Source organism: Schistocerca americana, chromosome 2 (genome assembly GCF_021461395.2).
Source record: "Schistocerca americana isolate TAMUIC-IGC-003095 chromosome 2, iqSchAmer2.1, whole genome shotgun sequence".
NCBI classification, from domain to species: Eukaryota; Metazoa; Arthropoda; class Insecta; order Orthoptera; family Acrididae; genus Schistocerca; species Schistocerca americana.
Genome location: NC_060120.1, coordinates 65,365,913 through 65,510,091, shown reverse-complemented (window position 1 = coordinate 65,510,091; position 144,179 = coordinate 65,365,913). Strand labels below are relative to the sequence as shown.

At 43.8% G+C, this 144,179-nt stretch overlaps 1 protein-coding gene across 1 annotated transcript; it reads right to left on the bottom strand.

Moving 5' to 3' along the window:
* Nucleotides 1–30,933: 30,933 nt before the first annotated feature.
* LOC124591107 (chitin deacetylase 1) lies at nucleotides 30,934–101,458 on the bottom strand. The gene is made up of 7 exons (XM_047131705.1): nucleotides 101,316–101,458; nucleotides 69,258–69,409; nucleotides 57,262–57,411; nucleotides 54,519–54,618; nucleotides 37,929–38,250; nucleotides 34,355–34,770; nucleotides 30,934–31,983 (listed from the first exon to the last, which is right to left on the bottom strand). Exons 1-7 carry the CDS (start codon nucleotides 101,368–101,370, stop codon nucleotides 31,571–31,573), a joined length of 1,608 nt encoding a protein of 535 aa, XP_046987661.1. The 5' UTR covers nucleotides 101,371–101,458; the 3' UTR covers nucleotides 30,934–31,570.
* Nucleotides 101,459–144,179: the final 42,721 nt, after the last annotated feature.

The following is a 144,179-nucleotide window of genomic DNA, read 5'->3' as shown; positions in this document are numbered from 1 at the left end:
AAATGATTCTGCAGTGGTCTGAGGAGCACTCATGCTGATGTCTTACAAGGGGACCGTATGAACTTCCCCTCACCGATTTTATTCATACTGACATGGTGCGTAGGGCATAACTATGACTTTAACACACGTAATCAGGAAGAGGCAACTCTCAATCGTTTCAAAGAAAATCGAATTTGAAAATTTTAGGCTTGGTTATATCCTCTGCGGGACTGCTTTATTAGCTTCGCCTCAAAAAACGTGGTAGTGGTGGAAATCAGAACTACTGTCTTGGAACTAGGCTACCACTATTTGAAACATAACAGATGTGGCCGAGTTCCACTATGACTCAGAGACAACTATGTCTCGGACTGGCAGACCTACATGACACTGGGCTGCACTTCTAACCCCAGGTCTGTCATCTTGGATTTAAGTGACCCTGCTCATGATACTAAAGTACACAGTCCCAGAACTGTGCTTGTATCCTCAAATCTGCCACCTTGGGTTCTATGCTTAATATGCTTAATACAAGTGACCTGCAACCCAATAACCATCTGGTCCGCCATCTTGAATTCTGACATCATAGAGATGGGGGAAAACTCAGTGACTATATTGGATCACCAATTTCGATTTAATTAACTTGGAAACCATGCGGGTTGTGCCCCTTTACCCCAGATCAGTCATACTGGATTGTATACTTAGCATAACTGATCTGCCAACCATGCAGGTTGGCACAGTTCCCCTGGCCCGATACATGAGATTCTGATGTCGTAGGGCTGAGGGAAACCCATTGGCCATCTTGGATCACCATCATGGATTTAAGTAAGTTGTCAACCATGCAGGCTGGCCCAGTATCCCCTGACCTGCCATCTTGGATTCTGGCGTCATAATACTTGAAAACAATAGTAGGACCAGTGGCTTTTGTACGCCATCTAGGATTTTATAATTAGGACAATTGAGCTGGGTGTACTGTCATGGATCTTTTAATTTCCTGCCATTTTGCACTTAGCACAATTGGGATATTTTGAAACACCCGCCATTTTTTTAATTGGAGTTTGTACATAGGGAAATTGACCAGTTAGGTCACAGGAGTGGGGAAGGAGTAATCTGCAGCAGCGCATGACGTCTTCGATGACATCATGGACAGACGGGGAGAGAAAATGCAGGCAACAATGCAGAGAGGCTCAGTATGGTTCAAATGGTTCAAATGGCTCTGAGCACTATGGGACTTAACGTCTGAGGTCATCAGTCCCCTAGAACTTAGAACTACTTAAACCTAACTAACCTAAGGACACCACACACATCCATGCCCGAGGCAGGATTCGAACCTGCGACCGTAGCGGTCGCGTGGTTCCAGACTGTAGCGCCTAGAACCGCTCGGCCACACCAGCCGGCTCTCAGTATGAATCCAACTATATTTCTGTAGTCGTGTTAGCCAGATGTGATGGAGCATTGCATCTGTCGTTGCATCTTCCTCGACGATATTTCTCAGGTGGTACCAAAATACCGACGTTCAATCTGTAACACTTCTGGTACGTTTTGGCCCACAGATTTACTCATTTGACTCACTAAGGTATCTACAAGTGGGGATATTTCTATTGCAAGAAAGGCTTTAATATAACGTCCTAAACCAAATCTTTCGGAAACCAGGTCATGACGACAATTTGTTAGATTTTATGACAATAAATAGTCCTAAACTCTTTGATGATGTCAGCGTTGAAGATGGCAGTTGTACCAAGAATCATTTTTAAAGTATGAAGGGCGACAAACAAACCACAAAGTTATATAGTAGATAAAGAGGCTGTAGTGTCACACTGAAAGGAGAAACTTGAAATATTCCACTCTGGTAAGGGGTATGTAGAGGATCTGTGGCTGAAGTTCGGATGAGTTGTTGCCTAAACAGTGAATAAATATGTACTTCGTAGAACGATTGCTAATGGTAGGAATCCTCTATGGTACACAAGTTTTGTAGAAAATGTTTTAAAGAAAGAGCGACTTCTTCACTTTGGTTTAAAATAGAGCATTGGAGTATAGACAGAGGGTTGCTAAAAGAAACGCAGTAGTTTGTCAAAAGAGCTATATGCGTGAAAACTTTAAACAAGTGCAGCAGCTGAAGCTTATCGAAACATCTCTTTGTTACATGCGAAGACACTGCTAATGCTGAGTGATGTGTATGTGAGTGGCTAGAAGACTTCTTCAGTAATAGGACCCAATACGTTGTCCTCGATGGTGAGTGTTCATTGGAGGTCAGGGTATCATCTGGAGTGCCCCAGGGAAGTGTGGTAGGTCCGCTGTTGTTTTCTATCTACATAAATGATCTTTTGGATAGGGTGGATAGCAATGTGCAGCTGTTTGCTGATGATGCTGTGGTGTACGGGAAGGTGTCGTCGTTGAGTGACTGTAGGAGGATACAAAATGACAGGAGAAAAGATGACGACTCTTGAGAAAGAATGAAGTGCCACTCCTCTACAGATATTCACACACAATGCACACTCTTCATCTTTATGACGGCATCAGCTCAATGAGGAGTGTGAATATCTGTAGAGGAGTGACAGCCCATTCTTTCTCAAGAGCCGAAACCATAGAAGGTAGTGACGTTGGACGCTAAGGATCTAGAGCGAAGTCTACCTTCTAACTCATATCAAGGTGTCCCATAGGGTTCAGGTTGGGACTATGGGCAGGCACACTCTACATACCACATGTTAATTTCCACTAATAGCAGTCCGAAAGATTCTGATCGCATAGCCTATATTCAGCGGGAGTCGCATATTATCACCGGGAAATGGTTGTAGCATATTTCAAGAGGATGTAATTGTTGCATTTTAACTTTGAGGGATCTGCTAAAATCTTCTCGCTGCCACTATCTAGATGCTGACGACATCGCCTGATCTCATAGATCACGCACAGATAAATAAGTACGTAATTTTACGTGGCCATGAAGCTCTCGCTCTGTAAAGACGGTGAAAGGGATTCAAAATAATGCCCAATGTAATTTTGATTGACTTTATCAAATGTACTGTAGGTTTCAGGAACAAGTGTTCTATAGTGACTAGATTCAAAACTCCAAGTTACTGTTTGCCGAATTTAACTCTTTTGTTTTTGTTTGCCATTATGTCTATCTTTACGTGGCATTTGTGTGATTAATAATGTTCTTAGATAATTTTACGTTTTTAAATGCTGCGTTTCGTAAAATTTGCAGGAGCTTTGACGTTCACCTATAAGTTCCTGTATCCGACCAGTCAAAATAAAGTAGCTTTTTTGCCACTGGCGCAAGGTCTAAACACAGTGAGAATTTCAAGTCTGACAGCTGTACGATGATAGGAACTTACGTGTGTGTTCTGGATGTCGTCTTATTGCAACATTACCGAAATCGTAACTCGATTTTCTTACTGTTGCAATTATACTGAGCCATATTAAGATTTATTGGGTTTGGTTCACAAAAATATTGGTGAGATTTTGTAATTTATTTTGTTTGTGGTTTTCATTTGTAATTGCGAACGTGACCTGAGTAATTTTGCTATCGGAATGGGTTTTGATATCTATTAAATACTGAAATGCTGTTTCCTTACCGTTCTGAGTTAAAATTAGGTACATTCACTGTCCTAAATCAGTATTTAAATATATTCAGAGCCGATTACGTTACGAACATCATGTGAAGAAGGGATATTACAAATACCGGCTTTGGAACATATAAAATTCGCTTTTCTTTACTTCTGTAGCGTTTGCTTAGATATTTTTATATTCATATGCTGAAAGCTCTTTCTGAAGATTAGATCTGCCTCAAAATGGCTTTTATCTTCGATTAATTAGTCTTATTTTTCTTCTACAGCGTTATTTATTCCAAGTACCTTTTTATTTATCTTTTTGTGTGTTTTGGAGTAGAAGTGAGCAGAGGAAGAAGATGAAATATGGGGTAAGATAAGCGTGGACAGGACTACAGGATCTGGCAATAACTAGCAGAGAGCATTTGAGTGGTGATAACATGGTTGTGGTCGACTCGCAGGACCACTGGAAATGGTGTATACCAGAGGTTCCCAAACTGGGGGGCGCGCCCCCCTGGGGGGGGGGGGGGGGGCGTGATGATGTTCCAAGGGGGGCGCGGGTGCAGTTAGTGGTATAAATCTAATATTTCTTTTTAATATCGATATTTTAATAAAAATGAATGTGCAGGTATTAATGATAGATTATGGTGTTAAATACAATCGTTTGGCGTCCCACTTCCCGCAATCTTATCTCAATAATCTATCCTAGAACATACGGCTTTTGAAGATCACGTTTAGAAGGTCACGTTTAGAATGTCACACATAGAACTCTCAAAATTACGAAGGCGATTTGCGTTAATTCTAATATATCAGATTTGTAAACAACTTACTTCCTACAATTGGAAAACAGAAAAGCCAGGTATTAACTATTCCGTACATTTGTACACATGAACTGAACGTAATCATGTTATAACTTTTAGCCGTAGTAGGCTATGTTCATCAGAGTAATAATCACTTATACTGCGTAACTGCAAAAATGCCGTTTTATTACCCTGTCAACCCGCGGATCCCCATGTCATGCGATTACAGTGACTTTAATAGACTGTATACAAATGAACTGGCGGGTTCGTAATTTGGACGCCAGGGTTATGCCCTTTGTCACCAGAAAGATGTGCACGACGTGAATGCGAAACTAGTACAAGTGTTCGTTCTGAGCAGAGTACTTCATACAGAAGTACGCTGGCTCTCAAAAGGAAATATGCCAGCAAGATTATTTGAACTTCGAGACGAAGTGATGCAGTTTTTGGAAAATAACAAACAAACTGAATTGTATGTGAAATTTAGAAAGCCCGATGTTCATGTTGCATTGGCTTGTCTGTCAGATATTTTCGAATCTTTAAACACATAGAATTTGAAATTACAAGGTGGAGAGAAACATAATTTTTCATCGGGATGCCATCAAAGCGTTTACTGATAAGTTGCAACTATGGAAAGGTAAAATTTTAGCCTGCAATTATTCCTGCTTTCCCAAATTTTTTGGAATCCTGGAAGAAGCCCGATTTCAAAACGATTTTAAGAATACTGATACTACGAGTAAAATATCAAACCATTTGCAGCACCTCACTGATGAATTCGAACGATACTTCCCTAACAGTTGTGATGATAAAATTTATTATAGGTTAGCGACGGATCCATTTTACGTTGACGTGGATGTGTTGCCAGACAGACTACAAGAGCAAGTCTTAGAAATTAAAAATGATTCTGCAGCGAAGTATGACTTTGAGAAGATGGATAAGCCTTTATTTTGGGTGAAATATCTCACGGTGTATCCCAACACAGCAGAACAAGCACTGAAACTGTATTTACCATTTTCAAGCACTTATTTGTGCGAAAGAGCATTTTCAGCGGTAGTGGCGATAAAAAATAAGCTTAGAAACAAACTCAGTATTGCCAATGATTTACGTTGCGTGGTTTCTACTATTCAACCAAGAATTCAAAATCTTGTAAAAAATATGCAAGCTCATCCTCCACATTGATTTATTTGTACGTTTCTTGCCATATGTGTGTGGAAATAAGATTTTTATAATAAATACGTCACATTGTAAGAGAACTTGTTATTTTCCTCCTAACTATCCTTGCATGTAGGTAACACTGTAAAATTATAAAAAACTATTTAGAAGAAACAATATAAAATAAACATAGTGAATCTGCAGAATTAGATTTTCACTCTGCAACGGAGTGTGCGCTGATATGAAACTTCCTGGCAGATTAAAACCGTGTGCCCGACCGAGACTCGAACTCGGGACCTTTGCCTTTCGCGGTTCGCATGAGAGCTTCTGTAAAGTTTGGAAGGTAGGAGACGAGGTACTGGCAGAAGTAAAGCTGTGAGTACCGGGCGTGAGTCGTGCTTCGGTAGCTCAGTTGGTAGAGCACTTGCCCGCGAAAGGCAAAGGTCCCGAGTTCGAGTCTCGGTCGGGCACACGGTTTTAATCTGCCATGAAGTTTCATAGTGAATCTGATTTAAATATAAATACTGCGTGTGAGCCTTATGGATTCTGATGTTACGTGTGGTATGTTATTTCAACTAATAATAGTATTTCTTCTGGATGAAGACACAGCGAAAGTTTATCCTAGATATGGCAAGCGAAGAGTAGTCCTAAAATCGCATACGGGCAAATACCGGAATGGTATCTTTAAAAGGACACAGTTGATTTCCTTTCCCATCCTCCACCTCCGTGCCGGCCGAAGTGGCCGTGCGGTTAAAGGCGCTGCAGTCTGGAACCGCAAGTCCGCTACGGTCGCAGGTTCGAATCCTGCCTCGGGCATGGATGTTTGTGATATCCTTAGGTTAGTTAGGTTTAACTAGTTCTAAGTTCTAGGGGACTAATGACCTCAGCAGTCGAGTCCCATAGTGCTCAGAGCCATTTGAACCTCCACCTCCGTGAGCTTATGCTTCGTGTCGAATTATCCCTGACGTCCGTCGGAGATGGTTACAATACGATGTATGCTTGTATCATAATCGACAGGAAAAAAGTTTTTGACTTTACTGGACGCAAAATTGTACTTACATTTTTCCGAAAATTTTGTGGAGAAGTTGGGTGGTCCCATCGTCCATGTATATGGACGATAATTCGCAGCGTCTCTGAATTTTCGTATGTCTATCTGTAGAGCAAAGGCATCAACGATATCGAACTGTCTTGAAGCCGCTCATGACACTAGGTTATCTTGATTTATGAAGAAGGGAATACGAAGCTAATTACTGGCTAAAGAAACGGAACCACTATAAAGTACAAACATAATGCAAAATCATCTGAACTCAGACAGGGAAATGAAGTGAAAGATTGTCACATTCTAGCAAGTACAACGGGACGAATCGGATACTTCTAAATCCACACTGGATGTTTCTCTTAGTTTTGAAACCAACTTTCAGTGCTGTTGGATAAGGGCATATTTTTTTTATTGACTCATCTGTCTCCTGTCTGGTTTGGTGCGATCTGCCACGAATTCCTGTGCCAACCTCTTCATCTCAGAGAAGCATTAACAACCTACGTTCTCAATTATCTGCTGGGTGTATTCCAATCTCTATTTTCTTCTACAGTTTTTACCCTCTACGGCTTCCTCTAGTACATCTACATCTACATCTACATTGATACTCCGCAAGCCACCCAACGGTGTGTGGCGGAGGGCACTTTACGTGCCACTGTCATTACCTCCCTTTCCTGTTCCAGTCGCGTATGGTTCGCGGGAAGAACGACTGTCTGAAAGCCTCCGTGCGCGCTCTAATCTCTCTAATTTTACATTCGTGATCTCCTCGGGAAGTATAAGTAGGGGGAAGCAATATATTCGATACCTCATCCAGAAACGCACCCTCTCGAAACCTGGCGAGCAAGCTACACCGCGATGCAGAGCGCCTCTCTTGCAGAGTCTGCCACTTGAGTTTATTAAACATCTCCGTAACGCTATCACGGTTACCAAATAACCCAGTGACGAAACGCGCCGCTCTTCTTTGGATCTTCTCTATCTCCTCCGTCAACCCGACCTGGTACGGATCCCACACTGATGAGCAATACTCAAGTATAGGTCGAACGAGTGTTTTGTAAGCCACCTCCTTTGTTGATGGACTACATTTTCTAAGCACTCTCCCAATGAATCTCAACCTGGTACCCGCCTTACCAACAATTAGTTTTATATGATCATTCCACTTCAAATCGTTCCGTACGCATACTCCCAGATATTTTACAGAAGTAACTGCTACCAGTGTTTGTTCCGCTATCATATAATCATACAATAAAGGATCCTTCTTTCTATGTATTCGCAATACATTACATTTGTCTATGTTAAGGGTCAGTTGCCACTCCCTGCACCAAGTGCCTATCCGCTGCAGATCTTCCTGTATTTCGCTACAATTTTCTAATGCAGCAACTTCTCTGTATACTACAGCATCATCCGCGAAAAGCCGCATGGAACTTCCGACACTATCTACTAAGTCATTTATATATATTGTGAAAAGCAATGGTCCCATAACACTCCCCTGTGGCACGCCAGAGGTTACTTTAACGTCTGTAGACGTCTCTCCATTGATAACAACATGCTGTGTTCTGTTTGCCAAAAACTCCTCAATCCAGCCACACAGCTGGTCTGATATTCCGTAGGCTCTTACTTTGCTTATCAGGCGACAGTGCGGAACTGTATCGAACGCCTTCCGGAAGTCAAGAAAAATAGCATCTACCTGGGAGCCTGTATCTAATATTTTCTGGGTCTCATGAACAAATAAGGCGAGTTGGGTCTCACACGATCGCTGTTTCCGGAATCCATGTTGATTCCTACATAGTAGATTCTGGGTATCCAGAAATGACATGATACGCGAGCAAAAAACATGTTCTAAAATTCTACAAGAGATCGACGTAAGAGATATAGGTCTATAGTTTTGCGCATCTGCTCGACGACCCTTCTTGAAGACTGGGACTATCTGTGCTCTTTTCCAATCATTTGGAACCCTCCGTTCCTCTAGAGACTTGCGGTACACGGCTGTTAGAAGGGGGGCAAGTTCTTTCGCGTACTCTGTGTAGAATCGAATTGGTATCCCGTCAGGTCCAGTGGACTTTCCTCTATTGAGTGATTCCAGTTGCTTTTCTATTCCTTGGACACTTATTTCGATGTCAGCCATTTTTTCGTTTGTGCGAGGATTTAGAGAAGGAACTGCAGTGCGGTCTTCCTCTGTGAAACAGCTTTGGAAAAAGGTGTTTAGTATTTCAGCTTTACGCGTGTCATCCTCTGTTTCAATGCCATCATCATCCCGTAGTGTCTGGATATGCTGTTTCGAGCCACTTACTGATTTAACGTAAGACCAGAACTTCCTAGGATTTTCTGTCAAGTCGGTACATAGAATTTTACTTTCGAATTCAATGAACGCTTCACGCATAGCCCTCCTTACGCTACCTTTGACATCGTTTAGCTTCTGTCTGTCTGAGAGGTTTTGGCTGCGTTTAAACTTATTCTGCGCTGTCTTAACAGATGTCCTACCATACTGCCCCTTCTTCTCAATGTTTTCCATATATTTAATTCATTGCCGATTTTCCGGATAATCTCCTCATTACTTGCCTCATCAATCCACCTAATTTTCAACATTCTTTTGTATCGCCACACCTCTAATGCTTCTATTCTCTCCTGTTCCGGTGTTCCCATAGTTCAGGTTTCACTACCATACAGTGCTGCGCTCCAAACGTACATTCTAAGAAATTTCTTCCTCAGATTAAGGCCTAGATTTGATACTAGTAGACTTCTTTTGGTCAGGAAAGCCCTTTTTGCGAGTGTTAGTTTGCTTTTTATGTCCCCCTTGCTCCGTCCGTGCTGCCTAGGTAGCAAAATTCCTTAACTCCATCTACTTCGTGATCACCAATTCTGACGTTAGGTTTATCGCTGTTCCCGTTTTCGCTACTTCTCATTACTTTCGCCTTTCTTCGATTTACTCTCAATTCATGCTCTGTACTCATCAGACTGTTCACTGCGTTCAGCCTACCTTTCAGTTCTTCTCCAGCGAATCTTATCATTGATACCCTTTCACCTTGAATTTTAATTCCACTATTAAACTTTTCTTTTACTTCCGCCATCTTCGAGGTATAAATTAAACAATAGGGGCGAAAGACAAAATCTGTGTGTTACACCATTTTTAATCCGAACACTTCGTTCTTATTCTTCCACTCTTACTGTTCCCTCTTGGCTCTTGGATGTATATTACCCACGATTCCCAATAGCTTGCCCCTATTTTTCTCAAAATTTCGTTCATCTTGAGCCATTTGACATTGTCGATTGCTAGATCAATGTCGAAAAACCCTTGCTTCCATTATCAACGGCAACGTCATAATTTCCTTTCTGGTGCCTTTACCTTTCCTAAAACAAGGCTGATCGTCATCTTCCGCAGTTTTCTTTTCCATTCTTCTGTATATAATTCTTGTCAGCAAGTTAAATGCATGAGCTATTAGACTGATTTAGCGATAATTCTCTCACTTTCCGGCTCTTGCAATCTTCGGAGCTGTGCGGGTGATATTTTTCCAAAAGTCACATAATATATCGCCAGACTCATACATTCTACATACCAAGGCGAATAGTTTGTTGCCACTTCCTCCAGTGATTTTAGAAATTCCGCTGGAATGTTATCTATCCCTTCTGCTTTATTCGGTATTAAGTCTTCCCAAGGCTCTTTTGAATTCTAATACTGGATCCTCTATCTCTTGTATATCGACTCCTGTTTCTTCTCCCATCACGTCAGCGGGCAAACCTTCCCCCTCATTAGAGCAGATTAATCAAGTCGCGTGGCTCTTTGTTGTCTCCGCTGGCGCGCCACTACAGACGCGCCATTGGAAAGGATTGCATTCAGTTACATTAAAGCAGTGCCACTGGACAGGAGGTCGGCTTGCGTCGCCATAGCTGCCGCATTAGAATCGCACCATTATCAAACATTTTGCGCTAAAAATATTTTTATGAGCTTGAAGAGAGCCCAACGAATTACAGATTTCAACCATTTTGTTACGAATGCCGGTATTTTTGGAAAAGTTTTCCTTTGTACTGCTCTCGAATGTCGCGTCGTAGGTTCGGCCAACAGGAGATCTGAAACTAGATAGCCGTGGCACTTTCTTCTCACCGTGAAAACCGTCCCGCAGAAAAGCAACTGCGGGCACACGAAAGCTGGACATGTGTCCGGCTGCGCCCAATGGGACGGAAGCGAGGAGAGCCAGAGAAAGTATGTGCTAACACGTCCAGAGGCGCGCGTCCGCAGGTGCTTTCGACGGATGAGCCACCCGCCACTTCACGTTGCCAAGGGCCTAAATCGCTGCCACTGGCTTTACCGTTAGTCCTTATGGTGAACTCAAATACTGCCGAGGTCAAGTGCAGATCTCGTGAGGTGAAAGTAGAGGTCAGTAAAGGGGCTTCAAAGTAAGGAAGGAAAGAAGGAGGGAATATTAGGGATTAACGCTTCAAAAGAGCACTGTGATGTAAAATTCATCCTGTTTTATTTTGTGTAGTACTTGGTGTTTAAGGTGGTGGGTGTTACGAATCCAAAGATTAGAACTGAACTGCTTGGTCGATCCTAGGATGATGCACTGCTGGCAACTAAAACTGCAATTCTGTGAGATTGCAGTTAATGAGAAGTGTACTACGTGCCTGGATATGCAAATTATTAGCATTCCTGTGCAAACATACACAGTAGATAGCACCAACGCCATCTACATTCTGTATTTCCGAAAAATAACATAGACGTTTCTCCTTATGAGGTCGAATTTTGAGGTGTCACCGCCAGACACCACACTTCCTAGGTGGTAGCCTTTAAATCGGCCGCTGTCCATTAGTATACGCCGGACCCGCGTGTCGCCACTGTCAGTAATTGCAGACCGAGCGCCACCACACGGCAGGTCTAGAGAGACGTCCTGGCACTCGCCCCAGTTGTACAGCCGACATTCATAGCAATGGTTCACTGACAAATACGCTCTCATTTGCCGAGACGATAGTTAGCATAGCCTTCAGCTACATTTGCTACGACCTAGCAAGGCGCCGTATTCAATTGATAATTAATATTATGAAGCATGTACCGTAACGAGAGACGTTCTACAACTGTGGATTAAAGTTATGTATTCTACCAGTTACCTCCTGTTTTGCTAGTCTTACTTCTCTGACCTGTTCCAGACCTAACGCCAGTCAGCGTGTAATTAAACGCGTGCATTTCGGCCTCCTCTAGAAACACAGTGTTGGCTCTTCTGCCAACACAACAAATTTCAGTGTTGTTCGTTTGTGAGAAGATCTGTCATACCCAGTGTATTAAGGAGAAACGCCTGCCAGCACGCGTCTGTATTCTACAGCTGCAGCATCGAGACCTATCGAAACTGCAAGCTATCGATCTGCGGTATTCCTCCTCTCGTTGGTCGGGATTGGGTCTATGGATTCAGGAGGGCACACTCCGCACCACACGCGATTAACCCCAGAGACGGCAGATATATTGTTTTCTCGTCCATACGGCATGGTACAGCCCAGTAATGTATCTCGAGTCGGATTTGTTTTCCACAACAGAAATATCCAAACGGACAATGCACCTGTTGGAATGCTGCTTCCATTCCTTTTATGTGAACAAAAACACTAGCTACAAGTTGGGTACAAAGTGAGACTCCAGTGTGCAAAGCCAACTGCTGTCTGGCTGCGGGGGCTTAAAGAACGAATATTGTGAAATACTGCAGGTCCTCTAATTAAGCTAAATGGCTCTGAGCACTATGGGACTCAACATCTTAGGTCATAAGTCCCCTAGAACTTAGAACTACTTAAACCTAACTAACCTGTAGATGTAGATGTAGATGTAGAACATAAAGACATCACACACATCCATGCCCGAGGCAGGATTCGAACCTGCGACCGTAGCAGTCGCGCGGTTCCGGACTGCGCGCCTAGAACCGCTAGACCACCGCGGCCGGCAAATTAAGCTAAAGTCTACCTCACTGCAATGAAAAAGACAGGCAAACATGAGACACAGTCCAGGCTCACAGCATAGTTAGTCAACAACATTACGGAATGAATGCGACAGTGCCTTGTTTTCACTGTGCGCGCAGCTTTACACCACTCTACAGACGTGACGTGCAGTGGCGGAGGAAGTCGTTCGTAATTTTGGATGAAATGGTCCAGATGAGTAATAGCAATTAGGGGATACAAAACAGAGGAGTAATAGCAATCTGGGGGTACAACTGGGTGAAAACAACATTGTAGATCGAATGGCACCATGGCAACAGTGTTTCCTCTAGTACTTACTAGTATCACTAGTGAGTATTGTGCAATAGTTATACACTGATCTTTTAATATTTTTGTTATTCTTTTACTTAATACATGGCTTGTTAGTGTATTATGCGCAATGTAGCGCCAATACATGAAGATATTCTGTTAACATCTGTTATTTATCAACTATACGTCGTCATGTGGTAACGATGTTTTTCAGTTTTCCAGCAATCTGTATCGTGGGTCGTCGACGCAAGGGTGTTTGAAGATATCGGCTTGCGCCTTTACCATGACTAAAGCCGGCGTCCCTGTGCGAACTTCTCTGATTTCTGAGCTGCCATCTAGGTCTCTATGTTACCTTGGTAACGGGGTCACTTCGAGTACGCACTAGACGGTAATGCAGTGCAGTAATACTGCGATGTCTGTATATTTCAGTATTTTCACTATTTAATATAGTTATTTGCTGGTTTTATGCCACGTTATGCCCGCACGTATATAAAAAAATGTTTTTTTTTGTTTTGAACTTTCTCTTATTGGCTGTAAACTATTAAGAAGATTTCATTGTAACTCGTACCAATGTCACTAGGTGGCGCTTCAACTCCTTTCAGTCTATTAAATGGTTCAGATGGCTCTGAGCACTATGGGACTTAACATCTGAGGTCATCAGTCCCCTAGAACTTAGAACTAGTTGAACCTAACTAACCTAAGGACATCACACAGATCCATGCCCGAGGCATGATTCGAACCTGTGACCGTAGCAGTCGCGCGGTTCCGAACTGAAGCGCCTAGAACCGCTCGGCCACGTGGCCGGTTCAGTCTTTTAGTTCACTAAGTTTAAGATAACAAAGACTACTTGTCTAATGATCTGTAACTATTTACCTATTTATATATTCGTACCTAGTTTACTATAACTTATTTTGTAAATTACATATAACATCAATATCTCACAGTTTGTGAAGTGTTTGGCTAGGGCTGATGTAATCAGTTTTCGACACGAAATTTGCTCACTATTTAACTCGTGGTTCTGCAACCATCAGTCAGCATTTTATCATAGTTTTGCTGCGTGAGCATCTGTGGATCCACCATCAGTAGTCAGATGGGTAGTTTCTACATCGCTACTTCATTATACTGTACTTTCCTCTGACACCATACTCGCGAAACCTTCTGTAATTCTGCTGTTCTTGTTCTAACAGTGCTCATTTGCTGAAGATGACTTCTACATGAAGTCGCAAACAGGTCACTGATACAGTATTTTTATGATCTAGATCGTTGTTTCAACCCCAGAGGCGGTTGTGCCTCCAGCCTACTGTGGTGCGATCGCCTCCTCTGCGCGCGTGTATCGCCGCTGGTTGTCGGTTCGAGTAAATAGTCTCGCTGGGTGTGGACAATCACGGACGCACTATCAGCGCCGGCCGGTGTGGCCGAGCGGTTCTAGGCGCTACAGTCTGGAACCACGCGACCGCTGCGGTCGCAGGTTCGAATCCTGCCTCGGGCATGGATGTGTATAGTCTCCTTAGATTAGTTACGTTTAAGTAGTTCTAAGTTCTAGGGGACTGATGACCTTAGACGTTAAGTCCCATAGGGCTCAGAGCCATTTGAACCATTTTTTGGACTATCAGCATTGCTGCCATTGTTGTGGCTTCCCTTGCCGCGGCAGCAGAGAAGATGAGCCTACAGTAATGCGCCAAAAGGCAGTACTGGACACCATTTATTACGTTCAACTTACAATTGGAAATAATACACCAAATGGAAGACTAACTCAAACAGTTTTGTTTGTATACCGGTGCGAAATGGGAAGCGTATGGAATTACAAAGGGTGACTGGGAAACTTGTTGAACGAGTGCGAGTCTTTCACGCTTATCCCCAAGAAATATCACCGCGTAGAGTTTATGGGCCTTTCTTTTTCGGTATGGAAATGCCGTGTGGCTAGGGCCTCGCGTCGGGTAGAACGTTCGCCTGGTACAAATCTGTCGAGTTGACGCCACTTCGGCGATTTGCGTGTCGATGGGGATGAAATGATGATGATAAACACAACACAACATCCAGTCCCTGAGCGGAAAAAATCTCCGATCCAGCCGGGAGTCGAACCCGAGGCATTAAGTACGACATTCTGTCGCGCTGACCTCTCAGCTACCGGGGGCGGACTTCTTTTTCGGTGAACGAATTGTAACTGATGTTTCTTATCTTGATGTGCCACAGCTATGGCCCGTGCCTCAATGGGAAGAATCTGAACAACACATCTTTATTTGGGAGCAAGATGGTGCGCCGTCTCACTGGCCTAACTCACTACGCGACTGGTTAAACGACGTTGTATGCGACCGGCGGGTTGGCCGCAAGGGTTTGGTTTGCACAGCATTTTACGCATGACCTCCACGTTCACACACGATCTGACGCGATCATGTGTATGTGCCTCCGATACCAGTTGATCTATCCGACTTTAGAAACAGTGTTCTTGCAACAGTTACTCCTGACACATTGATCAAGGTTTCGGAAAAGCTCGCCTATCGACTCTATGAGTGATAGGTGTCCACACTGAATAATTGTAAGAAAAACTGTTTGTGTTTCTCTTTCATTTGGTGTACTATTTGTAATTGTAAGATGAATGTAATACACTCCTGGAAATTGAAATAAGAACACCGTGAATTCATTGTCCCAGGAAGGGGAAACTTTATTGACACATTCCTGGGGTCAGATACATCACATGATCACACTGACAGAACCACAGGCACATAGACACAGGCAACAGAGCATGCACAATGTCGGCACTAGTACAGTGTATATCCACCTTTCGCAGCAATGCAGGCTGCTATTCTCTCATGGAGACGATCGTAGAGATGCTGGATGTAATCCTGTGGAACGGCTCGCCATGCCATTTCCACCTGGCGCCTCAGTTGGACCAGCGTTCGTGCTGGACGTGCAGACCGCGTGAGACGACGCTTCATCCAGTCCCAAACATGCTCAATGGGGGACAGATCCGGAGATCTTGCTGGCCAGGGTAGTTGACTTACACCTTCTAGAGCACGTTGGGTGGCACGGGATACATGCGGACGTGCATTGTCCTGTTGGAACAGCAAGTTCCCTTGCCGGTCTAGGAATGGTAGAACGATGGGTTCGATGACGGTTTGGATGTACCGTGCACTATTCAGTGTCCCCTCGACGATCACCAGTGGTGTACGGCCAGTGTAGGAGATCGCTCCCCACACCATGATGCCGGGTGTTGGCCCTGTGTGCCTCGGTCGTGTGCAGTCCTGATTGTGGCGCTCACCTGCACGGCGCCAAACACGCATAAGACCATCATTGGCAGCAAGGCAGAAGCGACTCTCATCGCTGAAGACGACACGTCTCCATTCGTCCCTCCATTCACGCCTGTCGCGACACCACTGGAGGCGGGCTGCACGATGTTGGGGCGTGAGCGGAAGACGGCCTAACGGTGTGCGGGACCGTAGCCCAGCTTCATGGAGACGGTTGCGAATGGTCCTCGCCGATACCCCAGGAGCAACAGTGTCCCTAATTTGCTGGGAAGTGGCGGTGCGGTCCCCTACGGCACTGCGTAGGATCCTACGGTCTTGGCGTGCATCCGTGCGTCGCTGCGGACCGGTCCCAGGTCGACGGGCACGTGCACCTTCCGCCGACCACTGGCGACAACATCGATGTACTGTGGAGACCTCACGCCCCACGTGTTGAGCAATTCGGCGGTACGTCCACCCGGCCTCCCGCATGCCCACTATACGCCCTCGCTCAAAGTCCGTCAACTGCACATACGGTTCACGTCCACGCTGTCGCGGCATGCTACCAGTGTTAAAGACTGCGATGGAGCTCCGTATGCCACGGCAAACTGGCTGACACTGACGGCGGCGGTGCACAAATGCTGCGCAGCTAGCGCCATTCGACGGCCAACACCGCGGTTCCTGGTGTGTCCGCTGTGCCGTGCGTGTGATCATTGCTTGTACAGCCCTCTCGCAGTGTCCGGAGCAAGTATGGTGGGTCTGACACACCGGTGTCAACGTGTTCTTTTTTCCATTTCCAGGAGTGTATGTGCTACTAAGCCTTAAAACTCGTTTATTCATTTTGAAACACCCTGTATTTTCAGACGAGTTGCGGTACTACGAACAGCATCGCAGTTGACGTATCTGAGGAGAAAGAAGTCGGATTGCATTTGTCATCGTCATTTGCGCCCAGCACCTGGCGAGGTGGTATGGGGTGCCATTTGGGTTCACGACTTGATCACCTCTGGTTCAAATGCTGGGTGATAGAGATAAAAGTGCAGCTGGGTTGCCCACTAGTACACCACCTATCGCCAGCCACTACGAATGGGTATGTATTATACAAGGTTAGTTCGACTTGATGCTCAGCTGGTTTGGAGTCATTTTTGCTACTACATTTCACATCCTGTATTCAAATGTTTCTAGCATTTGTAGACTTAGAGAAAGCTTTTGACATGTTGACTGGAATACTCTCTTTCAAATTCTAAAGGTGGCAGGGGTAAAATACAGGGAGCGAAAGGCTATTTTCAATTTGTACAGAAACCAGATGGCAGTTATAAGAGTCGAGGGACATGAAAGGGAAGCAGTGGTTGGGAAGGGAGTAAGACAGGGTTGTAGCCTCTCCCCGATGTTATTCAATCTGTATATTGAGCAAGCAGTAAAGGAAACAAAAGAAAAATTCGGAGTAGGTATTAAAATTCATGGAGAAGAAATAAAAACTTTGAGGTTCGCCGATGACATTGTAATTCTGTCAGAGACAGCAAAGGACTTGGAAGAGCAGTTGAACGGAATGGATGGTGTCTTGAAGGGAGGATATAAGATGAACATCAACAAAGGCAAAACGAGGATAATGGAATGTAGTCGAATTAAGTCGGGTGATGTTGAGGGTATTAGATTAGGAAATGAGACACTTAAAGTAGTAAAGGAGTTTTGCTATTTGGGGAGCAAAATAACTGATGATGGTCGAAGTAGAGAGGATATAAAATGTAGACTGGCAATGGCAAGGAAAGCGTTTCTGAAGAAGAGAAATTTCTTAACATCGAGTATAGATTTAAGTGTCAGGAAGTCATTTCTGAAAGTATTTGTATGGAGTGTAGCCATGTATGGAAGTGAAACATGGACGATAAATAGTTTGGACAAGAAGAGAATAGAAGCTTTCGAAATGTGGTGCTACAGAAGAATGCTGAAGATTAGATGGGTAGATCACATAACTAATGAGGAGGTACTGAATAGGATTGGGGAGAAGAGGAGTTTGTGGCACAACTTGACCAGAAGAAGGGATCGGTTGGTAGGACATGTTTTGAGGCATCAAGGGATCACCAATTTAGTATTGGAGGGCAGCGTGGAGGGTAAAAATCGTAGGGGGAGACCAAGAGATGAATACACTAAGCAGATTCAGAAGGTACTGGGAGATGAAGAAGCTTGCACAGGATAGAATAGCATGGAGAGCTGCATCAAACCAGTCCCAGGACTGAAGACCACAACAACAACATTCCCCCAAGTCAAATTAGTTAATGATGCATTGTTATTACTATACTATATAGCCCGCCCGGTTGGCCGTGCGGTCTAACGCACGGCTTTCCGGGCGGGAAGGAGCGCCTGGTCCCCGGCACGAATCCGCCCGCCCGGTGAACCGGTCTGTCTGTGGATGGTTTTTAGGCGGTTTTCCATCTGCCACGGCGAATGCGGGCTGGTTCCCCCTATTCCGCCTCAGTTACACTATGTCGGCGATGGCTGCGCAAACAAGTTCTACACGTACGCATACAACACCATTACTCTACCACACAAACACAGGGGTTAGACGCGTCTGGTGTGAGACATTCCCTGGGGGGTCCACCTGGGGCCGAGCCGCACAATAACCCTGGGTTCGGTATGGGGCGGCGGAGGGGTGAAGTGGACTGCGGCAGTCGTCGTGGGGTTACGGACCACTGCGGCTGCGGCGGGGACGGAGCCTCTCCGTCGTTTCTATGTCTCCGGTTAACATACAATACTATACTATATAACCACAATAATTTTCTTATTTGCTATCCTTCATTTTTGTATTTTTAATTGTCAGCTGTGCATCTGTCACCTATCGCTTCTTTCACTTCTACCGATCAGTTGTGTGTTAGGAAAACGCCGAGCTGGGCCGTGATTCGGAGTCCACGTTAAATCCTAGGTCCTTTATGGATGACTGAGGACCATACCTAGTAAAGCTGTGCGGTGTTATACCAACCGTCAGATTGAGTAGAGCGTTACCTTCTATAATGGATGTCCTACACTGTTGTGTTCAAAAAGGAAAAAACGACAGATGATCCTAACGAAATACACTCATGTTCAGAAAAAGCAGAACACCGTGAATGACTAGACAAAGGATGTTCATACTCACAGGACACGTACATTAGTATGTGCGGCAGAAATGATTAGCATTTAAACAATGTCGGCCTGTGGGTTCAGGGTCAACATCGATATCGCGGTGCATCGCCATCCACCGGTAAAATGTGTCCGTGGCTCTCGTTGTCACTGTAACCGAAGGTAATGGATCAGTGTGACGTGAGCAGACGTGCAGGATACCTCACAGACGTATGCGCGAACCGTACCGTCAAATCAATGAGTTTGAAGGGGGCGCATTGGCGGCATGGGAGGAAGTGATGCATCCATCTGGGAAATTTCTGCTCATGTGGGAAGAAGTGTTTCGGCAGTGCAATGGCTGTGTGCCGAATGGTTCACGGAAGGCCGTAGAACATGACGAGATGGGTCAGGTCGCACCACCCATAACCCCACCCCCCGAGAAGAAGGCATTGCGGGGAAGACCTTAATACTCCTCGCCTCTGGTGCAACAATGCAACAGTGTAACACATCGTACACTATCAGGAGTAACAGTCCGTCGCCGTTTATTATGGCGTGAGTTACGCGCGCGTCGTCCACTTCTCCACCTACTTTCCACGAATGTGCATAAACACGCTAGATGGCAATGGTGTATGCAATGGCATCAAATAGTTCTTTTGAATGAAACTAGGTTCTGTTTATTGAAAATGATGGCCGCATTTGGTTCGGCGCAGACTGGAGGAGCGGCATCAAAAAAATGGCTCTAAGCACCATGGAACTTAAAATCTGAGGTCATCAGTCCCTTAGACTTAGATCTTCTTAAACCTAACTAACCTAAGGACATCACACACATCCATGCCCGAGGGAGGATTCGAACCTACTACCGCAGCAGCCGCGCGGTTCTGGACTGAAGCGCCCAGAACCGTTCGGCCACACTGACCGGCGGAGCGGCATCACGCTGAGTGCATTTGCACAAGACTTAAGCGCCAGTTCAAGGTCTTATGGTTCAAATGGCTCTGAGCACTATGGGACGTAACATCTATGGTCATCAGTCCCCTAGAACTTAGAACTACTTAAACCTAACCAACCGAAGGACAGCACACAACACCCAACCATCACGAGGCAGAGAAAATCCCTGGCCCCGCCGGGAATCGAACCCGGGAACCCGGGCGTGGGAAGCGAGAACGCTACCGCACGACCACGAGCTGCGGGCTTCAAGGTCTTATGATGTGGGGTGCTATTGGCTGCAACCACAAATCACACTTGGTGCGTGACCAGGGCACTGTGAGCAGTGTGATCTACGTGGATGACATCCTGTGATCCTTAGACATACCCTTTCTGCACAACACCCCAGACGCCATTTTTCAGCAAGTCAGTGCTCGACCGCGTGTTGCTGCACCAACACGTGCCTTCTTAGTGTCACAGGAGGTCAGTCTTTTGCCCTGGTCCGACAGATCACCAGACTTGTCGCCAACAGTAAATGTGTGGGACACGGTGAAACAACGTATGCAGCGTTGTGACCTAATGCCGACCACTTCAGATGAACTTTGTAACCAGGTGAATGCAGCATGGTTGGTTATATCACAGGAAGCCATTCGCGCCTTTTACGCGTCGATGCCATCACGCATGGAGCAAGTTATTACGGCCCATGGCCGACCCTGTGCCTACTAAGCAACAGGACACATGCTGAAGCGAGGTGACTGAAATGCTAATCATTTCTGTAGAAAATGTGGTGTCACCGCCAGACACCACACTTGCTAGGTGGTAGCCTTTAAATCGGCCGCGGTCCGGTAGTATACGTCGGACCCGCGTGTCGCCACTGTCAGTGATTGCAGACCGAGCGCCACCACACGGCAGGTCTAGAGAGACTTACTAGCACTCGCCCCAGTTGTACAGCCGACTTTGCCAGAGATGGATCAATGACAACTACGCTCTCATTTGCCGAGACGATAGTTAGCATAGCCTTCAGCTACGTCATTTGCTACAACCTAGCAAGGCGCCATAGCATTTGATATTATTTTATATTGTGGTTATAACATGTACCGTCAAGAGAGATGTTCTACAATTGTGGATTAAAGTTAAGTATTACATCAACTACGTACTTTATTTGCTACTATTAATTCCTTTAACTGTTCCAGACCTCACGCCAATCTGCGTGAGCTTAACGCGTGCCTTTCGGCTTCCTCTCATTGTCACTGGACTCGCATTCGGGAGGACGACGGTTCAATCCCGTCTCCGGCCATCCTGATTTAGGTTTTCCGTGATTTCCCTAAATCGCTTCAGGCAAATGCCGGGATGGTTCCTTTGAAAGGGCACGGCCGATTTCCTTCCCCATCCTTCCCTCACCCGAGCTTGCGCTCCGTCTCTAATGACCTCGTTGTCGACGGGACGTTAAACACTAATATCCTCCTCCTCCTCTCATTGTGACTTGGCTGTCTTGGCAAGTCACAACAGAAAATACTAATGCACATGTCCTGTGAATATGTCCTATCTCTAGTCCTGCAAGATATTCTGTTTCTTCTGAACGTTGGTGTATCTGTAGGTAAAAAATCAATGGTTGGAAATGAATATTTCGACCGGTACAAGGTGTCGAATCAACAGTGTTAGTGAGACATTTATCTGTACACTGTTTAATTTCTGTGTTGACATAAAAATATAAATGTTCGTGTTACTCCCTGACTGGTGCAAACATTTCTAATGTGACACCATTTCGGTGGCTTGTATGCCAAGTTTACTACTTACTTTTGAAAAGAAGTTTCTCTGTTGACCTCACGAGGCAGTGAGAGCCCCGTTCCTAAACGTTCAACTACAGAAGAAATTTAGGTGGTTACCAGAAATAGTCCTTGGAACCTCCACGACAGAAGCCATCAACAGTAATTATGAGGCCATGGAGGCGTGGGTGGCCCTGGCTTGAAAATGAATACGCAATCATCTGGGATATTTTCGCAGTGAAATTCTTCATTTGGGGTTGTTGTAGTCTTTGGTGTATGAAAAGTCAGTAGAAACTGAAATGGAATTTTCATGGCGATGCCCTAGCTCCTTGTCCCACTTTAAACGAGAGAGAGAGAGAGAGAGAGAGAGAGAGAGAGAGAGAGACAGAGAGAATGAAACATTCCACGTTTCACTGCATTCTGTGCATTGGGACTGATGGTCATCACTTTGAACGGTCGCTATAAGGTGTAAAATGTTTTTATTGAGCGTAAGAAGTTTACATGTGCCGGTAAACAACTAATTATCAATTTGAGACCATTAGGTTCCAGTCTCAAATTATGCAATTTTGGATCCTCTATTTTCTGTAAAATTTTGATCTTAAAGACTTGGGACACCATGCTTTTTTATCAAAATCAGACCACCGTCTTTACCTAACTTTTGTATTTTCAATAGACGCAAGATGATTGGTAGCGTCCTGAGTCTTCCACGTACTAACATCCGTGATGAACCCAGGTTTTGTTCCCGCCTGCGCAGGACTTCTTCAGTGGAATTAAACGTTAGCTGCCTAAAAAAAATGTTGTTTTCAAACTATGTTTTACATTAACGTTTTACGGCTCTAGACGTTGCTCCTTGCCCCAGGTGTTTCAGACATGTTTAAGGGTGCCAGTGTTCCTTGCACCAGGTGTTATACACGTGTGAGGAAGAGCTGTCCTTCAGATACCTGTGTGCGTCGGAAATGTTAACAGCATTCGACTGAGCGAGGTGGTTGGCACACGGGACCCGCATTGGGGAGGACGACTTTTCAAACCCGCGTCCGGTCATCCTGATATACATTTTCCGTGACTTCCCTACATCGCTTCAGGCAAATGACGGGATGATTCCTTTGAAACGGCGCGGCCGATTTCCTTCTCCGTCCTTCCATAATCCGATGGGACCGATGACTTGGCTGGTTGGTCTTCTCTCCCAAACCAGCCAATCAACGGCATTCGCTAGCTCTTGTGATGTTTGCAGTGAAATAATGCTTGTCAGTGTTCTTAGCGACACTTTTCTCCGCGCCAGCTAAGCGATATGCTGAAAGGCCAAGACTAACAGATAAACATAGCTCCACATCCATTTTCGTGTAAGCGTAGATTTAGGCACCAAAGTTAGCACATTTGTTGCACTTACGCGAAAACTTTCGCTGCAAAAGTTGTAGCATTGCATTATTCTTATTAATAGCTACCAAATATAATGTAAAAGTAGATGGGGCTACTAAAAACAAATTTACTTCAAAAACTCAGTAGATAAAAAAAAGTTACGCCCATTAATCAAGTATCAACGTATTCAACCCTTTGCTTAGTAAGATTTGGTGTCACGAGGCAAAATGTTGCATGCGCATACTGTTCCAAATCTTTGAACACGGTACATTCACAGGTCACCGTTATTGTGACACTGTATTAGTTCCCCATGTGTGTCTTTCCAGGGTGCATTCGGCCCTGTCTTCATTTTTATTGATGGCAATGGGTGACCGCATCCAACAGCGCAAGAGGAAGAGCACTTGGAACAAAACAATATTCGCCGGGTGGACTGGCCTGCTCTTAGGCCCCCCTCTGCCCCCCGACTTAAATTCCATCGAACACAGAGGGGGTGCGTTGGAGAGAGGTATTCTGTTCTCCCATATGCACCAACAACCATCCAGTAGTTATCATCAGCGCTGGTGGTAAAATGGAACCCTACTGCTCTTTACAAGCCTCGTGACCAATGTGGGAACACGTTGCGGAGTATGCATTGCATCCAAGGTTATCTCACACCCTAGTAAGATCCATGTTCCGCCTTTTGTAGTATCCAGCGAACATCATGAGTCGCGGTGGCTTCAATGTAATAATTGTCTTTGAAGAAAAGTGTTTTTCTGTTCGCCTCATTGTGCAATTCTTTTCGATTACCTTCAGCCCTATACTGTAGTAGTACTTTCTATGTATGTTACAAGTTTCGTCGAGTAATATTACTTGGAAGTGACACATAATGCGAACGTTACTTCCGTTCTTAAGTTTCGCATACCGTTGTATAACGGTAGTTTTAAACTGATGCTACTGTATTAATAACAAAAACAGATACCTCGTGACGTAACCCCAAATGGCATTATCTTTTCCATGGGGAATAACACCATAGACGCGTCTGATGAGTTTTTGGCATATTGATTGCTGGGATCATTCGATTGAGATAAAGTTCATTGGCAGTGGCTTGAAATGGCGGGACCATGCTAGTCAGCCTCATGTCAGACCATATAAACAGGCCGGAGAAGAAACGGTATTTCGTGTGCTGTAAGGTATGTTGGAACATTGCAGATGACATTTAATAGATCGTTGTCCCGACAGAAAGAGCGTTCAAGAGAGTGTTGAAGGAAGTGTGTCACTTTACTCTTGCTGCTTTTCACACGTAGCGATTGCTACTATAATAGTCGCGATTGCGTTTAGGATCTGAATTGTGTCTAATTTTAAGACTCGTCGACTTTGACTCCCTAAAATGTATCACGTTATTTATTTACTTATGTAGCAGACAGTTTAGAGGATAAAGTAGATCATATTTCATAACTTTGTTTGTCAGTTTTGGGGGATGCTGCGTAACAGATGTCTGGATATATTTAACAACACTCATCTACACACTATAACCATGAAGAACGATCACTACACTTCGTCTTGCACACGCAGGTGATACGTATTCGTACTTCTTGAAAGAGTTGTTTAAAACTGTTCACTGGAGATACTGTTGTTTATCTCGTAATGGTGTTGCAATAAATGTTTCGAAATCAGCTTTAACATGGAGAAGGTCGAAAGTTCGAGTAATAGGCGGTTACTGGCCTTAAAGACCATACAAACAAGAGCAATATGATGCGACTAAATAGAGGAAAGGTCACGATGCTGTTTGACTACATCAGTACTCAATTACTCCGTGAAGTCAAGTACCTCAAGGCGATCTTTAAGCGGGATTTAAAGTAGAATTAACACACGAAGCCATTAACGGGGAAGACAAATGGCAAATAGGATTTCTACGAGACTTTTAGAGGACGTCAGTTCACCACAAGGCAGATTGCTTACAAAAGTCTCGTGCAATCCACTGTAAGCACAACCCATATATGTAAGGTGGCATTCGTTTATTACTTAAATGTCTCGTAGACAGTGTGTAACGGGTTTATTTATTACTCGCAGCAATATCACACAGCTGGTAAGTCGGATAAAATGAGTACAGTCAGAGATGGCGAAAGAAAGTTTCTATCTCCCCAGCGACGGTGATGGAACAATTTGTCCTCCTCAACGAAAGTAAAAAAGAATAAAATCATAAAAAAACAAAATGGATAAGAAGGCGACAAAATATTCCCGTTGCAAGAGACCTTGAATTGTACATCATAAAATGGTTTACGTCAGTTAATATTATACTTTGAGGTTCACAAATTGTTTTGTCAGGATCGTTACAAAGCTAAATGGGATCTCGATGTTGACAACATGCTGCATCGGAGCAAATGGTTAGGTGATGTACCACCACTAGCAACATACCACGCAGAGTATGTCAAGAAGTCAGTGGTTTCAAATTAAATAAATGTTTGTTGGCGTTAAGTTAAAATTCCGGAAGCCCGTAATAGCAGTCCAGCGATTATGACCCGAGGCGATTACATCAAAATTCAGGTGACTTGATTAGCCTAGAGGGCCCGAAACATTTCAGGGTGAAACGTGTGAAGTCAGTAACTGACCACAGTAAAATGCCAAGTGTTGCACAAGTATCACTCGAAAAGCCTGAAAGGATTTAAGTTGTCTCTGCAAAACCGACCCCAGCGAAACATTTTGAGATTTCGATGGCGATTAGACTATCATGGCCATAAACATGCGAAGTGAAACTGGAATCCATAAATAAATATGCCCTTATCTGTTATCCATATCGGCTGGGCTTAGAATCTTGCTCCAGTGTTTGGAGTCCTTATCAAATAGGCATAGCAATAGACATCAAACGAATTCAAAAACGCACTTCTAGGATCGTAAGAGGTCAGTGCAGCTCATAAGAAAGTGTATCAGGAATGCTCAAGGAGCTTAACCGGGAATCGTGCAAGGAAAAATTACGCACTATCGCGAAATTGTGTTGTGTAAGTTTACAGCACTTATATTTCAGAAAACTATGTGACCGTTCTGGTGCCACCATCGCATACCTGGCGTAGTTAGTGAAAAAGAATAGAAAATTGCTAGTGTTGGTACAAAGTACCCTCTGCTATGAAATGAGTTGCGGAGTATAACTGCAAATGTAGATATAGATTATAACAGATTCTGAGCACTGAATTTAGGCACCAACAATTCTTTGACAGCCAATCATTTAAACCAAACTGTACTACGATTTTCTACAGCACTATCACACATGCTTCTTAAATAGTTCGAAAATTAGTATGAAATGTCCCTTCTTGATAACCTACTACCGATAAAAACCTGGCTCTAGAGAAACGTTATAGCCGTTAACAGGAGTAACAAGACCGATGGTAGGGATGCGTGTTACTTGCTCGCGTCCTGTTTTGGGGAAAAGCTCACAGATGATATCTTTTAATTCAATTTTTAATTTAACTTCCGAGAGCTGTAGGCGTGTAGTTCCCAAGTGCCTTTGATGTCTTTATCTCCGTCGAGTTAGGAAAATTTTCTACGTGAAGGATCAAATGGTCAAAGGAAGACCCTATACGATTTTTTAAAAAGAGAAAGGAGTGCCGAGGTATCTAGTATTACGGCAAGAGGACTCGGAACTGCGCCATCAGAGACTGTTCCGTAAACATAAAATTGTCACCAGTTCCATATACTATTCCGAGCATGAATACAGGCGTTATTTATGTGGTGATTAGTTGCTTTTACTCATTATGTCCATATTAATTAATCATGAAAACTATTCATTGTATGTAAAGTACGGTCATTAACGTGCAGGTCAGTTTTGTCAATAGTTTTGATTTGCTTCACCAAATCTACTCACAAGAAATGTACAGCCAGTAGCTTACAGATAAGAAATTCGAATAATCTCATTGCAGGACCAGTCCCTAAATTGCCACCTGACACTACTTCGACCGACAGCAGTGCCAACAATAAGAATTTTCACGTGTATTGCTGTGACCAGGCGAAACCACTTTCGTCCTGGCATAATTGTGTGTTCTTTGATTGTTGTGGGACAATGCTCAGCAGACTAGAACACATGAAATATAAGTTCACTTTATTACATAACTGATTAAAAGATCTAATTAACTTTGACACGCTTCTTTGCTACGGGACTGTGGTACAATTTACAATTGTCACAATTTACAATTGTCATTGACGAGCGAAGCATCACTCGATGCACTTATTACCAAACAGTTCTCTTGCAGTACAAAACGCAACATTTACGAAAGTACATTTCATCAGAAACTTTAACGCCTCTCGTTGTCCTACACGATGATGATGATGATAACGGATATAGCTGAGGTCACGAATGGGGCGAAGCTCCTACATGCTCGACACTATATTGACATCAGTGTGAGGGCGCTGCTATGCTGAGGGAGGTGGGGTTTCCGCAGTACCTTACATTGCTTGGCAGATTGCAGCGAGCCCTCGCTAATGTCTGTAATATCGATTCGCATCGCACAGCGATGTCTGGACGACATTACATTTATAATACTAACTATTCCAACAAGATTTCAAATCCAGATGGGCCTAATGACATCGGTTCACTGAATCATGTTGCGTAATACGTGAAATCGACACTGAAACAGCGTGTGATTGAAAGTAGATATCACGTGGCCTACCAACTCCAAAAATAGAAAATAAAATAAAGCATTTTGCATAGTATTCATTGTTCTTCCGAATTGCCGGCCGGGGTGGCCGAGCGGTTCTAGGCGCTACAGTCTGGATACCGCGCGACTGCTACGGTCGCAGGTTCGAATCCTGCCTCGGACATGGATGTGTGTGATGTCTTTAGGTTAGTTAGGTTTAAGTAGTTCTACGTTCTAGGGGGCTGATGACCTCAGAAGTTAAGTCCCATAGTGCTCAGAGCCACCTTCCGAATTTCGCCACTAACTACTTACAAAAATAGGCAACTAACTAAAAATTGCCAGTTTTTTATACATTGCAGTAAAGTCAACAAAACGAATCAGAACCTCACATATCGAAAACATTGCATAAAAATAGCATAGCACAAAGAGGAAACGCACTTGAAAATGGGAATTATTTTCCGAAACGCGTCGTGTAAAATACGAATAAAAGAAAATCGTTGCTGGCAGCAGGAAAGTTATTTATAAACAAACCCATTGTTTTCAGGGTTGCAGATTTTTTTAAAAATTATAATGGACGAAATCAGATTGCTCTTTCATAACATTAATAATGATTAATTGTCCCACCGCAGCTTTGTATGTTAAAATGCATACTTTTTGTAATACAGTGACGGTAATGTTTTTATTAAATGGAGAGGAGTGACGTAAGTATTTTGATCAAGATGACAAACCTGATATGCGGAAGAGAGCTAGGCGAACAGGAATTTCCGCTCTCCACTCTAGAGTTATAAGTACCGCCTGAGATCTAATGTTGCTGCGTGGATTACGTCATTCACTTATCTGGTGCGAAAGGTGCCAATATTTCGACGACTTCTAAAATATGAGACATCTGCTGTGGAACTACCAGGGAGCACCAGTGTGCTATTAGGAACCTGAGAAATGCTGAAGTTGCGGCACGTATCGTTTGACCTTTAGCCGGCAGTGACCTTTCCTTTAAGTTCTGGCATTGTTAAGCTGCTGTTAGAAATTAGGCCCCGCGATGCGTCGACACGCTGAGGTTCACCACGAACGGGCTTTGTTTTCAGCCTTGCGGCAGGCGAAGCTTTCTCCCAGGCGGCTGCAGCGGTGTCGCCGCCTGAAGAACCGGGGCCGAGGTGTTTTCGCTTTGCTGTGTTATTGCGGCGACACCTTATTTTTCCTGCGTCCGCGCCAAGGACGGTCCGCGTCGAGCAACCGACAGCCGCCGAAGGCGATATCCTCGAGCTGCACGCTCGTTTGAAGCAAACAAGCGGTTATGCTACTACAGTGCTTACTGTGCCACTTACGGTGTAAGCTAAGTAGTCATTCAGGACATTATACCCTTGTATAACAGCATCTTATTGCAGCACTTAAATGGACGAAGATCATCGGAGGTCAGCGTCGGACTCAAAGGCTAAGAAAAGTGAACGTATCGAGTTTAGTCTCCTCAACAACACTTTCAAAAAACCCGTGTTTCACGTATATGAAATACATTTCTACTCTCGCGTAACAAATAAAATTTTAAATAGCTTCATACAGAAAAACTTGATAATGTAAATTGATGGTAAGGGAAATGAGTCCACTTTATTTTTCAAAGGTATATAAGCTGTTAATTTCGTCTCACGTTCTTGCTGATTTCCTCTCTTTAAATTTCCTGTTTTGAAACATTTGTAGCCGGCCGTAGTGGCCGAGCGGTTCTAGGTGCTATAGTCTGGAACCACGCGACCGCTACGGTCGCAGGTTCGAATCCTACCTCGGGCATGGATGTGTGTGATGTCCTTAGGTTAGTTAGGTTAAGTAGTTCTAAGTTTTACGGGACTGATGATCTCAGAAGTTAGGTCCCACAGTGCTCAGAGCCATTTGAACCATTTTTTAAACATTTGTTTCCGTATTGCGGTTAGTTGTGGTTTTTTTTCTATGTAAAGTAATCGTCAGCCTGACGTTTAGTCGAATTACAGCACTGCTTTGTTGTTGAAATCGAACGTCGTATGCACATATCTTCCAAAGAACCTGACAATCAGTTAACACAGCTCGGCAGTTCAGCATGGAATTACTTACCAGACACAATACTTACCAGAAAAATTCACAGGACGGAGTAGGATTAATGCTGCCATCAAGTCAGAGATATTCGTTTAATGTACAGAAGTGTTATTAATGGACCCCTTTCAAATGAAGTGGCACAACTACTTCAGATATACAAATAAAGAGCAAATGGTGTAGAAGCTGCTCTTTTTACTTTTATATTGTTAACACACTTTCGCCTTTCAAGGCAAATTGATAGTTCCTGTGGACTTATCGTGCAGCGAAAAGTTTATCTGTTTTTGTTGACATGATATAGATACATTTTATAGTAATGATAATTTCTCGCCGGCCGCTGGTGGCCGAGCGGTTCTAGGCGCTTCAGTCCAGAACCGCGCGACCGCTACGGTCGCTGGTTCGAATCCTGCCTCGGGCATTGATGTGTGTGATGTCCTTAGGTTGGTTAGGTTTAAGTAGTTCTTAGTCTAGGGAACTAATGACCTGAGATGTTAAGTCCCATAGTGCTCAGAGCCATTTGAATCAAGCCATTTGATAATTTCTCTTCCATATTGTGTGTGTGTGTGTGTGTGTGTGTGTGTGTGTGTGTGTGTGTGTGTGCCCATTTGAAACGTTGAACCTTATGGTGGTATTTGTGCGCGTTTATAGACGGGAAGTGGTCTTGGTGCATGATATTTTGATCTCTTAGGAATCCTGCGCTTCCTTGTTCTTGGCCTTGGTGAAGCTCTACTTTCTTTGCTACACCTCAAGTCGTCGTTCGCCTATTCTGTTCCGGGACTGTGGGTTCGTGATCTCCGCCCAAGCCTGATAGCCTCTTGCGGAACTTGTGCAACATCCTAGTAACCTTTGCAGGCCGATGGCGGTGCGCGATAGGTTAAAAAGGAGCCCGTTACTGGAAGTCACGTCGTGACTCAATTCGCGGCACCTCAGAGCGAGGTCGCTGTTCTGTTCTGGGCGGCAACACAGCTTCCAACACGGCCTCCTTCTGGGCTCGCAAGGGTGTGGACCCAGTCGCAGAAGGAGAGCGAAGTATTGCAATAATGTGACCTGTTTGGCAAGAGATGTTGTCACATCGGTTCACAATGCATATTTAAGAAAGTAACAGGCAGTGTGCTCAGGCTCTTAATCCTACTGTGCACGAGCTAAGCGCCGGGTTACGCGCTGCTCGCTTATGGGAAAGGAAAATAAGAAATTAAAAACGCCAAGCAGATGGTGTAGAAATTAATTTATTCAGTACATACGTCTAAAATACAAGTACATCACGAAAATAATGGAACAATCAGGTAACAACAAACAAATGAGTAGATTACATATTTTCATACATTTTCTTTTGTCCAAAAGTGAGCGATTTATTCTTTTTGCGTATCGTCTGCTCGCACAACTGTGTGATGATAAGCGCAGCAGAATGTTACATTCGGCAAGCGAGATGGCGCTGACCAGTCATCACGATCGCTGTTACGCAATCCACCGTCCCCTGCTCCGACGTGGATTGCGGCCTACCAGAGAGAATGGAGCCAATCACGACCTTTCCGAACGTAAGGAGTGGGCGGGACCACTGTTCATTTTCTCTGTGTCCTTCCCTCGAAAACAAAAACAAAAATACAGGAGGGTATTACTGCTAGTAGTGGACCACGCGTTTATTAGAGTGAACTTCAACTGAGTGAGATGTGAGTTCGCTTCCGCCGAGTACAAGCAGCGAAGGCAGTACACGATGAAGAATGGCGGCGAGAGTCTGCGATTCGCCGGTGGCGCGCCGGACGTGGCGGGGGCAGGAGATGCACGGCGGCGCCAGCGGCCGAGGAACGATGGGCGGCGTCGACGTCGGCGTCGGTGGGGCCGGGCGCGGCCTAGAAGAAGCCGTCGCCGGTGGGGTCGTTGACCCACGGGTAGTTGTTGGGGCAGCGCACGCACGTCTGCAGGTTGATGGTCTCGCCGGGCAGCTCCTTGCTGGTCAGCTTGCATGAGTGCGGCACCCAGCAGGCGGGGCGGCCCTCGACCACGCACTTCTCCCTCCACGGCTCGAAGTTCTTCACCTCTTGGATGGTCCTCGGGTTCTGGATCCACTGGATCACCTGCGTCATCGTCACGAAGTAGACGTCCTTGTGCGACTCCAGGATCTCGTCGATCCAGTAGAGGAACGCGTCCAGGAACTCTGGGTTGTTCTTCAGCCACGCTGCGTGGAAGTACAGGCCGAGGGGCGCCCTGTTCTTGTTGTAGTGGCGGTTGAAGTTGTGGTTCAGGAAGTTGTAGAACTGGTCACCTGCAAGGACGCAAAACGAACATGTATAATACTCAGTTATCCATCACCACTTTAGTTTCCTAGAGTTGCACGTGTGCATAGAATGGGAGCGGGGAAGCCAAAAATAGCGCTACACTTGAAACTTCCTGGCAGATTAAAACTGTGTGCCGGACCGAGACTCGAACTCGGGACCTCTGCCTTTCGCGGGCAAGTGCTCTACCATCTGAGCTACCCAAGCACGACTCACGCCCCGTTCTCACAGCTTTACGTCTGCCTTCCAAACTTTACAGAAGCTCTCCTGCGAACCTAGCAGAACTGGCACTCCTGAAAGAAAGGATATTGCGGAGACATGGCTTAGCCACAGCCTGGGGGGTGTTTCCAGAATGAGATTTTCACTCTGCAGCGGAGTGTGCGCTGATATGAAACTTTCTGGCAGATTAAAACTGTGTGCCGGACCGAGACTCAAACTCAGGACCTTTGCCTTTCGCGGGCAAGTGCTCTATCATCTGAGCTACCCAAGCACGACTCACGCCCCGTCCTCACAGCTTTACCTCTTCCAGTACCTCGTCTCCTGTAAAGTTTGGAAGGTAGGAGACGAGGTACTGGGCGAAGTAAAGCTGTGAGGACGGGCCGTGAGTCGTGCTTGGGTAACTCAGATGGTGCAGCACTTGCACGCGAAAGGCAAAGGTTCCGAGTTCGAGTCTCGGTCTGACACACAGTTTTAATCTGCCAGGAAGTTTCATATCAGCGCACACTCCACTGCAGAGTGAAAATCTCATTCTGGAGCGGTACACTTGTCGTACATCAAATATCCCTTTTGATGTTACTCTCAAATTTTGGATCTGAATTACCGTAGTGTTTGACGGTTTAGGTGGAATTTATGAAGAAATCACAAGTTTACCGTTATAACATCGTTGTGTGTTTTGTAGAAATGGAACTAAGAAAGAGTAAGACAAAGAAACCTAAATGTGAGCGACTTATTACATTATGGTCTGCAAGCGACGGAAGAATTATCATCCGTGAAAGATCTAACTGTCAGTCCATAAAACAGTGGAGAAAATATTTGTCACTGATCTCGGATCTAAGACAGATATTCTAGTATTCAGAAACTATATGGCAGCCTGAAATGACTAGACTAGGCTTACATGAAAGGTTGTTTGTTGCGTGTTGATTCATGCAGACAAAACGTCTCGGCACCAGTTGGCATTGAGTAATTTTGGTGCACATAGCGTGAAATCGACACGAATAACAGGTGCGACCTTATGTCACCTTGGGTTTAGTCCCCAGTTGTATAAATACTCTCTCCACGCAGTATATGCGGGTTTTTAAATTGTAATAGCCTGATATTTGGCACTCGTCGTATTACTGATAGTGGAAATGCGTTCTTTGATCTGTTAAAGTACAAACTGCTGTTGTGAATGACATACCTGGAGTCTGGGAATTATCTGAATTGGTCAAAAGAGAAAGAGAGAAAGAGAGAGAGAGAGAGAGAGAGAGGCAGAGAGTTGGTCTTGACTTGTGAGAAAAACCCTGGCACTCTTTGTTTGATTTACGGAAACCATAGCAAACAGAAAAGAGAACAACTCAACTGACACCCCACACGGAGGAGTAGCAGAAGCTGAGTTTAATTTCCCGTCGCCGTAGAAATCATTTGGGTTGGAAGTAATTTTTGATGGTATTGTGGAAAAGCTACCATGCTTAATATTTTAATAAAAAGTTGTCCAGGTGGCAATAACGTACTGTCATTTTTTTTTTAATTTTGAGCAGTTCTTAATAAGGCACTAGTCGGTAGTGCACAGCCACTCGCCCCGGGGACTGGCTGCCTGTGTTGTCTTCGTCAGTTCATCACCATCATTCGTGACAGTGGCTAGATTGGACTGTGTAAAAAAATGGACTGTGTAACAACTGGAACTTTGTACAGGCGCTGATGACCACCGAGTTGAGCGCCCCACAAACCAAACATCATCATCATCAACAGCGGCTCACGTCATTAGGAGGCTTCGGTCTGAGAATGGTCTTATAGACCGAAACCAGTTACCAGAATGTAAAATAATTTTTATTTTTATTTTCGTTAATTGCGATGGAGAATGAGATCAGAAGCACAAGGAGAAGGAAAATCTTTCACCTGAAATGATATAGAACATAACTCATTTACAAAAATTGAACTACATCCGATACTAGTATCTGCATGCTTTTCAGAGCAATGATGAGTCTCCTGAATGTTTTTTGTGTTACGGAAATATGTTGAACTGAATAATAAAGTGCAAGGAGAACCTCTCGATTAAGAAGATCACACGAATCAAACTGGTTGCTGGCAATTTCAGTGTGTGAATACGGTGATAAGCACAAAATGAGCAAAGGAGGCGACAAGAGCCAGGATACGACTGCGCACCTGTGAGGATGTTGGAGCAGGAGTCGACCATAGCGCAGCCGGGCAGGTACTCGTCGAACTGGGGGTCCTCGCGGCGGTCCAGCTCGTTCATGACCATCTCCCAGACGGCGTGGCTGCGCGTCGGGCAGTGCTGCAGGTTGCCGTGGCAGCGGTGCGGCATGCGGAAGTACATGGTGTACGGCCACAGTGGCGGGTTGGAGAGCGGCGCCGTGATGGTCGAGTCGTACAGGAAGGCCTGCTCCTCCATCATGGTGAACTGGTTGTTGCCGCCGACGCGCAGGTAGGGCGCGCGCACGCCCACCACGCTGTTGTCTGTGAGGTTGGCGAACTTCTCGATGATGATGCGGGTGCCCGCCATCTCCTTGGCCCAGTCGTCCACGGTCGCGTTGCTCCAGAACTGCTCGTCGTCGTTGTGCCTGTAGGCCACAGAGAAAGGCGGTCATTCGTGAGGCCCAAAACACTCGTGGTGAACAAGCCGCTCTTGCTGCGAACTGAACTATAAGAGACTAAGATCTGATGAAGACAACATGACCACGTATCACCCACTCATTCCAGAAAACTTGTACAATACTGGCCACTAAAACTGCTACACCACAAAGATGACGTGCTACAGACGCCACATTTAACCGACAGGAAGAAGATGCGGTGATCTGCAAATGATTAGCTTTTCAGAGCACTCACAACAAGGTTGGCGCCGTTGGCGACACCTACAACGTGCTGATAACGAGGAAAGTTTCCAACAGATTTCTCATACACAAACAGCAGTTGACTGGCGTTGGCTGGTCATTTTTTCGGATGAATCCAGGTTCTGTTTACAGCATCATGATGGTCGCATCCGTGTTTGGCGACATCGCGGTGTACGCACACTCGAAGCGTGTATTCGTCATCGACATACTGACGTATCACCCGGCGTGATGGTACGGGGTGCCATTGGTTACACGTCTCGGTCACCTCTTGTTCGCATTGACGGCACTTTGTACAGTGGACGTTACATTTCAGATGTGTTAGGATCCGTGGCTCTACCCTTCATTCTATCCCTGCGAAACCCTACATTTCAGCAGGATAATGCACGACCGCATGTTGCAGGTCCTGTACGGGCCTTTCTGGATACAGAAAATGTTTGACTGCTGCCCTGGTCAGTACATTCACCAGATCCCTCACCAACTGAAAACGTCCGGTCAATGGTGGCCGAGCAACTGGCTCGTCACAACACGCCAGTCACTACTCTTGATGAACTGTGGTATCGTGTTGAAGCTGCATGGGCATCCAAGCTCTGTTTGACTCAATGCCCAGGCGTACCAAGGCCGCTATTACCGCCAGAGGCGGTTGTTCTGGGTACTGATTTCTCAGGATCTATGCACCCAAATTACGTGAAAATGTAATCACATGTCAGTTTTAGTATAATATGTTTGTCCTATGAATACCCATTTATCATCTGCATTTCTTCTTGGTGTAGCAATGTAATGGCCAGTAGTGTAAAAACTAAGGTATCGTATAACATGGCAAAAACGCGGAGAGAGAATTTTTGAGCTGACTGTTGCTAGATTACAGCTAGCGAACGTTTTCAATGTTCTTATATTTCCGCTTTCTTCCCTGCTCTGAATCTGAAACATAAGAAAAGCTCAAAGGGAATTTCTATACTCGGCTGGAGAACAAAGCCCAGAGAATGCGAGATGAGCCGCGGTGGTCCATGGCGTTTCTCGCCGTTTTCCGCTGTTGGTGTCTTGGACTGCAATGAATCCTGCTCTCCCTTTATGTCGTGAGTGTGAATAACCACTCTCTCCAGAGCCTCAGCATCCAACATATATTCCTTAATCTAACCCGTGCTGCAGAAGACGTTTCTACCATCAAATATCTTTTCTTACATCCCGATTTCGAATTACAGTCAATCTTAAATTACTGTTGTTGTTGTGGTCTTCAGTCCAGAGACTGGTTTGATGCAGCTCTCCATGCTGCTCTATCCTGTGCAAGCTTCTTCATCTTCTTAAATTACTAAAAAGTCCAAATTCTCCGGGACGACGGGATGGCCCGGGCAATAACAGTTTCTATCGACTTAATTACGACACCTGATTGTAGAGAGTCGTGACTCAATATTGGAGTAGACTTCATAACTGATTGTAGCTACTCGCTGCCGAATCTGCCTAAACTATTGCTTCTAACGATTCATCCCAAACAAAAATAACGATATTTCCTCAGTAAAAAAATATATTCCGCTTTTTCTTACCATTGGTCACAACGCCTGCGAAACATAGGTAAAACCTGAACTCTTTTCTTTCGACTATTCCAAAAAAAAGCTTTCTAATGCCTGTGTAGTGGAGAAATCGAATGAGAACGGTTTTTGGAGTAGATTTTATGAATAACATACCTGCATAATGGTTTGTTTTGACATAACACACTTGGAACTCTTGTGCGTTAGCGTCTAGAGATCATAACACAAAATTTTGGAACCTCGGTGTTTACAAGTTCTTTTAGGACACCACAACAGCCCTAATTGTAACTAAAAAGCTAAAATTTAGCTTTCTGTTGCAACCAATATGTACAGTTACGTCATTACTTATTCTCTGCTATCAACTGAAGGTTCTCTTCGGTCTGCCATACGATGTAGTTATTTGGGACATGATTTCTCACTCGAACGAGGCCATAACGTATTATGGATCTGTTCGGCAGTGGGACCTCTACGTAATCTCAGAACTGTGTCGCATGGTGGTTTGTACTTGTTTTCCTTTACGTACAACGATAATTGCACTAGTTATCTCGAACGGCAAGGAGATAATGGGTTGCCACTGAATGCCCTTAGTGAGTTGCAAAGCGACCGCTAATGCATGGATCTCTGTTGAAATCCTTTAACAACCTCAGATTTCACCCGTAGCGTGTTTTCCCAGGTGACGTTGACATTTTGTTGCTGGAAAATTTCAGTGTAATTTAAAGCGAGAATTGTGAACGTCGGGTTCCTGCTGCACGACTTTGCTTCGGAGACATAAATATAAATCTCGCAGTTTTCAGGGGCATGACTAACCAGTTGGGTAGCTTTCACTCGAGCCGACTCGAAATTTTGATTAAAGGGTATCCCAACTCCACCTCTTTATATGCGCACTGAAACAATTCAGGGGAGACTGATAATGGTTAACTGTGCGAGATCAGCTTGACGATGCCGCTGGAAGTAGTACACTGAATAGAGACAGAAGCTTTTCGAAGTTTTGATGAACAAGCGACTCAGAGCTTTTACTCGTCTCCCATAGTAGTATAAGTTGCAAATATTACGTCTTGTGGGACATTTTCTTTCGATTCATTGATTTCAAGACAGCGATGAATATCGGCTGGCACACAAAGCAATCTGAGAAATACTAAACAAGACAGTTCATCGAAATCTTGTGTTAGATGGTACCGCACAACCTCCTGCCTTAAAACCACACACCCAATCTGCCGGTGAGTAACTTTGCCAAAACCAGATCCATACCTCTCGTGCAATGTTTCTCTGTTCTCTGCTGAAGACTGCTCTTATCTCAAGGCGCAGCTGCTGAACGCGTAGGAGGGACTGGCGATGGAGAAAGGTGAATCAACAGCAGATACTCACGTGATAGAGTGTACGGCGATTTCATGACCCTTGCGGTGCATCTCCTGCACGGCCGAGTAGTTGGTGTACTTGTGCGACACGAAGAACGTAGCCTTCATGTCGCAGCCGTTGGGGTTCTTGCGCTTGCCGTTGAAGATCTCCTTGTAGAGCTCGATGTTGTTGTTGTTGATGGCGTCGTCGAAGGTGACGGTGATCATCTGGGGCACCTCGGAGGCGGGCAGGTCTCCCGGGATGGCGGTGCCGTCCTCGGAGCAGAAGCAGTCCGGCAGCACGCACACCGTGGGGTCGCAGGGCGGCGCGCGGTTCGGGTCGTTGTCGTTGTCTGCAAAAGGCAACAGCCGCGTCACAAACACACAGTCCCGAAACATTTAACAGCACGTCCCCTCCTCGCTCTTCTACATCGGTGTCTTTTACCTCGAACTCAGTTACGTTCGACTTGCCTTACCAGCGACTCACCTGGCGACGGCAAAGGCGGTTTATAGGGTCCTGCAACGTGGACGACCCGATAACGTCGTGGAGAGGAAGCACCCGAACGTCAACTGGCGTGTAGTGTGGAGGACAATTCACCACGTAACATTGGACACTGACGTCACGGCGATATGGTATATCACTGTCAACGGTAAGCAGGTGACCAGATCGAGGCAACGTGCGATCCACATGGTAGACTCACCCACGTGCACGAGCTGTAGCGTTCAAGACAACGATGAACACCGTCTTAGCTGTGGCGAGTCTACGGCAGTGTGGCACTTAGTGAGGCAAATGTCAGCATACTTCCTTCGGGTAACGCCGAATCGTATCGACCCCAAGACTATCCTATTCCCGGATGAGACGTATTACCCACGCACTAAAACTAATGCAATGACGTGGCTCCGTGGACATGCAGTGCATTATTTGTTTCAAGACGGCACTAAGGACACTTTAGACTTTTGGAACTATTTGCAGGAACGACATTGCAAGATCCTCCGTAACCCAAAGTATCGACAATATTTTTCCAATTTTTTGTGGAGTGTGTTCCACGACCCTCCACGTAGCTGGAACATCACGGGTAAGAGAAGCTAAGATTACAAGACGATGACAGAACACTACACGATACAACGTGGGATCTACTTTCATCATTACGAGAAGTCATACCTGGATGATACAGCAGATGGAGAGTTTCGTTGTGAATCCTCACACTCTGTAGCAGTATTTGCCCCATTTCCTCTTTTTGTCCCCGGCGCGAAAAGGTCTTCGCAGTTTTTGTTTTCCCATCCAGTGCAAGATGTAGCACTTGTTAATGGTGGTATGGATTCCACCCTTCAGTTTTGTTTCATGGTTTCCTTCGCCCCGCACTTTGCTCTCTTTCTTTATGCCTTTTTCTACAACTATTAGCATGGTTTTAGTTATGTGCGTCCCCAACTCGACCCAACGAGTGCACTTACTAGTTTTCAGTTCCTTACTGTTAAAAAAAAAAATAAAAAAAAAACAGCGACGCATGCTGCTGCACTGCTTTGTTATTGAGCTGACACGAGGAGTTGTTATGTTTACAAATTAACTAAAAAATTGGTAACCTGGAAAGGACTGGCAGTGCCACGCAATACGCAAGTTTTGTCAATGTGCTTAGGCTCTAAAGACACAACATGGCATTACCAATCAGAACGTTTTTCACAATCCGCGCATTGTTGTCTGGTCGCCACAAGGCGTGAACTGCACAGCGGTTGCAGAAATCACCATTCTTGGCCAGAGCAGTTCTCAGGCTTTACTTCAGCTACTATGCACAACGGAAAACTGTGAAAGGCGCAGTTTGGCACAGAGTTCGAGATCGCTGGTTGGGTTCGATGAAGCATCACGTGTAATAACAACAGAGAGGCGAGATAGTAATGTGCTACCAGACGAATGACTGACAGGCAGCACCTCCCGGAGGCAGTGAGCACCGAGGATTAGCTAGAGCAGACTTTGCGAGACACATGATCTGTAGTCGAGCCATTGAAACCACTGAGTACGAAGCATTAACATGAACTGACACATAATGATGCTCGATCGGTGGAGATACATGATATGCTACTTGGAAAAGTGTTGCAGTATTCACATTACTAGCATTTATTTGCAACCTGTGTATGATTAGGAGCATATGGTTGAGTCTTGACAGAATTTGACATAATTCGAAACAAGGACCCAGGAGTAGACGACATTAATGGTTCAAATGGCTCTGACCACTATGGGACTTAACTTCTGACGTCATCAGTCCCCTAGAACTTAGAACTACTTAAACCTAACCAACCTAAGGACGTCACACACATCCATCCCCGAGGCAGGATTCGAACCTGCGACCGTAGCGGTCGCGCAGTTCCAGACTAGCGTCTAGAACCGCTCGGCCACTCCAGCCGGCTAGACGACATTACCTCAGAATTATTTATATTCTTGGGAGAGTGAGCCATGACAAAACTATTTCACTTGCTGTGGAAGATGTATGAGACACATAAAAGACCAAGAGTGGTTTTTCTATGTAGTAATTCAAGTTCCAAAGAAGGCAGGTGTGACAGATGTGAATATTACTGAACCATAAATTTAATGCCATAGTTACAAAATACTGACTCGAATCAGTTACTGAAGAATGGAAAACCCAGTAGAAGCCGACTTCGGGGAAGGTCAGTTCTAGGCGCTACAGTTCTAGGGGACTGATGACCTCAGATGTTAAGTCCCATAGTGCTCAGAGGCATTTGAACCATTTTAGGTATTAGTGGCGATTCCAGCGAAGTTTAGTGCTTTTACAAAAAGCAGAGAGGTCGTTCCACAACATGCCCAGTGGAGATAGACTGACGAAGAAGAAGGATGTGTATATTTTCAGGAGAAAACTGCCTACATGTCCACAATGAAGCATTGCTTATTGTGGGTACTTTACATGGGACTTAAATCGCAACTCATCTGACAATTTTTGCCACGGATATTAAAAATATCCGTTTATGGAGTGCGGTACAGGAGAGAATTCCTGTGCTAATGTTGGTTTTCAGTTAGCAGCTACTGATGACGTCACAGGAACACGACCTTCCGTAAGTCGACTGAAAAGTGATCTTCTGGATCCGCTACATCAGAAGCACGTATTAAGTAGTACCAATAAAGATAGAGTCAAAAAGAAGAAAGATAGAAAGTGAAACTAGATGTTGAACTCTAAATATGCGCGACAGTGTGAAGGACGAGCTTCGTGGTGAACTGGCAGACGGCCTGTTTTCACGGGGATACGCGAACGTTTTTCCGCGCCGCGCCGTGACGTGTCGTTTTTGTTGGCGCGGTTTGGTGGCCCTGCAGGCGCGCCGCGCCACCGCGAGGCGTGGCCCTCAGCGGCGCAGCTTTCGCCGTCGCCTGGAATGCGACGCACGCCCATGGCTCGCGGACACGTGGAACCACCTCCCGCACCGAGCTTTCGTTCTCACTGTCGCAGTCGCTCGGCGAGCAACTATGCATCAACCTCATAAATGTCAGCGCGCGCGCGCGCCCACACACACACACACACACACACACACACACACACACACACAAATATATTTACACCTCCAGAAATGAACTGAAAATGGTTACAGTCTCCTAGACCAAGGTTTTCGGATTTCTCGTGATTGTAAGACAAGTACCGGAACCGCTAATCTCTCTCTCTCTTTTATTCCCAACTTCTTGCGTCCCACTATCATCTACATCTACATACATACTCCGCAATCCACCATACAGTGCGTGGCGGAGGGTACCTCGTACCACAACTAGTATCTTCTCTCCCTGTTCCACTCCCATACAGAAGGAGGGAAATATGACTGCCTATATGCCTCTGTAAGAGCCCTAATCTCTCTTATCGTATCATTGTGGTCTTTCCGCGAAATATAATTTGGCGGCAGTAAAATTGTACTGCAGTCAGCATCAAATGCTGGTTCTCTAAATTTCCTCAGTAGCGATTCACGAAAAGAACTCCTCCTTTCCTCTTGAGACTCCCACCCGAGTTCCTGAAGCATTTCCGTAACACTCGCGTGATGATCAAACCTACCAGTAACAAATCTAGCAGCCCGCCTCTGAATTGCTTCTATGTCCTTCCTCAATCCCACCTGATAGGGATCCCAAACGCTCGAGCAGTACTCAAGAATAGGTCGTATTTGTGTTTTATAAGCGGTCTCCTTTACAGATGAACCACATCTTCCCAAAATTCTACCAATGAACCGAAGACGACTATCTGCCTTCCCCACAACTGCCACTACATGCTTGTCCCACTTCATATACCTCTGCAATGTTACGCTCAAATATTTAATCGACGTGACTGTGTCTAGCGCTACACTACTAATGGAGTAAACAAAAATTACGGGATTCTTTTTCCTATTCATCTGCATTAATTTACATGTATCTATATTTAGAGTTAGCTGCCATTCTTTACACCAATCACAAATCCTGCCCAAGTCATCTTGTATCCTCCTACAGCCACTCAACGACGACACCTTCCCGTACACCACAGCATCATCAGCAAACACCCGCACATTGCCATCCACCCTATCCAAAAGATCATTTATGTAGATAGAAAACAACAGCGGACCTGCCACACTTTCCTGGGTCACACCAGATGATACCCTCACCTCCGATGAACACTCGCCATCGAGGACAACGTACTGGGTTCTATTACTTAAGAAGTCGTCTGCTGAAAGAAAAAACGAGTCTGCTTAACGAGCGCCGTCTCTGACTGCCCCTGGGAGCAGCGAAGGGAGAAAAGGAACCCTCCATCATCGCTCTGAAGCGGCGGGGGCTTAAATTACGTAAGTCGCGAGCACTTCTATCCAGTTTACTAAGTTACACATACACAGATACCCTGTACTTAATATTGAAGTGCTGCTGCTCACGGAGGTCCAGTGTGGGCTGTTTGTTATCGTACTGCAATGAAACTTTGTAGATGTGCTAATGTGTTAACGCCGAACCGATTTACACTGGAAAAAAATTAGTTCCAATTTTAGCCAGCAGGTGCAAATCTGCCGCTGTACACCATCTCGTCGACGTGTCCGTTGCTCATATTGAACAAACTGTGCAAGTGGCAGCTAATGATAAAACCAACACTATGCGTTTCTCACTTGTTTGACGTTCTCTACCCGTGTCTCATTCCTAAGAGATTACGTGTGGAAACACTTCTATACGCTTACTTTCGTTCACAGCCTCTCATAGCCTTTGTGGCCGAGTGCTCTGCCAACACAGCTAGCCCAGCACGATTGATGACCAGTCCTCTCAGGTTTGCTTCCGCCAGTACCTCACCTACCTTCCAAAGCGCGTAAGGCAAACGTCCCGGGTTCGAGTTTCGCACCAGCACACAGATTTAATCTGCCACTAAGTTGCATATGAAAGAGAAAGTGCGAAAATTCATTGAGAAAACTGTAATTAGTTCCTGTTTACTGGCTCTCATCAAGGGTTTTGGTTAGTTCCCTTAGGTTACAGGGCAGTGCTTGCGTTAGAAATCCCCTCACAATAATTCTCAATTGAGATATCCTGTGGTCTGCTACCAACTCGTCTGCTATTTCACTGATAAGAACTAAGGCCCTACAGCGGGCTAGCTCGATTAGCCCGCTCTGCATCCGAAACGATGCCATACGGACAATTATCGAACTGTGGGTGAGGGAGCTGAGCACCGTAAACCTAGCTTTTTTTTTCAAAGGTACAACGTGGACTATGCCAGTGATGATGATGGGGAGCAGGGCACAAAACGTTGCGAAATATCACCGAAGCTACTTAAATGCGCACTCACAAAGAATAACCCCAACTTGACCTCATAGTTTAAGGAGAAAAAAACACACTTGCAAGATATCAGACCTAGTAATGGATCCCGCGCCAAAATTTGGGCCATTATTCTCATAGCACGCGTATGACCTTTTGAAAGCACAGCTCTCAAACACTCGCGACCGCCGGATGTTTGTCACTCGCCCAATGCTCGAGAGTGAAGTACTGTACAATTGAGTGGGTAAGAGGTCTTTGAAACACTGTTTTGACATTGGCGACAAGCTTTGTTCATTTTGTCAATGTGCGTCGTTTCTAAACAGCAGCTGGCATCAACAATCTCTTTAGTTTGAACATTTTTATGTTACTATCCACGAGTACAGTGTAAATGAATGACATGTTACTATCCACGAGTACAGTGTAAATGAATGACACGAATGAGTGTTTCATTTCAGATATAGCGTTGGGTTACTTAATTATTAATATCGCTGTTGTGTGTTACTTTCTTTGTATTTTGAAGGTATCACTGTTAACGTGAAGTAAGTTTGACGGAGGTGTGCTATTCTTCAACGTCAGTGTCATGATCAAATTGTAAATCGAAAATCATTAATTTCATTTCATAATAATTCTTCAATTGCTTAGGTTTATTCGTTTTGATTTTGAGAAATACTGTTGAAATAGTACTAAACATATATATGAGTGAAGTTGACATAATTAAATACTCATATTACTTATTATTTTTACATTGAGTAATGTGTGTTCTCGAAAAACATTTCAAAACAGATGTGTGAGTCTCCTTCTCCACTTTCCTTCGCCTTCAAGATGTCACGAATAGGAGGGCTCTGGTCTCAACTCGGCAGTAAAGTGCTTCGCTATCGCCACTTGGCGGTTGCGGTGGAGTGGATCGAGTGATGAACAACCGGCTCGCGCGAAAGTTTATAAGCTGAACTTTCAGGAGGTCGTAACTGCGTACCATCAGAATCATGGCCAAAATTTTTGCTCGGGATCGATTACTGGAGCTGACATCTTGCAAGCGGGCATTTCTTCTTCTGATAATATGAGGTCCAGCTGGTGATGTTTTCTAGTCAGTAACATTTTTACTTCATAACAATCTTTTATACGTGACATAACCCATACACAACCCGATGCATCAAGAAATAGTTAGTTTGGTAACAGAGGAGACTATGTGTGTAGGGGGTACGGGGAGAGTGCGGTGAAAACTGTGACAGGATAGGACGATCGATTATAGGTGGTATCAAGACTGAAATGGATGGAGGTTGCAGTAGCTGGACAGATGAAGAGTCTTGTACATAATATTCTAACGCAGAGAGATGCATTAAGATAATCTTCAGAATGAGGACAGCAACAACTGAAACCACCTTTCAAAAATAGCTTCTGCTCACTCGTGAAAATACAAGTATTCGGATACAACGTTTATCAATGTTCGCAATAAGATATGTGTTGCACGTGGAGTTCAGCGTCGCCATCAGCATTTATCTTTTACGGAACCAACTGCAGTAGTGAAATAATTATTAAATTTCCCGGTTATTTTACGCAGCATCTTTGGAATCGGGGTAAACAGAAAGAGTGAGCTGCGTTCCTCCTTGAATTTGTTCTATGCTGTAAGTCACCCTCGTGGATGTTACTTACTATGATCGTATATGGCATAAGCTAACACGAGTAATGAGATTTGTTATTAGGTAACAACGGATCAGTTACTGTTGGCAATACAGAAGATACCTCCAACACCACGATACCTTTGTAACTAGGGCATTCCTTCGTACTTCCTCATTGGCCATGCAAAGCCATTCGGGCAATTATGACGCAATTCCGAAGCCGGTGGGTATTAGGAGCGGCTGCAGTGGCTCGCCTGTGATGGCACAGGCTGCGGCAGTTTGGCAGCTGTTGCGTCACGGCGGGTATGGGCGGCGGACCTGGGGCCGATACGATCCGGCCACGCCCCAACCTCGCGCCGGTCCATCTCGCGAGAAAGCGACCTGCTTCCCCTTGCCGGCCAGAATCTCTTCTCTCTGATCAGCGCCACTTAAAGAGAGCACCGGTCCTAGTTTGTGAGACACGTCACTGCGTCGTGACGCGAGTCCACCGCGAGACATCTAAGAGTATTGCGTGGCATGGAGGCACACAATTGATGCAGCAGTAGCAGGTGATTTCGGCCACGTAACAGGGTGTAAAGAGCCTGACCAACAGGGACCGCAGACAGTCACCAATTCGAAGGCAGCTGATGCGTCAGCTAATCCAGATCCATGTCAACCAGTTTCCAAGCGGACATTACGAGGGTGATCCGTCAACGGACATATTTAGTCGCGTAACTCTGAGAAGGCCAGTGCTCACAGCGGCATTCCAACGTGAGGTCCTCAGTAGACCAGACGACCCAGAAACAGGACAGTAGCTGATTGGAGGCGCGCCAACAAAAACGACACGTCACGGCGCGGCGCGGAAAAACGTTCGCGTATCCCCGTGAAAACAGGCCGTCTGCCAGTTCACCACGAAGCTCGTCCTTCACACTGTCGCGCATATTTAGAGTTCAACATCTAGTTTCACTTTCTATCTTTCTTCTTTTTGACTCTATCTTTATTGGTACTACTTAATACGTGCTTCTGATGTAGCGGATCCAGAAGATCACTTTTCAGTCGACTTACGGAAGGTCGTGTTCCTGTGACGTCATCAGTAGCTGCTAACTGAAAACCAACATTAGCACAGGAATTCTCCAGTGAGTCGTGATTTTACATCTTTTAAATTCTGCAAGGTGTCAGGTGGGCCAGTGGTCCGATGAGGCATTTAACCCACAGTGTGTGGAGGGTTTCACGCTATGTGGCAGTTATGACGAGCACTACAAAATCACACCTCGACCATGTAACCTTTTATTGGTCCCAAAAAATGGATTACAGGTCTGATATAGTGAGATAGTTGTGGTCATAACTACTATGCTTGTGCAAAACCGTTATTAGATACAGCTTCAAATGATTCAAATGGCTCTGAGCACTATGGGCTTAACATCTGAGGTCATCAGTCCCCTAGAACTTAGAACTACTTAAACCTAACTAACCTAAGGACATCACACACATCCATGCCTGATGCAGGATTCCAACCGGCGACCGTAGCCTTCGCGCGGTGCCAGACTGTAGAGCCTAGAATCGCTCGACCATTCCGGCCGGCAGATACAGCTTCACATGATGCTTTAGCCACATATATAATGATATAGCCACTGCAAATTGTGTTACTATCGTGAAGTCTGATACCCAAGGGGGCGAAATTAGTTAATCGCTAAATAATGAATTTTGGTGATTGTTCAAAATAAAACAGCTTACTTAGGAGAAGCGCTTCCCTGCAGAAATTCACAGCAGCTATGGTCTGTGTGTGTGTTTGAGGTTTACGGGCGCTAAACAGCGTGGTCATCAGCGCCCAAGCTATGGTCTCATTCATAAAACGAAGTCTAGGACTGGAACAGAGAATGAAATGTAGTAGCCAACATCATCGCAGTTTGGTAGCTGCACGGAATCTAATGAATGGCTACAGCTCGATTCAAATACTTGAAAATACTGTTTTCCTTCCAGGACTGAAGTTATTACTATAACAGCGCGAGCCAAACGCAGGGTTTCCTTTCCGAAAACATTTGTTGTACACTCTGGTGCAGCATTACGCCGTAGCACTCGCCTCGGTGGAGCAGACCGCTTTCTGATCGGTGATCGGCAAGTTATCTCAACCAGCGACACTTTGGTACGTGGCCTAGGTGACAGCTGCGGCGTCTACCGTAGTGATGACTTCCACCGCGAGACCACCACTGCTCAGACATCAGTATGAGAAGAGCACTTGGCTGACGGTCCAGCAGCGGCACTGATGGGCTAGGCGTCGAATTGACCCTCCCAGCCACCAAGCCATCGGGCGCTCACCAGCGCCAGATGCTGATAGCCCAGACACGTAGGGCTGGAGGCTTCCTGCGAGGAAGCCCTGCACTCTGCCAAGCCATACCAGTCTGACCAATAAGATCTTAAAACAGCTGAGCCACCTGGCCAGAAATGCTAGTGTCGCAGGGCAGGTTCGCCGTCGAGGCTAATTGGGTCTAGGAGCTACTGGCGTCTTCATCACTACGCTTCACCATCGAAGTCTGTGGGATCGATGCCCACAAAGCAGCGCCCGTCAGATACGGGCATGAATTACTTACGTGAAGTCAAGGAAAGTAAATAAAAGGATTCTAATGCCTAGCCGCGCGGGATTAGCCGAGCGGTCTGTGGCGCTGAAGTCATGGACTGTGCGGCTGGTCCCGGCGGAGGTTCGAGTCCTCCCTCGGGCATGGGTGTGTGTGTTTGTGCTTAGGATAATTTAGATTAAGTAGTGTGTAAGGTTAGGGACTGATTACCTTAGCAGTTAAGTCCCATAAGATTTCACACACATTTGAAAATTTTTTTGATTCTACTGCCACTGAGCTGCTCTTCACTCCACCTGTCCCACAAACCTCCATCAAAGAACACTCATACCCTCTGCGTGACCAAGAGCAGACACAGTGTCACAGAGAAATAGACTGATGTCTCCTAGGAGCGGTTGTATTTTGTCTAGTGTGCTTATTTCATGGCTTGGCTTCTTCATCTGATGAAAACTAAAAAATAAACTCCGCGTTCAGGGTCTTTCTGGCCGCCTTCTCGCCCTTTGCCATGTGGCATCGTGTGGGTGCAGTATGGAGGAGCACCCTTCAGCACACCTCCCTCTCAATCGCTGTCGAATTTCAGACTTTCGAGCCATTACTTATCTTTCAGGTAGCTCACCCATTGGCATCACAAGTCTGAGTACACTCTGTTTCAGTCTTCACACAAGGAAAAATGCCTGGCAGTTCTGGTATTTGAACCTGCGTCCTCCACATGAGAGTCAGACGCTCGGATCACTCGCTTACAGATGCGGACATTCATCTGACGTGTCATTTAAAAACAGTACGTTCCACTACTAGAAGATCTCCACTTATACGAATGCAAGCCATGTCTCCAAATCGGAAGATGCAGCTCAATTCTTGTAGGCTGGTAACAGCAGCAGTAACAAGAACTGACTGAGTTGATCACGACGCTAAATTGGTGGTAAAGTTTTCTTTCGGATTATTCATTTCAAATTTCCTTTCTCCAGCACATCTTTTGTGTATTTGCGACAGTACTGGAAGACATCGTCTCTGAAAGACTGCCTTAGTCACCTACATTCAACATTTTCGATTGAAATGTGATTACAACTTTGCCGGCCGGGGTGGCGAGCGGTTCTAGGCGCTACAGTCTGGAACCGCGCGGCCGCTACGGTCGCAGGTTCGAATCCTGCCTCTGGTATGGATGTGTGGAACGTCTTTAGGTCAGGTTAGGTTTAAGTAGTTCTAAGTTCTAGGGGACTGATGACCTCAGCAGTTAAGTCCCATAGTGCTCAGAGCCATTTGAACCATTTTTTTTATTACAACTTTCGAACACAAAGAAAAGATCGAGGAGTCACCATATTCTTCACCGTTGAAATATACTGTGCCGAGATTTCAGCATAGTAATTAGAATCATACTGAAACAGCTTGCGGTTTTTGTATTACCCTTAGACGCTGTTTGGTGCCCCAAGACGGAGATGTTTTAGGTTCTCAATTCTACACAAACAGCCCGACCCTTTAATTTTCTGGTAACACACTGCAAGGAAAGAGGTTAACGTTTCTCGGTTTTCTGCTTTTATAATTTTACATTACACTGCAAAGTGATTGCTTCTTCCAATGGAGTCGTTACGCTATGCTGCTGACTCATTAACTGCGCCATAATTAGCGGAGAAGCGGACGATCTCCAGCGAGATTGCCCGCGCTCACGAAGTTGCTCACTGAGCAATAAGTGATGCTGGCGAGCCGAAGTAATTACTATATCTACGACAGGAATTATAAACTCGGGTGCAACAGTAGGCGGAGCGCTCGGCGTTAGGAGGGAGCTTTCGGAAAGGCTTCGTCGTCAGGGGGACTGAAGAGTCTAGCTGGGGGGAAGGGCCCAGTGGAGTGAAATCTGCGAAAGTGGCAGCTGTAGGAGCGGCAGGCTGAGGAAATGAGTGATGGCGGGCTCTGCGCGCCTGCGCAGTAAAAGTTACGCCGGGTCGGCAGGCTGTTGGCAGCAGCGTTGGAGGTCGCCCCTCGAGGTACCGGTAGCCGGCAGCAGCCTCGCCTCGCCTCGCCTCGCCTCGCCTCGCCTCGCCAGCTAACGGTACCCCCGGCACGTCTCGCTTTGTGCGCCGCCTGTCTTTTGGCGCCCACGGCAACCACCGGCGCCCACGGCCCAGGGGCCGGTTCCGAGGAGACCATCTGGGCGCAGTGCCAGAAACTGTGTGCCCGCAGGCACAGCCAGTACTCGCAATTAGCGAGTGGTAGGAAGCAAACGAGTAGCCTGTTGCGAGAATAGCAGTCTGTGTTACATAACATATTGCAATGTAAAGGCCTACCTTGCTTCTGGAAAGATGCAAAGCAATAAAAGCGGCTGTAAAATGCCACTTGTGTACTGGTATGCATGTAAGAAGTCTCTGTCCCGCGCCATATGTCCCAGCCGCTGTCAGCTTCAGTAAATGCAACGACGGGGTAAACACCACATTGGAGCCAACGTTTCTGTTTCTGATTCTCTTTAAAACTACACTACTGGCCATTAAAATTGCTACGCCATGAAGATGACGTGCTACAGACGCGAAATTTAACCGACAGGAAGAAGGTGCTGTAATATGCAAATGATCAGCTTTTCAGAGCATTCACACAAGGCTGGCGCTGGTGGCGACACCTACAACGTGCTGACATGAGGAAAGTTACCAACCGATTTCTCATACACAAACAGCAGTTGGCTGGCGTTGTCTGGTGAAACGTTATTGTGGTGCCTCGTGTAAGGAGGAGAAATGCGTACCATCACGTTTCAGACTTCGGTCGGATTGTAGCCTATCGCGATTGCGGTTTATCGTATCGGGACATTGCTGCTCGCGTTGGTCGAGTTCCAGTGACTCTTAGCAGAATATGGAATCGGTGGATTCAGAAGGGTAATACGGAACGCTGTGCTGGATCCCAACGGCCTCGTATCACTAGCAGTTGAGATGACAGGCATCTTATCCACATGACTATAACGGATCGTACACCCACGTTTGCAGCAGCATTGACTATCAGCTCGGAGATCGTGGCTGCTGTTACCCTTGACGCTGCATCACAGACAGGAGCGCCTGCGATGGGGTACTCAACGACGAACCTGGGTGCACGAATGGCAAAACGTCATACCTTCCGATGAATCCAGATTCTGTTTACAGCATCATGATGGTCGCATCCGTGTTTGACGACATTGCGGTGAACGCACATTGGAAGCGTGTATTCGTCATCGCCATACTGCCGTATCACCCGGCGTGATGGTATGGGGTGCCATTGGTTACACGTCTCGGTCACCTCTTGTTCGCATGGACGGCACTTTGAACAGTGGACGTTACATTTCAAATGTGTTACGACCTGTGGCTCCACCCTTCATTCGATCCCTGCGAAACCCTACATTTCAGCATGATAATGCACGATCGCATGTTGCAGGTCCTGTACGGACCTTACTGGATACAGAAAATGTTCCACTGTTGCCCTGGCCACCACATTCTCCAGATCTCTCACCAATTGAAAACGTCTTGTCAATGGTGGCCGAGCAACTGGCTCGTCACAATAAGCCAGTCACTACTCTTGATGAACTGTGGTACAGTGTTGAAGCTGCATGGCGAGCTGTACCTGTATACGTCATCCAAATTCTGTTTGACTCAATGCCCAGGCGTATCAAGGGCGTTATTACGGCCAGAGGTGGTTGTTCTGGGTACTGATTTCTCAGGATCTATGCACCCAAATTGCGTGAAAATGTAATCACATGTCAGTTCTAGTATAATATATTTGTCCAATGAATACCCGTATATCATCTGCATTTGTTCTTGGTGTAGCAGTTTTAATGGCCAGTAGTGTATCTAACACCTCTGAAAATTATTCCCGCTGCTTTTTAACATAGCAGTTGTATCTGCTTCATGCCAGCCGTAATGAACACTACAGAGGATAAGTACCTTCACCACACCTACACTAACATGAATATCAAAGGATAATGTTCTACACGTATTCCGAAGAGCTCGCTGCAGCTGCAGACTGGAGTTTCACGTGATTCACTGCCTCTTGCCACTGTGCATCGCTTCACCACCCACCTTCTATATACAAACTACTATAGCACTGAGAGAAGAAGAAAAATTAAAAGTATCTACTAACTCTGGTGTTGGTAGGACGCTACGGTCGCAGGTTCGAATCCTGCCTCGGGCATGGATGTGTGTGGTGTCCTTAGGTTAGTTAGGTTTAAGTAGTTCTAAGTTCTAGGGGACTGATGACTTTAGCAGTTAAGTCCCATAGCGCTCAGAGCCATTTGAATCATTTTCTGTTCGTAGGACATGTTCTGAGGCATCAAGGGATCACAAATTTATCATTGGAGGGCAGCGTGGAGGGTAAAAATGGTAGAGGGAGACCAAGAGATGAATACACAAAGCAGATTCAGAAGGACGTAGGTTGCGGTAAGTACCGGGGGATGAAGAAGCTTGCTCAGGATAGAGTAGCATGGAGAGCTGCATCAAACCAGTCTCAGGACTGAAGACCACAACAACAACAACTAACTGTGGTGAGGGAAAGATGTAAAGGATTTACTTTCTTATATTTTCTCGAAATGCATTTTGATTTGCGCATTGAAGTATCCCGAGTAATCTGTAACGCAAGATTAGTATTACGACTGAACTGTGTGACCATAAGTCAGGGAAAGGATTGTCCGGTTTGAAAGTATGCCCTGTAGGACGCTCGAATGTTGCATGTAGATGCGGAGGGTGAAACAAGAGTAAACTGGACATCTGAGTATTCTGTTACAGATTGACTTTGAACACGGGTATGCGGTAGGCACTCGAAAATGAAGGTAGAGATCTTGAAGTTACAGGGTCTCTTTTGACCAATGATTTGTCGACTATTGGTGAATACTTCCGGAAATGGAAGCTGCAGGCAAGTGTCGCTAGACGGAAGTCTCAACGAATCACTTAAGCAATAAGATGCCCAAGAAGGAGCCCGCAGTCTACTTTGAAGGAAGTTTGCTCAGACATAATAGAAACCCGAAATATCTAGGGGTTACGCTTGATGGAACGCCCAGTTACATGCAGCACCTATTAACGACAGCTGCCAAAATCAAATCTCTTCATAACATCACTCCAGAAACTCTGTGGCACATCATATAGATCATCTGTACCGACACTCCGCACTTCAGCTCTGGGATTCTTTGATCATTTTGCGGTATATTGCACCCTAGCTTGGATGAGCAGTATGCACACAAGATTTGTTGACAAAGCTCAACCTTACCGTACATGTTATAACTGCCTACACCTTCGTTATGGCTACCCATGCACATACTTCTTCCATCTCTGCGGCGTGAAGGTGCGCTTTTGCAGGAATACCAAAAACTATGGAAAAATCCTCAACTTCCTGTTCTGGCAGACATTTCAACCATTAGCGAAGGAAGACTTCGCCCTCTTAAGCCACTCCAAACCGTAAGGATGTTACTTTAAATATAATAATTTTGGGTGTTAGGCCGCGTGTTTATAAAACACTCTAGCAACTAAACTGCCGACTTAACCGCCGCGAAGAGGGCCACAACAAGTCGGTCAAAACGTTGGAAATTTAGTTACGTCATTGTTTTATAATGTCGTCGCCTAACACCCACAATTATTCTATTCAGAATGACACTGGCCATGGACACCTACAAACCTATACGTAAGGATGTTAGTTGATATTAATTTTAATTTATGCTGGAGACACACGTAGCAGATTAATGCTACTAGGAAACAACTAAAGATGCCATACAAATCGACAAGCCGCTTGGCTTTGAACTGCCACGCAAGATCTGGTCCGTTCTTAACAGAGTGAGAACCAACAATGGAAGATATACTGAGTCCCTTTACAAGTGGAACAAAATCAAGGTTGACTGTGGAGTTGAAAAGCAGACTGTTCGCCATGTAATTCAAGAGTGTCTTCTGAGAGCTTTATCTTTGGTCGATTTGGGGGACGGGACGAAACAGCAAGGTCATCGGCCCCATCGGATTAGGGAAGGATGGGGAAGGACATCGGGGGCGTCCTTTGAGAGGAACCATCCTGACATTTGCCCGAACCGATTTAGAGAAATCGCAGAAAACCTAAATCATGATGGGAGGACGCCGGTTTGAACCATCGTCCTCCCGAATGCGACTCCCAGTGTGCTAACCACTTCCCACTTCGCTCAGTAAGCTTTATCTTTCGAGCCAACAGCGTTCTTGATGGCGAGGGAACGATCAATAGACTACATTCGTGGCCTGTGTAGTAGTTTGTAATATGGGACAGCTTTAAATGTTTTGTGATGTCGAAAAGATGAAAAATAGAAAAAGAATCATAACAAGCATGCCGCTTGGAATTGTGTGACTTTCTTTGTAGTGCTTTGGTCATATTCTGTACAAACAGCTGCCCCCCTGATATAAGTCGTATTAGCTGTGATATCAAGGTTCAAAGATTTGGACGAATAAAGAAGGAAATTATATTTTCTGAGGTCTCTCATGTATTTCTGATTCAGATCTCTAAATAGATAAAGCTACTAACACCACTGAAAGTTCTTCACCGAACCAGGTTGAGAATTTCTCTTCCAATATTAAAACTCCCCGTCGTCAGGAGCAACAATTGATCCGATTGTTCAAAGTCCATTTTCAGAATCGTACCGATGTGGAAAAAAACGGTTCGCTGTTAATTCATTTAAGGGCCGCAGATCGTTAATTACTTATCAATGTTAGTCAGCAGTAAATTGTTGATGGAGCGCTACGGCGACGCTGGGAGCAATAGCTGCAAGTACTCACCACAGGTGTTCTCATCGGAGCCGTCCGTGCAGTCCTTCTCGCCGTTACAGAAGAGGCCCCTCTCGATACAGGCTCCGTCACCGCACGCCAGGAAGCCATCCTGGTGGAACAACAGAGGTCAGCTCTCCTACTCTTTCCTTCTTGTTGCCAACCTCGACGTACAGTTTTTTACTATTCAACATATTCACGTCTTGGTGGGAAATGTTACAACACCCGTACAACGATCATCTTTTCAGTGCCTTTCATAAATATGGGAAAGTAATTTAGAATAAGCTCAATATTTCCATTAACATCTGACCCTGAATCACTACATGCTACTAATTTCTCTTTTGATACTTGAGCTGCATCTGGAAGTCATAATATTTTCCATATTAAACTCTGACGTTCTCGGTTAGGAAGTAAAGAAACAGTTCACCTGCGGAAAACCTCATTATTTCTCCTACCAAAGACGAAAATAAAAATATACGAGGCCTGTTCAGAAAGTAAGCTCCGATTGATTGCCAAATTGAAACCACAGTGAACATCAGAAATGTTTTACTTGTAACAATTAGCTACACCTTTCAGCTACTTCTCTACGTAGTCGCCGTTCTGACTTAGACTTTTGTCGTAGCGTTGTACCAACTTTTCAATAGCCTCATCATAGAAGGCAGCCGCCAGTGCTTTCCGCCAATTCTCCACGCTGGCCTACACCTCGTTGTCTGTGTCAAAATGTTGTCTTCAAAGACAGCGGTTCATGTGACCAGAGATGAAACTCAGGGGGAGACAATTGCGGACTGTATTGTGGGTAATCTAACATTTCCATTTGAAAACGATGCAGGAGCATCTTCATTGCCCCTGCAGAATGCGGCTGAGAATTGTCGTGAAGACGAAACAGCACGACAGTTATGTAATGTTAGCTGCATAGCTTCAGGCGAAATTTCTCACCAGGCCCTCGTACTTGGCGGCAGACACTATTTTCTAGACATCTTTACGCACTCACTGCGAGCTCAGAAATGAGAAGAGCGACGTGATGCTAACTGGGGTTATACTGGAGACACTACCCAACACATCTGTGCAAAGCTTTATCGGATTTTCATAGTCGTTTCCATTACGCGACCGATCGGAGCTTACTTTCTGAACGCCCCTCGTATATAATGAATCGTCATCGGTGGCTGTCCACAAATCCATCGCATCTTTAACAATCATCTTTAAAAATCACGTTCGTCTAACAAACATGTATATTTAACCTTTAATTTGGAGGATTTCCAAATATTATTACATTACACAGAAAGCAGTTAAAACAAATTAATTCTAAAAGATCAGGCAAGACGAGTCGAGTAACAACCATCTCTTCGATTACTTTCCCCGATAAATTAATATTTATATGTATATTATTGAAGATTGGCCTATCTGTGTGATGTCAATTTGCTAACGCACGCCAATAGCTTTTGACCAAAAGGAAGCTGTTCGAATCCAAGAAGTGGGGAAAATTTTCATCGCCGTGGTTTGCTTCCTAACGGTAACTGTGAGCAGTTTCTCTGTGTTAGATCCCAAACCACATTGCAATGTCTTAATTTGTTGTTCTGTTCCACGTATTCCATTCGTCGGATTTGAGTTATTCTTTTCATTACTAACAATTTCGGAGTGAAGACCTTAATTTACGGTTACTTTAATTAGTGTCGTAATGAGAAGTAACAATATGAAAGAAATAATTCGAGCCGCTTCGTTTTCTAATGTGGGGAAGGGTGGGATATTCAAAGTTATTCATGCGTATCTCTCGAATAACAGGAAGAAAACTGCGCAAAAACTACAAGGCACGCAGTAAACAGACACACATCAGTGGTTAGGGCATCTCTCCAAGTTTTTGACTCACATTACAAGTGCTGAATATGGGAACCTTTCACAATGCAGCTAACGTTGATATGTCGTTGCAGCTCATAGAAACGAATTGTCAGGGAAGTCGCGACAGCAGCCCACTTTGCAGATCGGTTCTTTGGGATGCCTATCTGCATGTGCGAAATAATTTGGTGTGGCAAGACGAAGTGCAACGGGGCTGAGAGTTATCAATGAAACGTAAAGGTAACACAAACGACAGGTGCAAGCTGTAATTGTAAGAATTCCCTTTATCAGTGGGACATTGATACATGGAAATACCTTGCAACAAATTCCCACAGGTTCTGCTATATATGGGACTCATACATTCCGATAATCAAAAGGTTAAGACAGTCGCCCGTTTGGTGTCGCACGGCTATGAATCAGTCCCAGGGTGCGAAGGCAGGAAGGAAATAGCACCTCCAGCGTGACAATGTGGAGGAATGCGCTGTGTTGCATTCAGACCAGTACTCAACTGGTTTACTCGAAACTATGTGCCGTTACTCGGACCCACCCTCTGTTCCTGTTCCTTAGTCATCTATGACAACATAACATTATGCTGCAGGATCATATTGATTGTTCGAGACCACGTCCGCTGTGACTTTGACAGTTAAGTATTGCCGGATTCGTGGCCTGCCACTGAAGCCTGCCGTTGAGTACGGAGCTTGCTTGACAAATTAATTCGCCGGAGGGACCTCAGCGGATTGTAAATAAACTCGCGGAAAAACGTTCGGCATTTCAGACGTAGTGCAAGTAACCAGAGACATTTTTTAAATGACACTGTCGCTTTTATCGTGATTCCGTTACTGGAAAAGTATACATAAAACTACCAAATGTTAGAAGAACCCTGCTTCTATAGAATAAAACCAACAGAGTCGGAAGTGAGGCTTACCTGGCAGAGAGGCTCATCTGTGTAGAGCAGCGGCTTAATTTTGCGCTCCTTGTTCTTCAGTTTGCAGTTCTTGACCGCATCCTTCCAGTCGCAAGTCTGCTTCTCGATGTCGAAGTACAGACCAGCCGGGCAACGGATAGCTTGCAGACCCTGCACAGAAGAAGAGGTACAAAATTCTATGAGGAGTTGTCCTTGTCGCTTTCTGATAAGGAAGCTCCCTTGACACACACAGTTTAACATCTGGCCTAGAAACACATCCTAAACATGCTCTCTAGGTAACCGACGTCGCAATGAGCAAGGCGACCACATTAATATGTTTCAATACGTCTCAAAAAGGCACAGATTTCTGTTAAACATAATCTTCTTATGTTCGACGACTGCCTACCAAAATTTTGTCTCACTAATTAACTGAAAATACTGGCATTCCCGAGACGAAGATTTTTTCGCAATGCCAAAGGTTCAGCATTACGAAACGACGACGGAATTAACATTCTAATAACGTACTTTTACAGGCTTGCAATGATTGTATCTGTGTAAAATTACATTCTTAAGCAGAAACTTATGTTAGTTACGTTGAGAGCATACATTTCCTGGGAATATCTGCACCTAATCATTACTTTCTTCTGCTTTCATATTTCTTGTCATAGACAATATGGACTAACCTTTTAGGGTTTCCCTACTACCTCTTACCATACAAGATATGTGTTAAATCTTGTCGACACATAAGCACCTAGTTTAGTTTCCAATATCTGAATTAAAATCACGTTAAATGGCTCTGAGCACTATCGGACTCAACTGCTGAGGTCATTAGTCCCCTAGAACGTAGAACTAGTTAAACCTAACTAACCTAAGGACATCACAAACATCCATGCCCGAGGCAGGATTCGAACCTGCGACCGTAGCGGTCTTGCGGTTCCAGACTGCAGCGCCTTTAACCGCAAAATCACGTTAAGAAAGATATAAAATACTTCATATTTGAGTATTGCTGCTTTAAACCCAGAGACATTAACTGCATAATCAAACATTTCAACATTAATAAATGTGGTAACAATTACTGATGAGTGAAATTACAAATAAGTAGTCATTAAAAATTTTCTTGGTCGAATGGGGTATCCAGGAAGCAATTGTTTAAAGTATATCTCGAGATGTTGTTCTCTCACGCCTGAACTTTTTCAATAAACACAAAGTAAATAAGATTCAAAACTTCCTGGTATATTAAAATCGCGTGCTGGACCTGCACTCGAATCTGGGATCTAGGAAGTTTCCATTCAACGCACATTCTGTTGCAAAGTGAAAAATCAGGCTGGAAGAAATTCTCCAGGCTGTGGCTAAACTGTGTCTTTGCATTATCCTCTCCTCCAGGAGCGCTAGTCTCGCAAGGTACCCAGGAGAACGTGTGTGACGTGTGTGGGAGCTATGGTACTGGCATTACGCCAGTCTACAGTGCTATTAAATAACGAAAGCAACTATCACATTTAGCTTTACTTGCCGCACACTGTAAATCTGTGTCAACAATTCAATGGAAACGTCTCAATAATTCATGAGTTTTGTATTTCCTGATCGAAATTATTAAATTTCGAGGTGTTAAAAAAGTGTAAAAATTAAATTTCTGTTACGTAAAATGCGCAGTGTTGTTGAATAATATATTGCTTTTTATTGGATTTCCTTAAACACCCACAACGTGAGACATATCAGAGAGGACGAAGGCTGCTGAGTGCATGCTGTTGGCTTCGCGGTCGTCGAGGCACAGAGGCAAAAACATACAAATTTCAACGCATAGTGGCCACCGTTGAAGTAACAAAACATTATTTAGCCAAAATTATCTAATATTTCAAGTCTTATAAGTCTGTCATATGTGACTTACGTATGTATTAATTTTCCTGAATGGCCAAATATTTCGCATGGACTGCGTGTAGAAAACAGCATCAATGTGTTCCCTCGAAAAAACTATTCACGACTTTATTCTGTTTTCGTAAAAACTATATGGTTTAGTGATAAGAGAAGATCACAGCAGACGACGGTTTCTACTTGAAATACCAGGATAAATACACGATGACGTCAACTTTCTCGGTGAAACGGACCGTATAAATCTTGGAAATTTCTCTGTACGCACTGTAAATTTCTGTTTGAACACAAGCGAGAATAAGTCAATTTTTGAAGCTGCGCAGCTTACTTTCTCCGCTGTTGAGTAAGGTAAATACTCGTTGATTAAAGAAATCTAGACTGAGAAGCTGTTTGTGAAATCGTTAAATTATTAAAAGATTTATGCGCAGATAATATTACCAAACACGATAGAATATGGTCAGATCTTAATACGAACGTTGCCTGAAAAGAGGATAGTGTTCGCGAAATTGTACAGTACTAACTCTCTGGAATAGCGGCCATGGCAACAGGAGAAAGCTTCAAGCGATGAAACTAACCGATTAGCGCGTGTAACGAAGTGCGACTGATTATTCAGTAGCTCTCTGCCATCAACCAACTATGTGTTAGCTACAATTTTGAGGGGCTGGAAAACGATACTAAATCATACAAGAAGATAATGGCTTAGAATTCCTAAACAGTGAAGCCCTACAATGGAAGTATTTAGAATTTGCTGTTCGCAACCCTACAGTAAAACAAATTTCGACTATCGTATCCGATTCAGATGTAACGTAATAAGAGGACAAGGGCTCTCGAAAGATTTTATAGTATCCTCCATGTCGCGTGGCCTGCCTGGACAATGGTAGGCGGCTTTTTAAGCCCGTCTCGGTGGTTGTACAACAATGTATTCAGTTTGCATGTAATTTGTAGAAGAAATAATAGGCAAACAAAACGATATAATAGTTACATGTTTAAACTTCCTTCTTTGACTACAGCTAGGTATCCACGTTAGATTATTTGTCAAGGGATGCACTGTTAGTTGCTGGTGTTGCGCTACTTTTTAGGAACCATTTAGCAGAAAATAATCTTACATTCCGTGTTGGAGGTAAATTATAAATTTGACGGAAACAAATGCCAATAGTGTGACAAACACTTTGCTAAAGCCTGTCAGGTTGTGAATAATCAGACATTTGCAACGAGCTGACATGTTAGCTATCGAATCACGTTTGTACAAGCGGCGTACAAGTGAATTCGATTTGTATAAGTAGCTGGAACTTGCCACTCTATCTTAAACAAAAGTGGCAGACAATGACGATCCGATTTATCATTTGACTCTTCGTAAGCGTGCTTCATTGTGAATTTCATTGACATTAATAAGTGTAAACTCAGAAATTTGAGGGACTGCAACCTGATTTGCTTTAAAAGTACGTCGTATAAAAAATAAATATTGTGCGCGCACCTTGCAGAGTATAAACTACGGTGTGGCACGTTTTAATATTTGTTCGCAACCGAAACATTCGCCCTGTTGTTGTTAGTCCATTCTACAGTAAATTGATCGACTTATGAAAACATAAACCGACAGTTGTGTTTACTTGCCAGTTCTGTAGCCAGTTTTTGCGGATAAATTCTTTAGTTAGACGTAGCAGATGACGTGTTCTTGATCTCCTCTCAAAAAAGATATTGTAAGAATTGAGAGATTACGTTTTCTTAAACATTGTAGCACTCATCTCACAACCTGTGATCATTCCTTTATTTCTTGCAGAATATGAGAATGATATTCGAGTAGATGTGAATCTTGATGTTTTCTCAACTTTCCATGAAGTTCCGGTTTTCCAGCTGGATGATGTCGAAGTCTTATGACGATATTTCGGTTGGCAATCTTTCAGCCTTTCACAGGTGAGTGTTTTGCACTACAGATTGCTGGTTCACGTCGCTAGGTTTATACCAGGAATTTGCGAGGAGGCGCGTGCGCACAGGTTTCCGAAACTTCATGGAATTCGAAAAAGTTATTGAAAATGTATTTTCGCAGGTCGCTCGGAAGATTTCCGTACAGCCCTTTCTTTGTACGTTTTGTAGAAGACTTTGGAGTCACCATATGGTAATGTTTGACAGTTTATTCTCTCTCGGGATAACCGTTATCTTTTCGCGTCTTTTGGTGTCGTTGTTCTGTGGGCCAAAATCAAAAGAAATCGGTTATCACTCTCCTCCCGTCAATGGCACAACCTGTACTAAATTTCTTTGCGTGGTAAATTGAGCACGTATTAAGCATATCAACTGTGGGAATATACATTACAAAAATGGATGCACGTGTTTATATAAGTCAGTATTATGGGCTCGTATGTATGTATGATTATATGTTCCACATCTCCTCCTAAACCACTGGACCGATTTCAACCAAATTTGGTGCGCATATCAACTACTGTCTGGAAAGGATCGCTGTTGGGTAAGCACATATCTATCAAAGGAGTGGGGTGAAAAAGCAGTTTATCCCACGACATGCGAATATCCATCCTATATTCATTCCCTGAGAATGAGAGCACTTGGTGACTTACAACATACTTTAAACATAATTTCATACCTTGAAGAAACTTTTTCTCGTTGACAACCCCCACAAAATGATGAAAGGAAAAAAAAATTATCGCTTACTACATTTCCGCTGTTAATGAAATGAAACTGTACATGGAGTATGACGTTGTAATTTATTACTTATTTACTACAAACTGTATATGCGACATGTTTCTCATACAGTATCTACATATACCGCCCAAAGTACCAGAGAAACATACCACTGTGCGACACGCAATTCAGGAGATACGATGCCAAATATTGAAATGTCGGAAAAAACTGTCGCATCGTCCACGACGTTTTAATTTTTTACTTCTTTAGTACTGACTCTATTCACAACACATTTCGTAGGCTGCAGACTCATGTACCATTGTATGTATCTGCAAAAATTATTTCACTGCGCGACACATAACTCGGGATATACGACGTCATAAACATTGAGCTGCGTGAAAATGAAACTGCTGAGAGAAATTTGCGAAAGATGCAGGTGAGTGTTTGTACAAAGACGTGTGAAATATTTTAAATATGTGTGAAATATACACTATGTGATCAAACATACTCGGACATCCCCGGAAACATACGTTTTTCATATTACGTGCAGTGGGCTGCCACCTACTGCCAGGTACTCCATAGTAGTCATTAGACAACGTGAGAGAGCAGAAAGGGGCGCTCCGCGGAACTCACGGACTTCGAACGTGGTCAGGTGATTGTGTGTCACTCGTGTCATACGTCTGTACGCGAGATTTCCACACTCCTAAACATCCCTAGGTCCACTGTTTCCGATGTGATAGTGAAGTGGAAACTTGAAGGGGTACGTACAGCACAAAAGCGTACAGGCCGACCTCGTCTGTTGACTGACAGAGCCCGCCGACAGTTGAAGATGGTCGTAACGCGTAATAGGCAGACATCTATCCAGACCTCACACAGGAATTCCAACCTCCATCAGGACCCACTGCAAGTACTATCGCAGTTAGGCGGGAGGTGAGAAAACTTGGATTTCATGGTCGAGAGGCTGCTCATAAACCACACATCACGCAGGTAAATGCCGAACGATGCTTCGCTTGGTGTAAGGAACGTAAACATTGGACGATTGAATAGTGGAAAAACGTTGTGTGGAGTGACGAATCACGGTACATAATGCGGCGATCCGATGGCATGGTGTGGGTATGGCGAATGCCCGGTGAAAGTCATGTGCCGGCCGAAGTGGCCGAGCGGTTCTAGGCAGTACAGTCTGGAACCGCGTGACCGCTACGGTCGCAGGTTCGAATCCTGCCTCGGGCATGGATATGTGTGATGTCCTTAGGTTAGTTAGGTTTAAGTAGTTCTAAGTTCTAGGGGACTGATGACCTCAGAAGTTAAGTCCCATAGTGCTCAGAGCCATTTGAACCATTTTTTTGAACGTCATCTGCCAGCGTGTGTACTGCCAACACAAAATTCGGTGGCGGTGGTGTTACGGTGTAGTCGTGTGTTTCATGGAGGGGGCTTGCACCCCTTGTTGTTTTGCGTGGCACTATCACAGCACAGGCCTACATTGATGTTTCAAAGACCTTCTTGCTTCCCACTGTTGAAAGGCAATTCGGGGATGACGACTGCATTTTTCAACACGAACTAGCAACTGTTCATAATGCACGTCCTTTGCGGGAGTGGTTACACGGCAATAACATCCCTGTATAGGACTGGCCTGCACAGAGTCGTGACCTGAATGCTATAGAACACCTTTGGGATGTTTTGGAAGGCCGACTTCGTGCCAGACCTCACCGACCGACATCGATACCTCTCCTCAGTGCAGCACTCGGTGAAGAATGGGCTGCCATTCACCAAGAAACCTTCCAGCACCTGATTGAACGTATGCCTGCGAGAGTGGAAGCTGTCATCAAGGCTAAGGGTGGGCCAACACCATACTGAATTCCGGCATTACATGGAGGACGCCAAGAACTTGTAAGTCATTTTCAGTCAGGTGTCCGGATACTTTTGATCACGTAATGTATTTAACAGGTACGTACGTGAGAAAATTCAGCGGTAAAAGGCTCACCCTAAGCCGCTAGAACGAAATTTGAAACACATATTACTTACGATTTGGAAAGGGATACTGTGGAGGTAAGAACCACCAATCTCCTATTGGGGTGGGCAGAGATAAGGGGGAAGGGGGAGATAAATAGAGAGAAGAGGAAATGGAAGGAGAGAGGGGAAAAGAGGGAATGGACAGCAAAAGGAAAGAGGGGGACATGGACAGAGGATGGAGGAGGAGATAAACAGCGAGAGAGTGAGGAGGAAACGGACAGGAAGAGGGGGAAAGAGGAAGGACAGAGACGAGGGGAAGGGAGGGGTGACAAGAAAGAGAGGGGGAAGGAATGGGAGGTGGACGAATAGAAGACTGGAATAAATACGAGTATATACCTAGGCAACACCGGGTGATCATTTAGTTTGGTATAAACGAGTGCCTGCTGGGTATTATGGAAAATTACGCAGAAGCTGCTAGAAACATGTGTTCTTGGGTAACAAATGAACGTTTTGTATACATGTACGTCATACTATCTATGTTACTGCCTTTTTCTATGTATACTGCTGCTTCACTTTACCTGAGACGACCGAGAATGTAGTTCTTTTTCAGCCAAAGGTTTAACAGAAGTCTTATGGTCCTGTACCGCGTCTTCTTGAGCTCTGTCACCTAATATTCTCGTCACTATCCTACCAAAATCCTCATCATCATCATCATCATCATCATCATTGTTTTCACATGGTAGTTCTCCAGGCTGTCCGGTCTTCTGCCATCCTCTTCAGGTCTGCATAATTTCCTCTTCCCTTTATGTCGTCTACCACCTTGTATTTCCTTCTTCCTCTCAGTCGTATTGTGATTGAACGGTTTCATTGATTCATGCTCATAAAGCAGTGCCCCCCTCCTTATTCACGAAAAAAAAGAAAAAAAATTGCGTGATAAGAAATGAATAACATTTATTTCCAGTTTATTCAGTACATTAATAAAGCACTTTAGGATTTTGGAGGAGGACTGAAGACCAAAATCCTGAAGTGCTTTATTAATGTATTGAATAAACTGGAAATAAACGTTTTTCATTTCTTATCACGCAATTTTTTTCTTTTTTCGTGAATAAGTAGGGGGGCACTGCTTTAAGAGCATGAGTCAATGAAACCGTTCAACCACAGTATCCCTAACAGACGACCTCTACTCCTTTGGTAAGGTCACTAACGCGTAAGGGGGAGAGGGGTAGGGTATGCGGGAGGGGGGTGGGACATTCCGTTTGTAGGGAGCTAATTAGAATCTCTATGGTCGAAATACTTTTCATCTCTGGAAACTAACCAACGTAAAAATTATGTATACTGGAGTAACATCCCATACTGTTGGTAGTGTACCAACAATTTCAGTTGGGAGTCCTAGCGTCTTGACAATGTCCTATGGACGTGAATCAGTTAGTGTGACACATACTGCTGACGATCTGTTGTACTAATAGCCATGTTATGTTTGCTAATTGATTTGCTACTCTCTAACAGAAAGTTTTAGAATTTGATCCTCTCGCATTGCTTCAGTTCTTCAAATCAGTAGGGCAGTTTTCGCTGTACCTATTGAGGGCAACAGCTAATCACATCTTTCACATCTGTGACATGAGAGCCGCACATACAACTATTTTTCAAACTGTGTTTTCTTGCATTGATTCTCATGCCTTGCCAATACCCTCAACCTGTGTTGCAAGTACGCAGAAGCAGTTTTACACCACGTGGTGAGCGATTCTGCGCACGATATAACACGTAAGCAGCTTTCTCTCTAGTGCAGTCGCTGTATTACACACTGAGTTTCCGAAGCACAGTATGCTAATCTAGTGCGAGCTCTCTAACGTAACTAGAACGCATAAACTTTAGATTTAACAGATATGGGGCATATTCAATTCACTGAGAACATGCAGGTGTGTAAATAAACAAAATATATAATCTTCCTAGAGCAACTCCGCTTGATTTTTGTTGCAAAACTACCACAAATGCCAAGGTAATGCACCTGTACTCGATCTATGTTGAAAACATTTCCTCGTAGATATTCGAACTAATACCACATGCTATAAGAGGCTTTTTACCTTTCAAAGTACATGTCACATTTGAGGTCAGTTCTGTTAAACAGTCACTAGTCTATCATTCTGAATGGTCTGGTACCCATATTTTCGTGATGAGTAAAGAGGAACAAAATTGTGATCTATCGTTCCAAAGGTCTGGTACCCATATTTTCGTGATGAGTAAATATAAACAAAATTATGATCTATCGTAGCAATGACGGCATATAGCGGGATGTCCAGAGCGATGTTCAACAAAAAACGAAGCAGCAGGTTTTTGATAGTATATTGATAATCCTGCAGATGTGTGATCCCATCATAAGGCAGCCAGTGCTTTATCATCTAGGCGATTCTAAGTTCATCTCAGCACTGATATATAACAGTATTTATTGGATGCTTTAAATTGAGGCAGATAAACAATCACTTCCCTTCTAAATGAGGTTCAAATGGTTCAAATGGCTCTAAGCACTATGGGACTTAACATCTGAGGTCATCAGTCCCCTAGACTTAGAACTACATAAACCTAACTATCCTAAGGACATCACACACATCCATGCCCGAGGCAGGATTCGAACCTGCGACCGTAGCAGCTGCGTGGTTCCGGACTGAAGCGCCTAGAACCGCACGGCCACTGCGGCCGGTCCGAAATGAGGTAATGAAGCTTTACGATATATATTTTGTGCTTAGTTATGCGGTATATAAAAACGTGAAAACCCTGAATGATATGTGCGCATCGTGTATTGAACCGCTGAAAACGATAATCTCTCTATATTTATTCTTAAGTTTCCAGGCGATATTTTCGTCGAAATATTTGAAAGTACTTTCAAGATATTTGTTTCAAGATGAAAGACAGTGAAGAAATTTTATTCTAAAACGATTAGTTGTTATTACGTGTTGTCAAGATCACGCAAGGTTGCGCATCCTGCTGTTGTGTGGTAGCGAATTATTTTTAAAGGGTAAGAAACATTGCGCAGTAAACCCCACTGTAGGTTTCGCAAACCTATGACCGGTCTGTCATACGTAGGTTTCAACAATTACCGTATAGTCATCATCAGTTGAGGCAGTGAGTGTTTCATAAACATTATAGTGGTCGAAACTACAGATGAGGGGCACATGAAGAAAATGCGTATTATAGTTTATCTTCGTTTAATTATGATCTTTTAGGTTGGATCGAATTTGAGCTCTTCAGTGAAACTTCTTGTCACAATTATAGGTAATCGCACTACTCAATATTGTCACTATTAGAGGCTTAACATTTCATTGTCTTGCGCTTTTACCGCAGGGTTCCACCATTGTAATGAAATAAAAAGCATTAACTGCCATTTTCATTTATATGCAGTATGCGGAATCCATACAACGAGAAAAGCATCATTTCCAGCTGCTGGTCTCAGATGTAGTAAGCTAATTTCCGTTCACGTGAAAGAAAATTTTGTCACAATTCCCTCTTACGTCATCTCTTAATTAAGAGGGTCAGTGGAATGAAAACCGTACCTCCGCTACAACGGGAGTATGGAATGGTTCCATTCAGAAGTAGTTGCTACGCACGTTACGACATTTATTCCACTGGGAGAAGAGACAATCAATTCCTGTTTTGTGGAAAGCGGTCAGCCGCTGACTGATCCACAACCGCACCCACTCCCGTACTTTCTGGTCCGACGGACCGACAGCATTCCTCGGTGTTTTGACCTAATGGCGCCTCTTAGTTTCTGCAAACTGTGTTCATAAAGCTGCGCACTGACTTTTGGTTCCACGCTCGAGAAGCTGGACAATCGGAGGAATCGCCTTGTTGCACGATAACGACCGTCGCCCGCCCCCACATCGTCAGTCAGGATGGGCGACTTGCGTAGGAAACACTGCAATAATTCCCTAAAGCCCGGATCTTTCACTTTGTGATTTTCGCATGTTTATCGAGCTGAAGAAAGACATCAATGGACGGGCGCAGTCCAGATCCCTCCTGAAACCACGTAGGTAATCAGGTAACAGGACCGAATCCTCCCAAACTGACACATTGTATGTTGTATTATAGACAATAATATAATTATCTCTGGCATGTTCCTTATCTCCTTCCCCTACCCCTCCCAAGTTTTAAACAAAAAATACTCATTCACTTATGCACGCTTTGCGAGTGACCTTGAGCGGGACTTCGTCGCTGGCGCTGTGTCGGCTGGACTTTATCTCAATAAGATAAAAGATAAAACTTTTAAACATACAATACACGCGAAAATTTTTTACATCTTCTACTGTAACTTCATATGCTTTCCTTTGCCTGCTTGGAGTATTCATAACGTTTAGAACTGCTACCTGCTTCGAACGGGAGGATTCGGTCCCATCGTTTTTCAGACTCTTGCGGGCTTGGGAGGATTCGTTACCATTTTTATGACCGCGGGATATTCGCGGCTGCACTCCCACGGACGTTGGACGAGGAAGTGCAAGAGTGGGTTTGGTAGTGCATCCGTCAACGGCCGACCGCGTTCTACGAAACAGGAATTGATCGCCACGCCTTCCATAATGTTTTAAACGAGTATCTTGATTTGAATGGGACCATTTCCTGTTTCCGTTGTGGCCGGTGTTCGGTTTTCATTTGACTTCGCGTTATATGTCTCCACTGGTCAAAAGTTGTCCCTGGAGGAAAGAGTGAAGTTGAGCTAAAATAGTTCGTGACGCAGCAGACAAACGGACGCAATGCTCCTAAATGGATGTCTTTCTAGTTCTTGACAGAATGGGACTGAGTTTATGTGATTGTAATAGCAATTTATTTCTCGAAGGAAAATTTCTTCACTATGATTAACGTTATTGCAGAAAACGTTCCTTCCATTGTCTTCCAGTCTTTAAATTGGGTACCTTAAATTATTTTCAAGACGGGCATCGACTCTCTAGCTCCCAAATAGCTTGGTACTGATAGAACAAGTGATTCAGAGCTATCGGAGATGGAGCGACAAGATGTGTATTGATAGTGCACATTTCTGAAAGTCTATTGTAATTTTATATTGCAGCACAAGAAATTGAGTAAAATTATTCACCGAATTCAAAGACATTCAGATAACTGCCTGCAAGTAGAAAAGTGGACAATTTTTTTGAGACTCACCTGCGAGGTAGCTCTTTTTGATTATCAACATTTGTAATTCAGACATCAAAGAGAATATAAGCAAACAGCTTAGTTCTTTAAAACCTATTAGGAGCTATATTTTTATTTTATTCTTTGAAGCCAGCTTCCTTCTTTTGAGGATAATCTGGAGGATGGGCAAAGGGCATCCCAACTGCAATTTTTTGGGAGGGGTTTCCAGTTCCGGCATTCGTCCGATAACCAATGAAAAAATCACAAAAGCCTTTTTCGGAACTGGGTGATTGGATCTATTTTAATTCTGAAACGAATTTTGTTTGCCTGCGTGTATTTATTTAACGAAGCGCCTGAAGCAATGTATGCCGTCAAGGGCTTTCGGGAACTCTGACGCATGCGCGGCCGGGTGGTCACTAGGACGCTGCCGCTGGACAGTTTGGAGAAACAGCGGTACTCACCGAGGACGTGCACTGGATGACGTCTCTGCAGTTGTCGCCCTCTCCGGCCACCAGTCGGAACCACTCGCCGGCGTCCTTGTCTTTGCACAGCTCTACCTCGAAACTGTCGTCTTTCTTCGCATCCTCCTGCCGCTTCACTCTGATGGACGCTCCTGTGAACACAGAATAAATGTTCGCGATTAGTTTGAAGAACGTCTAGACAATTCGAGCAAATGCTACGGCCACCTAGATGGCCCAATCGCGATTATGAGCGGCTACAGAGGCGGCATGGGCCAATATTTCTGCAGGGAACTTCCAATGACTTGTTGAACCCATGCCAGGTCGTGCTGCTGCAGTGCGCAGGGCAAGAGGAGGTCCGACGAGATATTTGGAAGTATACAACACTAGCTAGAGGCCACTTAAAGAAACACCAGTTTAGAATGGCAAGATTATTGAACCGCATAATACTTCAGTTCGCTTCGAGTGTCCCACTTGCATCTCTCTGTTTGGTAGCTGCTACATCTGAAAATGCAGCATCTGCTAACACTCAAATAAGGGTAAAGGCTGTGAGCGTGTGGGTGCTGCTGTTCTGTCATTCTGTGCAACGGATTAATCTGAGATGTACCCTTCACACTGTGGCTCCTGCAAGATGCAATTTCCACCCCCCCCCCCCCCCTCCCACTACTACAGAAGTCAGACAGACGCTCCTAACGTTCTAAAGAGAAATGCCTGAAAAACTTTCAGCAATAAATATCTTCTGCTGTAAGGAAATGACACAAAAATTCACAAAATTTCTTACGTAACTAGTGGGATACTTGGGTAGTGGAGTAGTGCTGGTTAGTGTAAGAAGAACATGAAACTAACGAAAATTGTTATTTATTTTGCAAAAATTCTCAGAAATCACAATGGTACTTTTAGTTATGAACTGAACACGTTATTTCCTGGTTCTTCGCGGAATATGAAGTTACCTCTCAAGGATAGGATTAGCTGATGAAATTTCTATACAAAGTTTAAGATTGTTATTGACTTGGCAGAATGGCTGCGAGCCACACCTACTCAACTTGAATAATTATCCGTTAGCGTATTGCTAGGTACAGTCGAGGCTGTCGCGTGTGAAATCCAGTGAAGTCTACTGTTGTGGAGGAAATATGGGGCTCGCAAGAGCTATAGCGCACAATACCATAAGCTGCGATGACTGCTGTCTGCGCTGCTTGCTGCTGACAAATAAGATAACTCTCGTTCTATCTGGATTGACCTTCGCCAATCAAACTCTCCTTACGCCTTGATGAAGTCAAGGACTCCTATTCGCCCCTAGTCTAACTATTGGCGTGATACACCGGTCAGACAACCAGTCCACCGCGATGCCACTCAAAATTCGCTCGCAGGCGTGTAACTGTAACTCTGTCCGTTCACACCGCACAGTAAGAGTGTCTGCCAACACAGTGAACAACGCTTAATCGCAAGGACTCAATATAGAGTCGCAAAAAATGGTTCAAGTGGCTCTGAGCAGTATGCGACTTAACTTCTGAGGTCATCAGTCGCCTAGAACTTAGAACTAATTAGACCTAACTAACCTAAGGACATCAGACATCCATGCCCGAGGCAGGATTCGAACCTGCAACTGTAGCGGTCGCTCGGTTCTAGACTGTAGCGCCTAGAACCACACGGCCACTCCGGCCGGCATAGAGTCGCACTTCGATTCGCTCACAACAGAGGTGCTCTCACAGTGAAATACTAAGAAGAGACTTGTTCCCTGCTCTTTGAGTACACGTACGAGCGCGCACGCTCTTGTTACGTGTTCTCGCTCCAAGAGCGACAACGGAACGGCCCCTCTCCACGCCAGACGTGAAGGGGTATATCTTTCGGTCTCTTTCATTACTCCTTCAGCTCAAGCGTCAGAAATATCGTCTGCCAATCAGTATTGCTCTTCTAAAACGGGAGAATGACGTTTCGTTTAAGGCGACCAATTCGGAAATCTGTAACATATGCGTTTGGAGTTTGCTGTCTCCCTGTGAAAATCTCTGAAACTGCATGCTATGTGTAAAGAATGATACACAGTGTAGCGGAATTTGCTTTTAAGCCGAACACGGGGTCGTTCCTCCTTTCCGTCGGGCAAACGCTGTCCACTCCACGGGCTGCCGCCGGCCGACGCAGATAGGCTGGGACGTCCCCTGAAGGGACTGGCGTCCTGGCGTGCGGTGTTTGCCTCTCCCGAACTAAAAGCTTTTGTGACCGTCGTGTCTTGAATGTGTGTGTGTGTGTACGCCAGCCTCGAGTATTTCAACCACAGTGCGCTTACTTGTTGTTTGCATATCGTTTACATGAATTCATACAGCACTGACTTTATCTTATCGAGTTTGGGTTCAAATGAAGCGTCTTGATGTGCGGAATATGATTGTGAGGGAGGAATATGTAAGCAATGAAGGCCAGGAGACCACGATGTCTTACAACGCCAATGCGCCGAGTGTCTAGCGGCGCCGCAGCAGGTGATCCAATTACAGGGGGAGCACGTAACGCGTCGGTGGCAAGATCGGCGCGCGGGCGTGGCGAGAAACCAGCGGCGGGCCGGGCCGGGCCCAGGGCCGCGCGCTGTTCCGAGATGTCGAGATTACTGCAGCCAGCAGCCAGTGGCCGGCGGCCGGCGGCCTGCGCGCCAGCCGCGTTGCACAACGGCGGGCCGTGCCGCGCCGGCGCCAAGGCGAACGGGCCGTTCCCAGCTGCGCGAGGCCTGCTCACGTGAAACCCCGCACCTCCCAGAAATACACGGCAAGCCTTACCTGCACTGTAAGTAGCGCCGTCAGGGACCACCCTCATTAAAGGGACGCCCTATACTGAACTTCGTGTACTCCCAATCTGGCACGGGCGACAGCGTACAGTAATACACTACTGGCCATTAAAATTGCTACACCCAGAAGAAATGCAGATGATAAACGGGTATTCGTTGCACAAATATATTATACTAGAACTGACATGTGATTACATTTTCACGCAATTTGGGTGCATGGATCCTGAGAAATCGGTACCCAGAACAACCACCTCTGGCTGTAATAACGCCCTTGATACGCCTGGGCACTGACTCAAACAGAGCTTGGATGGCGTGTACAGGCACAGCTCCCCATGCAGCTTCAACACGATACCACAGTTCATCAAGAGTAGTGACTGGCGTATTGTGGCGAGCCAGTTGCTCGGCCGCCATTGACCAGACGTTTTCAGTTGGTGAGAGATCTGGGGAATATGTTGGCCAGGGCAGCAGTCGAACATTTTCTGTGTCCAGAAAGGCCCGTACAGGACCTGCAACATGCGATCGTGCATTATACTGCTGAAACGTAGGGTTTCGCAGGGATCGAATGAAGGGTAGAGCCACGGGTCGTAACACATCTGAAATATAATGTCCACTGTTCAAAGCGCCGTCAATCCGAATAGGGGTGACCGAGATGTGTAACCAATGGAACCCCATACCGTCACTCCGGGTGAAACGTCAGTATGGCGATGACGAATACACGCTTCCAATGTGCGTTCACCGCGATGTCGCCAAAGGCGCATGCGACCATCATGTCGCTGTAAACAGAACCTGGATTCATCCGAAAAAATGACTTTTTGCCTTTCGTGCGCCCAGGTTCGTTACTGAGTACACCATCGCAGGCGCTCCTGTCTGTGATGCAGCGTCAAGGGTAACCGCAGCCATGGTCTCCGAGCTGATAGTCCATGCTGCTGCAAACGTCGTCGAACTGTTCGTGCAGATGGTTGTTGTCATGCAAACGTCCACATCTGTTGACTCAGGGATCGAGACGTGGCTGCACGATCCTTTACAGCCATGCGGATAAGATGCCTCTCATTGCGACAGCTAGTGATAGAGGCCGTTGGGATCCAGCACGGCGTTCCGTATAACCCTCCTGAACCCACCGATTCCATATTCTGCTAACAGTCATTCGATCTCGACCAACGCGAGCAGCAATGTCGCTATACGATAAACCGCAATCGCGATAGGCAACAATCCGACCTTTACCAAAGTCGGAAACGTGATGGTACGCATTTCTCCTCCTTCCACGAGGCATCACAACGACGTTTCACCAGGCAACGTCGGCCAACTGCTGTTTGCGTATGAGAAATCGGTTGTAAACTTTCCTCATATCACCACGTTATAGGTGTCGCCATCAACGCCAACCTTGTGTGAATGCTCTGAAAAGCTAATCATTTGCATATCACAGCATCTTCTTCCTGTCGGCTAAATTTCGCGTCTGTAGCACTTCATCTTCGTGGTGTACCAATTTTGATGGCCAGTACTGTACAATTCCAGTCACCTCCTAAAAGCCCGAATAACCACTTTTGCAACCCGGACCGCTGCGAGACAGGTAACAAGAGTGTCACTGAGGTACCGACAGGGGTATGGAGCCATGACGACTCCAGTGTCGCACTAGGATTCTCGGTTGAGGATCCACAGCGCCGACAGCCTGATCGAGGTGGACCCACAGACTCTCGACTGGGTTTTAATCTGGATAGTTTCGTGCCCAGGCGAGTATGGTAAACTCATGCTTGTGATCTTCGAACCATGCACGTGCACAGCGAGCTGTATGACACGTTGCATTCTCCTACCGGTAGATGCCATCATACTGAGGAAAAATAAACCGCATATAGCGCTGGACATGGTCCCCAAGAATAGATGCATACTTTTGTTGATCCAGTGTGCCGTCCAGAATGACAAGATCAGCTAGGAAACTTCACGAAAACATTCTCTGGATTACGTCGCTTGCAATGTGTTCGATTTCAGACGTTTCACGTGAACGCCAACGGTAATTTGTCGATACAGCTTAAAACGTGATGTTCGGAAAGACCCCTTGGCGCCAATCAGTGGGCTTCCGGTTGAAGTATTGGAGTGCAAATTGCAGCCTCCGTCCCCGATGAACAGCAGACAAGCGCCTTCTGCAGAGGCCCATACGCAACAACGTTGGCTTAGCAGTCGTTGATCAGACACCTTTGGTAACCCCACGGTTCATTTGGTCAGTCAATCGCTCAACAGACTGACCGAGGTGGCGCAGTAGTTAGCACGCTGGGAACCCATTCGGGAGGACGGTTCAAACCCGTGTCCGGCGATCCTGATTAAGGTTTTCTGTGATTTCGCTAAATCGCTTCAGGCAAATACCGGGATGGTTCCTTCTAAAGGGCAGGGCCGACTTTCTTCCCAATCCTTCCCTAACCCGATTGGACCGATGACGTCGCTGTTTGGTCCCCTTCCCCAAATCCACCAAACAACCAGTTGCTCAACAGCTGGACGTATATTCGCCCTTTCACATCTTTGCAGCCGTCGTTCACTCCTGTCATCTATGGCCCTTACCTCGGCGCCAAATTTGATAGCGTCATTTTGACATGCACGCTGTACTTTAAACACAGTGGGACGTGAACAGTTTAGGAAATGATTCCGTCCTTGACCGGAAACATAATGATAATGCCCTTCTAAAAACCTCTATATCAGGCGTCACCGGATTTGGATACGAGGTGTGGCTAGAAAAAAACCGGACTAGTACTGGTGAAACAATAAAACGAATGCAATAAGGCTGAAAGTCGCGTGGCCTGTCACGTGACTCTCGCTCCGCCTACTGCTCGAGTTTCATCTGCCTCCTGCACTCAGTCTGCCCGTGGCGTCTGTTTTAAGTAGTTGACGTTTTGTCTGTGCGTCGGAAAATGTTGAGTGTACAGAAAGAACAGCGTGTTAACATCAAATTTTGTTTCAAACTAGGAAAATCTGCAAGTGAAACGTTTGTAATGTTACAACAAGTGTACGGCGATGATTGTTTATCGCGAACACAAGTGTTTGAATGGTTTAAACGATTTAAAGATGGCCGCGAAGACACCAGTGATGACACTCGCACTGGCAGACCATTGTCAGCAAAAACTGATGCAAACATTGAAAAAATCGGTAAACTGCCTAACACTTTCCTTGTCAACTCCTGTTAACTCAGACACTGCTCTGATTGTTAAACGGCGATCTTCTCGAACAAGTTTACCGATTTTTTCAATGTTTGCATCAGTTTTTGCTGACAATGGTCTGCCAGTGCGAGTGTCATCACTGGTGTCTTCGCGGCCATCTTTAAATCGTTTAAACCATTCAAACACTTGTATTCGCGATAAACAATCATCGCCGTACACTTGTTGTAACATTACAAACGTTTCACTTGCAGATTTTCCTAGTTTGAAACAAAATTTGATGTTAACACGCTGTTCTTTCTGTACACTCAACATTTTCCGACGCACAGACAAAACGTCAACTACTTAAAACAGACGCCACGGGCAGACTGAGTGCAGGAGGCAGATGAAACTCGATCAGTAGGCGGAGCGAGAGTCACGTGACAGGCCACGCGACTTTCAGCCTTATTGCATTCGTTTTATTGTTTCACCAGTACTAGTCCGGTTTTTTTCTAGCCACACCTCGTATGCAGGGCCATGTGGTCAGCGCTCCACTCTCCTGGCCGTTGTCAGTTTTCGTGTCCAGACCCGCCACTTCTCAGTCAAGTTGCTCCTCAACTGGCCTCACATGGACTGAGTGCGCCCTGCTTGCCTACAGCGCTAGACCCGGACTGTCGTCTATTCAGGTGCTAGCCGACAGCGCGTAACTGCGGCGACCCACGGGAACCTGTATCACCACTGCGGCATCGCTGCTGGCATGCTCTTCTGAACGTCAGACAAATCACTCTGTTTCCACATTACGACATCGACAGCACTGTTTTCCGTATCCTGCCCTATACACTATATATATATCCTCCACCGTATTTGCTGCCGCCTGCCGTCTGTGAGTGGTTGTCACACAGCGACGTCGAACATAGACGGTGGTCACATTAATGTGGCTGGACCATGTGGGAGGATAAACGTTCCGGTAAACATGGACCCGGAAACGAGCCGTTTGTGAGGTAACTGCGAATGTGTCATTACGAGTCGACACTGCCCTCAGCATAAAATATTCTCCTAGTTATAACAGATTTGAAGTATAACTTTTCGATCAGATTGTCATCTGCTTGGCTCAAATTTCAACCATGGCCCACGTCTGAGGATTGTGGTTTAAGTATGATGGGTGACCGGCCCATTGTGCTGCTGATGTCAGCCACTGAGATCGACCTGAGACCTGACCATGGTGTCCAAGATCACCTGACCTCAGTTTGGATTTTTCTGAGGTAAAATAATTTAAATTTAGTTTGTAATTGTTGACAGGAATATTCCATGTAGTGGGTTCAGCCACCTGCCGAAAAGGATATTCTTCAGATAAAATAATTTAAACTCAGTTTGGAATTGTTGACAGGAACATTCCATGTGGTGAGTTCAGCCACCTGCCGGAAAGGATGTTCTTCCACCCACAAATTGGCCCTTTTCTTGAGGATCTATAAGAATTGTGTATATGTGTAGCTCTAGAGTGTGGGTGAGTGTGATGGACACGTCTGTAGTCCAGAGCCATGTTTGTGTAGTGTGTTGATGATGAGAGCAGGGAGAGGGTAAAACTCGGTGCCGGCAATTAGCGTACTATATTCCTCACCAGTAGCACCGTGGGTCCCTCCAAGTGCCACGTCTCCATCCGACGACGGATCAACATCAACAGTATTACTTGCCCTCTCTTTGTGGGACGCTGCGGAGAGATATGGAATTTCATCCAGGATATTGGTGCAAAGACTGGTGATCAAGGTCCTTAAGCCACCACCTCTCCTCGTCTTGCCGATCAAATACTGGCAGTGAGAATTTCATCCACCACCATTATTCGAACCGGCTTACGTACGAGGAGTCGAGCACTTCGAATTGGCGTGAATTAGCGATCTCAACCGGAGAGGCTTGTTGTCTGAGGCCATCTCGAAAAAGATCAATACTCTAGTTGACACATATATAGCAGCGAATTGTATAGTGGTGTAAAGCTTTACGAGATGATCCGGAGGGGGCTGGGGGGAGGGGGAGAATAAGAGGGGGGTGTTTCAAAGAATTCACAACTTGCTGCAGAGAAAAGTATAGTATCGCAGGAAACTGTCAAGACGACATGTGGAACACCTCCTGTAACAGGTACGAACGCACAGTAAATTATAAAATGTCGGGTGATGAAGCATAATTTTATTTCTTGATAAGGAAGGCGATGAATGACATTTGAGCCTAATTGAATGGGAGCTAGTAGAAGAGTTTGCTTTTTAATAATGAATAATTTTGGCAGCAGGGAGTATACGAATTTCAGTTCACGTCGCCCTATTCATGATTCTTCTCAGATGGTACTAGATGGTGTAGACCACAGGATAACTGCGCATTTTTCCGTGATGTGGGGTTCTACGCGAGTAGCCCGAGTCAGTTTTCGGTATTAATTATGAAACCCCTTGTACATGCATAAGACTGACGGATGCGCTGCAGAGCTAATTGCAGACGATGCAGTTGTGTACCGGGAGATGACAGTTTTAGAAAAATGGTTCAAATGGCTCTGAGCACTACGGGACTTAACATCTGTGGTCATCAGTCCCCTAGAACTTAGAACTACTTAAACCTAACTAACCTAAGGAAATCACACACATACATGCCAGAGGCAGGATTCGAACCTGCGACCGTAGCAGTCCCGCGGTTCCGGACTGCAGCGTCTAGAACCGCACGGCCACATCGGCCGGCGACAGTTTTAGAAATTTTAACGAGGTGCAGAGAGATTTCCAGATGATCGGTGTCTGGTACAGAGATTGACAGCTGACCCTAAGCACGTAAATAAATGTAATACGGTGCATATAAATAAGCGAAAATACCTAATATAATTTGACCTCCACGAACGGCGATCAGTCTCTAGAATCAGTTACAACCCTCAAGCGTCTAGGGTTTGGGAGGAACGACCACTTGAATCTAGCATTGGGGGACAGCAGATTCCGGACTTAGATTTATGGATGGAACGCGTAAAAGTGGTCGCTTACAAATATCTCGTTCGAACCATTCATGAATATGGTTCGTCGGTGTGGGGCTCTTATCAAATTGAATCAACGGGAGAGTTAGAAAAGAGTTGTATGAATTGTCAAGTAGCGTAATCAGCGTGAGGCTCACAAAAATGAACAACGTATAATGAGAGAGGTAACAAAAAATACGTCCGACATATACGTCACGTAATCACGATGACGCTAAAATGAGAGTAGTTTGGACTCATACAGAAGGAGTTTGTCGGTACAAACTTGCTTCCCGAGAGTCATCCATGACTGGAATAGGGAGTGAATGTGCAGACGGAGGTAATGTAATGAGCCTCGCGTTCACAAGTGGTTTGCAGTCTCACAGTCATATAGTGCCCATGATTTTTCTGCAATTTACAGTGTCACCTGAGAAATGGTTGCCTTGAAACGCACGCGACCAATTTCCATTCTCATCGTTCTTTCTCATCTCTAAGGACATTGTCACTGACGGGATGTTAAACACTACTCTTTCTTTCACTTCACATAAGACACACAGACAAAAATACGAGAGATCATCGGGAGGTGTCGTCCCGATGCGTTCGCTAATACACGAGAAAGGAAGCGATTAACACTGATTCGAAGTACTCTCCACCGTGGCAAGTAATATGCCTTGTGGAGCGCGAGACGAGAATGTTAGCATATGAAGAGCCTGTGTATGCAGTGACTCCATTCAAAGAAAATTACTTTTAACGGTCGACACGTTAAAATGTAAAATAATACGTTACTATACATATTGTTGAAACAGAACCTGAAGGCTAGAACATTATTCACTACATGGAAAAAGTGCAAGAAAAGGACCGTTATATTGGTCGAAAGATATGAACTTTAAATGCACACGTATCGAGCTACGCAAAGGGAACACACTTGATTAACCTCTGCAGCTGGCGGCAGCGTGGAACTGTGATAGAATCTCCGGTCATCCTTGTGAACGCAGCCGCTCGCCTCTTCTGGAGACGGCTGCTCCCTGCTGCACACAAACTGGTTAGAGCGGCTCGCTTCGGCTCCCGATCTCCTTTTGTGGCGGGTCGTCCCAGGCTTGTGTAGCCGTTCTGCGATGCGAAACATTCTCTGCCAACTCACTGATCTCGACTTCATACTTTCAGCCTTCTGTGTCTCGTACACTGATGGACTCGGCAGCAGTGTTTGGTGTTCTCCTGGGGTCTTACAGTGGTGATTCTATTTTACGTATTTACAAACAAGATTTCAGTATTCCCAATTACTGAGGAATGTAATAATTCTTCCATGTGATACGGAACGGTCTTCGGAACTTTCTTGACAGCTAATGATAATCACAATTTTTTCTTTTTCTATACTTAGAAAGTTGCAGAGGGCTTCTAATACGTAACTGATTTTGCAAAACACCACCATTAACGATATCAGATCCTCACACGAAGATCGGACGTATTTTATTCTTTTCCTTAACGTCAAAAATCTTTTGGCTGCAGTATCTAACAAATGTTTATCTCACAGCATTACATTTGTAAAATCGCTACAAAGGTCTTACGAAGATTTACGTGTGAAGATGTGATCAGCTCTAATTTCTGTCTACCAGGCTTGGCCCATAGACTATGCAAGCGACTCATATGAATGTTACCAGATGGCACTCACAGCATTTCTTTTGCTACGGCTTTTTACATGACCTCATCACGTTTAATGGACTATTACTCATTATGATATGTCGATTAAAATATAGGTAGTTTCTAGGAATCCAACAATTTACTGAATTATCCTAGTCCCTAAATCGGTTATTTTGCTTAATTTAATCCAAAATGCCTTCATTCTTCCGCTCCCAAGAATTTTTATGTTCACTAAGTACTAAAACTTTGTGTTCTGTCTGGTCATGGGGGTAGCCTCGTCAGAGAGGTCCACCGCATGAGCGTCTAGGGAAGTGATTCCAGCGGTGGTTTCCCGTTGCCTTCCACTGGTGATGATGAAATGATAGTGAGGACAACACAACACCCAGTTCCTGAGCGGAGAAAACCTCCGACCCAGCCGTGAATCGAACCCGGGCCTCTTAGCATGACAGACCGCCGCGCTAACCACTAAGCTATCGGGGCGGACTTCACTAAGTACGTTGGTGTTAACGTTTCTCGCAGTCGGACAGTGCAGCATTTAGCATGATTTTTAATATGCTCAGAGAACAAAGGCGATCGTAAGTGACCCAGACTGCAGAGAGCATGCAAATTTTGTTTTCCTAGGACTGATACTCGAAAGAGCAATAGCTCAACAAAATATTGAACTTCCTCTCGTGTGAAGCCAACGGTTATTTAAATTAAAAAGGAAGGACGGAATATTCGGTTTAACGTCCAGTCAACGTCGAGGTCATTAGAGCGCGAACACATCCTCAAGGATGAGGAAGAAAATCGGTCGTGTCCTTTCAAAGGAACTATCACGGCATTTGCCCAGAGTGATTTAGGGAAACCACGGAAAACCTAAATCTGGATGCCTGGACAGGGGATTGAACTGGCGTCCTCCCGAATGGGTGTCTAGCGTGCTAACCACTGCGCTACCTCGCTCGGTCATTATTTAAATTCTTAGGCGGTAAACAAAATAATGCTTCTCGGGGCCTGGGCACTGTTAGACAAAGAGTGACATATCGTCTTAGCGAATGATTAAGCCAGAAGCAGGCGTCAACTTCGGAGTGTGAATAATCCATCGCACTGTGCAAGCTCTTGTGATGTAATCAGATATGAAGTGAGCTGGATCATAACGAAGCACTTTACTTTGCGTTGATCTAGATGATTTTCCTCTCCATGCCAGAAAAGGATGAAAAAAATGGTAATGTGACCACTAGAGAGAGCCTTAGGCGTACCGCCGACAGACAGCGCCGCACTTGCTGTGAGCCAGCTCGGACTTTCTTTGGCTACAGCTGACCCACTCAGCTATCAGATCAGCTTGAGTCAACAAACTTGTGGCGGTAGTATATTTCACGGTTACGTCACCAGCAGGGGCTACTGCGAGACGAAACAGATTTGTAATGGCTGGTGTACTTGTAAGGGTGACCGGATCATTTGTTTAATAAATGGTCACCTCTCCTCCAGCGTGTCAGCTCGGCAAGTTCTGAGCTCCAGGCGTGATGCAACCAACAAGTCTCTTAGGACAGCAGCGTACGTCGTGCCTGTCTGCATTTATTGCGAAACATCCCGTTCGACCCACGTTGGAGACAGTTCCGCAATGGAAGAATAGACAACGGGACTCTGAGATTCTTTGAACTAGATCTTACGCGTAGCAGCATGCTACAAAGCACGCAATAATTACAGGCTGACAGCGGCTCCTGTCGACCTTGACACGAAATGCTTGCAGCAAAGACCTCTTGTTAGCGACCTCTTGTAACCGAAGCTTTCTGAATGTGTGGCTTTCTCTTTGTGGTAACAGGATGCAGAATATGTCCTTCTAAAAACGAATGAAATTTTGATTTTTCTTCACGTGTATGTAAGATTAAGCGTTATGCTTCCTTAAAAGAGTCTACTATTTATTCCTGACACGTAACTGGAATCTATTTTCTTACTATGTCTTTCCCTTGGCTCCCCACAGTCACAGCAGATAGATGAGAGAACAAAATTATGCTTTTGAAGAGAGTTAGTCCCATATTTTGAGATGCGTTCGTCACATTATTCGCTCTAGAGAAATGTCAGCTACTTCAGGGTGCACTCTGAGACAAATCAGACACCAATTTAGATCTGACAAGTTTATCCGCAGTTATCGCATTTTTAACGATGATTCTAGGTTATTCTCAACAATACATTCGGGATTCATTACGGTTCAGATGGAAGAGCACTGCGTGAGAAGTTGTTGTGAAAATAAATACCTGACGATTTTACGATGAAATGACAATGGTTTATAAGGAAACACATGTTTTTTAGATAAATTTTGTTCGTTAATGCTTTTACGGAATTACAAAAACGTGGTTCAACAAATATTTCTCGTAATAACATTATTGCTGCCCATGATATGTAATTAGCGACGGGACACCTCTTCTGTCTGTCTTGCTACACGAAAAAATTGATCAATAATTATATGTAAAAATTTATGAAATTCAGTGTTTACGTTTTCGCCCTTTGAATGTAATCTAATAAACCGATTAAAAGTAAAAAAATTTCGTACCCGTTCAGAACTTTGGGCTCTGCTTTTGCGCTGAAGACCGTTAACAGCTCTTTCCCAGGGGAACAAAATGCGCTATTTGATCAGAGAAGTTTCTTCATCGAGTGCAAAGAGTTTATAACCGTCGAGATATTTCAGAATCGCATTGTCAACACGAAGGCATTTTTGGGCGAAGATTTTTTGTGGGGAAAAGAGCGATGAAATGCGAAAACGTGATGATACGAGATGAAACTGCTGTAGAAAGTCGGCACCTTCGAAACACCTGTTAGTGGCAAGGACTTTCCTTTCGCCCGCTTAACGGAGTATGCTCTTCTTCCGAGCCAGCTACCAAGTAGGTTGCAGCGTCCTTCCTGCGTTTCACGTCGTGTCGAAACAAGGATGCACAATTTTCTCTACCACAAAGATACTGCTGATACAACATATTTCACACCGTGTCCCGATCGAAGTAGAGCGTGGTATTTCCTCTGAGAGTTGCACACTGTTGTTAACTTCCACTAAATTTACTTTACGCAGGTCATTAGTAGTATATGGTCTAAAACTGAAGAAATCAGTCTCGGTCTTCAGAGATTTTGAGGAGGAGATTTAGTGAGGACTTAGTGGCCACTTTTTAGCGATCTTTTTTGTTGGTGATGCAAGCGTAAGTGAATGTTAGGTACTAACGATCAGTAACCACTACAGAAAAAAAGTTCTGTTTTCCCGCGAGACAATCACAGGTGGCGAGAAAATACACAAATTGTGCTATTACTGCAGGAATTTTGTTACCATGATTTTAGTATCTTCAGTAATACACTGTATGACTTGCGGCGTATTCTGCGAGGTACGCATCTCCTGGATGTCAGTCCAGTGCCTTTGTTCCGTCGCCCTTGCTCTCTGTAGAATACTCGAGACTACTCAGTTCGATACACGTGCGAATCTTCCGTGTCTTAAAGCGAGTTAAAAAAGTTAAACTGTGAGAGCAAGTGACAATACAGCTCCCATCCTGTGCTGCATTACACTCGGGCTACTTCGTTATTCAATGATTTACGCTGGAAGGAACACCGTTTGTTTTTCACTCAAATCTTCCGGCCTATTAGGCCGTGGTTGAGATGTAAAACTTTCACCCAACGTTTCCTCTTGGAATGCGGGAGACATTTTCAGAGGTAAAATGGCTGGTTGAAACCAGAATTCCAGGGAGCGCCGATTATACAGGCTGCGTAGAGGGCACCACAGTCTATGACGTGACGTCGACTACGAGATTATCACTGGTATTGCCAACATTCTCGAGAGAAAGTAATCGATCATCATTCTTATGTTGCAATGTTGACATAAAAATTTTGTCTCATTTAACACCTTCCTCTTTTCTGTTAAAATTATAATGGCATTTATAGATCTCAATTGTCTCTCTATACATACGGGCACGATAATGTGATGTTTTACGATATGACACTCGTCTCTGTGAATTTTATTTCGTGATCACCCTCTTGGTAACGATGTTCCGCTACGGCAGATTTATTCGTATGCCCTAGGCGGCAATTCCTCTTGTGTTCAACGAGACGGGTGTCAGCACTTCTTTTTGTGGCTCCAAGTGATGTCAGTACCTGCCGTGAAAGCTGACGTTGCATGGTCACCGGTTTTCTTTTGGTCCGTTTATCGTGCTCTAGTTTATTTCAGATTTTACTATGTAGCGACTGTGTCCACTGAGAAACACCTTTCTTTAGAGGAAAGTACACTATCTAATCAAAAGTATTTGGACACTTATTAGTGAACATTAATATGGGTGTGTCCACCCTTCGCCTTTATGATGATTTCTGCTGGGCACACTTTGAACGAAGTGTCCGTACATTTATGGAGTAATAGCAGGCCATTCTTCCTCAAGAACTGAAACCCAGAGAACGTAGTGATATTGGATGCTGGGTCTACAGCGAAGACGACATTTTAGCTCATCCCAAATGCGTTCTGTTGGGTTCAGATTAGCTCTCTGGGCGGACCAGTCCATTTCAGGAATGTTATTGTCCACAATGCACTGACCTACAATTGCCGACCTGTCATTCTAATACAACTGTTCCTATACAATAAACCATACACAATGCTGTAAAATGTATTAATATTCTTCCGCATTTAATATTTTCTTAAATGCAGTGTGAGGACACGAAAAACAGCCCCATTCTATAATACCACCTCCTTCGTGCTTCACTGTCGGCACTACAGATGATGGCTGGTTATGGTCTCCTGGCATCCGACAGGCCCAAGCGCTTCCATCGGGTGATCCATCACTCCAAATCACTTGTTTCCAGGCATACACGGTCCAGTGGTGTCCCTCTTCATACCACCTCAAGCATCGCTTGACAGTGGCTACAGAAGTGGGTGGCTCATGGGGAGCTGCTAGGACCCCATTCTTTTTAACTCCCTACGCACTGTTAGTGTGCTAGCTGGACTGCTGTCCCAAGTAACGAGTGATTTCTTCTGCTGATTTCATGTGATTTTTTTACAATCACATTCCGCAATGTTCGACGATCTTGGTTTGGCTGTGGTTGTTTCTTCGCGTTTCCACCTCACAATCACATTACCAAGAGCCGACTTGGGCAGCTTCAGAAGAGTCGAAATATCCAGAATGAGATTTTCACTCTGCAGCGGAGTGTGCGCTGATATGAAACTTCCTGGAAGATTAAAACTGTGTGCCGCTATCGAAGCACTACTCACGCCCGGTACTCACAGCTTTACTTCTGCCAGTATCTCGTCTCCTACCTTCCAAACTTTACAGAAGCTCTCCTGCGAACCTTGCCCGCGAAAGGCAAAGGTCCCGAGTTCGAGTCTCGGTCGGGCACACAGTTTTAATCTGCCAGGAAGTTTCATATCAGCGCACACTCCGCTGCAGAGTGAAAATCTCATTCTGGAAACATCCCCCAGGCTGTGGCTAAGCCATGTCTCCGCTATATCCTTTCTTTCAGGACTGCTAGTTCTGCAAGGTTCGCAGGAGAACTTCTGTAAAGTTTGGAAGGTAGGAGACGAGATACTGGCAGAAGTAAAGCTGTGAGTACCGGGCGTGAGTCGTGCTTCGGTAGCTCAGATGGTAGAGCACTTGCCCGCGAAAGGCAAAGGTCCCGAGTTCGAGTCTCGGTCGGGCACACAGTTTTAATCTGCCAGGAAGTTTCAGTCGAAATATCCTTGACGGTCTTGCTACTCAGGCTACACCCAGTAAATATTCCACGTTCGATGTCATTGAGCTCTTCCGACCGACCCATTCTGCTGTTACCGATTTTCTTCGGACAATACAGTGCTCCCCGCTTCCTTTTATACTGACGAATAGGCCTATCGTGACATCTAGCGGTAAATTCCTTATTACGTAGGGGCGTCCAGACACTTTTGACCAGATAGTGTATAGAGTTCAATGAGCAATGTGGATGCAAAAAGTTACTCATCTACATGTCTGGAATTCTTTGTATGTCTTTGATCCCTAAGTTAGCTGCAGTAGCTTAGACGTCACAGTCTTTTGACTGCGTTCTAAAAAGGGAAGCTTAGGTTTAATATCGTGTCAATGACGACGTTATTAGAGGCGGAATATAAGCCTCGCTAAAAGTCAGGCACGGGGAAGGAAATCAGCTGTGTCCTCTTCATAGGAAACATCTCAACCACCTTAAGCGATTTCGGGAACCGACGGTAAAGCTAAGTTGGATATGCGGAGGATAATTTAATCGCAGTTCTGCTGAGTACGAGTGTAGTGTCATTCTACTAAGCCACATCGTTCGGTCACAATTGCATTTTATACGTCTGCTAATGTTTCCTCAAGAATCTCAGCGATATCATAGATTCAGTTACAAGGTGGGCAACATTTTGAAGGAGACCCGTTTAGCATAATGAGATGCCTTGCCTGAAGCGTATTACGATCTCTTCGCTACAGAATGTTGCATTTACTAGTTTCTCAGCATTAATAGATTAATTCAGAGGCTCGGTTAATCTCTTAGCGAGTGTTTAGGAGTCCCTAAACACAGGATGCAACTAATGCTTTCGGCACAGCATTTTCAGTGAACAGTAATTTCATTATCTTAAAAAAAGACTCAATATATCAGAAAAAGTTAAATAAGCTTTTCAGAAGCATTTTATCGAGTTAATTGAGTGTGGATTGTGAGCAATGAGAATCATGAGTGCACACCCTTCTGATTTCCTGTGAAAGTACAATGTCACGAATATGTAGCTGAATTAGTACAGCAAGCAGGTGACAAGTAAAAATTGTCTGTAAGTGTTTACCTTCACTTAGGCCTACACTATGACAGAAACGAACGATGCCACGGATTCCACAAAGACATGTTTTTCGCACTGATATTCTTCGTTGTAATTTATTTATTCACAGGATACGTAAGATAAAACTGATTACTGCCACTGGCAAAAGTGATCCTTGCTCCAAAGTTAATAAAAAAAAATTCTGATGGTTGACTAGCCAGGTGCTGTGGCTAACACGAAACTATCGAGCGTAGTCAACATAAAATTATAAAAGCTTTCGCGTTACAACTTCATACCGCACTTTGCTTCTCAGAGGATGAATACAGCTGTTGGTCTTTCCCGCCGACTACCAGATTAAACACACCACACCAACCTAAGTATCGTGAAATATTAGTTTGTTGGATAAGTTCGTAACGTTTTTGTTCTGTACGTTGGTTTTTTTGCATGTTGGTATTCCGGTTGCTATTGGTTTATTTATCGATTGTAATTTTTTATTTGAATTTACATAAACATTTGGAGATATTGAGTGGAGTTGTGGACACTAGAAAATGGAGTGCCGAGTGGAGGAATCGGAACATTTCTAACGCATTCTTCTGTCAGAGTTCAATAGAGGAGTAACAGCAGCGGACACAGTCTGAAACATTTGTGCCGTGTCTTGAGATAAGGCCATTGGTCAAAGCACGGCAAGTAGATGGTTTCTCGTTTCAAAGAGGATCGTTTTTACATTAGTGACGCCTCCACGTTCAAGAAGACCTTCGGGGTTTGATGAAGATCGTTTAAACGCATTAATCCACAAATATCCACGTTAGTTCACTCGAGAACTGGCAGACGTGATGACCTGTGAACATTCATCCACTGTGCGTCATTTGCATCTAGTGGGGAACGTTCAGAAATAGAGTGTATGGGCACCGCATGCTCTAAGCCAAAATTACAAAAATTAGTGGATGGATATACGTGCATCTCTGCTTGCTCGTCATCAGTTGGCTCATGAGCAACACAGACATTCCTAGCTTGTATCGTTACTGGTGACGAGAAATGGTGTCTTTATGATAACATAAGGAAAAGAAAGGAATGGCTGAGCCCAAACAAAGCAGCAACTCCCCGTACGGAGACCTCTGTGCACCCACAAAACAATGTTATGCATGTGGTGGAACAGCGATGGTGTGGTGTACTACGAATAGCTTCCCCGACATGTAACCATCACTGCTTACATTTATTGTCAACAACTGAGACGTCTGGCAGACGCTATTCAAGAACAACGACCAGGAAGACTGTGTAAAGCGATGCTAGTCCACGATAACGCCAGCCCTCATTCTGCTAGTTTGAGAAAAAACGCTATACAGTAGTTAGGTTGGGAAATCATTCCGTACCTACCTATTCACCTGATGTTGCGCCCTCAGATTTCAACTTTTTCCGCTCCCTATCGAATAACATTCAAGGAACTTCCTTTCCGGATGAAAATGCGCTCCGAACGTGTTCTTCCCCTCAAAGCCTGGTGATTTCTGCAGTCGCGGAACCGAAATGTCACCCTACCTTAGGCCGACGGTTGTAAATAATGAAGGAGAATATATTATTGATAACTAAAGTCTCTGGTACGTGTGTCTGTTGCTTGTGGAAAATCGCTACGAATTTATGTACCAATCGGAAATGAAAATTTTTAATTCAGAAACTTCTAATCGATGAATTTTAAATTACTGAATAACACTAGAGGAAGTGGCAAGGTCCACATGTTTCATTTCGAAACAGCCGAGTTTATTATTTAGTTTTGTCGCTTACTGATAGCTATTAAATCCGTCGTACATTATTCTTATTTTAATGCTTGCTTGAGTATTTTTTACGCATTTTAAATACATGAAAGAAACGCTTTAAAATCTGCGCCGTAACAGCAGGTGTTCCGGGGAAGAGCCGTGAGCTTGTTAAGATGGAAATACATTCAGCCGAAGGTGCTCCCAGTTGGGGAAGAGTTGTCTCGCTTGTGGTAGAACCGTCGGTGGGTGCGACCTTGGCGTGCCAGGGGAGCCGAGCGGGTCGCTGGAGAAAGTGGCAGCCTCCAGCCTCCTGCTTCCAGCTCCAGCCTCCAGCTGGCGACGGAGACTGGCTGCAGCCACGTGTACTCCGTCTGCGCTCTCTCCCGTCACCCCGCACCGCACACTAAAGCCAAATGTCTAGACGCACCTGTTCAGTTCAGTGCTCTCCGTTTCTGGACCAGCTACTTGGAGTTACAGCACACACTCACAGAAAAGGGCACGTGGAGGGTGCTCGTGAGTACGTATTACATAACGGCCCATAAAGGGAGAGTGGCATAAACGTCACAACGATCCTTAGCGCACAAATAATTAGATGATAGTTTTCTGGGGTATACTAATCCATTATTCGCAGAGAGTTGAAAAGGATGCTTTGAAAGTCTTTGTGGTCTGGCTCGTGGTGTATTGTCCGAAATTACACCTGAAATGTTCACCGCAAGTTTTGTTAGGACCATAAATAAGGAGGCATGTAGACTTTTTGTAGCGAGAAAATACTCTGAGAACTGTACCGTTTGGACGCGCCTTCATTTGCGTCTAGATGCTGAGTGTACATTCCAGAACTGGGCTTCCATTTTATGCGATCTGTAAGTGGTCATAATGGTATCGACTTCCAGTATCTAGAAATTTTCACGTGCACCACACAGAACTTATGATTTGTCTGTTAGATTATTTGCGGTGGTAGCGTCCACACAAAATTTCGACTAGCTTAAATGTTTCCATTTGACTATCATATGATGAAGTATGGTGCGTCACTGCACAAAACTGTCGTTGACTATGCTGTGGTAATGGCTTCTTCAGTGAAGTTCACTAGACTGTGCTTTATGCGTTCACCTTTCTGATTATTGGTCCTGTTCGGAAAGCGAATATTTCGTCCCCCGACGTCGTATACTCTCCATAATCGAAATATTTCCTGATACTATGAGAACTGGAGGAGCAGGGCAGAATTTTTTCGAAATAATTTTTTCAACTGCTGAGTACCTCAGGCGAGAAGAATGTGTCGTCAACTTGGTCGGTTTCGGAAGTTACCCTTAGTTTTTTCTTCGTGTGTAAAATCGAAAGAATGAAGTACTGGGCTTCAATTGCTTAGCATCCGTTAGAAAGGAGTGTCATGAGTGACAGTGGACTCTGTTGTATAAGGATATAGCGAGGTATCTTCTGTGGCACTTACAGAACCACCCAGACTTACCACAGGTACTTTAAGAAAAGAGAGGGTAACATTAATCAACATGTCTGGACTTGCTGCCAGTAGACTTAGTACCCGAAAAAGGATCTTTCTATTCTTCCTTGCTGTGTGTTGAGACTGTGCAGTCTGCTATTGTATTCAATTCTGGTTGGTGACCACGCTACGGTGTCTCTTGAGCAAAAAAATTGTTGAAATGGCTCTGAGCAATATGGGACTTAACTTCTGAGGTCATCAGTCCCCTAGAACTGAGAACTACTTAAACCTAACTAACCTAAGGACATCACACACACCCATGCCCGAGGCAGGATTCGAACCTTCGACCGTAGCGGTCGCACGGTGCAAGACTGTAGCGCCTAGAACCGCTCGGCCCCCCCTGCCGCCTCTCTTCAGCACATAAGAAATGTTTTCTCTAAAGCGTTTCCTCGAGGGCTATGAAATATTTGAAGTTGAATTAATTTCAAACACTTACCATCAATATAGCGAAATTTTTCCTTAAATTTACTTCTGTGAGGAATAAAGATAGTTATTAGCTGATCTGTATGTGTTTTCTTCTTTCGTAGAACTGTAAAAATGGACTGTGTCTTAGAAACGAGAACCATCTATATCTAAACGCATTTTTGTTTGTTTCTGAAGTTGTGAAATTGTTCCCTGCTGAAGTTATCTTTTTTCCTGGTAACTTAGTAGTATAGTTTGTCCACAATCAAGAGGATCTCACCGAATCACAATACGTACTGTCCGTATAACAATAGTGATAACAGTGCGACATGGAGTTTACGAGATGTACGATAGTATTCACCAAGAATTTGCAGATTTTTGTGACTTACTCCTTAAGTATTTCGTAGTGATGTTCAATTTTACCTTCTAATGTCAGAACAATGGGAGAAAATTTAATTTCACACTTTAACTGTGCATAGTTGTTTTGAGGATAAGGCGGTATCGATAAATCGATTATTACTAAACTAACAGTTGATAATCGGTGAAACACATCAAAACCATGTTATGCATGATGAAGCACTGTCAGGGTTTAGGAAAGTTTATCGAAAGCACAGTTAGCCTCATACAGTCTGGGTCATAGGAAAAGACAAATCTCATTTATTGGGAAAGTGGATCCATATTATATTTCAGTCTTCTTTATTTACGTCAATTCAGGTTGTTCGGTATCACACCAGAATACAATTCACTATCTTCAGCACTGTCACTGCTTACACCGCCTGACATTTTTACCAGAACGTAATGTTGCGTCGCCAACGACAATAGTTTCGATGGAGCATTAATCCCCGAGAAGAAAGACGACAAAAACTGTCGATTTGCAAAGGAACGAAGGAACAACCAATGATAGGCCTGGACCAAGACATCGATTTTAAGAGGAAACTACGTTAATCTGCACGGCAGGTTACTCAGAACAAACAATAATTATGGTCACATAAGGAATACCGCACAATGTCTTTCTGTACAGCACTCGCGGTACTCAAAGCCTTTTCTCGGAGTTCTCATAGATTCTCGTTCAAACGTGTACAACAGCGTGCTCTTAACATGATATCATCAGAAGTTAATACTTCATTGGCAGTTAGTCACCTACCGCTCTGAAACTAAATATCTGAAAGGACAAGTGTACCAACATTTTGATGAGCAACCGTTTCGAAAATGATCATGTGTTATTCTAAATACAATTTACCATTTACAACATGGAAATAGCCTTGGGACGAAATATAGAACAGATCTGCCACATTTCAACGGTACTGCGTTACATCAACGCGTATACGAATTTCCCTAATTAGTAGCTTATTGATCTTCATCGTCGTATCTACCTCTAATTATTTACTACATCAGCATCGGTGGTTGCTGGGGAGTATTTTATGCGTATTGTGGTACAAGGAACCCACCCATGGTCTCTTGGTTACAAAGTAATTTTATTTCGTTAGATTTCTTACTCTAATTTACCTTTGTGTTTATATTGCACCGACAGTATCTGCACAACAGTGCAAATGTTGACAGTGTTCGCCGTGCTTCTTGTTTGGAGACAAACTTGTTCCATTCACACTCAGCACTTGCTGTTAGCAACAGTGATGCCCACTTCACTCTTAGCTCTTAAGCTTTCATTCAGTACTGCTCGGTTTTTGCCTCGCAGCTGTTTTTCCGAAAGCCTGAGTTGCACGTTGACTTCGATACACAGCGGTATTGATATGCATAATAACGAAGAGTTGGGCGATGTGCATTCTACGGAGTGTCCCAGCAGGAATGGTCGATATTCAGCGATACGACAGGAACGATCATTCGAAGCAAAAAAGTCTAGTAAACATGGACTCTAAAATGTCTACCTTAAGTGCTATGAGCAACGTTCACTTTTGATATTGTGAAACAAATCTCTTCTACTGCAAGCTCTTTGCTTTTCAATTTTTTTCTTGTTTTGGTCCATACTACCTACTCGCAAAATATGGAAACTAAAGAGCTTGTGCTAGAAGAGACATGTTTCACGGTAGTGAAGATGAACAAGTGCTCCTAGCTCTTGAGGCATGCGCTTCACAGCTCTTTTTTGATTCGGATGATCGTTCCTGTTGTACACCTGAATACTGACGGTTCTTCCTAAGACACCCAGTATATGGAGTGACTAAATGTGACGAAGCTACGTTGAGCTCTTCCCGTAGCGAAGGCAAAACACATAACAATGTTCCATTATCTTTCTGGCGTGCACTCGGGACAGCGACAATTCTTCTTGCGATATCTCGGCTAGAAAACTCCCAGCCATCTTCAAGGCGAGTCGGAGACTGAGTTCATAGCGTTTGCGCGTGCCTATTTATACGGAGAGTCACGTGATTGTCGCTGTCCCGAGTGCACGCCCGAAAGATGGAACATTATGTCCGCCGGGAAAACTTCAAGAATCACACATAACAATGTGTCTGCATCTCTAAACGTGTTTTACGTTTTGGTGATTGCAATGAAGGTATTTCCACATAAACTTAGGTAATTGGCTAATAAACTGAATAAGTCATAATAACATTATTATTATTGTTGTTATTCTATAACGGATCACCGGAAACCACGAGTACCTCATACCAAAATACTCAGAAAACACCTCTGAAAGACCATGGAAATTTTGTTGCTGGATTTAGTTTTCAGTCTGTATACCATGGCAACCTAACTGCACCGGTTAGATACATCACCAGAGCAAAACTAAAGCGATTATTGATCTTTAGTACAAATGGTACAATGCGACGAGAAAGCTGCCAAAGAATAAAAATGTTGGTGTTTTAAGTATGAGCAAGTAAGTTGTAGAGTATTATTTTGCTGATGTACAAATATGAAATGTGTAGTAAGAAGGTATTTGAATATAAGAATCAAACCATTAAAAGTTGTGTTAAACACATTTTGCTTTAATTTTGAGGAAACCTTCTAAAATTATGAAAATTATTATTATTATTATTAATATTATATTTGGATTATAATTTGAAAGTTATGTGTTATGTAAATTTTATAAAATATTAACGACGTATAACTTTTACCTTCGAAGTAAAGACTCATATACAGTGCAGATGTTTTCATATGTGGTATCTCAGCCGGCCGAGCGGTTCTAGGCGCTTCAGTCCGGAACCGCGTTGCTGCTACGGTCGCAGGTTCAAATCCTGCCTAGGGCATGGATGGGTGTGATGTCCTTAGGTTAGTTAGGTTTAAGTAGTTCTAAGTCTAGGGGAATGATGACCTAAGATGTTAAGTCCCATAGTGCTTAGAGCCATTTGAACCATTTGATTTGTGGCACCTCAATATGCACACGTATCAGTGCGTTGGGTTTGTTTTTTCTCTGCGTCGAACTGTCTTCCCACAAACACGTCACAGAATTTACGTACTGATGTTTTCTGCACACTCGTACTGCATCACTATGTGGGCTACGCCAGTCAGTATAGACCAAACATTTTTGGTCCACATTTCAACACCTGACCTGCTGCCCAGCTGAAAATAAGCATTAATGGCCTGTTCTTGCCGTGTGTAATTGGAGGTACTAACCAACTCAAAAACATTCGACTTGTAAGGACTGTAATTATTAGTCTGCTAAAGACGTAAATACGGATGTAATGTTGTTCAGTATACCGTTCTGTCACCAACAGAAGTATCTGCACTTTTAACCGTTACGCTCTGTGCAAATGTAAACATCGTTGCGTTGCGAGTCGAGCGTCGATGGTCACTTTTGGTCTAATTTTTTGGCACTCATCAGCATTCTGTAACGTGACACGGCGTGTTCACACTGGTCTGGCCCTGTTCCGTAAAGTGTTCAAAAGTTTTACTACTCGGTGCTGTAAATTGTTGTGGAAAGAGTAAATTACGTAACTGATGATGACCGACTAGGCTCTGCGTTGTTTTCTTTCCAAAATTTATGCATAAATAACCAGAAATCTAGTTCCTTCCTGGTAATGCTGGAACATACCCTAAATTTGAGCCAATTTGCAGAAACTTCGAGGAGACAGTAGGGAGGAAATAAGCAGAGTAACTCATTTATTCAAACACAGCTCTGAAAAATGGTCGGCATTCAAGACTACTACACGAATATAAAATTTTAAGCGAGGATCGCTCCGGGTACTTTCAGTGCGGATGCATCACATCTTCCGAACCCCTGCGGAACTTAGCGAATGCTACGAGCAGTGCTGCTGCTGTACAGATCTGCTACTTGCGGGTGACAAGTTAAGGATATGGGTTGGACGGGAAGCGTGTCTAGATAAGCGAGAGCCGGCGCGGTAGCTCAGCGTGTTCGGTCATAGATCTGGCTGCCCTCTGTGATAAAGAAAACTGAGTGAAACAATTTACGATGAACTTGAACGGGCGTCATTTGAGGTCCGCGCCGGTAAAATGCCACTAACAATAAGGGACAAACTCAAACAAAAAGGCAGTTAAGGCAACCGTTCTAGGAAAGCGATGCATCCGCGTTCGAGTCGCAGTCCGGCACAAATTGTCAACCTTCACCAATGATTTATTTCAGTGCATTTAGGTGGCTGAAGTCCTGATGTCTCTTTATACTGTATTATTTTAATTTTTGAAATTAAAAAGGGAAGAGAAGATGTAGAGTTTAACGTCCCGTCGACAGCAAGATCACTAGAGACGTAGCAGCAGCTCGGATGGTCAAGGATGGGGAAGGAAAACGGCCGCGCCCTCGGAAAGGAACCATCCCGGCATTTACCTTAAGCGATTTAAGGAAATCACGGATAACCTGAATCTGGATGGCCGGACACAGATTTGACCCGTCGTCCTCCAGCGTGCTAACCATTTCGCCACCTCGCTCGGTCTGTTTTTGAAATATCGACGATAGAATGACGAGGTTTCAAGTTCCAGCATTAATTTTCTGTTGTATGCTGGAGTAAGCCGTTAAACACGTCCGCGCTTGCGTAGTTAAGAGGGTACCACGCCTGCCTAGCAAGCTTCTGGTAGAGAATTTCAAAATTTCCAGAAGGGAGGTAGTGCAGTGAGCGTGCGCGTTAAAGCGCCTTGTGGGATCCGAGCCCCCCATCCACCTGCCAGCTGCGGCAGAGGCGTGGGCGGCGCCGGCTGCCTGGAGCTGCAGTCCAGCGCGCAGACCAGCGCCTTTATGTAACACCACTTCTCGCCTTTCCTCGGGCGCCGCTTTCCACGCATGGATTCCGGTCGCACAAAACAAACTTTCATGTTCCGCGTACGTCCGAAGTCGCGAGGCGCCCGTAAACTTGATACGGCTCCGAGAAAGTCGTCCCGGCTCAACGGCGGACACGCAACTGTTTTCGAGGAGCCCCTGCGTCTTTTGCGTAACAGACATCGCCCGTACTTTTGTCAACGGCACTCTTACAGTGTGTAGACGAATCAGCTGTAGCTAAAAAGTAGCGTTACGGACTGCTTACTTGCATTCGGCAACAGATACTGGCAGTGGACTACGTTCTTGCTCTCCGGCCGCGACGCAAACACACGGTCCGCCCCCTCCGGATTTCAGAGGCAGCAGCCGCTTTCACCGTCTTCTGTCTATTGCATGGTATTCGGCCAAGTGAAAATGAAAGTTCGGTGCTGCGGTACACAACAACTGATTACTGTTACGTTAAACCCTTGATGCTTAACTGGCGGGGCAGCCCCGACCACGTAAATATCGCAACAGACTCACAAGTCGGACGTCGCCGGCACAACCTTCAATTCGCAGCAACTCGTATGTCGCGACTCTCATCACCTTGTATTGAAGCGTTCTGACATCTATCGGCAAGCGATATTACTACAAGGAAACGCATTTGTCGAAATAACACCGCTATTGTTTTGTTTTCACGTTTCTGGTTCACTGCGAAGACGGTGTTCGAAACCAAACTGACAAATGGCAAATTTACGTGATAACACTAAAACAGTATTGTAGATATTGGATGAAACAGTGAGTGATTGAGTGACCTGAGCGATGACAATGGAAACAAAACAGTGACAGTAGTATAAATAGCTTCATTCTGCGCAGTCTGGATGCTACTTCCAACCAGGAATACTATTTCAGCCACAAGAGACAGAGAGTGGAATTTCTGAAAGCTCTACTTCGAAATGTACCGAACACAAAAGGGAGAAAGAGGGGAAGACCATGTACTTTCGATGACGAAGAGAGACTACCAGAGCAGCCACACTTCATCTATTCCGATGAAAAGAGTAACAGTAAGGATTGTGCTGTTTGTAGTAACAGAAGGTAAAAGGTGGTAGAAGGGAGACTGCTTACCGTATTACTGTAACACATGCTACAGAAAGCCAGGATTCCATCCGGGTGAATATTTCCAAAAGTACTACACATGGAAGAAATATGCCTAAATCACGAAATACATGAAATGAAAGACAAAACTTGAGATTTTCAGTGTTGCAGTATATGTGTAATTTGTTTTGTCGTTTAGTTTATAGCTACTCTTGGCATAATTTGATTATACGTAATACAGATTATTTTCAGTGCAACTATTGCGAGTGCAGTGGCAGTGCAGAGTGAAAACAAATGGAGCTGAAAGGTTTCAGTCAGTATAGACTTTCGTATCAAGTTACGCAGTAATATTTATAATTTGATGCAAAAATTAACGAACTGACATTCTGATGAAACACTGTTGGGTTAGGTTGTTTTAGGGGAGGAGACCAGACAGCGAGGTGATCGGTCTTATCGGATTCGGGAAGGATAGGGAAGGAAGTCGGCCTTGCCCTTTGAAAGGAACCATCCTGGCATTTGCCTGCAGCGTTTTAGGGAAATCACGGAAAACCTAACTCAGGATGGCCGGATGTGGGATTCAACAGTCGTCCTTCCGAAAATCGAGTCTAGTGTGCTAACCACTGCGCCACCTCGCTCGGTGAAACACTATATTCTTGGTGTGGCTGACCAAATTTCTTTTCGGGCACCTATTATTTCCTTTATTATCAGGACAAATCTGCAATACATAAAGATATTTATACTCATGTGCAATTACAGCTGTTGTACTTAACGCGAAATCATTGACGAAACATTTGTGGCATGAGACTTCCCTGCGTTTAGTGCACTCGAAACGATGCTGAAAATTCGAGCGCAATTTCCGCTGAGGCCGACGGAGAACCTGTCGTAAACATTTGCAGAGACGCTAAACAATAAAGCTGCGAATGCTCACATAAATTCTTTAACCGCTAAATCGATTATCGATTTCTAGTGACTAGTATCTCATAAATACTGCTTGGCAGATGGCTGCATCTGGACACGCTACGAGTCGCCCAAGAAGTATTTCTCGGTGACTGAACATACCTGTAACTAGTCAGTCGAAATTGGTTCTGCCGTTGGAGAGTAAACTTTATTGTTTAAAGAAATGTACTTGTTGACGCGCGGTTTAAGGAGTCTTGTCACGGTCCTAGCAGCCCCCCCCCCCCCCCCCCCGGGCCCCCCGTCGGAGGTTCGAGTCCTCCCTCGGGCATGGGTGTGTCTGTTGACCTTAGCGTAAGTTAGTTTAAGTAGTGTGTAAGATTAGGGACTGATGACCTGAGCAGTTTGGTCGTATACGATGTTACCACAAATTTTTTGTACTTGTTGATGCTCTGTCGGTAAAATATGAGTAAATTCCCAGAGACTCGTTCAAAAATTTGTCTGATTCTTCAGGTTATCACCGTACTTTATACAGTTCATTAGAGAGGTTGCCGAAAGCGGAATAGCGGTCTGAGACGCTCTCACTTCTTGTCGTCGAATTGTGTGAAGTCTCATCCGCACTTCCAATTGGATTATTCCGCTTTGTCTGGATAGATATGACGTCACTATGAAAACCCTGGAAGGCTAGCACGATGATGTACTGTCCTCTGTTCCCGCCAGTCAATATTATAACACATTACGACTACTTCAGATCACATGTGAAACAATAGTCTTCAGATGTAAATCGGATCTGATGTGAAGAGCAATGCTACGCAAATGCAAGTTCATAACAAAAAACTGGCTGTAATGGCCGGCTGAAAACAATCGTATTAACAGATGGAGCACAAACTGCGTTGTACCAGGATGTGGACAGAAATTGATCGTGGTCATACCAAAAGAATCTTCCTCGCATTGACTTTACAGGTGAAACCACTATTTCCTCTTGCAAGTGGAGATGCTCAATCCGTTCCCCGAAAATTCTGTAGCTGATCAACAGTGGCTAGTTATTTTGCCGTGTCATTTGTCCCTTGATAAAGGATCATGAGCCACGTTGTCAGCTGCGCGTCAGTCGATTGCGGTAACATATCAAATTCAGTCATTTTTTCAGCTGGATTTATGAAGCTGAGGGAACTCAACAGGTCAAATCAATAAATTCGAGTCCATCCGAATGAAATGTCCACGGGTGAAGTCACTTGCACTTATGTTAAGACACTCATAGTTTTTGTCGGACACCTCTGAGAGGCTACAGTAACTTGTGACGCTACACATACAGAGTACCCTGCGGTATGCAGTATTAAGTAGAGAATTATTTCAGGGACGACGATGTCAACTGACGAGGCTAGGCTCAAATGGTTCAAATGACTCTGAGCACTATGGGACTTAAATGCTGTGGTCATCAGTCCCCTAGAACTTAGAACTACTTAAACCTAACTAACCTAAGGACATCACACACATCCATACCCGAGGCAGGATTCGAACCTGCGACCGTAGCGTTCACGCGGTTCCAGACTGTAGCGCCTAGAACCGCTCGGCCACCCCGGCCGGCCTGACGAGGCTAGTTGATTTGCTTCCCGCATATGATGCATGCTAGTGTCGAAGCCGCCTTCCTTCCCGTTGACATAAACATTGTTCTAACGATTGTTGATTTAGTGCTACAAATACAAATACAATGAGAGGTGACAAATTCATCTGAGCAGTCATAAAAATTGAAAACATATACAGTACGTCGACAGAATCACTAGAAGCAGTATAATGTCTTCCACTATTTAGTGAAATAGAATAATTTTAAACTGATTGTTACATTTTGCAAAAAGGATAAAACCGTTAAATGCTAACGTCCTGAAAACACTTGTTGTCCTTAGTTGACGCTGTCATTGCTGTGGACTTGTAGAGATATAACATATATTTTGCGGTAGTGATGACGAATTTGCACTTGTCAAAAAACCTTTCGCTCATGTAGTTGCAGTAACAGATGTCTTAGAAGAGAAAAGAACAGCCTAGGACATGCTCCTGACTTTTCTACGTTTCAGCATTTCACATTAGATTCTGAAAGTAGTTTGGTATATTACCCAAAGAAGATTTTATGATGAGCGGAAAAACGCTCATTGTCTTCGACAGCCTGAACTGATATCTGGCTTAAGGTGACTGTATCCCTCTTGTTTTTGTAATCTACAGCTAGTTACTAATGAGTTTTGACACTACTCTGTTACCTATTAAAGACATTCCGTGAGGATGTGTTCATAGTTATTTTTCCGCATTGCTAGATCATCGGAGTTCAGAATTTCCGGTTTGGATTAGTCACAAATTTTCTAGACATTCCCAACGTAGAAGTGACATGGAGGTGGTATAACTCTATCGCAAAAGATTGTAATTCTGAAGAAACAAAATACTAGAGATGTTTTTGAACAAATTAAGTGATGTTTTCCACAAGAGCAAATGAGTAATTTTCGTCTTAATTGTCAGTCAGAGTTCGAATAATTTCGATCATGAGGCCTTTTCAACTGACAATGACACTACCGGCCAAGGTCAACGGCAGTATAACTGAAATAAATAATAAAACATAGGGCAATAAACACCTGTTATTGTACGATATTCATTCGATCGGTTACATATATGGATTTTTCGGTGAATAAGTAAAGAAAATTTAGGAAACACTCTTTAGATTTCCTCTAGTTATGTTTACCACTTCCGATGTTGAATAAACATAAGCTGACAACAGTCTCCAAAGAAAATGTTTTTCGATGGGGATGGCAGGATCATAATCGCCCTCCAAGCTGCATCCAAGTAGTAGCGTTTACATCTAAAAGTCTAAAGTTCCCTATCTTTTAAGTATGATATCGTACAACTGTTTGATGCAGGACGGAATTCCTTGATGACGATACTACCTTTTGATTTTTTTCACGGAAATTATCAATGCTGCAACTTACATTTTAGACATCGTCATCCCGATACGAACATTTTTTGCTAATTCTATTGTTGTGTCTATCTTACAAAAAACCAAACAGTGAACCACTTGGCTAGAGTTATTTACCGCCAGCAGTGGGCAGTGGAAGTCAAGGAGCGCCACTTTCACAATCGGTACTTGCAGCAAGAGAAAATACCCACCACAACCGGTGCAGCTGCCGCCATTTTGTACACGTATCATGCAATGACAAATTTCGAAACAAAAGAATACATAATATAATGTACTACTTTTCAATTTACTATACACTATTATCTGGACTCTATTTTTAGATCAACTGATGCAATTAATTATGTGATTATTGACACCTTTAATAGAAGAGGCTAGTAACATATGTTGTGAGGGATGGACGCATGTGCATTTCCGTGAACCTTGAACCAAGTACTTGTTTTATGGTGAAGTAGAGAACGAAATGAAGTGATGCATAGCTAGAGAGCAGGTGGCTGTTAGAAATACTTAAAACTACAGTATATTTTCAATCAAAAGCTAATCCTCCACTTTAAATGAACTATGAAAGTGAACAACGAGAGTTACAGAAGGAAACTTTTGCAAATGATCTGTTCGTTTCTTGTGCATGCATTGAAGTCTCCACGTACCTGAGGTAAGCTGAAACTTGACAGTTACTTGAAATACCATGAAATTCTATTGTATTAGTGAAATAGACATCTTTAAGAAGCTCCTTTTTATGGACGTTATTTTGAGGCACACAATAAAGCTGGAGAATTGTTTAAAGCAGTAAAGTGTGTTCTCCAGTCGTACTTGAAGAAACTTCAGTAGAAGGGTATAGAAACATATGTTGTGAGGGATCGATGCGTGTGTAGTTATGTCATAGAACACACCTATAAAACATTGTTACCATCGTATAAATAAGTTTCACAGTGTTGTTATTCAGTTAGAAGAAGAAGAAAAAATGACAGAATACAAGAGCAATGATTGTAACAGTCTCGCGCGAGGGACATGATTAATAACAGAAGAAATATGTAACAGAGGAGTTAGTAATTAGATGAATGAAATTGGATGCACGAAAGAAAAAAAAAAAAAAAAAAAGAAGATAGCGCGTTGCTTCTTGACGGTGCGCTTCTTACCTGAGTGAACAAGCAGGACGAGCAGTAAAGAGGCGCTGTACACAATCCGCGCCATTCTCGCGCGTGGACACTCACTGGTAGTGACGTTGCGAGCGCCTACCAGCGCCTTTTATACGCGGCCTACATCCTCTACGGAGTCGGCCGTCTATCGGGGACAAACCCCTCTCTGTTCGCGACCCCTCATTGGCGGAGAAACCGCTCCAGCGCTCTGACGTCGCCTGCCTCCCATCATGGCCGCCGGCCGCAGAAGGCGCAGCGGGCGGCCCTACCTCCGAGTCTGTTGTCGTCGCTCTTTCCTCTCGCTCCTCCCCCACGTTTACTGTCCTACCCGCATCTCCTCCCACACTCCCTTTTGGACCGCACGTCGGCGACCGCCTGCTGAGATTTTGTCAAAGTACGAGGATGGGTCCCCCCATCAATTCACTTTCATCGGAGAATATGATCAGGAATTCTTGCCGTTACATATCTTTAGAGTCGACTGTGATTAGTTACACTGACACTCCACGTAACGTGTATGAGTGGAGCAGATGGTCGAGTGTATTATATAAACGATCGGATTACGCTTCCGCTGCTGGTTAGGATCCCCGCAGATGACCTTGTCAAGGCGCTGTGGCCAACGAGAACGCCCGAAGCGGGGAGGACAACACTCAAAGGGAAAGCGACGTTCACTGGAGCGCCAATGACTCGTTTATCATTACCGGCACAGCAGATGCGCCCACGAATAACCGAGAGTGGCGCTCGTCTCTAAGGTAATGCAAGGGCACAAGATGTGCTGTATAAACAACGAGAATGGCAGTTTTCTCTCTTCATTACAGTTTCCGCTATTAGGACGCAATATCTTGGCACAAGCGAGTGCTTTAAATGATATATATCAAGCATAACAGTCAAGCAAATACAGGTTGTACTACGATTTACATCCTCCTTCTAATAACTCTAGTCAACATTTAAATGAAATCGCAGTTTCAGAGAATAATTCGTCTCAAGAGCATTAATAATGTTAATCTCGTTGAAACCTCATTACATGAAACTGACATTATATTCCATAGCCGGCCGGGGTGGCCGAGCGGTTCTAGGCGCTACAGTCTGGAACCTCGCGACCGCTACGGTCGCAGGTTCGAATCCTGCCTCGGGCATGGATGTGTGTGATGTCCTTAGGTTAGGTTTAAGTAGTTCTAAGCTCTAGGGACTGATAACCTTAGAAGTTAAGTCCCATAGTGCTCAGAGCCATTTGAACCAATATTCCATAACCCGACAAATTCTCTCTTGTGCCAACGTCGCCTACACTTAAATTTTTACCACTCCCTCAAAATCCTAGAAGACCGTGCTCTCCGACTCGCCTTCGATATCTGCCTACGAACCCCTCCTACCCCCCCTCTAGGATCCTGTATGAACTCTTCTATATCGAATACCTTAGGATTTCCAGTAGGGGAGGGTCGTGAAGCATGAACCACCTAACGTTTTCTGATTTTACTGTTGTAACTGCCGTGGGTAATCGGAATATGAATATACTATTTTAGCATCTCAAGACACACTGTAAACATTTTATGTTTTATTTATACGACGTAATTACATTGAAAGTAAAACAGCTACAATTACAAGGCATGTCTTTCCTGTGACAATATCGGCTGTTAATGATACAATGCAGTGATGCTTATTCAGTAATAATAGAAGATATAAGCATGAGAACGTATTGTTACTATTTCAGCTCAGTTCACCAATGTTTAGTTCACTGTTTTACACATATCGCAAATAAAATAGAAAATATTCTCCTGGTCCACAAATTCAATATGTGTCCAGCGTCTGCACTTGGTACAAAGTACCCAGTCTTCTTCAGATGACTCCAAACACATAGCGCACTTTCAATCTCTTCTGTCGAGCCATTATTTCCAGTAAATTCCAGTTTTCTTCGCTACTTTGTAAATGGCTTTCCATGCCCACTCTTTGCGTGTTTATTTTATTTTGCCACACCCGCAAATTTGACACCAGCCATCCTACACTTTCAGACCTGATCATTAACGCTCTTACTCTACCACGCTTGTGGCAACACATCCCCGCAAACTTGCACTTACTCATTCTCCACATCATGTCCCAACGAAACTTTAATCGCCTTCACCTACCTGATCCTGAAATTCCCCCGGAGACCTATCCATCCCTTCAGCTTTAACATAATACTACTATTCCTCTCCACGACAGGGCTCCAACTCGTCCGTTCCTTCCACTTTCTTTCCTCTCTTTCCAAACACTTGGCTCGGAGTCATCCCCCACGTCTTCCATCCGACCATTTTCAAAACACTCTCTCTATTTCCAACAACCCTTGTCAACTACCGCGCATTTCCTACCATTTAAATAAAGAGAAGTGCCCGTTTTACAAGTACTATCGTGAATTGACTACATTTTATAAAAGACAACCATATTTCAGTTATATTTATTCGTTGTAACAAAGCCTGTTTCAGTAACCTTAAAAACATACGCATATTTTACACTTTTAATATTTGGCAACTATGTTTGTATATTTTTTACTGCTCTCGCTTGAAGAGCGGCAATGTACTGCTGCTAGCCCACCTCACCCTCAAGGGTGAGGGAATAAAATAAGAATAAAGAAACGAGTCTAACACGTTTCAGATGGAAACATTCAACCTTCAGACACTTCATCACAAGAATTAGAATACCTAAACAAACAAACAAGAAAACTCAGTTTACAAAAAATTCTAAGCTTTTGGTAGCTTGTTGAGATTGACACTATAAGCTCGTATGTTACGTATACTTATATCAAGAGCAACGCATCCTGAGGCATCAAGGAATTGTCGTAACTTTGGTGATGGAAGGAACAGTGTCGAGTAAAAATTGTAGGGGGAGATCAATACAGCAGCAGGTCAGAAAAGGATGCATATAGAGAAAGTTGTGCATCGATGAACAGGGTTACACAGGACAGACTAGCATGGAGAGCTGCATCAAACCAGTCTTCGGACTAAAAAACAATAACAACAATAACGAACATATAGTTTACCTCTGCACGATTTCCTATTAAAAAAATTAGAAGCATTAGGAATAATAGAGGTAACTAATGACTGGTTTCGATCATACCTAACAGATAGGGTACAAAGTCGAGAGATAACACATATTTCAAATAGATCTAAACATTTAGTACAACATTTATCACAACCAAAATACATTAATATAGGGGTTCTGCAAGGTAGCATATTAAGACCAATACTGTTCCTGATATACATCAATGACTTTCCCAGTAGTGTTTTTCATGGTGAAGAAATCCTCTTCACTGATGACCGCAATATTATAATCACTGAGAAACCAGAGAACTCCTTGCAGAGAAAGTAAATGAAGATCTCAAGGAAGTTTACAATTGGTCAATAAGCAATAAAGTGGCATTGAACATTAATAAAACTAATGCCATGAATTTCAGTTTGAAGAGGAAAAATGACAATGTTAAATGAAATGTAAATAGCACCTCTATATACCATGTAACAAATGCAAAATTTCTAGGAATGAATATATATTCTCAGTTGAAGTGGTGTGAACACACAAAGGTACTTGTAAACAAAATGTCATCAGCATGTTATGGCCTTAGAATCCTATCATCAGTGTGTAACATGCAATGTCTTTTAGTTCCATATTATTCATATGTACACTCAATTCTTAGCTGTGTCATTCTTTTTTGGGGAACAAATGCACAAAACATGAACACAATTTTTAAACTCCAGAAAAGAGCCATAAGAATAATAACCAAAAATACTAGTCGAGCTCATTGTAAAGATCTGTTAAGAGCACTGGGGATTTTAACTGGTCTATGTGAATACATTTACCAGCCAGTTGTACACATCAAAAATAACGTTGGAAATTAGTGTACAAACAGCTCTGCCCATGACCATGCAACAAGAGATAGACTCAACTTACATTTACTAAGAAAAAATAAAGATAAAACTCAAAACAGCATTTTCTACCAAGGAATAAAACAATACAATAAATTACCAAAAGAGATTAAAGAAATTGGAAAAATACACTTATTTAGAAAGGCAGCTAAAAAGTATCTGTCATGCAATACATTTTATGCATTGAAGGATTACTTAGCTAAAACAGAGCAGCGGTTTGATAAAAAAATGTTATACAAATAAATGGTAGTAATAATAATAATAATTATAAAATATCAAACATTCCACATAACATCTTCACTTAATGTTTTTTTCCTTCTTTTTTTCCTTTCAAGAAATACTTATCCCCAAGCTATGCATAGCACAATACTTCTCACTCATTATGGAGGGATGCCGACTCAGCTTCCCAGGTCAGCAAATAGGAAGTTGTGGTACAAAAAATGGCCCAGAGATCACCAGTGTGTGTGTGTGTGTGTGCGTGTGCGTGTGTGTGTGTGTGTGTGTGTGTGTGGTGAGTGAAGTGTTATGAAACAATGAGTGTATATGTGCAGTGACTGATAGTGAGATATGAGTGAACAATGTGGCATTAAATTATTTAATAAGTTATTTGTAAAACAAGTATTGTATACCAGGAGTAAATCTAATGATTGTCTCTAACAAGAAATTTGTAAATATATGTGTATACGAATTAGCTTATTTTAAATTGATCTGAATTTGTAAATACTTTGACATGTTCTATATCCTTGTAAAAAGAGATCTACGGATGAATGTAAAAAGAGAGCTATGGATGAATAAAGCTACTACTACTATTTAAACTGTCTATTAATATCGTGACTACCAAATTCCAATAATATAAATAAAATACCTACATTTCTAAATACTTTTTATAGCTGCATCTTTCTCACGTACTTGGGGAACGCTTGTTATCACGCTTGACCCACCACCTCTTAGCTGCCACCTCAAGAGTTGAGTGCTCAGCGCGGCAGATTGCCATGCGAGGGTCTCGGGTTCGATTCCCGGCAGGGTCGGAGATTTTCTCTGTTGGGGACTGCGTGTTGTGTTGGCTTCATCATCCAGAGTGGCGTCTACTAAAAAGGCTTGCACCAAGTGAACGGTCTACCTTGCGGGAGGCCGTAGCCGCATGGACACACCTAAAGTTCAACACTAATTTAATTATTTCTGTAAATGTACATTGAGGAGCCAAAACATTATCACTACCTGTTTGATAGCGTGTTGCTTGGCCTTTAGAATGCAGTACAGTAGCGAATCTGCGTGGCATGCATCCGAAGAGTCCTTGGTGGGTTTCTGGAGATATGTGAAACCAGATGCCTACGCTCAGGTCTACATCTACATCCATACTCCGCAAGTCACGTGATGGTGTGTGGCGGAGGGTGCTTTGAGTACCTCTACCGGTTCTCCCTTCTATTCCAGTCTCGTATTGTTCGTGGAAAGAAAGATTGTCGGTATGCCTCTGTGTGGGCTCTAATCTCTCTGGTTTTATCCTCACGGTCTCTTCGCGAGATATACGTAGGAGGGAGCAATATACTGCTTGCCTCATCGGTGAAGGTATGTTCTCGAAACTTCAACATAAGCCTGTACCGAGTTACTGAGCGTCTCTCTTGCATAGTCTTCCACTGGAGTTTACCTATCATCTCCGTAACGCTTTCAGGATTACGAAATGATCCTGTAACGAAGCGCGCTATCTCTTCTATCAACACTATCTGGTACGGATCCCACACCGCTGAGCAGTATTCAAGCACTGGGCGAACAAGTGTACTTCCTTTGTTTTCGGACTGCATTTCCTTAAGATTCTTCCAATGAATCTCAGTCTGGCATCTGCTTTACCGATTATTAATTTTATATGGTCATTCCATTTTAAATCACTCCTAATGCCTACTCCCAGATAATTTATGGAATTAACTGATTCCAGTTGCTGACCCGCTATATTGTAGCTAAATGATAAAGGATCTTTCGTTCTATGTATTCGCAGCACATTACACTTGTCTACATTGAGATTCAATTGCGATTCCCTGCACCGTGCGTCAATTCGTTGCAGATCTTCCTGCATTTCAGTACAATTTTCCATTGTTACAACCTCTCGATATACTACAGCATCATCAGCAAAAAGCCTCAGTGAACTGCCGATTTTATCCACAAGGTCATTTATGTATATTGTGAATAGCAACGGTCCTACGACACTCCCCTGCGGCACACCTGAAAACACTCTTACTTCGGAAGACTTCTCTCCATTGAGAATGACGTGCTGCGTTCTGTTATCCAGGAACTCCTCAATTCTATCACACAATTGGTCTGATAGTCCATATGCTCGCAATTCCGTAAATTACTGGTCGGTTCTTATTGCGCCAGCAACTGACGCCTCACAGCGTCCCAGATGTTTTCCATTGGACTCAGATCAGGCGAATTTGGTGTTCAAGATATCGGCGTGAGTTCCTATCATGCTCACGAAATTACTATAACAATTTGTGACACACACCGTTATCTTGTTGGAAGATGTCAGTGCGTGCGGGGAAGACATCAAACGTAAAGAATGCAGTCGGCCCGCAGTAACGTTCACGTAGTCCACAACTGTTACATGGTGCCTTTAATTACTTCTACAGATCACATGGAAGCCGAGATGAACGTTCTCCGTAGCATGAAACTACTCTCGCCGTTGCGAGTTTCGTGTTTCGTGCAGCTGTTCGCCTGAATGACGCCATATCCGGAACTGGCCCGGTACAACATGGTAGGTGATTCATCCGTCCAGGCGACACGTTTACGTTGATCCACGATGTCAACGTGCGAACTTGTAAGAATCGTCTGCTTCGACGCTCCATGCTCAGCAATGTGTCTTGAATGGTGTTCTCCGGTACGCTTGGGGCTGCGGTAACACGGCGGTCTTTCGTCATACCTGCTACAGACCTCCGTTTACCCTGCGGTACAGAGCGTGCAAGTCTCCAGCCTCAACATTCTGTGATGACGCATCGACATTGAACGCCTTGACGCCTTCTCGTGATTTCATCGTCCTTCAGTCACGTTCCAAAGATGCTCATGACAGTAGCACGCTAACAGCTGACCAGCTGCGCCGCTTCCGAGATACTTGTTCCCAGGAACATTTGATTTGATTTGGTCAACTGCTCATGTAGAGACGTGCTGCCTTACATTTTATAATAGCTCGTTGATTTTACAGCTTTTCATGTAGATTACAAAACATATTGCATATTACAAACAGCAATTATTGTTTTCAGCAATTACAGTAGAAGTAATAATAAATTAAAAATACAATGGAAATTGTAAGGAAGAAAACCAAAAAAGTATTCAAATTTTAAGAAAATATGTTGAGAGACTATAGGGAAGACTTGGATAGAAAGAGGGAGAGAAATGTTACCTTATCTGAGCCAGCCTGGTCTGAAGTCCTCGGAACTACTTCCAGTCTTGCAGTCCCTCTTCGCTACATTTTAATTTACGAATTAATATTTCTAACACTATTTACAAAAACACTATAACTATTATGTACACTGAGGCAAGCGCATTGGTGTAAAGTATGATATTTCTTTGGGTTATTAATTAACCGTTAGTTGCTATATTGTGTGTCTTGAATTTTACCCATTATGTTGCTTGTATACTATGTGTTCAGTTACAAGTGCTACATCCCAGCAGAAGTATAATGACCGTGGCATGGATATGCCTGCCGTTTAAGAGATTCTGGTCATACATAAAGCACACCAGTGGCAAGACGCAATCAATACCTTCACTGCACGATAACAACGGTGGAGTCACTGATGACAGTGCCACTAAAGCAGAGTTATTAAATGCGGTTTTCCGAAACTCCTTCACCAATGAAGGCGAAGTAAATATTCCTGAATTCCAATCAAGAACAACTGCCAAGATGAGAAATACAGAAGTAGATGTCCTCGGTGTAACAAAGCTGCTTAAATCACGTAATAAAGGCAAGGCTTCCGGGCCAGATTGTATACCAGCCAGGTTCCTCTCAGAGTATGCTGATACAAAAGCTCCATATTTAGCAAATATATACAACCACTCGCTCACAAAAAGATCCGTACCTAAAGTATGGAAAACTGCTCATGTCACACCAATACCCAAAAAGGAGTAATCCGTTGAATTACCGGCCCATATCACTAACGTCGATTTGCAGTAGGGTTTTGTAACATATACTGTATTCGAACATTATGAAGTACCTCGAAGAAAACGATTTATTGACACATAGTCAGCACAGATTCAGAAACTATCGTTCTTGCGAAAAAAAAAACTAGCTCTTTATGCTCATTAAGTAATGAGCGCTATCGCCAGGGGATGTCAAATTGATTCCATATTTTTAGATTTCCAGGAGGATTTCGACACCGTTACTCACAAGCGTCTTCTAACCAAACTGCGTGCCAATGGAATATTGTCTCAGTTGTGCGACTGGATTCGTGATTTCTTGTCAGAAAGGTCACAGTTCGTAGTAATAGACGGAAAGTTATTGAGTAAAACAGAAGTAATATCTAGCGTTCCCCAAGGAAGTGTTATAGGACCTCTATTGTTTCTGATCTATATTAACGACATAGGAGACAATCTGAGTAGCCCTCTTAAACTGTTTCCAGATTATGTTGTCATTTACCGTCTTGTAAAGTCATCAGATGACCAAAAGGAATTGCATAATGATTTAGATAAGATACTTGTATGGTGCGAAAAGTGGCAACCGACCCTAAATAAAGAAAAGTGTGAAGCTATTGACATGAGTACTAAACGGAATCCGCTAAATTTCGATTACGTGATAAGTTACACAAATCTTAAGGCTGTAAATTCAACTAAATACTAAGGGATTACAATTACAAATAACCTGAATTGGAACGATCACATAGATAATGTTGTGGGTAGAGCAAACCAAACACTGCGTTTCACTGGCAGAACACTTTGAAGGTGCAACAGGTCTACTAAAGAGACTGCTTTCACCACGCTTGTCCGCTCTATTCTGGAGTACTGCTGTGCGATGTGGGATCTGCATCAGGTGGGACTCACGGATGACATCGAAAAAGTACAAAGAAGGGCAGCTCGTTTTGTATTATCGCGAAATTGGGGAGATAGTGCCACAGACATGATACGTCAATTGAAGTGGCAATCATTAAAAAAAAGACTTTTTCGTTGCGACGGTATCTTCTCATGGAATTTCAATCACCAGTTTTCTCCTCCTATTGCGAAAACATTCTGTTGGCCCCCATCTACGTAGGGAGAAATGATCATCACGGTAAAATAAGAGAAATCAGGGCTCGCACAGAAACATTTAAGTGTTCGTTTTTCCCGCGCGCCGTTCGAGAGTGGAACGGAAGAGAGACAGCTTGAAGGTGGTTTATTGAACCCTCTGCCAAGCACTTTATTGTGGATAGCAGAGTAATCACGTAGATGTAGATACTTAAGCTAGATCAGGTTTACAGGGTTGATTCCGTTACACAGTTTATTCTAAAACAGTTTAATTATTCGAGATGTTGTGAAGCTGTTCGCTGTTTGAGAGAGTGCGTGTTTCGGTACTGCTGTCTGTGTCGATCTACGAATTGGAACTGCTGTCTTACTTGCTTCGCGTGTGTTGCAGTGTTCTGCTAAGCGTCCGTGTCTGTCTGTATTCGGCATGTAATGTCCTTGAGACATCATCAGCGACTTATGATATCCCACTCGTCTTTGTGTCTGTATCGGTGACAGTAAAAAAGTATGCCTTCTGGGGATCCATGTCCCCCACATATACAAGTAGCACCCGCTGCGACCTACACGGTGTAAGTGCGCAGGGTAAGGGCAGTGGCCTGTCAGAAACTAAACCATACCCCGGCTGGGATTGATACGGCTCAGACGTTCCTTGATCTCTGGGAAGAAATGACATACCCTACGGCTCTCATCGCCGGCCCTTTGCCGGGTATCAAACCGCCATTTAACGAGGAACAGGCCAATAACAATCTGCTCTTTGTTAAAGTCACTTATGTCACTGGACTTCCCCACTTGCGGTCCATGTAGTCGCTAAAATTATTTCTCTTTCGTCTCGGCTCCACTTATACGCTCTCGTCACCGCGTGATGTGCCGGAATCATCCCCAGACGACATTCGATCTCGAAACATTTTGGCTTGTTAGTAAACGAGGTGTCCCAAAAATGTTGCGGCAGACTTTGGTGGGCTGTGGAGGGTATCGTGTGGAAGAAATTGAGAACAGAAACCCATGTCGGAAACGTTACCCAACGATGCTTCGGGGAGTTGAAATAGTAAGCGCCGGCGCCTGCCGGTAGGCCAAACCTTCGGCAGTGCTGGTAGACCGTAGGTGGAACGTCGCGCAATGTTGTTTGCTATTCTGTGACCGCGACTGATTGCCACTATCTCCAGTGGAGAAGATGAGGTATCTGCTGCTTAGAAAGGGCTTGTCTCCCATGAATGCAATGGTTTGTTGCCTCGGTGGATGACGGCCTCGGACACGGGTTTCCATCCACATTTATTTTGCTCCTGTAACCTTCTGAAACCTCCATTTTTTCGGTATACAGGAGAAAAATAAATTGCAGATGGGCACCTGTGTTCGAAACGGTCATGCACGAAGACAACAGAGCATCGCTTTCATAGGAGACAAGGCGTGTCTAGGCAACAGCTAGCTCCATCTTCTCCACTGGAGATTGTGGCAATCAGTCGCGATCACTGAATAACAAACAACGTTGCGAGACATTCCGCCTGCGTTCCGTCACCGTACGGTCCAACGTTTGCTGCCGAGGGGGTGGCCTAGTGTTAGGCGCCATCACCTGTAACTTCGCCGCTGTGTAGCGTCCTTGGATGACGTCTCTGGACGCGGGTTCCCGTACTCGATCTGTTCCTCACGACGCCCCCTGCAACCTCTCGAAGTTTGCCGCAACATATCTGGGACGCCCAGTATGTTATTGACTCTTTGGCCTGTAGACGTCTGTGAATACCTACCACTATTTTTTAATTTTCAGTTTTTTGTTGTTGTAAAATTGCTTTCTTTTTGTACGTTAAGAGAATATATCTAGCACAGCTCACAATGCAAACGTTCATTCACAATCCACAAATGCTGTATGGTGCACAAATAGAAGTTGGCCATTATTTTCAGGTTTGTCAGTTTTCCTGAAAATTACACTCCTGGAAATTGAAATAAGAACACCGTGAATTCATTGTCCCAGGAAGGGGAAACTTTATTGACACATTCCTGGGGTCAGATACATCACATGATCACACTGACAGAACCACAGGCACATAGACATAGGCAACAGAGCATGCACAATGTCGGCACTAGTACAGTGTATATCCACCTTTCGCAGCAATGCAGGCTGCTATTCTCCCATGGAGACGATCGTAGAGATGCTGGATGTAGTCCTGTGGAACGGCTTGCCATGCCATTTCCACCTGGCGCCTCAGTTGGACCAGCGTTCGTGCTGGACGTGCAGACCGCGTGAGACGACGCTTCATCCAGTCCCAAACATGCTCAATGGGGGACAGATCCGGAGATCTTGCTGGCCAGGGTAGTTGACTTACACCTTCTAGAGCACGTTGGGTGGCACGGGATACATGCGGACGTGCATTGTCCTGTTGGAACAGCAAGTTCCCTTGCCGGTCTAGGAATGGTAGAACGATGGGTTCGATGACGGTTTGGATGTACCGTGCACTATTCAGTGTCCCCTCGACGATCACCAGTGGTGTACGGCCAGTGTAGGAGATCGCTCCCCACACCATGATGCCGGGTGTTGGCCCTGTGTGCCTCGGTCGTATGCAGTCCTGATTGTGGCGCTCACCTGCACGGCGCCAAACACGCATACGACCATCATTGGCACCAAGGCAGAAGCGACTCTCATCGCTGAAGACGACACGTCTCCATTCGTCCCTCCATTCACGCCTGTCGCGACACCACTGGAGGCGGGCTGCACGATGTTGGGGCGTGAGCGGAAGACGGCCTAACGGTGTGCGGGACCGTAGCCCAGCTTCATGGAGACGGTTGCGAATGGTCCTCGCCGATACCCCAGGAGCAACAGTGTCCCTAATTTGCTGGGAAGTGGCGGTGCGGTCCCCTACGGCACTGCGTAGGATCCTACGGTCTTGGCGTGCATCCGTGCGTCGCTGCGGTCCGGTCCCAGGTCGACGGGCACGTGCACCTTCCGCCGACCACTGGCGACAACATCGATGTACTGTGGAGACCTCACGCCCCACGTGTTGAGCAATTCGGCGGTACGTCCACCCGGCCTCCCGCATGCCCACTATACGCCCTCGCTCAAAGTCCGTCAACTGCACATACGGTTCACGTCCACGCTGTCGCGGCATGCTACCAGTGTTAAAGACTGCGATGGAGCTCCGTATGCCACGGCAAACTGGCTGACACTGACGGCGGCGGTGCACAAATGCTGCGCAGCTAGCGCCATTCGACGGCCAACACCGCAGTTCCTGGTGTGTCCGCTGTGTCGTGCGTGTGATCATTGCTTGTACAGCCCTCTCGCAGTGTCCGGAGCAAGTATGGTGGGTCTGACACACCGGTGTCAATGTGTTCTTTTTTCCATTTCCAGGAGTGTATTTCAAACAAAATTAGTCAGAATTGAACATTGTACCTAATCTCAGCAGTAGCCATCATATGTCAGGAAAATAAATGTAGTCCTTAAGAGATGGACAGGACTCTCTAGAAACGGTTAGAACACAAACAAAAATGAAATTTTACGAACAACTAGCTTAGTACCCGCTGCCTCGCTCGCGTAGACTGTATTGACTGCACCTTTTTTTGTTTTTCTTTAATTAAACTTTTGATGATGTTAACAAGCTGCAAAATCTTCTAAACTTTTCAAGGTAATTAGGGTCATAGAACCATGCTCTTCTCCGGAGGTACTTATGACTAAAGCCCAGCGTTAGTGGAGCGATAGCAGAAGGGCAAGAAAACGGAATAGTGAGCATCATAGCAAAAAATAGCCTTAAAACGTTTGACGAGGACGCATTCAGCGTCACAGACAATGCAGAGAATGAGGAACAACAGAATGCGGCTATGAAAGGGAAAGAGAATTTGGAGAAGGTAGCAGGTGTTGATACAAGCAAAGAACAACTGAAAAACAGTGGCAGTAGCTCTTCTGGAAATGCAGAAGCTAAATGTGACGCCAACTCTTGGACCGAAGAAGACATCAAGCTGGATAAACCCTTAGGAAATGGATGAAATTATGAATCCCCACATACACTGCGGCTGGCTTCAAAATGATCATTGCGAACAGTACCTTGTTCAGACCAGATAAGGCAATCAGTGAAGAAGTTGAGGAATGAAATGCAAGCTCCTGTCTCGAATACAAAAATAACCCCCCCCCCCCGCCTCCTTCAACCCCCCCCGTCTCCCCCCGCACACGAAAGGGGAAGAAGGACGGCGAAGTCGTGCCAATCTCTGTGTTGCATCTCACAGAATTCCGCGAGCTGCTGCACACGGCTTGTTAGCAAAACGTGTCCTGGGCAGATGACCCACCGGATAAAGCCTAACGTCTACTAATGATAATAAGACGCTGGCTGATAGAGGCTGTACAGTGAACTGTGTCACAGAAAGAAGTGCTAAACTGATTTTGAAGCAAACTGCAACTGGAATAGGAGATTTACTTTCTGATTGACAAATCACTTTACATATAAATTTCGATAGAGTAATTACGAATCTAACGCTCAATATCTTAGGTATTATCATCTTGTCCAAATGGGAAGTTTTCGATGAATTCCTAAAAACTAATGATGTCGATGTCACATTTCTCCAGGGAGTGGTATGTCGCGAGATTTCCCTAACAGCCGCATACAGCATGTACAGTAATGTGGGAGAAAACGGACGCGATTCTGCAATCTTAACAAAGAGAGGTCTTGAGATGAGTCAACTTAAATTACATCCAGACGACCGAGTGATAAAAGAAGTCACCGGTGACATTACACTTGTAAACGTGTATGCTCCGTCCGGATCGAAACTGAAAGGGATTCGACAGTCTTTTTTCCGGGAAACTCTCGCATATTGTTTAAGAAACTCCCATAATGGGTTGACACTGGGAGTGAATTTACAAGTGCCGTCTGTATCAAGGGTAACGCTCCAATCTGTAAGCCCTTACGAGATGCAACTACTGCTATCAGCGCAAAAGACAGGAGAAAAGCTTCACATCCAGACAACCCACAATAGCTGCATAAGCTCAAACGCAGCATCCCGACTGGAAAGGTCATACGTTTCGGAAAATATCGGCGTAGACGGAGATGGAGTCATATTACTCAGCAGGATTGATCACCATGCAGTTCTGATCAAAGTGAAAGGATTCCCGAGACCAATCCAGTATGGTAAGAGTTACTAGAAACTAAACACTGTGGTGACAAACATGTTGAAGAAAACTCCAGAACTGAATTCTCCAGATGGAAAAGAAAGAAATGATTTTATAGAAGACACATTGAATGGTGGGAAAAGATATCGAAACCAGGTATTGTTGTTGTTGTCTTCAGTCCTGAGACTGAGGTATTATAAGAGTTTTTTTTTTTTGAAAATGCTTCGTATCAGTTACACAGTTAAAGGAACGATACGATCAATTTTATTACAGCGCCTTACGGGAAATTCAAAATGATGGCGCCATTTCAAAAGCGCGCTAGAGTTACCACCAAATGGACGACATGAAAATCACTGCATTCTTAAATAACTGTGAACGGAAGTTAGCGACGAAAGCAGAAATTCGTTGATGGAACCTGTGACGGAAGAAGATTTGAAAATCACGATCAAAAACTTGCCAAGAAACAGAAGCCCAGGCGTTGATTGAATTTTACACAAAATATTGGCATATCATACGTACTGAATTTTTCGAAGTCTCACAATATAAGATCGGAAATAGGAAGCTGTACATGGCTAAAGCTCCAGGAATAATAGTACTTGCGCCGAAATATTCAACAGCGAGCACAATATCGGATTACCATCCATTTAGATCACTCTGCACAGACTACAAGATGATAGCAGTGAAAATTTCTCGCAATGAAAATGTAGAGAGTACTGGTAGACACTATTGGGTAAGGATAGACATGTAGTGTGCTTGGAAGAAACATCCACAAAAGTGAACCACGAATTCTTGAGAGCAATGAGGCCTCATTTTAATTTTACGAAATCAATAATTCTTCAATCTTACCGATAAATGGACACGTGAGTTCAATGATTCGCGTGAAGGGATAGCTCTAGGAATGACTTCCAGTGCACAGATCTGTCAGACACGGGTTTTATTCATAGATCCTTAGAGCGTAGGCTACATAGCCATATTGAAGGTAAACAGATTGGAAACAGCAGCCTTACTGTCAATGCGTGGGCAGATGAATTAACCATAATAGTGAAAAATAACACTGAAGTGATGCGCACGAAGCATATTTTGGTAACTTATGTGTTGGTATGTGGAGCAGCTATTAACGTCAGGAAAAGCAAACTCCTCTGGTTAACGAATCACATGCGTCTCGGCACTCATCCCCATCTGGAACGTGACAAAATAAAAATACTAGGCATGCAGTTTAGAAAAATAAAAGGCGAATCACTGAACGAGAACACAAAATAAATTGTACGGGAAGCCTTGATAACGCTTCCAGTAAAAGTAACATAAAATTACGTGTGGAGTGGTTTAACATCTATGCGCCCTCCAAGGCATGGCACATGTCACAAATACTTACACTGGAAACTGAATTTGCTACCAGAATAAAAATACACAGAGACACATAGGGTGTTTCCTATGGAGTGGAGTGCTCTTCCATCTGGCCAGAGAACAGTTAACGCTCCCAATGAAGGACTGGTGTGGCAGGGCTTGGTTGACTTTGAATCCAAATCGAGAGTTCTGTTTCTGAAAAGCATGCTTCCTAAACTTACAGGCCCTGTTATAGGGCAGACCTCTTCAAGGAAGCATGGGGAATATCTGGAGAACCAGAGCTACACAGACCAATGCCAAGGGATATTTCTACCCCTACCAGAGATTTCAAGGATGTTGTGGCGAAAATGGAAATGGGCAGAAATCACAGAACCAAAGTATCACAGAATTTTTTTATCAGATAAACGACACACACCGCACATTCGGTGAAAGATATTGGATGTACGCTGGAATATTATAGGGGAAAATCTCTCTCACCAGTGTGTAGCTTCGAACGTCCGTTCTGACGCATACATCTTCGTCAACAATCTTTCACTCACCGCCGAGCGACGGCACAGGATACACCCAGAACACAACCCATACTGTCAATATTGCCACATAAGAGACACTGCCATACACATAAAGGTTGGCTGCTCGAAAACCATAGACGTTTTGAAATGGACAAAACAGTGATGAGCAAATTTGCTAAATGAGCAACCACAAGACCTATCGAACAGAGAGCTAATTTACTTAGACATTCGAACCTTTCCGTGAGCGAAAGTGAGAACGTTGAATTGATTAATCTGTAATTACGTATTGTATGTAATAAGACAGAACGAAACATCACGCAAAGGTTTCCAAGACCTTCTACGAAAAGAAAGAAGAAATATGAAACTGGGATCAAAATACAAACCATACACATATGCAGCCATATAGCACCATGACCAAAGACAACTATCAGTGACCAAACTTGGGAAACCTTGAGTAACACATTAGGGCGCTGTTCACTGGCCAGCCCGATCTCGAATGAATTTCTTTGGGGGACATATGAAGAACAAAGTCTGTTGGACCACGTTCGACATTTGGGTGGACTTGGTTGCCAAACATTCCTACGCACTGCAGCTTCGGCTAATCTCATGGAATGTTGGAGTTTTTACGACCATAATACGTCTCAGAACCACTGCTGTCCACATCGCGGTCAGCAGTTTGAAGAACAGCTGTGCACGGAGGCGAATAAAACATTCTGCAAGAAAAAATTAATGTCATCTTGAGGTCTACCTATAAATAGATTTGTTGGATGTGGAGCAAAACACAACTTTTCTTTTTATTTTTATTACGCAGACATGTTTCGCTGAAGTTTCACCATAATCAGCGGATTTTTATTATCTTTCTATCAAACAAGAAGAATTCTCTTTACTACTTGTACACATACAAATTTCAGTTTTTAAGACAGTATTTACATATTTGAAAAGCAGAAGAAATTTTGTATATATGCCTTGTTACCACATGTTGTAGATTTCCTGAATTTTACATCATGTACTGCAGTTGTTTTGTTTCACAGTTTCTCATCTACAACCATATAGAACTTAATGTAGAACAGTTGTTTACCTGGAGATTTTATGGCTAGGAATGTTATGGTTGTGTCTACCATTAACTAATCCTATATGGAAGATTGTGTTTGTGTGTGTGTGTGTGTGTTTACAATATGTTACACTTACTTTATCTTGTTTATCCATTGTATTCACTGTGACGGCTTGCACTAAGTAACTTTCACGCTCACCGTTTACGAACTACAGAAATAAGACGGCGGACAGCTGAACATCTGACTGTTTTCTGGGCAGGAGTTTTGAACCTTTGTGAGGTGTATCTGCCATTTTGTGTGTGAATGTGAGAGTATGTATGTAAGTAGCTGAGCGTTTGTGTGCACTTTGCTTTGTGTTTGTGTGTGTGTGGGGGGGGGGGGGGGGGAGAAGGGGTTTTGGGGTGTCTATGAGTTGATGTTGCCTGATAGTTCTTTGAGGGCAGAGGACAGAGTTGCGTTGCAGAGAACTGTGTATTCATTTATTGCTTGTTTTTCTTCAATAATGGCTTTTTGCATTTGATAATTTTCTTTAATTGTTAGTTTTTGTGTGGAGCTGTTGCATTTGAAAACTTTCAAGTCAGTGTTGATGTTTTTTAGACTATGTTCCACGTCTATAAGGTGTCCAACAAATGTAGAATGACAGGTGTTACTTTTAAATGCTCTTCGGTATTCCGTGTATATGGTGTTAAAGTTTTTTCTTGTCTGTCCTATATAAACTGATTTGCAGTACTAGCCTGTCAGTTGTTAACTCATGATGCTGAAACGTCACCGAAACCTGTTTGGGAAATAAAAAGAAAAAGAAAAATTATGTTTTGCTCAAGTGGACCCTCTCCAAAAACAAATCTAGAAATCAATATGTTTGTTTAAAGACTATGTGTAAATGCCTGTTCATACCAAGTGTGCACAGCCATTGCCTCTTTTTTTCGTTTGTTTAAATTCTTTATTTATTCCTTGTAAAACATTGTAATTCAATGGTTGGAATGAATCACAAAGATGTTCGCTGGATTGTTGCGGAAAAACCTTGAAAGATCTGAACCAGCGCTTCCGGGTCAGCTAAAGAACTGTGTATCCCGTTGTAGTGATTATAGCTGCTGTTACTATTACCCTAAGAAATAGACTTAATGTACTCATATAACGGAATATTTGCAACTGACACATTCATTTTAATAAACATTTCCATAAAATATTTAACTGAACCTAAAGTGCTCTTGCAGGGATTAGGAAAAAGATTAGTGAAAGAAAAATCAACCCAGGTATGAAAACCTGTGAGTTATCAACAACAGCTTTCAGGTTTTTTAAATCTTGATGAAAATGTATGTTGCGCTGTGCTGCACACTTTCTTGATCTGTATTAAAGGATGTGCTAATAATGAAATAAAGTTCATTCATCTGTCTTTCGTTCACCGAATAGATTATGGTGTTCCTGTTAAACAAATTCATATTGGTAAGCATACTGAGTAAATACACTAATATGTCAGTGTAAGAATAACTCAACCATTAAATGTAGGCCTACACGCGGTTTGTGAATTACCACACATTTAGTTCACAATATCTCAGTCAGGGCTAAAATATTCCTTGTGCAAAAACTGACTTGGCTAAAGTACTACCATTAAGGAATGAAAGTAGGCCAAGCAAACACGTTTCAATACACCACCGCTGGTCGCAGTGGCTTATATTTTAATCATAAATGTAGCTACATTCATTTCTTATGGGTTTCGTCAGTAAATGCATCGCACTCAGTCCCGGAAATCTGGTGTTTTCTGGGTCTCTAATCGTGCCACAAGTGTGGAACAGTTGAATGTAACAAGGAACGGAACTGTATGGAAAAAAATTGGGTTCAGTATGCTTTACTGCAATCAAGAATCAGTCCATTTGCAGTGTACCAAGACTTTCTTTCAAAAATATAATCTGCTACGTTATGGCGCATCTGACGTGTACCTGTAAATATTGTGTTCCTTCATTCACGAAGAAAACAGGTTCCTAATTTTGTAGATAAAGAGTAGTCACTGATGTATTACTTTTAACAAAATGATAACACTCGTAGCACTTATCTTGTTATTTTAAAAACCACGACAGGCTTTCACCCCAAAGGCCATTTATTATCCAGTGGTATCTACATAGCTTCGGAAAACAAGGTACAATGGAATTAGTGAGATGGAGAAACGCGTGTTAATAGGCGCCATCAACAAGCGTGATACGTAAATTTTGCAAAAATTCATGCACAGTCTTAATAAAAACAAAAAAATAAAAAAAATGTTGTTGGGTTCATCTGTTATAGAAAACCAATGTAAAATCAACTAAATAATTCTAAAAATACAAGTCGACAAAAAATCATGAAACCACCATAATAACACAAATATCATACATACTCTTTAGACACTCATACATTAATTATAGGTCACATAACTTATGTGTCATGCGCTGTGACGGAACGCGGAACGACTGAAGAGACGTACCAGGAGGTGGCGTAGCATGCCCTCCCCTATTCATGTTCCACCTCCTAACACGTCTCTTCAGCCGTTCCACGTTCCGTCACAGCGCATGACATAATCCGTCACAGCGCATGACACATAAGTTCATGTTATGTATATCAGTTTGTTATATTCTAAAGAATATATACAATATTTTTGTTATTACAGTGTTTTAGGATGTTTTTCGTTGAGTTGTTTTTCAACATTATGTATGTTATGTGCGAATTCTTTACAAACGAATGGAAAAACTGGTAGAAGCCGACCTCGGGGAAGATCAGTTTGGATTCCGTAGAAATGTTGGAACACGTGAGGCAATACTGATCCTACGACTTACCTTAGAAGAAAGAGTAACGAAAAGCAAACTTACGTTTCTGGCATTTGTAGACTTAAAGAAAGCTTTTGACAATGTTGACTGGAATACTCTCTTTCAAATTCTGAAGGTGGCGGGGCTAAAATACAGGGAGCGAAAGGCTATTTACAATTTGTACAGAAACCAGATGGCAGTTATAAGAGTCGAAGGACATGTAAGGGAAGTAGTGGTTAGGAAGGGAGTGAGACAGGGTTGTAGCCTCTCCCCGATGCTATTCAATCTGTATATTGAGCAAGCAGTGAAGGAAACAAAAGACAAGTTCGGAGTAGGCATTAAAATCTGTGGAGGAGAAATAAAAACTTTGAGGTTCGCCGATGACATTGTAATTCTGTCAGCGACAGCAAAGGACTTGCAAGAGCAGTTGAACGGAATGGATAGTGTCTTGAAAGGAAGGTATAAGATGAACGTCAACAAAAGCAAAACGAGGACAATGGAATGTAGTCGAGTTAAGTCGGATGATGCTGAGGGATTTAGATTAGGAAATGAGACACTTAAAGTAGTAAAGGAGTTTTGCTATTTGGGGAGCAAAATAACTGATGATGGTCGAAGTAGAGAGCATATAAAATGTAGACTGACAATGGCAAGGGAAGCGTTTCTGAAGAAGAGAAATTTGTTAACATCGAGTATAGATTTAAGTGTCAGGAAGTCATTTCTGAAAGTATTTGTATGGAGTGTAGCCATGTATGGAAGTGAAACATGGACGATAAATAGTTTAGACAAGAAGAGAATAGAAGCTTTCGAAATGTGGTGCTGCAGAAGAATGCTGAAGATTAGATGGGTAGATCACATAACTAATGAGGAGGTATTGTGCAGAATTGGGGAGGAGTTTGTGGCACAACTTGACTAAAAGAAGGGATCGGTTGGTAGGACATGTTCTGAGGCATCAAGGGATCACCAATTTAGTACTGGAGGGCAGCGTGGAGGGTAAAAGTCGTAGAGGGAGACCAAGAGATGAATACACTAAACATATTCAGAAGGATGTAGGCTGCAGTAGGTACTGGGAGATAAAGAAGCTTGCACAGGATAGAGTAGCATGGAGAGCTGCATCAAACCAGTCTCAGTACTGAAGACCACAATAACAACATGTGAGATATATCTGTTTTTGTGACTGACGAATCCACACATTATCATCTATGGAAGAATTGTTTTGCACCATTTATGTATTACAGTTGTTGTTGATAATGCCTATTGCTACATTTTTCTCTATTTCACTAATTTTAGTTTATGTTGTTTTTCATTACTATGTTGATGTCACTGGTTAATGACCTCGGATGCTGAAACCGGGCATGATTTTTAAAATAAAAACAAAAGTGCAACTGGTGATGGTATTTTATTTAAAACCCAAACCACAGTTTCGGAAATTGCATCAACATAATCCATACGCTGGACAAGAAATTCGTTGATGTATATAGGGAGAAGAATTCACCCTAACGTGAAAATCTGGGACACACGACAGGGTGCTGTACCGTTGAAAGGTGCCAGCTTATTTCGAGTTGACATTTTGTTACCCATACCTGAGACAGAAAACAACTGAAACCATACCTACCATTTCAAGATGTTTCGCTGTGTTTAGTAGCGTAGTGGAGCCTATACAATCAAAAGACTTTATTAAGTCATCCGTTACACAAGATATGGAATGATCGCAGTTTCTTTATAAGTACGTTCCACTACCTCACGCAGCAAACAATGTATGTGAGGGACAACTAAAGAACAGTTCCTACACCCGACTTGCGAATCTGTCAGCTGTGACATGTTTTCTAGAAACTTTTGAAATAGCCAGTAACAGAGATATTGACTCGTAATTGGCAGCATCCTCTTTGTTTTGTCGAATTCCTACTGCCGGAAAAGTTTGTGTGGGTAAAATGCCTTCCAGCAAAGTTATTTTATCCAACTAGATGCACTAGTAATATTATACTATCTAGTAATAGACTGTAATTTAGACACCTAATAATTGCTTCAGTTTCCTTTCCAATAGCCTCTAACAGCTCTATCCCTTAAAATAGTATTGTTTAAGTAATCTTTGTGACATTACTGCCACGTATTGCTGAGCGATAATGTTTTGTTTTCTGCGACTGTATGATGATTATTTTATTGGTAGTACTGGACGTGTGATCTCGGGTGGAAGCCTTTGCTTTTTTCGCACTGGAAAAGTGGACTCCCAGTGTGTGTGGTCGTGTTGTCGGCAGAAAGCTATTAATGAATCTCATTAAGAGAGGCAGGGATCGCCAGAGAGAAGGGCAGGCTTCGTGAGAGTGAGGCTGTGGTCTGCTTCGTGCGTTTGTGGGCTGAGCCAGTGCCCGACCTAACTGAGGGCAGGGGACGCCACACCACTATCCCCGGAGAATACATGAGTGTGATACTTTTGCCTGTTGTGCATTAACTCTCAGGTCGATACACCGCGGCCCCGCCTGGCCAGCATTTGCATGTCGGTCGCTTTCGCTCCAAAATTTTGGTCATCCAGTTAGACTGAGCTAACCCACCACTGTGCTTAGTGCGAAGAGTCTGATCAATAGAAGAGAGAGTGTGCCGGTACCAAACGCATGTTAGTTAATCTGCGTTTTGTACGACGAGAGTGGGAAGATTTGCTACGTTTTTACATGAAATTAGTAATATTCTCGTCCATCTCATTGATAATAGTACTGATTCGTCCCCCCCCCCCCCCCCCTCAATCTAGAGTTTTTGCTGGAGGAAGAAGTAACTTTCATGGCATTTGTGTATATTCTGGTCCCATTCGTGTTCTGGCCACCGTGCAGTTATTCTCTCAGCCGTCGTCTGGTGCTCATTGGCTCACGCTTTGCTGATTTTGGAGAAATGTGTGTCTCAGAGTCTGTTGTTGCATGATTCATAGTCCGAGCACCTCGTTAATTGCTTGTTCTGGTACACAACTTGAGTTGCCCATTTCTAGTAACTTGTGGCACTGAATTCATGAGCTGCTCAGATAACAATAGTTTCTTGTGTTTTGTCCACGCAGTATTCCATTGAATTCGATAGCTCTCCTTATTGTTAGCGTCATTTTGTATGAATTATATCCAGAGTTTTAGAACACTTTGCTCTCTGCTAACTGCTTTGTGTATTGTGCACAGTAGTTAAAGCAAATAAAAATCTGTTACACTAACAATGGGACCCTCCACACTGTAAATCACGAATTTTGATGCGCTTCAGATATGTTGTAGAGGCACTTACTCTTAGTACCTGGCTATCCGGTTTTTAAGCGACTGGTCTTGGTTTTTGAGAAAATAGATTTTGAAGTTCATTGCGTCCTTTGTATACCCGTAACATTCCCTACGTTCCGAGTAAGCCAGCGTAGCGCAGCGGTAAAGGTTCAGGGCTACGGCGCTGGAGGTACCGTGTTCGAATCATGCTAGTGTACTTCCTCTTTTTAAAAAAAAAATCGACCGAGTTTTTCAATTTTATTTTAAAGAATATCAACAAACAGTGCAAGGTGTGCTAAATTATAAAGATATATTCAGTTATTAATTTTTTCTGTCATACAGTATTACAAAATCTTATTTTTCATCGTCCACATTGCCTGATGTGCCAGAACAATATTGTGGGCGATACTTATCATAGAAACAACCGAAGCACAAATTTTTGCAGCACTACGCGCATTTTATGAAAGCATCCGTCTTGCAGGCGCACGGTTTCTTCATGAGCGATACGGGGATACACAATTCTTTTGCATTCAAAAAGATTTCTCTTTCATTCGCTAATTTCGATGCGAACCATGCGTATCTAATCAAACTTTAAAAATTAGGTGCGCCGAATTGATGTAGGATTAGCGAATGTAATTTTATCGACTCTTCCTTAGAAGCGATCTCTCTATTGTCTTTCATCAAGTCGAGAGCATGCTGAATAATTTTCGTGAAGATTTTCACCTATTGGTAAAAAAAAAAAGAAGTGCTCTTTGGTGGGACCACTTTTAGAGTGCTCGCTTTCCTTTCATCAGTGAATTTAGTATAAAACTGAACTGGTTTGCCCTCCCCACGAATCGATAGTGTACAAAAAAATTTTCTGTTCCACGTAAGGAAGAATAACAGAACGCAGAAATTTTTCGTACACAAGTTTGTGAACTTCCCGGATTTCGTGCAGGACATGACAACGTTTCTGTATTTCCCAGTTAATTCGCCTACTCGTTTTTGAACATTAGGACCAAATTTTCCGGACGGTTCTTGCACACAAAAAAATAAACATATGGGAGCAGAATTCGAAGACGATACCTACAGCGCGGTAGCCGTGAATCTTTACCGCTGCCCTATGCCCACTTTCTGGGAACATATGTAATGTAACGAGTACACAAAGCGCGCAATGAACTTCAAAATCGATTTTCTCAAAAACCAAGACCCGTCGCTAAAAAACCTGATAGCCATGTACTCAGGGGAAGTGTCTCTACAACATATTTGAAGCACATCAAAACCGTGATTTGTAGTATGGAGGGTCCCCTTGTCAGACTTGATTTAAGTTAAAAGATCCTTTAAATTGTCCTACAACTTTTCATTGTTAGGCAACTCACTAACAATAAATATAACCTGCTGCAAAACTAACGCTGTTGTTCTAATTGAGGCCGGCCGGAGTGGCCGAGCGGTTCTAGGCGCTGCAGTCTGGAGTCGAGCAACCGCTACGGTCGCAGGTTCGAATCCTGCCTCGGGCATAGCTGTGTGTGATGTCCTTAGGTTAGTTAGGTTTAATTAGTTCTAAGTTCTAGGCGACTGATGACCTCAGACGTTAAGTCGCATAGTGCTCAGAGCCATTTGAACCATTTTTTTTCTAATTGAGACGGTCTTATCGTTGCGTACAGCGGTCAAACTCAACGATCATTCTCTTACTATTCAGTGCAGGCAATGGGTGATCCTCTTCATGACTAGGGAGAGCTGTGTCGATTTCCCGCAGGATTATAAGTTTGCTGTGCATTGTTTAATGATTAGTTGGCTAAAGACCTAGCAGTTTTCAGACTTAATAAAAAAACAACATTTTATAGTAACGTCATACCACAGTGCAGCTCTCGGGTTGAAAAACCGCACGAACAGCTTAAACTTCCATATTGCTTCTTATCCAGTATTTTAATTTTGATTTCTTTTGATTTCCTGCAGTTAGGGCACTTCCTGGGCTGCAAAATGTTGTAGCAACCATTTTTGACCCTTTTTAGCTTGTATTTAGACCTGCAGCTGCAGCACGTGCTAGAGTGACACATGAGAGCTATGTGTTATTTATAATTTATTTGGAATGATATTAATACCGTCAGCTACCGAAGGGCGTTGATATATATCAACGGGGACAGGGGAAAACATGTACCCCAACGGGGACCCGAACCCGGGATCTCCTGCTTACATGGCAGACGTTTTATCGATCTGAGCCACCGAGGGCAAAGAGGATAGCGCGACTGCAGGGACTATCTCGCGCACACCTCCCGCGAGACCCACATTCATTGCTCATAGAAGACATTCTTTCAAGTCCCGTAAGAGTTCGGGGAATATGTGTGCATCCGCACAGAAGAAGAAGGTCATGGCCGGTATTGCCAGAACTATATACTTATATGGATATGGTGTCTGTTCTTTCGAACATGTTCGAAAGAACAAACACCATTGATGACCTGCAACCGTCTAGAACTAAATTAGAAGTATATTAATACCGTCAGCTACTTCGGACATGTACGAAAGAACAGACAATATATCCCTATAAGTATATGATGTATTTATTGTATTTGTACCTGTATTTTTTGATTTTTAATGCGTAAATTTGCATAGCGTTTCACTCAAAGTATTTCGACGAGATCCTAAAACAGAATCAGTACCTCGACTACCCATAAAACACTGGTGAGTAGATTGAATTCTTCGTTAAGACTACGCCAGTAGAACACTTCTCTGTCTTGAAAAGTTTGATTTGGAGGCGTTTAAATTTGTCTCAATAGGGCTTGATGAGTACTTACGAGAAGATACCAGTACGACATGAAAATGAGCATATGGCAATGCAGGAGATAATAGCAACAACAGCTGGTTTAGAAGCAGCCGAATAATTGGGGAAGTCAGAGACCTAGACATTATGAAAATCTGGCAGCATTTGTACAGTAGGGCTACCTTAGTTTATAAGGGGCGTTCAAAACAAACGAGCCAGAGGCATAATTACAGAAACCAGTAACTCTATGTTGGAAGTATTGACCCTGGCTGTTGAGACACTTGTCCCACTGTGATACAAAGCGGTGAATTGCTGTCTCATAAAATTCCCGGGGCTGCGATGTTAACCAGTTCCGCACGTACAGCTGGACGTCGTCATCCGAAGTGAATCGTTTTCCCCTCAGAGCCTTTTTAAGGGGACCAAAAATGGCGTAATCATAAGGAGAGAGGTCTCGACTGTATGGAGGGTGGCCGAGAACCTCCCATTTAAATTTCTGCAGCAGTGCCGCCACTGTGTTGGCCGTAGAAGGCTTTGCATTGTCGTGGAGCAGAGTGACCCCACGGGTGAGATGGCCTGGTCGTTTTGACGTGATCTCTTGGCGAAGGGTGATCAAGGTTTGCGAGTAAAGCTGGGCATTCACTGTTGTCCCTTGCTGCAAGAAGTGAATCAGAAGGGGGTCATCTTGGTCAAAGAAGAACGTCAGCATAACCTTTACGATTCACCTCGCACGACGACTTCAAGCTGTACGTGCGGAACTGGTTAACATCGCAGCCCAGGGAATTTTATGAGACAGCTATTCACTGCCTTGTGTTACAAAAGGACAAGTGTCTCAACAGCCAGGGTCAATATTTCTAATATATGGTGTGTAATTTTCTGTGTATAGAATCAGCTACATATGCCGTCCAACGAACTTGTAGATGACATGATGTACGCCGAGAAAAAACGGCAACAGAAAAAAGCACAGAAAATATGCCGCAAACAGCGACAATAATTCTTAAAAAACATGCCGTAACGTACAACAAATAAGATTTAAAAACACCCACTGATGATGGTGATATTTGTCGCCGAAACTAGTTTGGGAAATAAATAAGTGAACAAATAACAAGATGTTTTGCATCAAGGCGGACTTAATTCTGATACTGTTGTTTGTCTCGAGTATAGTTATGAAGATCAACATCATCACACTCGTGCGCCTGAGACTGAAGCGCCTAGAACCGCTCGGCCACAGCGGCCGGCTTTTTATAACACTTGTAACAATGAAGCGAGTACATTTAATAAATACAAGTCAGTCGATTGCCTGTAATTCAGTTTTTAAGTTTTATTTACGATTCGTAACTGAAATCTAAAATTTTGTGTCTTTATTTCGGTTTTTAGATTTCATTTCCGAAAAGCATCGTAAATGAACAGAAATACAGGAAGTAGACGGATTTCAATTCATGAAATTATGTAATCTTTCATTGTCTGTCTGCACCACGAAAAACCATTACGGATTCGTGAAAAAATGAAACAAATGATTTATTGTTGCTTTTTTATTGGTATATTCCTCGAAAGTCATATCCTACAAACATCTGCAGTCTCTGTCATCAAACTTTCGTCCACATAGCTCTCTGTCGTGTTACCCGTATACGGGGTGACTCTAAGGAACGGGAAATTTTTGAATGGAGATTAATGGATGAGCACAATTACTTTACACATTTTTATTTATGTCAATGTATAGTAAAGAGTATGCTATTAGTGAATGTCACCATTTTTATTACTTGATTATTATATCTGTTAGATGAGCTCATCATTGGCGCACATATTCCTGCAGCCTGATTGGAACGTTATGCTTGGCACGGCCTCACTTTTCAGTAGGAATCCTGGAGATTTATTCTCGTCTTCTTGTTTTAAGTTCTTCGGTGGTAGCAGATCGAATACGGTAAACCGTACTCTTAACATGACCCCCAAGAAAAATATCATATTTTTTTCAGGTCAGGCATCTTGGGGTCCGTGCAGTATGATCGTGGCTTGAAATGACAGGGATACCAAACAATCGTTGCACATCTCCGATCGATACCCGCGCCGTACGTGCGGTGCTCCGCCATGTTCAAACCAACTATTGGCAGGAAAAGGGGCAGTTCACGCGCAACGATTTCCACGACGCTTCGTCCGACTTCCACATGTTGTTAATGAAATTGCGTCGTCCTGCATTTTTGTGAACAATGCGTTCAGCATATTGTCTACGCAACAACAGGTCTGCAACTTTTACGGATGTAAATCCACTTTTAGTATTCCTTGAATATTCGAACGATGCCACTTTAGAGACTCTACATGACGTCGAACAGAGCGTTGTGGGCTTCTTACCAAGGCAGTTCACACAGCCACGATTTTGTCTCCGTACGAACGGTTCGGGTAGAAGACCTTTATATTTCTATTGTCTATTGTCAAATCACAATTTATGAATGATGTTTATATTTTATTAATAGGATTAAGTAGGAATAATTACTATTTGTCATGTTGGAAATAGTTGTGGTAGCAGGGAATGTCTGCACCAAAGTACTGTTGACGAGAGAGACCGCAAATTGATATAATTTCAAAAAGGGCGGGAGAGACCGCCTAAGACCGCGCATTGATACATATTGTAATGGTAGCAGGGATTGTCTGCACCAGAAAGCATTGTTGGCAGGAGAGGCCGCACTTTAGCGTTCGGAGGAGTCAGTAGTAAGCGAGATGTGAAGCGAGTTGGTAGCAGGTCTGAAGCGAGAGGTTGAGAGGAGCGGTGTGCCTGCCATTCACTAGCTATGATTTACAAGGGATTATAAACGAATGTACAGAGACATCAGCTAAATATTATCATAAGAAGAATAATATTATTGAATTATTTTCGTTGCGAAACTCAAGACTACTGAAGGTATGTTTGCCCAATGCTAGTTGTAAGATTATTGTAAAAAGTAAGTCCCATTTGAACGTTTGTAAAATCATTTCATTACCAGCAGTAAATATATGAAGAAACGTTTTCAAAATATAATTAATTTTTGCCAGCAATGTTGCGTTACTGATTATAATCCATCCCAAAAACCATCAACGTAAAACTTTGCAAAAATTTTATTGTTGTCAAGAAAAAGTGTAACTATGAATTACGTAACTTCTGTCAAATTAATTAAAGAATAACGTCAGCGCCGGCCGGGGTGGGCGAGCGGTTCTAGGCGCTACAGTCTGGAACCGCGCGACCGCTACGGTCGCAGGTTCGAATCCTGCCTCCTGCATGGATGTGTGTGTTGTCCTTAGGTTAGCTAGATTTAAGTAGTTCTAGGGGACTGATGACCTTAGAAGTTAAGTCCCATAGTGCTCAGAGGCATTTGAACCATTTTTTGAATAACGTCAGCTTTGCTAGTAAAGAATAACGTCAGCTTTGGTAATAAATACTGCCACTTCTTACGACAGCCTACCAGCAGTTAATAGAGTATAGTAAACCAGAGTAAGTATAATCATGTCGCAGTTCGATGTAGCAGTCAGATGGCGATCCAGTAACAGTAAATAAGGTAAGGAACAGTTTTGGGTTATTGCAGATAACGACTGAGGGCCACGACGACGACACATTTTATGTTTCGTCGAAATAATCCGAAAATCACTTTTAAAAATCAGCAATTAAATTTGTATGCGATGAGTGAGAAAGAGAATAAACTTCAAAGGGAAGATTCCATTTGTTATTATTAAGCAAGAGATATCCTAAGGAAAGGTTACATAGGTTATTGTAAAGGGGAAGGTTATCATTAACAAAAGAGGTACAGCGGAGACGGGAAGGTTTCACGTGGTCTCCCTGAAGTTTTATTCTTCTACGCAGAAGCCTTTGCTTCAAAATTGCAGATCCAGTCGTTGATTGTATGCACTGGGGGAACACGCCGAAATTCTCGACGCATGGCCTCCATTTGCTTTCCACTCAGCTGCTTCCGCCGTCGCTGATACGGACGCCGTCATGTTCGAGCTGGGTTGAATTCTGGCGTCTGGACCTGGTCTACGCAGAGGACGCTTGTCGCGTTGACTATTTGTTAATGAAATTTCATTTAGTAAAAATAATAAAGGACTGTAATAAATTTGTTTCAGCCCAAGCGACACTCAGCAGGACAAAAGAAAAAAAAGACGCTCTGTGGCTCAATATGAAACACAAATATATGGGAGAACTACCGCACAATTAGGTTAACAGCTTGTACATAACGATTTCTGACAATAATAATATACAGATTAATGGGAAAGAAGATTGAGGGTCTGTTGGGTGAAGATCAGTTCGGTTCTGAAGGAGGGAAAGGCGTCAAAGATGCAGTTATGACGTTGAGCTTCATAATGGACGCAGTACTTAAGAAAAATCAAGACATGTTTATAGAATTTATCTACCTAGGATACGCGTTCGTCATAAAATAGTGCAAGATGTTTAAAAGTCTGAGAAAGAAATAGATATAAGCTGCAGGGAAAGACAGTAGCGCGCTTATTGTATGGAATCTTGTTCAAAGACATTACTAGTCTTGAGACTTGTAGTTGGACAGCAAAGCTGAATGCAATTTTTTCCCTTCTAATCTGTCTGGAATATTATGAGGCGTGGAAGTAACACTGCAGCAGTAAATCTGAGGCTCTATTTTCTCTTGCACCAAAGTAGGTCCAAAAATCGAACTACAAGGTGATCAAAAAGTCAGTATAAATTTGAAAACTTAATAAACCACGGAATAATGTAGATAGAGAGGTAAAAATTGACACACATGCTTGGATTGACATGGAGTTTTATTAGAGCCAAAATGCAGGATGGCGCTCCACCCCATATTGCTAGGCGCGCGCGTCGTTTGGTGATGATCGTGTGCTCAGCCGCCACTTTCGTCATGCTTGGCCTCCCAGTTCCCCAGACCTTAGTCCGTTCGATTATTGGCTTTGGAGTTACCTGAAGTCTCAAGTGTATCGTGATCGACCGACATCTCTAGGGATGCTGAAAGACAACATCCGACGCCAATGCCTCACCGTAACTGCGGACATGCTTTACAGTGCTGCTCACAACATTATTCCTCCACTACAGCAATTGTTGAGGAATGATGGTGGACATATTGAGCATTTCCTGTAAAGAACATCATCTTTGCTTTGTCTTACTTTGTTATGCTACTTATTGCTATTTTGATCAGATGAAGCGCCATCTGTCGGACATTTTTTGAACTTTTGTTTTTTTTTTTTTTTTTTGGTTCTAATAAAACCCCATGTCATTCCACGCATGTGTGTCAATTTGTACCTCTATCTACATTATTCCGTGATTTATTCAGTTTTCAAATTTATACTGACTTTTTGATCACCTGGTACATTCGTGTTTGGGCATCAAATGGGGTACAGAAAACAAGATGGACGACTCTAGGGCACATACTGATTCCATGTTTCGTTTTTAATGTCTGGTAAAATGCTGGGCTTTGTTTGGGAGATGTAAATATGTGTGTTGGCTTAGAAGCCGTGTGATAGGCCTGTTTCAGGTACATAGATCAAACGACAGTCGTTACTGAATGGATCTCAACCTGTAAGTTAGACCAGTAGCACCAGTAGAGTAAGACATGAGTGATTTGTACTGTTATAGCACAAGCCATTACGTTTTTCGACAATTCAGACGTGCAAATAACGTTGTGACATTTAATTTGAGGGGCCATTGTGCCCTGCAACAAGGACGGCGTGATGATGAACCACAGTCTTCGGCAACAGTAGTGTCAACAAACTGAGCCACGTGTGTTTTTTGGTGTTGTAGAACAATAATATAGGCAATTTAGAGGTGCAAGTAAGGTTAGCACATAATCTGAGGGTCCACCATACCTTACACCAAAGTGAGTGCAAAGATAGAGCAAAAGTCATGCTTGGACGTCAACTGGGGTACAGTGAACAAGATGGTCAGCTCTGGGGTACATATTGATTGGCTGTTTCACTTTCAGTAGCCGGCTTTGACTGTGAGTGCAATGTGTGTGTGTGTGTGTGTGTGTGTGTGTGTGTGTGTGTTGCTTAAGGAGAACTTTGATTGCCCCTTTTTTAAAGAAAAGAGGTATGACTTGAGAAGGAGCTCCAAAATTTGATTCGCAATACCTGACTCTTCCTTTGTCGCCCAACCTGCCCCTACGAACAGGTAGCCAGAGCGTGTGACGTCAGAACGACAGTGCTAAGCACATTATGGCATTAAGATATGCAGGGTGGGGCAAATAAAAGTGGCCCGAACGAGTGACTACGGTTGGACGTGAATGTATGCATACAGCCACACCCCGTGATACGCGCACTACGTGTACGCTCGCCACGTAATCCACACCGGCTCAGAGCGTAGTGCGGGCTGTATCAGTGTGAGTGGAGCAGTGCAGAGGGTACGATGGTGCTCACAGTGGAGCAGCGGGTGTTCGTTGTGGAAAGCTACGTGACAACGAAGTCGTGGAAACAGTGTGGTCAACAGTACGCCGAGAAGTTTAATGGTGACAAAGTGCCAGCAATGAGAGCCATGCAACGCTTAGTCCGAAAATGGCGTCAGGCAGGGTCTGTTTTGAAAAAGTCAAAAAACATTCTGCATCGTGCTCTGTCACCAGAAAATGTGGCTGCAGGTCACCAGAAAATGTTTCAGGGTTCTACCAAATCAACCCGAAGAGACCGGCATCTCACATTGATCGTGTAGACGAATACTTCATCCAGACCTGCACATGCATCCCTACCGAATGTCTGTTGTTCACGCATTAAAACCAGCAGATGCTCCTCAGCGTCTCCACTTTTGTGAGTGGCTGTTCACTGAGATAACAAGTAATTGCTTGGGCATGGATATGTTCTTTATGTCTGATGAAGCCTGGTTTCCCCTGAGTGGGTATGTCAACTCACAGAATCACAGGTTCTGAGCAGCAGAGATTCCTCATAACTTCCACGAAACACAGTTGCGTGATCAGAAGGTTGGGGTTTGTAGTGCAGTGTCTGCATGCCACATTACTGGTCCCATCTTCTTTCATCAGACGCTGACTTCGGTGCCTCAGTTTTGGAACCATTTGTGGCAGCATTAAGGGAGAATGAAAACACCCACAGTTACTTCAAACAGAATGCAGCAACCGCCCATACAGCTGGCCGAACCTTGGTGCCATTTAGGCAATCTTCACACCTGACAGAGCTTTTAGCAGAGGTCAGCCTGGTCGCGGCGCTAGCTGGCCACGCTGTCACCTGGTCTGCCAGTGTACGTTTACTTTATGTGGGGAGCTCTCAAGTCGAAGGCATAGCGCAACGACCCGAATGGTCTTCAAGAATTGCAGCCGAACATTTCGGACGGGACTGCATCAATTCCAGCAGTCCAGCTTCGATCTACCTTCATAAACCTGCCCATCAGGGCCCAAAAGCGCCAAGAGAGGAATATTGGTCACTTGTAACATGTGCTGTGGTCAGGTTAGTACTTTATTTCCTTTCCTCTGCTGTGTTTCTTTGTACCCTGGAACTATGTTCTCCATTCCACTTTTATTTGTCTCACCCTGTACTTATAGTGGGCCAGAAGCCCCCATAGATATACTACTATCTACTGTTGGCTATCTGGGTGCGTAACAGCCTCATCAGACCTCCGAATTTATGGCACTTTTCAGGATTCCGACCTTCGCACCCACGTTAGTGATCGTGGGGCACAGGTTCCCATTGTGCTTCGCACCTATTGCCATTCTCCTACTTCACGCAGTTGCCTGTCTTACACGTCGATGAAGAGTCAGTTAGTTAGTTGTTTAGTTAGTTACGTGTTCCATAGAGTATTTGGACGATTCTTTTATCGAAATGATTTGGGATGAGTCAGTTTACAGACTATGCTTACATGATTAGCGTTAACTTTAATGCACATACTATTCTTTTAGTCGTCCTACACATGGAACCACATTCAAAAACAGGTTTTTTCCTGACTTTAAGGCATCTTATGTTATTGGGCAAATGATCAGAAATTTGGTTGTTGCATACTGAACTCCTTTTTCAGCGACGACAGATTTAATAATGGATAATAAAAGTCATTTATCACTCTAGTGCTGTGGATATGAACATTACTGTTCTCAAATTATGATGGATTATTTATGACAAAATTCATTACTTAATATACGTATTGTGGCGGCGCAGTTAAAATGCCTAGCTCCTAGATACATACATGCCGTCCGTGGATGAACACCACATATTATTTTTACTGCTTGCTTTTGTGCAATCAATGCTTTCCTTCTAAGGGATGAATTACCCCAGAAAATTATTCTGTAAGACATTAATGAGTCGAAATATGAAAAATCTGTCAGGAGGTTGATGCTTTCGCTTCCAATATTAGCAGTTATACGAAAAAGGAGAAGTAGCTGAACTCAATTGTTTGAGAAGCTAAGTACTATGCTTTCTCCGGTTCAAGTATTCATCGGTATGCTCACCCAAAAATTTGGAGCATTCTACCCTACTTACTGACTGCTGCTCATGTTGATGTGACATTATTAGTTGTACAGAACTGAATGGAGTGTGTTTTTTCAAAATTTAGGAAGAGTCCATTTTCAGAGAACCACTTAACAGTTCTTTGGAAAATATCATTTACCAGCTCTCTAACTGGATTTATTATTACGCTAGTATTGTCTCCAAAGAATACTATTTTTTCTTGTTGAATGTTCAGTGAAAGATCATTCACATATATAATGAATAGGTACGCACCAAAAATTGAACTCTGTGGACTCCTTCTGTGATTTTTTTTCCCCAGTCACTAAAACTTTGTACATTTCTCACAATGTGTGACTTATTCAGCACAACCTTTTGCATCCTGTTTGTAAAGGATAATTCAAACCAGTTGTACCTAAGGCCTGTCTTTTTCTAAGAGAGCATCGTGATCTACACAGTCAAATGGCTTGGAAAGATCACAAAAAACACTCACTGGTGATACATTATTATTTAAGGCTTGTACTGTTTGCTGAGTGAATGTATAAATAGTATTCTCAGCAGAACAGCACTTGTGGAATCCCAACTGTGATACGCTAAGTAAATTATTTCCACGTAAGTGTGCGACTACTCTTAACTACATTATCTTCGAATATTTTGGAAAAAGATGTCAGTAAGGAACTTGGACGATCATTGCTTGAGTCTGTCTTGTCACCTTTCTAATGAAGTGGGTAAAAAATTGCATCTTTTCATCAGTGGCAGTCATGCACTGCATATGTCACTAAGGATATTACTTATTAAGTTGGAACAACTTTTCAGAATTCTGTTTGAAATCCCATCGACCCCATATGAACTTCTGCTGTTTACTATTTTTGTATAATTGAATAAATTTCGGTGAAGGGTGGTGGTGATACTTATAGTTGCTTAAAGATTAGTGTAATGACAATTTTAAAATATTCTCTTTCATCTTCATGTGAACCATTTACTACTATATTTGGTACTACGTTCAGAACGTGACTGTTAAAATTACTTGCAGCTTTTGAATTATCAGTCACTACTTTATCGTTTGGCTTAACTATTATGGAATCTTTCACACTGACTAACAGACCTGTATCCCCTTAAACAATGTCCCATATAGTTTTAAACTTTAAGACGGTACTTTCTGCAACTCATATGCCACAAAATCCCACGATGCTACTGTCTGTCATATAGTCTACGAATATTGTATGTCAAGTCCTAGTAAATACTAAAATCCACTACACCTTTGTTACGCCGTGAGGATCCATTTTGAATGACCAGCAGAAAACAATTTACCTAACGCGGCTAATTAGAATGGAACGGATAGCAGGACATCACTAAACTGAGCCCAGAAATGCCCCCTGGACACTTTCGTCTTCTTAATTTTCACTCTGGTGTATTGTTTTCTTAAAGCGCAAAAAATCTCCACTTCCTCTAAATTTGATAAAACCATCCTTTCTCATCAAAGTACAGTATCCCCAGGCTGTCTATGATGTTATCCAATGAAGCTGATCGTTTTCGAGGTGTTTCGGTACCGTCGATGAGCCGTTATCTCTAATATTAACCTTACTGTAAAATTACTTTCCGTTCGTCCCATGTATTTCGTTTCAAAATCCTCGCCCTTCATTTCATAAACTACAGTTTTTACCATCGATTACTCCCCTGTGCCAGTCTCATGTTTCAGTCCTGTCCCAGTATGTTGTTTTCTTCCTAAATGCAATTTTCACCCCTTTGATGTCAAATAACCTTGCCAATTTATATGAGGCAAGTCCTCAATATGGCATGACTGTTTTTCTCCATTTCTCTCGTGTTGGTGGTCTCTGTGCTCTACCGCTGCATCCATCCTACCTACTAAACCGAAGTCAAAACCATTTCCTACCGTTATTTGCCTTAGTGTTTTCATTTCTTAGTCCTTGTCCTATTAAATATGCATAACATTTGTTTTTGGGAGTGGCGCGACGTCTTATCAATTACTGCACCTTTGAACATAGGTTTCGTATATATTTCTTGATAAAGTCAATAGTTTCTTTTTCGAAAACGATATCGTTTAAACTAAATATGTAGCCGGGTTTAAAATACATTTAAAAGAAATTCAGTTTTTGTTTACTAGTAAGGGAACGGAAACCTGTATAGTAATGAATCCTGAGGCTCCATACCTGGTTGGTAGGATAAAGATCCATCAAGTTGGGGAACTGGTAAGGCTCGTCATCAATGGTAGAAGAGGACTTTGGAAAAATTAATGAAACAGTTAAACGAGATACTTCGGGAAAGGTGTGGTGTCACGGCTAGACACCACACTTGCTAGGTGGTAGCCTTTAAATCGGCCGCGGTCCGTTAGTATACGTCGGACCCGCGTGTCGCTACTATCAGTGATTGCAGACCGAGCGCCGCCACACGGCAGGTCTAGTCTAGAGAGACTCCCTAGCACTCGCCCCAGATGTACAGACGACTTTGCTAGCGATGGTTCACTGTCTACATACGCTCTCATTTGCAGAGACGACAATTTACCGAGCGAGGTGGCGCAGTGGTTAGCACACTGGACTCGCATTCGGGAGGACGACGGTTCAATCCCGTCTCCGGCCATCCTGATTTAGGTTTTCCGTGATTTCCCTAAATCGCTTCAGGCAAATGCCGGGATGGTTCCTTTGAAAGGGCACGGCCGATTTCCTTCCCCATCCTTCCCTCACCCGAGCTTGCGCTCCGTCTCTAATGACCTCGTTGTCGACGGGACGTTAAACACTAATATCCTCCCTCCTCCTCCCCCACGACAATTTAGCATAACCTTCAGCTACATCATTTGCTACGACCTAGCAAGGCGCCATTTTGAGCTACTGAATGTATTCAGAACAGATAATATTGTGAATCATGTACCGTCAAGAGCGACTTTAATCATTAATGGATTAAAGTTAAGTATCAAACTAATTACGTCCGCTTTCTGAATTCTAATTCCTTGTCATGTTCCAGACCTCACGTCAGTATAATTCTTCCCTCCTCATGCCAGCCTGCGTGAGCTAAAACGCGTGCATTTCGGCCTCCATTAGTAACACGGTGTTGGCTCTTCAGGCAACACAACAAAAGGTATAGTTACCATGAAACGTTTTTGGCTAAAAATAGTAGGGAGGTAGAACATATGACACAAAATGAAAATTATGTGAGGGTGCTGGGTTGGTTTCATTAGATGGAACTAATGTATATATAAACAACTTCTGTGAGCATAATAAAATATCTGAAGTTGAAATAGATGAATTTATAGGACCGTAGTGTCGCTAATCAGTCTTTTGGCAAAAGTAACAACACGTAGTGAGAAAGCCACCATGAGGTAGTGGATTAGCAGCCACAGACTGGTAGCTGCAGTTTGGTGATACATACGTAAGGAGATTGCGCTCAGTGGGAAACTGCATCTCGCAGCAGTAATGACTGTAGTGGACAGCTAAATGTCATCTCATCAGGGCAGTTCTCTTGCTGTGGGCGACATGAGTAGGTACCAGGTTTAAGTGAAACAAATATGCCTTGGAGTGATATAAATATGTCTGAATTCTTAGGCAGAGGCACTTCTCGTCGTTGGAATCGAACAGCACCAACACGATGCCAGAACCACGCTGGACAGTGAGACGACTGGGCATCACTATGCATTCGAGATCAGTCTGCACTTGCCGCCGGCAAAACTAAGTTTCTCATACTACTTGGTGCCACAGCACCGCCAACCTGCTGTCAGCACCTGCGGCTGTCAGCACCGAGTTCTGTCCCCAGGACTTAGTATCACAGCGCCAGCCACAATTCGACTCCTGCCGGGGACCAGCGGGTCGCATCCCGTACACAGCAGCCTCCGCACGTCGCCACGGTGACACCGTGTGGAGCCGATGAGCCGTCTCCGGCGTCATCCCCGACAGAGCAGTGACGCGCCACTGACGTCATGACCGTGGCCTATAGAGGTCACCGATCACTCACGAGCCTGCTGTCAGCAATGCAGGGTGCCTATGGGGCATCCTCTCACCGGGACGGAAGCCGCTGGCCGTGCATCAACGCTGGCCAGGGTCAACTGAGTGACACAGCATGTACCGAGACTGAATAAAAGCCTTCTTTGCTGGCAGCTGTGTTTCACCTGCTCCCTCAAGCCTGTCACCGCCCCCACCGCTCAGCTTGCTGAGTGCAGCTGCACTCCTCAGGATTATTAATGTTTGTCGTAGGAGAACAGTATATCAATAGGTTGGGCAGATGGTGGACATCTTCATGAAAGCATTTCAAAAAAGGCTGTTAAAGGAAAATATGAAATACTGTTATTAAATACATATGTACAGAAGATATGTTGGTTGTATAGTTTATCAGGGATCATCGGAAGAAATTGGCGAGTGACCTGAACACAATGCACGAGAATATAGTATTTACAGTAGAGCACGAGCAACAAGGTGTTTTAAATTATACAGATTTGACGATCTAGTATAAGTATAACAAGCTTGAGAAAGGAACATATAGGAAATGTACGTTCACAGGTGTTGTAATTGATAAGACCTCGTGCCACACCTGTGAAAACAAATTGGCGTTCTTCAAAAATACTATGCAGAGGGCTAATTCAAACCCATTAAATCATGCGAACAAGGACGAATAAATGAAAACACTTAGGCACACAGCGGTAGGAAACGAGTTTGACACAGGTTTAATAGGCAGGATCGACGCAGCGTTAGGGCACAGAAACCAAGAAAAATATGCAAAAATGAAAAGCCATGCCATATTGGGGTATTACCGTTATCTCATATAAGTTGGCGAGATTACTTAATAAAAAAAGGGTGAAAATTAATTTCGCTAGGAGTCCCAACTGGAAGAGAGGCTGAAGCATAAGATTGGCACAGGGGAGAACTGGATGAAGAAAACGGAAGTTTATGAAATAAAGTGTCAGGATTGTGAAACAAAATACGTGGTGCAAACGAAAATAAAGTTTAAGGTTTGAAGAGCATAATAACACAGAAAATGGACCACTGGTGTTGACGAAGTACCTCAAGAATAAGCAGCATTCGTTGGGTAACATCATCACAGAGAGCATGAGGGCACTGCATTTTGAGGAGAAAGGTAATTATTTTTCAGCATGTTAAATGAGAAGTGTCCAGGGGGCATTTATGGGCCTACTTTAGTGATGTCCTCCTGTCCATCCTATTAGAATTAGCGGCGTTAGGGCTATTTTTTTCTCATTCAGTATGGATGCACACGTTGCAACATAGCTGTAGTACTGGATTTTGAAATTTAGTAGGCCTTGATATATAATATTCATACACTTTATGATAGACAGTAGCAACGCTGAGGGCTGTGACACATGCCTTGCAGGAAAGTAATATCTTTGGTAGGTGAAAGCTGCTGCATTAGTTTGCAACTGTACCTTCTGAGGGTAATCGCCAACATGAGATGTTCTAGGAAGACTTTCATGTTTGACAGTGCACCTTCGCTGCTGGGTTTTTTACTCTTGGCGGTGCCTAACGCCGTGGAAGCTTTAAGGTATGTTACACTACAGGGAGAGATAAATATTTTTATATGGTTGTCAGAATTTGTAGTATTGCGATGAATTTTTTTACAGTACTTTATAATGGGATAATATAGTCGCGAAATATGTTGTGGTAAAAATATTACACATTTGTCACTTTGGGTAACATCCTCAATGCAGATAGCGGTGTTATCGGCAAATTTTGTTACTGATATCCTTTCACCCTGACTGTCAATGCCACTGCTGAACTTTCTTTTTATTTTTCGTTGATTTTTCGATGCGAAGAATTTACAGTAGATGAGAAAGGATGCATTCTTGCTTTAGTCTCTTTTTTATCAGAGCACTTGTCCGTTAGTCTTCCGACCTACTCGTAAAGCAGTGGAGGTGAACCTTACACGAATTGACTCCCAGAAGTGGAGTAACTACCACTCGTCTAGTGTACCGGCCTACTATGCAGCACAGAATGACATACTGTGAATAAGAAAGGCTTGATCGACAAATTAGTAGTAAGAAAAACATATCTTGTACGAAATCCTATGCCCTCTCAAAGAAAATGACGATTTCAGGAGACGACACAACCATGAACTGTATACATATGTAGAATAGATCACAGATACCAACGGAAGGAGGAGGGTTGCTTCCTACTGGCACATTGCCCGTATGAGTCCCATAAGGTTGAGAAACCAGGTGTTCCGTTACTTTCGCTACAGTACCAAGGAGGCGTGGTTCACTGAAGTAGAAGACCTCCAAGAAGGGGAGGGGGGAGGGGATGACCCTGGCTGATATCCATAAATGAATTCCGCTCAACAAGAAATGAAAGAGCACCAAAGTTTCCAAGATAATCCTAAACTAAAAATTGGCAAAATTGCACTGAAGCGAAGACCACCAGAATAGGAGACGAAAACGGGAACACCGAGGTCAAGTTAAGGTCCAGGTACAAGGTAACGGAAAAGTGCAGATGATGGCCAGTATGAGAAGGAGAAGATTTAACTCAAAAGTGTTAACTGATTGTATTTCACTACCCAATTGAACAGTATATGCGTGTCTTCCTGTTTTCCCTCGTGCGTTCGCGGTAATATCAATAAATTTGTTATTGTAGACAGCCGTTGTTTTTTCTGAATCACTGGGCACTCAGTGACAACCTAAACAGAACTTATGCAGTGACTGCGCTCGTGTTCTTGAAGGACTATAGAGTGATGCCCATCGTTGAATATCCCAGGAGTAGAGCTGTAAAACTCCCGTAGATTATCGTAAGGAAGCGTTGACTGTCGCAGTTTTCCTAGCAGCCTGGTTAGGTAAGACCATAGCCGTGTGACGTATACTTTAAGTGTGTTGCATGCCCAACAGGCTTTACCTTATTTCGCTTGCTTGTTTGCGTAAAGGTCAGTGTCTTAATGCTTTCCACTACAAACCGGAAGCAGTGAACAATCTGGAAACAGAGTGAAGACATGTTAAGGGCCATTTAACCTACGGGACATTGGAACATTCTTATTCCACAGAGTTATACTTCTCTCTGTTACGTAAAATTAAACAATATGTTAAGAGAATTTGAAACTGTCAGTGCTTAATTCGGGTTGCATTCGAAAAATGTTGATTTGTAACGTGAAGGGGGATGTTCTAGTAAAAGAAAAAGAAATACAAATTCGTCACATAGTGTTAGAAAACGCAGTTTCCTCAATAAAAGGTAAACTTTTAAAAAAATCGCAAAAACAAAAACATATCAAGTATCACTTTAATACTTCGTCGAGGTTACATGGAGCGTGTTGCTGTTATTCGTATATAACTTTCGAACGTACCGAGAATAACAGGAAACACTTGCCTTTGTTCGTGATAAAGAATGTTCTATTGAGTATAAAATAACAATTATATAAATTTCTTATGTTTGTACATGTAAACTGTGCCCTGATTAAATAAAGGTGCCGAATTTAAGCGATCAACTAAGTTTTATTACTTATAAAATGGAATTTATATTTTGTACGGATGTAAAACGCAGAATTGACTAACAATGAATGCTGTGCGGTTCTAATTATGTACAGAACAAACAAACATCCAAGCAAACAATAAAGAGAAGACGCCAGCTCCCAGTTTCTCTAAGAAAAAGGTTCAAATGGCTCTGAGCACTATGGGACTTAGCTGCTGAGGTCATCAGTCCCCTAGAACTTAGAACTACTTAAACCTAACTAACATCCATGCCCGAGGCAGGATTCGAACCTGCGACCGTAGCAGTCACTCGGTTCCAGACTGTAGCGCCTAGAACCTCTCGGCCACTCCGGCCGGCATCTCTGTAACACATTCATTCAAGTTTCTTTTCTCTACCAATTCTACCAACCTTACCGGTAATCCTACTATTTACTTCGTCACAGAACCGTACTTTTGTTAGAGTGCAAGTCTACACAGGAGCCAACAAGCTTAACGATCATGACTAATACGTCATGCATACAACAACTCTGACACCTTCCATGTTGAAGTTGGCGGTTAGTCAAAAACAACGTGGGAAAACCACGTTTTGCAAGTGTGAAGCACTACCTCTGAGAATTTTAGCTTACGTCCGAGATTTGCGTCACGCATCCTCTCTGAGGGGCGTATTACCATTCACTTTGTCGACGAAAAACCGCAACGTTCGCCTGCGGATGTTCTGGGAAGCCGGCAGCCCCGAATGCAGCGAGGCAGCGCACAGCAGAGGGCGGGCGCGCGCGCTGCATGCCGCCCGAGGCCACCGACCCTGCGGATGTCCTCATGCGCTGCCGCTGCCGCTGCCGCTGCGCTCTTGTTTTCTCTTGGCCACCTGCTGAGCCGCCGCTCGCTCATTAGCAAAACACGCCCGTCTTTCTCACCTGCCGCGCGGCGCTCGCTAATCCACGCGCAATAGCCTATTAAGGACAGCCTCCGCCGATATTCAAATTACCTTCGCCTTCGCAGGCTTACGCGTAATTGCCCGAATTTCTCTTGTGCCTGTCGGCTTTCCCTGCGCACAAACGTATTCCCAGAACACCGCTCTGATACTGACGGAGATATCTGCACAAGCAGCAACGGAAAATGATAATCATTTAGAAAGAAATGATAATCGTTTGGAAAAAGAAGATGACACAGACTGCCACGAACCGGATGATGCTTTGCGGAGTATAGACATAAGCAGAAATAGACGTCTTACTGCGCAATTATAGTAACAAACTGTTATTATAATTATCGTTCATTGTCAAAAGGAG

Excerpts from the sequence above, each read along its gene's own strand:
- LOC124591107 (XM_047131705.1), bottom strand. The coding sequence starts at position 101,370 with ATGGCGCGGATTGTGTACAGCGCCTCTTTACTGCTCGTCCTGCTTGTT. Across the intron at positions 54,619-57,261 it reads CAGATGAGCCTCTCTGCCAG|GATGGCTTCCTGGCGTGCGG; the intron begins GTAAGCCTCACT and ends TTGTTCCACCAG. Across the intron at positions 31,984-34,354 it reads CTGCTCCAACATCCTCACAG|GTGACCAGTTCTACAACTTC; the intron begins GTGCGCAGTCGT and ends GCGTCCTTGCAG.